The following is a 142,756-nucleotide window of genomic DNA, read 5'->3' as shown; positions in this document are numbered from 1 at the left end:
CTCAGAAGGTTACCAAACGCATCCCAGCTGCTTTTCCCAGGAGACAGGAACACAAACAGGCCATAGCTTTCTTCATACAACTCATCATTTTTACTGCTGCTGCCTATGCTCCTGAGAGGCAGGAGAGTGGAAGTTGTCAGCTGCTATGGCAACCCTGCCCTGCCTTGTCTGGCAAGGAGTGAGGAAGGATGAGAATGAGGGCATGGGTGAGAAAAGGAGTGGGGATAGAAGATCTCCACAGTCTGGTTAAAGATAATCAATGTGCATAGATCTTTAGCCTTCATCATCCTTCATCACTGCAGCACAAACAAGGCTGCAGGGGCTGCATGGTAGAGGAGGAGACTGCTGTGGGATGGACAGGTACAAGGACAGTAGGGCTGGGTTTCTGCACGCTGATGGACTGGTCATATACTCCACGTGCATGGGCTCCATCTCCCTCCCTGTTTTGGCCACATCGTTCACAGTATGTACTACACAGCACCCTTCTCCCACTGGATTGCACCTCCACCTGGCCTCTTTCAGCCTTCTGGGTTACGTGCTGATCTTGCCCACCTACATATGTTCTCTATGAGTGTCACTTCATGCCCCTCCTCGACACACACATAGACACATCTCTGCCCCCACCTGCAGGCAGGTTTGCGACTCACAGCTGCAGAGCTGTGGAGATGTGGTTCCTTATCCTCATGTAAACCCCACCCTGTGATTCCAGACCCCTGGACACACACACGCACACCTTACAGCACACTGATAGCACAGTCACACACGCACACTGCCAGGCTTGGCCTCTGCCACATATGTTTACATACACTGTCACAGCCAACTTTCCTCCTCCCCTTCCAAGCAAATTTGCTTGAAGCATTTGAGTTCCCCAGCATGCACACATCCTCCCCTCCACTCTGATACTCCCTCCTGCCACGCCAGCCAGCACCAGCCACCCACGCAAAAACACATGCATGCAGATCGAGGGTGACGGCGGAGCCCTCAGTGAGCTGCTGGAGCAGAACAGATGGCTTAGCAACCAAAAAAACAGTCATTTGCTCCACAAGTTTCTTCCTCAACGTTCTGTTTGTTTTCAGAACACGTTCATCACTAGAATAAAATCCAGGCAAGATGGCCTGATATAAACACCCCAGCCTTGATCCCCTGAGGTGTGAAGTCCCACCTTTTTTTTGCACCCCTTTTTTTTTTTTTTCACAGATTTCTGCTCACTGTTCCTGAGGCATCCCCTCCCCCTTTTCCACTTGAAAATCCCCCACCTCATCAACATACAGATTAATTTCATCTCCCCTGGGAGACAGTACCCCCACAGCTTGTCTCATTCTTGTCCTCAGCTAGCAGGCACCCTCCATATTTTCCAATGCCCATTTTTCATTTCAGGTGTGCACCTCACCCAAAAAAGCACTTTGCCTTCTATCTCATGCTGGAGTCACCTCCTTGAAAAACACTTACGATAGGTTTGAGGAAGCTGTATAGTGGATCTACCACAGTGGGCATAGTATCCGTCAGGAAGCACATGCTGCTAGAAAGAAGGTTTGGGGGTATGTTGCAGCTTCTTCTTCCCTACAGTGAATTCCTGACTGGGATTTGGGATACCAGAAAAGGGAGGACTCGTATGATGAGGAAACTCTGTCTGTCACAGGCAGGAAGGAAGCTGTCATAACATTCTGATGCGTTGCATCACAGCCTTGTAGTAGCTGAATCTCACACAGGTCACACAGGTCGGTCACTGGGGCTGTCCTTATCCAGGACCTATGGCAAGGGACAGGGGAGTCTTAGAACTCCCACTGTGCCACAGCTTTCTGACCATCTGTGGGGGTTGGGAGTTTCCATACCTGACATACATGAGCAAATGAGGAGTTCTGTCCAACAACAGAAGCTTCTGGGTCAAGCTGAGCTGCAGCAGAAGACAACTCTTTGACTCCTTCTAGTGATGTATCTGGAACTGGGCCTCATAGACCCACTCCCCCCATACCTTCACCAAAATTCGGGGCTGGGCATTCAAGATACAGTGTCCAACTTCCCCTGACAATTGAAAACAAGCTATTTATACAAGCCAATTAACAACTGTGTGTTCATTCTCACACTGACACTTAATGATGATGCCTCCTGGGAAAACTCACCAGATGCAAGGGGTGGAAGGGAGAAAGTCCTGGGAAGGCAAACAGCTGGTTTCAGTGCAGTAAGAGGAGAGAAGAGCTGAGTTTGTCTGGGGTTACTCTATGTCTTTTGGACAAATTGTCTCAAACCTTGTTTCCCCCCATTTAAATAGGAGCTTCTGCCTTTGCAATGTTCTCCACTGTGAGGGAACTGCACATTTCTGTTTCATCACTGAGGACAGGCCTCAAAGCCCCAGAGTACAGCCAATTAAGAGCCAGGCTGTGCACAAACTGCCTTTGTATTTCTAGCAGTGGCTGGGGTAGTACCCTCCCCGAACACCATCTCTCCCTACTCCCCTTCTGTGAAGAAAACACAGAAAGCTTCTGTGAGATGAAAAAGAATTTTTGAAAAGAAAGGCTAGACAAAGACGTAATTGCCAAACACAGTCAGCAAGAGGAGAGGCAGGGAGAGGGGCGAGGAGTCCATGCGTATGTGAAGGCAAGGACTTGTGGTGATAATTCATGAGAAGGAAGCACTCCTGTGCTGTGGAGCCTGGTGTCCTCAGGCAGTGGTCAATGGCTATCTGGCCAGGACAGCAGAGAGGGGAGGGTGCCAGAGCATAACTTGCTTAAAAAACATATCCCAGGCAGGCAGAGAGTTTCATGAGATGGGGATCCAGGCAAAGGAGGGATGGAGAGTTTGAAAACAGAAACTGGTCCTTTCTGGAAGGTGAATGGGGACTAAGGAGCACAAGGGACACAAGCTGATGTCCTTTAACCCTAAAGAAAAGTCGTGCTCCCACATAATTATGCCAACTCATGCTTAGCTCTGACTAAACCATCTGTGTTATACTTAGGCGATCATACTCACAGCCCAACTTAGACTAAATTCATCCATGCTGTGTCCAGCTCATGGGACAGAAAGTTTCAGAATGAAGGCAGAGACAGGACCCCTCCTGTCTGCAAACATGCTGTATGTGTTTGTGCATCACCAGCCTCTGCTAAAGGCTTGAAGTTTTCTCCTCTGTGAGACTCAGTTCTGCTCCTCCTCCTAAATATAGTCTGGGCTGCAAAGACAGGCCGCACTGTATGGCAATGGTAATCTCATCCTACACTGATGAAGCCAGGGAGACTGCAGCATGCCACAGCTTCCTGCTCACTGCATCCCTGCCCTGCCACATCAGGCAGGCACAGATGTGGTGGTCTCACTGCCCATGGGCTCAGCACAGGACAGGGGTACACTGCAGAGCAGAGCTGAGAAGTGTTCTGGGGTGTTGAAGCTCAAATGCAGCCTAAAGAGCTTTTCCTCTGTCTCCAAGGACCCTTCCAGGGGTGGAGGGCATGAGCATCAGCCTTGCCACCACCATGAAATTGTGAGCAGTTGTGCTATGCAGCACAGCAACAACTGTGAAATCCCGAGGGGAGTAACAGATTCGTTATACTGTAATGTATCTGAGTCAAAATGTATCTGGGGCAGGCGAAGGGACACGACAGGACAAGGAGAGCTGAAATCTGTCCTGCCAGGCCCTCCCCTGTGAGCAAGAACAAGCACCCACAATGTCAGGCAGGCTGTTGTCATGACCTGCTGCTGGAGCTTCCAGGACTTTTGCCAGAGCTGGGTAGAGGTGTACCCTTGCCTCAGCACTTTCTGGGTCCTGGCACAGTCCTCTGACTGTCTCCTCCTTTGGGCTGCAGCAGCCTTTAGAGGTGTGCAGTTGAGGCCAGGGCAGAAAAGGATGGCCACAGCCCAGGGAGCCTCATGCAGATTACACCCAGCTCTGCCACACTGTGGCAAGGCAGTCAGAGATCATGGAATTGCACATCAACAGATAAACTTGGCCAGGGTGCCAAGAACTGGAGAAGAAGGGAATAAAGAGCCTCATTTCATGTGCATTTCATGGGCATTGCTTCCCTTCCTCCACCTCCCACACTTTTAACTGATGTGTTTTAAGACCTCCTTCCCTTCTTCCCCTCCAGTTTCAGCTTCCTTTCTCATATTTTCAGGAGGTGATTGTCTCCTCTGTCTGATTTTGTCAGCTTGTTCTTTCTCCCAAAGCACTGACAAGGGGATGTTTCTCCATATTGGATAATCTTTTCCTGAAAAAATGGTACTGGCTATGAGTTACTGCATCTATGGTCTCCAGACAACTAACCACAACATCATCGTTTTGCTGAGTGTCCTCACCAATTGCCAGGCTGAAAGACCAGGGAGAAGTAGCAGTTCCCTTGCAAGTCAGTGGGTGCCCAACATGCCAGGAAGGCTCCTGATCTTTTCTCATTTGGCTCCATGTTTAATCTACCATATGTCTCTCTCATCTAGGGACAATCAGAATTTGTCCTGCCTCCTGCTTACACTGGGAATTCTCCCCTAGCCTTTGAGCCCTGCTCCCTCCATCTTCCATCATTGTGCAAGATGCCAGAATGCTGCAAGAGTGGTCTGAGGGATGAAAGCTGCATTTCCTGACAAAATCAGTCAAGGTTTGGCTTGATCAGCAGATAAACCCTTAGGCCTTCCATGTGTTTCAGTCACCCCTACTCTCATGCTCTTTCTCCCAGAAAGCTTCCCCACAGATATCACCTGATGTGGTAATTTCTACCATCACAGGGCCATCTTCATTTTTCTTGCCTTTTCTTCCTTGATGCCCCCATAAACAAAGATTTATCATCACAGAGGGCCATTATGGATAAATGGTCTCCTGACAGTTCTATTTACCAGGGGATGGAGAGGAAGCAGGAGCCTGTGTGTGCAGAGGTGGGGGAGGCTGGAGCTGTGCGCCAGCTGACAGCGGCATTCATCCACAGAACTGTGCAAGACCTAATTAACGTGCAGCAACGCTGCCCGTGGCAGGTAGGGCCATGGCAGGACATCAGCAGGGAGGCAAACAGACAGGGAAGGGAAAAGGAGAGGATAGAGAGCTGAGTGGAAGAATAGGGAGGGCAGGAGAGAAAGGGAAAGAGTAAGGCAGACAGGAAGATGGTGGCAGCCCACTGCTTCTCCATCATCCTATAGGTGCATCTTCACTCTGGCTTCCCTAACAAATTCCTAATCACAGTGACTTTTTGTTTTTCACATAGCTGCCTGTGAAGTGGTAACCCTTTTTGTAATGTTAATAATGTCTTCAAGGCCAGAGCAACAGCCAGACCCCATGAGGGGCAGTGAGAAATTCAGGGGCATGGGGCAGGGAGAGGAGGGGAGCACGCAAGGATTTTTTTGCTCTTTCAGATGAATTCAGGAATAAGGCTTTTCGATGACAAAGAATAAATAACCCCATTCGTGTCTGGAGAGCCAGGCCTTCACGTCCATAGGCACACACCTGGCTGAAGGTAAGAGAATGGGGATAAGAAGTGTGGAAGGGGAATAGAGCCATATGCATGGGCATACAGAACTGGCAGGAGGTTTTGGTGTAAAATGACCAAATTAGCCTATTTCATATAGTTGAGTGAGTAGGTGATAAAACCCATCATGTGGCAGGTGGAGAAACAATGTTTTACAGCACAAAACAATGTTTATTTGCAGTGACTGGATGGAGGGGTGGGGAAGACAGTTTGTGATGTGCCTATGCACATTTTTTCACTGTGTGCACACTGCTTTGTGCTCACATGCCATGTGCCCCTATACAGGCAGACCTCACATCGCCCATGTGCTCAGGCTCTGTGTATGTCTCTCTATGTCCACCCACCCTGTGTGCCCAGTCGCTCAGTGTGACCCTGTGAAAGTCCAAGTGGCAGCTTGGATTTGTGCCTGCAAGGTGCTATCCCAGGCTACCACAGCACAGTTGTGCAGTTAAATGTGTGTGTGTGTGTGCGTGTGTGTGTGTGCGTGTCTGTGTGCACACGTGCACAAAAATATATCCTGCTTCCCTTCTGCACCAGCTGAGTGCCCAAAGTGCTGCGGGGCACGCGATGTCCGGACAGCAGCTCCATGCTCATGGATGCTGTGAATGATACAGGCTAGCTGTGGCAGTTCTCAGCAACTCAGGAGAAGGCTCTTAACTTGCACAGACAGCCGGTGCTGGGGGCAGCTGGCAAGGGGCTGGAAGCCTATCTATTTTGACAGCTGATCTGCCAGGGGTGGTTGGGGGCTTCTCTCTTCTTGTTTTTACCACAAACTGGTTACCTAGTGTGAGGCTAACAGGGCTGCTGCTAAATCTGACAGAAATGGGATCTAAGGGGACAAGCACAGAGTACACTAAGCAGAAGAGCATCAGGAAAGAAAAGCACTTGAGAGCTGTACACTTCTTGGTTCATGAGCTACTGATACACACTCTTTTCTCATGCTTGCTGATTTTCTCTGGATCGTTCTTCCTGTCTTCCATTGCTCCTCCTCTTTCTTTCCACCTCCACCACATCTTTCATGCCTTTGCCAAAGTACCTTCCCTCCATGACCCTACTGAGCACCCAGTCAGGATCCTGTGAAAGCTGGAGCTGCCAGTGGGGTTGGTACTGGCCCTTTGGATATCTTTTTGCAAAGAAATCTGAGAGGGGACTACAGTCACCCACAACTGATGCCACACTTCATTCAATATCCCTGGCCTTAGCCACTCCGGAATACCAGAGTTAGGCATGTTGCCAGCTATCACACAGAACTGCTGGGCTTCTGCTTCCTAACAGGCTTCTGACATCATTAGTGAGCTTGTGCTATGAATAAGGGAGAAAGCAGTAACAACTGCCACTTGAGGAGATCCAAAAGGGCTGTGATGTCTCAGCACAAAGTTCATCCTTGTAGACGGGGATGGGTTATCAGGGTTTTGGGAGGAAGCACAGAAAAACTAAAAAAAAGTGCTTTGTATTTGAGTCTATTTTGAGTCTTTCTGGCCCCCTCATGCCCCACACTGATCCATTCTCCACAGCCTCCCTCTTTTCCTTCAGTCTACAGCAGAAATACTGTTTTTTTCTCTCATCTCAAAAATGATCTGGAGAAATCAGTGAGGACTCAATTTCCTAGCTCCACAAATATTGGGAAGGAAAGAAAAAGAGCAAAATGTGTGACTTGGCAGAGGAAGCAGCTTTGTTGCACTTCACTCTATAAATCTCATGCCTGACAGATTTTCTAATGCTGGAGTCACTTAAAACCATGGCATTGTATTGGGTTAAATTGATGAATGGCACCGATGGAGGGGATAGCCTAAAGCACTGAACAGGGACCCTGCCTGATGGCAGGCCTCTCACTCTCGTTCACATTCTGCTCCCTCTCTCCACAAATGGAGCCTCATCTCTTTAATCAGAAAATAAGTGCTCTCCAGGTTACTGTCTGAAAAATTCAGAGACACTCTTTAGGGAGACCTACAAGCGGCAACGCTGAGCTTGTAAACTCTTCAATCAGGATAGGACAAGAGAAGGGAAAGGACACGGATGTTCAGAGTATTCTTACAGGAAGGGTTGTGCCCCCTCAGCTGCCAGTGGTGTAAATAACAGCCTATCAAGTTGTTGGAGAAGCTCAATGCCAAGCCAGACTTGGCTGGAAGAGTGATGAGCATAGAGGTTCTCAGAAAAGGCCACCTCTAAAGTGAATAAAGAGAAGTCCAGGGCAATAATCTTCTCTGTTCTGGGAGAAAGGAGTGGGTTCCTGGAGCAGCACAGCAAAGACCATGGGAGATTATTCCAAGGCAGGGCTCTGACCTCACTGCAGCCAGTGCTGGAGGACACACCACTGGGATCAAGCTAAGCCTTTCTCAGAGCCTTTCTTTAACTCCCTGTTTTCATCCCCTCGCAGCCTTATTTGCTGAGAAAGGGTTTCTAAAGGTAACTGCCTGGTTTGGTGTTATTTCCTGTCCTGTGGTGATCTAAGTGCAAAACAATGTCAGAACATCCCACAATCCTGTGAATATCAATTTCTTACTTCCATTCTGGGATCAGACCCTTTGGCGTTCAGACTACAATGCTACCTATGTCTGCACAGCACCAAACATGAACACTGTGAGTTGCCTCACCCCCGCTGTTACTTTGAAGCTCTTCCACTGTTGAAGTCTTCCACTGCTCCCACCTGCCCCATCCTCCTTTTCTTGCAATCCTAGGGCCCTGTTCCCTGCTCTGGCACTGCTCCTCAAGGGCTGCTTTCCCCTCTTTACCTTCCATTCCCAACCTTCTCAGATTTCCCTGCCAGGCACTGCGTTTTCCCCAGTTTGTTTCCACTACATTTTTACCTCTTGATGTTCCCCAGGGAAATCCCCTTCTGTTCTTCACATCATTTTTCCTGCAGGTGCAGGACTCAGTAAGTATCAAGTTTGCTCTTTAACTGTCAAAATCAGTAAATCAAATGCCCCCTTCAGACTTGCAGAAGTGTTTTGACTGAGGCTTTCAAAAGAAGCCTGCTGTGATTTTGGTATCCAGCTCCCAACACGGCCACCAGTCCTAGCTCCTTTAACCTCCAGCATCTGACTCAGCCTCGTCCTGTGCAACAGTGAGGCTCTCTGGAGAAAATACAGATAACTCTGTGTTCAGAGTTCAGAATCTTGACCACACAGCTCCCACAGTCGCTGTCCTCCACTGTCACTGGGATGCAAACATAAGGGTGGCAGGGAGACTCCTCATGTGGCTGGGGGGAAGCACTGGAATATAACTTGCGCTTCAGGTGCTTCAAGGGATGTTTGCTGAAATAAAGGGAACATGTAAGACTCTTAGAGAGCTCACAGTAGGTAAGCTAAACAGAGCAATGTGGTGTGCTAGATACCAATAGGCCAAAGTCTGGAGGTGGGAAGGAAGCAGAAGGGGTCCTGGGGAGGGCACCTTCCCTGCTTGGCTGTTGGCAGACACAGTGGCATCAGACTACCCATGATGACCTGAATACAGGGTAATTTCAGCTGTGGTATTTTGTAAATGCTGACTTTGCTGATGAGCAGGGCTTCTGAGATGAGCTTACCCTCTGGAGAGATTGTGCGTGGGGCTGGACGGAGGAAAGGGAAGAAGAACCACAGTTTGGGACAGGAAAAAGAGACAGTCACTTTGAAACACTATTGACTTTGATCTTCTCTGCTTGAGTGGCTTCTTTGAGGGTTGGGGGAACAGGTAGAGATCATACATGGTCCCTGCAGGTAGTGAGCTCAGCCAAATGTCTCACTCTCAGAGTTGGGCCTGCTTCCTAAGGCAGATGGAGCCTTTCCATCGAAGGCTAAATTGCCTGTGACAAGTGTCTGCCACTATATCATGTTCCATCTTCTCTGAAAGCTTCCAAGCACCCCAGCTTTCCTAAAGTGTTGGTCCCCAGCGTCTGCTCTTTTGTTCTGTTTCTGCTGGATATTCTCCCTTCTTTACATCAGCATGATGCTTAAGTAGAAAGGGACTTGTAGAATCACCTGATGCAACATTTCCCTTGCCCAGGGGCTCCTTAGATGGCTTCTGTGTCCTGAGGTGGAGAGAGCAGGCTGGGAGCACTGTCTCAGTGTGTGCTTCAGGGGGACTGCTATAAGGAACAGTGCAGGATCACTGGCTCGCTGTGAGTGAGTAACTGCAGGGTGGTGGGGGAATGTCACTGGAGAAGGCTGGATGGAGATGGATGGCAAGTGGCCCCTGCCCCCACCCCCAGCTATCAGAAGTGCTACCATGCTTGCCTTTGCGTGGGAACTCTGTGCCCTTCCAAGTTGGTGTCTCCCCATTCCCTTTGGCCATGTTTGGCCCCATGCTCAGATGTCATGGCCTGTTTCACTTTTCATCCCAAGGCTTTGCCTGCCTGTACTGCTCACCACTCTAATCCTGATCAAGAGGGGAGCAGGGCAGGAAAACACTACCCCTAACCAAAACCAAGATAATTTTTCCTGATGACAGTGAGAATATTTGGCTTCCATCTCCCTCCCCCCCTCTCTCCTCCTCTCTTTTTCTCTGTGTCACATTTTCTCTTCTAATGAGGGCAACAGCTGCTTCCCCGCCCCTCATTTAAATCCCTGAGCATCCTCCCAAGCAAGTGCAGCAGGAGCTCAGCAAAGGGATGGAAGGGCAGGTAGCCCCTCTGGTGGATTGTTCTTCTGTCCAGATATTGGGTGCAGAGGGTGAATCAGTGCAACAGCTCTCTTGGCTGTGGGTGGAAGCAGGTTTGCTTGTGCAGGACACTTGCAAAACTTTGGCCCCCAATCTCTGGGTGTTTGAGATCTGATGCTCAGGTTGTCATACTAATCCTCCAGAGGTTATTTCAAAGACTGTACACTTCAAAAGCCCGTGGAAACATGGGCCAACCCAGCCTATTTAATCTGGAGGGCACAGATTTAGCACACATGCCACATCTACACTTCTGGAGTCTCTCTGGGGAATCCTCTGCTCCTCCAGTTGCCCAGCCAGCCAACCGAGCAAGGGACATCCAATGTGTCAGCTTCTAGCTGTGTAGGACAGACTTTTTGGGGGGAGCCATGAACAGGAATGTGGGGATTACTCTGCCTGTTGGCGATCCCTGGGAACCTGGGCTGTGACTTTTTCCCTGCAAGGCAAGGCCAAAGGCTGAGCATTTGTAAGAGGAGCCTCAGGTACCAGAGAGCCTGCATACAGCTTGGCTCTGAAGCAGAATTCTCCATCTTTTCACTGTGCAGCCTTGGATGCACCAGCTGCCTGGCTAAAGCTGGTGACTGTGCTAATTGGGAGCACAGGGAGAGGGGCTGAGACATGTCAGAGAAAGATGGAGTGACTGAGAGAGCAGGCATCAGTGGTGGCATGGGGGGACGGTTGGAGGGAGAGGGGAAGATTGCATGGCTGGATGAGGAATGGCAAAGAGGCTGACGAGAAGGAGGGGCTGAGCCAAGCAGAGCATTTGGGAGAGCGGGCAAGCATGCGTCAGAGCTGCAGGGACTCGGGGATGGTGTCACAGGCAAGGCTGAAATATAAATGGAAATTCTCACTGAGCCGCATCAAAGCCATATTGGTGAATGAAAAAAGGCAGGCTGAAGGAGTGAAGGAAAACCACAGAGCCAGAGCAGCCCATCCAGCACCTTCTGAAGCACCCTCAGTAGCACTGTCCCACTCCATCAGTGGAGTCTGCTGAACAGAGGGCAGGGCAGTCAGCAAACTAGAGCAGGATAGGGACACTAAGTCATTAGTTAGTTGTTAATAAAGCAATAAGGAGAATGAACAAAGACACATAGCCTTTTTTTTTTATTTCTTTCTTGCCTTTGCCCCTATCACACATGCGTGCGCACACACTCTTCCTCCCTGATTCCTGCCTGGACAGATCTGGTATCCTTGGCAATCACCTAGCCCTCCTTTCCCCACCACCCCTATGCCCCAGCCTCTGTCTCCTACGGGATCTCCTACAGATCTGCCTTCTATCTACCTCCTTTTGCCACGTTGCCTTCTACTCCCAAATTCTGCTTTCTCTTTATCTAACACCTTTCTTCTTCTCCCACCTCTCTGTACACTGAATTTCATGGCACTGGAGAGGAGCCTTAGAAAAGTCAAGGTGGAACAGCGCAGATTAGCCCCAAGGTCTGCCCGTTCCTACCATCTGTCTTTACCCACTGCTCATTCCCCTGTGTCCCAGGAAAAAAGCTTCCTCCAGAGCAAAGGGGAGTGCCTTCTCAGGCAGAAATATAAGTGCTGAGAGTATAAGTGTCACCATGTCATTGGGGCTTCCGGTTGAAAACTCCAAGGACTGAGCTGCCAAGAACAAAAAGACAGATGAGTGATCAATGGTACCTTTCAATATGGATCTGCCATGATCTCCTAGTGCCACAGAGCTGACTCTGCCTGTTCACCCACAGCAAGATGGTGAACCTCTGGCTTTGAAAGCCCCAGAGCCTAAAAGAAAAAGGGATGCCCCTGTGGGAGAAACAAGCACATTTCACATCAGAAGGTCTATTCACATTGAGAACTTTGTGCCTTCCTGGTGACTCCACATGGGCTACATGAATAAAGAAGCAAGTATTTCCATTTGATGGTGCTGAGGCTCACTGTGCTATACCAGAAATCTTAGAACTTCTGTGTGATGCTGGTGACTGACAAGTTCCTCCAGAGGAGGGAGGAGCTTCGGAGTCCCTATGTCATAGCCATGACTGCTTTTGTGAGCACCACTGTGCCATGAGACACAGAGGGTTCCTTCTTTGTACAAACAACACTGACTTGGCTCCTGCAAGGCAGAAGGAAGGATCATACTATATCCAACCATTCCCCTACAGAGACCGATTGTGAGCTCGATGAGGGGGTAATCCTGAGAAAGCCAGTTCAGTGAACATGAACCAGACTTACTGTCCACATCAGAACCACTCATGCCAGTGCAAAGAGGTTGCTGGTGTTCTGTGGGAGAGATGTCACCTGCATGGTGACATCTTAGCAGGCCCATGGTCACACAGTTTGAATGGAGCAAGGCCTATTCAAATACTTGGTTCAACATGGTATACCAGCAGCACCTAAGTTCACAGTAATTAAAGCTAGAGCCAGCAATATGGACAAACACTGTCTGCTCTGCACCTCTCGGTGTTGTCAAACCTCTACATGATTCTACCTTTTTTCCCCCTTAACTTGAAGGTCAAAACCCTTTTTTCCCAATGAGGTCAGATCTCAGGAAATAGATTCCTTTTTGCTCATCTTGATCAAATTTGCCTGAGGAAGAGATTTCCCATATGCCCTGGATATGTTCAGCATCTCTCCCACCTCCCTCTCCACCCTCCCATCCTGTGAAGGGAAAGAACATCTCCTTGCCCTGCACAGCACCCTCCCAGCCCTCACCCTGCCTGCCTTCAGTCCTCATGAACATCACAGCCAGTTCCTGTACCATTGGAGCAGCTTGCTTCTCTCTTAATTTTTCACAAGTGATTATCCAAGTCAGAATTTGTCACCCACAGAATGAAAGGAAAATGAACCTTCAATCACAGATACAGATCTATCTACTGAAAAAGAAATAGGAATGGGGGAAGAGATGGGGGAGATGGGCAAAGGAAGGGGAAAACAAGGAGAAGGGCATGTGCAACAGAGAGAAGAAACTATGAACAAAGCGAGCAAGAATGAAGATAGAAAACATGGAGAAAAGAGTGGAGGCAGGCTGTGAAGAGGCTGAGGTGAGGACACTAACTGAGGCAGAACAACTAAAGGGTAGTTTTTCATGATAACATGAAAATTGGTGGGGCAGGGCAGGAGAGATCACTATATTTGGAGATGGAGCAGTGAGATTTCCTTGTTTTCCTTCCCATCACATCTCCCACCTGATTCAAGCCCATCTCTTCCAACTCCCAGCAGGACTGGTCCCTCTTTGGTGCTGTGAGGGGATTCTGCCTGCCCTTGAACCTGTGCAGGGGCAAGGTAACCACTGTGGTCTGGCTCTTTGAAATGCCCTGTCCCTATGCTGCCCTAGGCAGGCCCACACACACACTTGCACGCAGTTATTCATGTCTCTCAGATTGGAAGATGGTTATCACACGTCCCCTTCGTCATCACTTAGCAAAGATAAACACATTTAGTTTTTAATCTTCCCTCATCAGTCAGGCCTTCCTTTGCCCCTGTATCTTCTACCCTGCTGTGAATCTTCTCCATTTTCTCTCCATTTCAGTTAATAAGCTGCCCAGCCAAGCAGAGCCCTCCAGAGAGGGGCCAGCAGCTCCCTGACTTGAGGCTTCTATAAGGACAACTATTTCCCTCTCTAGACTCCCACCCACCCCCTCCATCTCCTCCAAATAGAAGCTATGGATTCTGTTTTGTGATCTTCTTAACCCTTCCCTTCTCTATCAACCTTGCTAAACCTAGCAATTTGCCTCCAGGTGTCTCAGTGACTATTCCTCTTTAAAGAACCACTTACTAATGGCAGATAAAGAGGGGAAAATTCTGAGCTCTTGAGAATTGTATGTAAAAGTATATGTGCTTCTATGAAATAAAAAGAAAGTTGTGGCTGAGAAAAGTTTGACAATAAGAAGCCCACATATAAATAAAGCTCAAAGAGAAAACCCACCAAGTATTCAAAATACAATTTAAAATTCATTATGATAACCATATCTCAGCTTAGGAACCCAAAGACATTTCATTATACCTCAGTGTTAGAGGTGTCACATGCTTCCAAGATGTTTATCTCTCTACACCTTCCAGTAGCTTCCAGAAATCTGGTATTTTAGAGCAGTGCTACCAAACTCTTTCAGCGATCCAGCTTGTAGCCCTGAGGCACCAAAGCCCAGCAGTGCCTCCCCTATTGATTGACTGGCCACATACCCACAGCACAGTCAGATCTGGTCTTCTTGCAGCCTGTATGTGCCCACAGTGGCCTGACAGACAGAGGCAGGAGGGTGAGGCAGCCCACCGTACACTTTGTCTCCAAAGCTGTAATGGGATGGGGGTTTGTCAGTTAACCCAGAGAAATCATAGTGAGAGCCATGGAAAGAAACTAGTCATTCGTTGTGCTGCATATAGCAACATAATGATCACTTTGAAAGCTCCAGTACCCAGGCACAAAGAGATGCTGGACTGTACAGCTGGACACACACCCCACTGGGAAGGCAGGGAGGAATACAGGACAAGGCTGTGCATGCCTGGCAGGGCTGAATAAAAGAGATGCTGCAGGTATAATGATTTCTAGGGAGACTGCAATTCCTTGTGGATGAGGATGGAGGATCTGACTGAATTTTGAATAAGTTCTGCTACAAACCGATCGAATGTCCTTTAATCAGATGGATTTAGCTGCCGCCTTCCTTTAAGATGGTTCCAGGACACAGTTAACCTCCTGTTGGCAGCATTAGTGGTCATCATCTAAACACAGGCATACACCACTTCCCAAAACAAGGAGGTTTGTGGTAGAAGAGCTGTGTTTGAGAGAGGACTAAAGAAAGCAGTGCAGTCTGATAAAACAGTGAGACTACATATAGGAAGCAAAAGATTACTAAGAACAACCTGAAGAAAGTGTTTTGGGCAGCAAAGAAATTGCCTCCTAGTTTTTGACTCATCAAAGCAGCACTTTATAGTCCCTTGGGAAACGGAGAGTGTCCTCAGAGAACTTCCTTGATCTATTGTTAATAAGTCTCCTTAAAGGAAAACAAAATACAGAAGTTTGAACTTCAGACAACAACTGGAGTCCAAAAAATTCAACACATCATCTGGAGACAAATCTAGAGCAAGGATCCTGTAATCTGTGTCTTCTCACTCTTCAGTACATCTCCCATTAGTTTCATCTCTTCTCAGCACTTAGCTATCCTGAGCAGGACTCTACCTTTTCTCTCTCACTCACAACAGCATGTGTGTGCACAACAGGTCAACAGTAGCCAGGGAACAAACACAGAACTGCCTACATATGCATCCTCAGAGAGAAAAAGAGACAGTGTACAGAGAAATGGCAAGGCTCTGTGTGAGTTCCTTCCTATCCTCTTCATATCACTGACTTTCCCATCCTCTACCTCCTGCTCCACTGCAGCCAGAGGGATGTTTTCCCTGTTGACTCCAGAAGCAGCAGGACCCAGCTACTAATTAGGATCCAGTATGACAAAGCACAGAGTAGCCTGACACTGCTAGACCACAGTTGCCTAGAGGCAAAGGAGACAGTGCCTGCCGGAGGATCACTTTCATTAAGATGAAGAACATCAAACAGCTTTCCCTGAACTGACATCCGTCTGTCAAAGGAGCCTGCAAAGACAGGCAGAGCTGACAGGGGCCCTAAGGAGAATCTCATTAGGATGGTTTTAGAGGGGCCTCTTGATGAGAGAGCTATGGGGACTATCTTCCTCCTTCCATCAGGAATGGCTCTTGCCTGTCAGTTTGTTCTCTCATTTCTCAGAGGCTAATGGGGATGGACAGGTAATACTGATGGAGGTCACGGACATGGGAATGTGACCAAGGAGGAGGCACAGGACTGAGGGAGAAGCAGTGGAGCAGGGCACTGCAGAGCAAGGACACAGAGAGAACAATCAAGGCATGGTTCACTTTTTGGCTCTGAGAAGAGGAAGCTGCTTTGAAGGGCAGGCCACAGCAAGCACCCTGGGCAGTGCTGGACTACCCAAGAGGAGACTGGTGTGAGTGAGAATAACACCTCCTTGTGCACATGTGCACACACTATGCAGAATTGAATACAGACAGCTGTCCTACTCTCTGTGCATAGGATTTGGGCATAGCTTTCACTCCAGGCACATCTGCACACCCCTGGAGAGTCTTCAAGATTGCAGCCCAGCTGAATTCTCCTACAACCCCACCTGACAGGTAAGGATTTGCTTGCTTTCTCATGGGAGCAGTGATGAAGAAAGGCTCTCTCACTCCACAAACAGTAATGTGCACGTTTGAATGGAAGAGGTATAAGACCAGGGATATATGGTTCTCTCAGTCTGAGCTACAGCCACATGGCTCTAACACAGACCAGTGATTTCTGGAAGGCTTAAAACCAGGCATTTATCTAGCACTGTAACTCTCTCCTGAGGCACTCCTGCTGGTAAGTGTATTCAGACACTTGCCCTGCACTACAATAAGAAGGCATGTGCTCAAATTCCCCAGCCAACTCTGATTCAGTAATCACAACAAGTGTTCATTAGTGCCTGCAGGGACATCCTACTTATTAGGAGTGGTCAGCTGGGCATTACATTGTGCTCAAGTGGTTCAGCACTCTTTAGTCTCTAGAACTGACCTTGTAATTTACTGCTACACAAGTTGGTGACATCATTCACTCTCTTTAGAGGCTCACGTGGGTGATACCATTGCCTTTTGTTAAAAGTTGCTACTCACAGTCTCTCGATATAGAAGGAAAGCATGATATTTTCATTTCCTTAGAAAGCTCATGCTGATGGTCTGTCTTTGCAGTCATCTTTAGGACTGTCACACATGACCTCATTGTTTTGTCTAAGGCAAGGGTGTATACAGCCTGGAGGAGCTCATGAGCCTGGGACATGTCACAGACACTTGGCATGCTCAGAAGACCTGCACCTGGGCAACAAAAGAGATGCCCCTGGTGCAGGCCACTGTGTCTGAATATGTCATCACAATCTCAGTCACAGACACAGCTCACAAAAACTATTCCCAAACAGCACTGAAACCCACTTTGTGTTATTATTGTGCAGTGCTAACGTGGGTGTGAACATGTGACCAGCTGAAAGGTGTTGGAAAGACCTGCTCTCTCATCAGGAAAGAACAGGCTCATCAGTCCTACAGCAAGACTTTGCAGTGATGACATCACCCAGGCTTAGAAGAGCTCTGCCAAATGATGTCACATGGTACCTCTGAAAATCTGCAATGCTGATGCTATCCCTGGTTTTAAGGGTTACCAAAATTATGTCAGTCAAGGAGTGAGTCAGAGGTCTGAACACCGGAGTTCAGTGCAAGGTCAGCTACCTCTCTTCAACTTCTCCTCCAGAATAGTTCCCACAGGTCTTGTGTGATGTTCTCCAGCACTGAGTAAATGTTATGAATAGCCCAAGGCACTAAAAATGGCTCTGGAAACCGGAATCTCACACTTAAAATCCCTGAAGACTTGAAGTAATGGTGCCGTCTCCCATCTCCAGAGCCTCACTGGGATGTCTTCCAGCTTTTCCTCTCTTTTGAGGATGGTCACTCAAACATGGAAAGCTGTTCCCAGCACCTGGCTCACAGTGCTGTCCCTCCAGCTGGCAGAGAGGTGAGCTACATTTCATAGTATATGATCACTGCAGAAGCCCTTGTTTTGCCACCTCACTTATGTTTCCCTCACTCTTGCAGGGCTTCAAAAGTATCTGTCACAGAGCCCTGACCAAAACTAAGGGGTCTTTGAGCACCAGATGGCAGGCAATTCCCTTTGCAGAGGTAGCAGGAGCAGGATAGCTGATGTGTTCAAGCCAAGCAAGTGCTAAAAAGGAACATGATGTTCCCATTTCCCCAAGACTGGGAGTTTGTGATGAGGCAGGACTGGGTCTGTACAGCTGCAGGACCTAGCTATGCTGTGCTGGCCGTTTGGCTCTATGGAGGAGCCTCCTGCAAGAAAAAGGAAGGCCTTCTGCTTTTAAACAGCACAAATATAAAGGCAGCATGACCAGCTGTGGAGGCAGGACAGCAGTTACTATCTGCTGGGGGCATTTGGACTAGTCCTTGGCTTCTCAGTGTAAATGGAAGAGAAAAGGTTTATTTGACCAGTCTCCCTCATTTCCTCACTGCTGCAGACCAGTCATGTGGTATTTCAGGTTTAGTGGGAATGGAGGATGAGCACTGTAACAGGCAAGGCATATGTACAGACAGGATGTTGTGGCAAATCCCCAGCTCCTGGGGCATCACTGACTCCAGCCGAAAGGGTCAGTGCAACAGGACTCAGTTCAGTCCCCTGAAGGAGGAGCTCAAACCCTTATGGTTTATCAAGAAATATATTGCAGTTCCTAGGATTCATCAACACCTCCCTTCATTGGCAAGTCCATGAGGTTTTTGCTTTAGCCCCTGCTTTGTTTGGCTGTCAGAAAAGTGATGTTTCCAGCATGTGGCAGGTTCACATGAGTCAACCTGAACACTAGGTGAGCTTAATGTGAGAACAAGCTATACAGAAGCAAAAATCAGCTCTGAAAGATTAACTGTTGAACTGCAGTTCAACTACCTGGAAGAATAGCTGATCCTCTTCTTCCTTATTGCAGGTGTGGATTATCACAGTGGGTACTCATATGCAAATGGCTTATATCAAATAAATCCTTAATCTTCTCCTTCCTTTTCTCCCCAGCTCACCAATGAGGGTAGGGTACATAGTTTTTACATCTGGGTCTTTGTGAAAATAAGAATTCACATTTCAACATCAGGACTGCTCTAAGTGTGATGTCTGAAGATGGTAAGAGTGACAAGGTTTGTGTGAAGGATCAGCTATGATACAAGCAGAAACAAATGGACAGAATGTCAGGCCCACATGCAGGTCTGGAGGAAATAAATGCAACAAGCCCAAGAAGGACCTTGTCCGTTTTTACATTCAATTTGGCTTGTTCAAAAAAAGCCATTTATCTCCCTCTATAAATCTTACCTCACCAACATCATTCCAACTTGGCAGGAATCAGAAATGCATGGATTCCTCACAGCAGCATCACCCTTCTTAGAGGTGCATGCCTTTAGAAGACAGAGGAATTTCAGTTTGCTGCCTTCCAGTTGGCAGGATCCTTCCCGTGACTTACTATGGACTTAGACTTCCATACTGACATTTACATTTTTCCAGTCCTCAGGCACTTCTCCTAGTCACCATGAGTGTTCAAAGATTATTTAGATTGACCTTAAAATGACATCAGCTAGCTTCTTAGCACCGCTGGCTGCATCCAATCAGGACCCATGGACTTACATATGTCCAGTTTGCTTACGTATTCTCTGATCCTTTTCCACACAGGTTAAGTTGCTCCCTATTTTCCCCTGGTCTCTGGGACCTGGCATTTCTGAAGGTCAGTATTATCAGTAAGGACTGAGCTGGGGAGGGCATTCAATACGTCAGCATTGTCCGTGCCCTGTCTCACCAGGCCACCTGCTCCATTGAGCTATGAGCCCACATTTCCCAAGTCTTCCTTATATACTTTTGTATTGTTGTTATTTTTAAGGTTCTGGACAATCATAGGGAACTCACATGGAGATTTACTCAGAGACACTTAGCACAGTGTCCCACAGGTGAGTAGTGCAGAGCATACCTGCCATCTGCTCAAGTGCAGAGCATACCTAACATCTGCAACACTGGTATAGTCCCACATCTCCTAAGATCAATCCCACAGGGATTTTATTGTCTCAAGACCTATCTTGGTTCAGAAGGGGCTTTAGGTCATGAAGCCATATGTTTCAGCTTCTTCCTTGTCTATTTTTACCAATAAAATCCTGGGCTTTTTCTATCCTACTACTCCCTCTGTCAGGAATCACTGACATCAGCATTCTTGTCATGAGGTAAATGTTGCCGGTAGGAGAATTCCACTGCCCTGATACCATGGTTCTCCCTCTCTCGTGTCATCTGTTGTGCCTGTGTCTTGGTCACGACACCTGCCGAGGTGCTGACCAGTTGTGAAGACTGTGGTCCCCAAAGTACGTATGTCTCCAGGGCTGTCCTGACATTTGGGTTTATTTGATGAGAAGCCCAAGCTAAATGTAGTTCTTTCTCCTGTTATTTTGTCTGATTGCTGCTGTGTATATTTAAGCTTTCTTCTACCTGCACATCCCACTTTTTCCTTCAGTCCATGTCAAATAATTGTAAGGCCTGAATTTTATGCAGGTGCTCACTGTGCGCTGGTAGAACTGGAAACAGCAGCTGCATAAACTCTGTTCTGAAACCGTGAGTCTCACTGCTGCAATGCTGGGAAGCTTCAGATGCAGCTTTTTTCCCATCAGGTCTGTCAGATGATCTTAGCATCAGGCTAACAGTTATCTGGCATTTCAGACCATTGCAGCAGCCTTGCTGGGCAGACCTTGGCACAAGGATGACAGAGGTTGGATAAGATTTGCAGTAATGCAGAAGAGCGGATGTACTGGACTATCACGTAGGTTCATCTCTCCCAGTGTTCTGTCTCTCTCCCTCATACTGGCCAACAGCAGTTTAAAGACTTCCAGAAATTTGGTTTAAACACTTTGGCAAGTAATTTCATCAGCTATTTCTGTACTACGATATGAAGTTTCCTTGAATTTTCTCTTAAACCTGGTGCCTAATCGTTTCAAGGATACTCAGTGTCCTTACATTGAAAGGAATAGACAGTACTTTTGCCCTATTCGCCTTCTTCAAAGTATTTGTGATTTTAGAATCCTCCATGGAGGAGAAGATGCAGACAGCTTTGATTCATGCTGATATGGCAATTTTTCTGCTGCTTTTCCACAAAATATTTCCTTCATTTGGAAGAAAGGTCATGAGCCCTGGGCAGATAAATTTGCTGCATCTGCCTGGTGGTCACCTAGTGATGATCATACAGAGAACAGAAAACATGTGCCTTATTCCACTGGGCCTTTTTCCTCCCTGAAATGCTAGCAGAGAAGTAAGAAGCTATGAGGGCTGCCTCATCTGGAGGATGAGAAACCCTGACATTATGGCTGTCTGCAGGGAATGTTTCTGGCAAGAGTCTTCTGGATGTGTGCTGTCCAAGGAAGTTTGGTGCAGATCCAAGGAATCTCTTCTGTCCAGATGGTTCCAAGTGGTGTCAGCAGAAACTAGGAGAAGGACCCGACCCATAAGGGGAATCCTTTCCTGCCCACCAAATCCCCTCACTTATAACAGCAGGTGGGAAGCACATGCTCCCCATCAGACACCAGAGGAACGCAGATACAACTACAGAGCCTTTTCATGGTAGGTTCTGACTCTAGAAAAGTTGGCAGCACAGCCATAGCCTCTGCATTGCTGTGAGACCCCATGTCCAGAACCATTACTACTCAGCGTGGGCTGTGATAAACTGGGAAAGGAGAGAGATCTGGGGCCCTGCAGAGAAAGATCATGCACTCCCAGTGTCTGTGTTAGAAGGCACATCTCCTTACTACCACTATGCTATTGTCCCATCCCCAATCTCCTGCTTGTGTGCAGCCTCACTCCTCATCAAGACCCAACACTGCCCCACCACCATTACACAAAGTGCTGTCTCAAGCACTGATGAAGCAGATGCCTGCCTCTTCATCCTCTGCTCATCTTCATGGATCCCAGCAGGGTCACACAGTGATTTAGCCTAAGACTCAGCTGTAGAACAGCTGGTTCAGCTAGATCCCAAGGCATTTTTCTTGTAATCAAACATCTTTCATCTCTCACTGCAGCACTCAGAGACCTGGATTTTCACTTGAGATCTACCTATTTACTAGGAATCTTTGGAGAATGGCTTCAGGGTTCCTGCAAGTGAAGCAAGAAAGAAGTCCCAGTTACCCTAGCTATGAGCAAGCTGCTAAAAATACCAGAATCACGGGGGATTAATCCTGTACTTGCTGTACACAAAGATATGGCTTGTTTAATAGATCACTGAAACAGAAAGGTCTGAAGGATTCATTGAGATTTTCTTTCTCTGCCCACCAAAGCTGCTCTCTGAGTCATTCTGTGTGGTGCTGAGTTTGTCCCCTGCCTGTAAGAACAGTATGTTACTTTCTCTCCTTCAGTCATTTCTGAGGTGATGCCCCTGCCCAAATCCACTTGACTTACCCTGTACCCTGGTCTTTGTTAAGAAATTTCAGCCTGTGGGTGATGCTCAGACACTGCAGTAGGTCATCTCTGGGATCAAGGTGTGGGAGAAGTTGGTTTCTGTTGAGAACATTCAATGAGGAACCAGAAGAGACCTGGGGAAATGGTGGGGAAATGGTAGGGAAATATGTCTGCAAGGGAAAGTGCCTGATTCCTCATTGAAGTACTTTTTCAGGAATGCTTGGAGTGTTCACCAGGTTCCTATTTCTGATGATATGACCCTATGTTAGAAGAAGCCTGTTCCTGACCTTCTTACCCATCATCTCAGAAATGACTGAAGCAGAGAATATCCAACTGACTCAGCCTAGAAGGACAAAACTGTAGGACTCTCTGTGTGTGTGTGTATGTGTGTGTGTCTGTAAGAGACACCTTAAGTTTGTTTCATACATTAACTGTATCTCAGCTGCGTCCCAGATTCTACTTTCTGTCCACTCCAGTGCAGTCTAGGTTGGCACTACTGCAGTGCCTCTCTGTCTGAGAACCTTAGCAAGACTTTCAGTGCACACTGATGCAGAAATACACTGAACCCAGTGGTGAATTCTTGTTCAGGCAAGTTTTGCCTTTTTTTCATCCCTTTCTGAGCAATGAGCTGGCACTTTTTTTTTGCCTGGTTTGTTGGCTTTTTTCCACCCCATATGGTCAATATTTAATTTTTGGTGAACAAAGATATTTTTCACATTCTGTTTCCCTGCAGGAAACCACTTCCTTGTAGGTTAGGATGACTCGAGATGTGAGGAATTATATTAGATATTATATGAGAGGGGGAAATATGTGGACATGGGAGGAGACAGAAGGGGTTGAATAGAAGGAAAGAAATAGAGAAACAGGAAAAGGACAACAGATGGAAGATGGCGAATGAAGGTATCAAAAAAGTACAGGAGAGGAGAGATGGAGGAAATCATGATTCCCTAGGGAGTGGAGAGGTGAGGGTCAATGAAGGAAGGCGGAGAACAGAGAAAACAGAAAAAAAGGAAAGTATGACAGGAGTGGCTGGAAATTCTGAGGAAAGCATAATAGACAAGGAAGGATGAGGGAGCTGATGGCCTAGAAGGTAAAGCAGAGGTGGAAGTAGAACCTGTGTCCTCTTCCGACAGTTTCATGTGGCTGTCTGCTTCTCACAGGTAAGCAGCCAGGCAGAAGAAGCCCAGAGGTTTGGTTGCCATCATGTGTTGCTACCCTCTATCCACCACACTGACAAGACTTAAAACTTAGTGATATGGAGAGAAAGTGAGGGAGACAAATCTGTCTGATTTCCCAAAGATCTATCATGAACTCTGTCTGTGGGATAAGGGATGTAATTTTCCACCAGACTCAGGGAAGTCCATTACTGCCCCAGAGCCAGAAGGGAGTTTAGTCAGACTCAGGAGGGTGTGTTATGCTATAACTGTGAATTCACAGATGTAGTGATCTTGCAGTTTATACTTTTTTGTTGAAAGACTCCATAATATGCCAGAGTGAATGACTCCAAGGCCTTCAAGCAACAGGATGAGTTTCTTACTCCTCTGAGATGGCACAGGAGTGTAGAGAGGCTGTGCTGGCAAAGCCAACCACTTCAAGGCATCCCTGCATAGCAACAATTGCAAGCAGGAGAGAGATCTGTCATCTAAACCTCCTTCTCGAGCTGGCTAACCTGCCTCGGGCAGTTTCACCTTCAGGCACACCATCTGCATAACAGGGCTGGAGAAATTAGTGCCCCCTTCTCCATTAAGGATGTAGGTGGGGGTGAGGGAGCAGTGTTTCCTCGTCATCTCCGAAGTCAAACAACCCAGCAGTGGCAGACAGGTGCAAACAGAGTAGTAGCTGTGGGACAGCAGGGACAACAAAACTTGGAGGATCACCTCTCTCCCTCTCAGATTCTACCACTGAACTGGTGCTCTCTCCCATTGGACACTCAGGTATAGGCAGGTCGACCTTTTTGGAGAGGTAGGGTGGACCCATGATGCCTTCTTACAGAAGCAGCCTACCCATGCAGGAGCAGAGCTGTCATCTGGCAGTCATGGGTTGCCAAGGGCCTTTCAGAGTTCACTCTAAAAGAGTTCACTTGGTTTCTATGGACATTACCCTGGCAAGTTCTACCTTCCAGCTCAACTCTCTACAGCAGTGGAGGGAGGAATGAGGACCATTGAGGACCCAACTACCCCTCCAGCATCAGACCACAGCTCTATAGGAGTTTAAAAACCCTCCACTTCCACCACATCAGTCATTAAATCACAGTCTGAGTCCAGTTTTACTTCTCACTCTCCTGAGTTGTGTGCTCCACCCCAGCACCTCTGGTGCCACTAATGAGCCAGAACAGCCTTTTCCTGGCCATCACAGCCACCATCAATGGCATTGACACCTCCTTACTCCTGGCCCCTAAAGGCACTGTTTCCTACAACAGCCCTGAAAGGAAGGCACCATCCTCGTGGAGTATGGTAACATAGCCCTGAAAAGCCCCTAATTAACACTTACTATATAATTCGCGGCTTCATCCTGGCAGCTCCTGCCACAAAGGGCTCAACAGACAGTGTCAAAAATACCAATTATCTCCCTGGCTGCCACTTGAGAAGCAGAGAGAAAGAGGAACAGGTGTCAAGAGCAGGAAATCTTGTGGATGATGGTGACACAAGATAGCAAATGTATGGCAGAGAAACAAAGCTGACAGCTCTCTCCCCACCTTACTGAGAAGGGATGAGAAGCTGAGATCTCATGTCTCCTGGCCCAATGCTCAATTTGAACAAAGCCCAGAATGAGGCACCTTTTCCTCCAGACAAGCAGGTATCATGACACTAAGCAGCCACTTCCTTTACCTGAAGGCAGTCATACACAACAAGTACAGCCACTTCAGCCTTTATGAATTTAAGCTGCACCTCCTTGTCCTGATGAATCTGCCCTATGACACAGTTTGGCTTGGCTTGACCATTTTTGTCAGCTGCATCACTGTCCTGCAGCTCAGAACCTGGGTCCAGCTATGCTGTTTTTGCCTATTAGGAATCCCCAGTCACCAACTCCAGATGTTCAAGAAGGGAAAGAACAGACTAGAAGGAAAGAACAGAGTAGAAGGAAATCCCTAGGCCCATGTGAGCTGGACACAGCAGGTAGCTGGGACAGGCTTGTGCCTATTTGCTCACAAGTCTATGGGCAAGTCTGGCTCTTTCTCATGTTCCTTTTCTTCCTGTTCCTCCTCCTTCAGCCGCTTCACCCCTTCACCTGTGGTCCTCATCTCCCCCCACTCTTTCTTCAAGTTCCGTCTTATTATTCAGGTCCCGTTTGTCCCTCAATACTCGTGGCAGAGCCTCCACTGTCTTTGAAGCTGGAGCAAGACAAGTGGGACAAGGCACTGGGCCGGAAAATTGGGTGCAGAAGTTGCAATGAATTCTTAATGATGCCCTTTCTGGCAACATATACAGAGAGATGGAGCTGAATACTTTTCTTTTTTGAAGTGTTTCTTATTGAAAAAGTGATGAGGCTTTTGATTCATTTTCCACAGTCGCATTGGCTGGCATCTGCTTACTTCTGCCTTGCTTAGCAGGAGTCACCAATACAGCTCCTTGGACTCACTTTAAATGCCATTCCCTTCTCCTTTGAGAATGCATGTTAACTGTCAGTCCCTGAGGAGTCTGGCAACCCCACTGCAAGAGATATCACATAACCATGTTGTGAGAGACAGACCCTGTTCCAGGAAGCCTGGCAAGGGAAGGGAAGACACAGGTCCCTGTTGAATATTTGCAAAGCCAAGGAATGGAGCAGTTCTGCACCCTGCCATAGTCCCACCAAATCTGTGGCAGAACCTTGAACTTGTTCACATAGGGGAGCACCAGTGATACTAATCCATCATTTTAACTATGTATGTGCACCTGTATAAAAGTATTCGAGTCCTTGTTCCATCTATCTTATCCTTTCACTTCTCAATATTTCACTCTCAGGCTGTTTGAGTTTTCCTTCTCACACTTTGTGTTTCCTGCAAGGATGAGAAGAGAGACGTGCAGGTTGTTCAGTGATATCTGCTGACCACCTGCTAAGGGTAGGCATGGCTTGTGCATTTACAGCTCTAAATTCTCCTGGACTCTGTGTAGCTCTCAGTCTGTCCTCTCACTCTGCACAATACACACTTTGTGTTTTAATTGCAAAAGTGCCTCCAAGACCTGGGGAAAGATGTCAGTCTAACCATTCCCTAGCCTGCAATGCTCTCATCCCCTTGAGGGACAGCCCTCTAGACAAATGTCAGCATCATGACCCTCACACCCTCATCCATTTTCTCACTGCCCTTCAGAGCTGTTGGTTTCTAGTTCCATGGGAGCCAGCCTCCTCTGGAGAGGAGGGATTCCTCACTCTGCTCTCTTAGACTTGGTCTGACCCTGAGGACTCATGACTGATTGATCCAAAGCTACCAGGACTTGGATGGAAATCAAGACCCAGGAAGGTTGTTACGTTTGCAATGGAAACAGAATTCATCTTCCAGGCTGCAATTCCATCAGAGTTGCTCTTCCAGTCCTTGCAGTCAGTCCAGAAGAGGGCAATGTTGCCTACATGCCTGTCAGTACCACAACACCTAGGCACGTGCACACACACACATAGGCAAAGAGATGTCAACTGTCCCGTATGATTTCCAGCAAAAGGCTCTGTGGCTAAGTCAGTTCTTTCTGTGCTGCTGCAAATTATGGTTTGGGTAAGTCACTGAACTTCACGGGGCTGGAAAATAACCACGTCAGCATTAACCAACCACAAGCCAACACAAAATGGTCTTCCTGAATCTGCAGCCAGCCTAAAATATGAGGCTATGCAAAGCTGCACTGTTCTTCTCCAGGATGGGTTTGCTTATTAGACCAACTCGCTCTGGCCACCCAGATGACTCCCTTCTTCACACTGTCCACTGCAGCCACTTCACTGTCCACGGCATAGCTGTGAGTGAGTCCTTCTCTCACTCCATGATGACTCCATGATGGATGTCGTAGTCCACCAAGGAGGTTCTGGAGGCAGAGGTCAGTGTGATTTGCCACAGAGACTGTGATCAGTTGGACACAGTTATATCCAGAGACACTTGAGAGAACAATGCAGACTCACAGATGCAGCTCACACCTCAACCCTTCCTTAGACACACACCGGCTCACACAACATTGCAGAGCAGAGGACTCCTAAGGTCTCTGACTGGAATCAGCCAAAGGTTATTTAAATACAAGCACTGTTTAACTCTTTCATCACAGATCATTTTGGCCCAGAGGGCTGACTACAGTGCCTCCAATTCCCCCCAGCCCAACAGCCCTCAGCTGGCTTCAGGACATTTGTGATGACTTCAGCCCTGACGGTCTTCCCTTCCCAAAGCTTCCCACTCCCTCTAGACAGCATTTGCAAATATATCTTGTCCTTTCTCATCCCTGTGGCAGAGCAACCAAATGAAATGCAAGGACTGTGGAGACAAAATCGAATTTAGCAACAAAATAAACAGCATGGGGGCTCTCTACTGATTAGATTACGCCTCTTTATAATTTATGCATTAATTCCTCCTAAGATTTGAGATTCCCTGTCTCAGAAGGCCTGTATCCCTGCACTGCAGAGATGCAGATTCCAGGAACACCACTTTGACTGAAAGATCCAGCTTTCCACCAAGCAGATAAAACTCTGATTAACCCCAGAAGAGCTCCTCTTTGTTATGCACCATTGTCCCTCTCCCAGAGATACACAGCCCAGCACCATTCCTTCCCACGCTGAATCATTCTTCCCAAGCCCACTGGAGAACATGTCAGACAGTGAAGCATCTGCCTGTAGTAGCATCTGCTCCTAAGTCTGCTCTGAAATCAATTCAAGCATTAATAAGAGTCGTCAGCCTCTGCAGCATATATATCCAGGAGCTGTTCTGTCCATATTCACAACTCCCTAAGACTGTTTATTGCCATCCCTCACTACACAAGGAGCAGAGGTTGTGAGCTCAGCACACCCAAAAAGAAAGCCTAGAAGCCATGGTTAAACCTGTCTATTTAAAGCTGGATCTGCCAGGGCAAAAAAAGAAACCCTCTGAGCCAAGGACTCATACCACTCTCAGGAGAAACTAGAAACATTAAGAAACAGGAGGCAGAGAAGAGAAAAGACATGCGAGGGAATGGCTGCTATGTCACCATACACAAATTGGCCTAATTATGTGTATAAATGCACCAATAGGCATGGATTTGCTGGCTGTATTCTTGACTTTAAATATTGATGCTTAGGAAGAGCTGAGATCAGGATATCTGCTGGTGGATTAGGCTACAGATTGCTCAGTCATTACCCATGGCTGGATCGCTTGCCTTGGATTGCCCTCCTCCAGAGAGCTCCGGGGCTTGAGCAGAGGATACCTCTCACTGCCAGCTGAGGATTTGTTGTGTAGGTGATGGGCAAGGAAGTACTGCCCTACACCTAGGCAGTGCTGCATACATGCACAGGATGGGGCAGGAACCGGTTGCTGATCGGAGCAGGAGAGGACTGGTATCACGACAGAACTGATGACTCTGTAAAAATGAGGATGTATCCAAAAAAGGCAACAGCCAAGGGCAGAGAAACAGTGTGTTTGGTGGGAGCTTGTGGCCACCAGGTTCCTGGGAGAATCCTTCTCCCATACCCTGACCCAGCTCTCTCAGTTTCACCCATATCCCATTTCCTCCCATCCCATTCAATTCCATTCCATCTCATCTCAACCCCCCTCCTCTACCAGACAAGGTTGGAAGAAATGGACTCAGAAGCAGATTTTTTAATTTTTTGCTTGTTGTTTTTTTAAGTTTTTTGTTGTTTTTTTTTTTTTTTTTAAATAAGAAATTTATTGCAAATATAGAAATTGATTTTCTCCATACAGGAATCTCCGAGTTGAGGAAAAACGATTTCGTGCCATTCAGTTTTAGAACAGGAAAAGAAGGAAAGAGAGAAAAAAAAAAAAAAAAGAGGAAGAAAAGAATGAGATCTGAGAAATCTAAAAGAAGAAAGGGAAAAAAAAAAAAGAGAAGAAGAAATAGAAGAACATAACTCCAACTCAAATTTGTCCATACACAACCGAGGGGGTCACAGGGTTGTTACGGAAGGAGGAACACCAAAGAGGCCAGTCCCAGCAGCTGCCTCCCAGGCCCTTCCTTACATTCAAGGGCTGATGCCCCCTTCTCTGTGCCTGGCAGCTGCCCACCCCTTCCCACCCCCTCACCCCAGATGCTGTGCTTGTGGATGGACCAGCCGTACCAGCCCTGGAGGGTCTGGCCTCACCCGGACAGGCTCTTCCTCCTCCCCATGGGGAAGATGGAGAGCAGGCTGTGGGGACAGGCCACCCAAGAGCAAGGCCTCACAGTGGCGGTGGTAGTTATGGGGGAGGCAAAGGCCAAGCCAAACGTGAGAGGATGGGGTATAGAGCGGGACCATAAGGAGGGAAAAGGGGGACTTAACCCTGGTGGGCCAGGGAGGAGAGGGAGTTGGAGAAGTGGGAGAAGGAGAAACTGGGCAGAGAATGCCCTCTCTCCACCCAGGGAATGGGGATGGGTTGGGGCAGCCCTGCAGAGAGCTGCCCTGGTGGGATGGCGCAGAGAGAGGTACAGAGACACTTCTCCAGTGCACACACAGGAGGCAGTCAAGGGGAGGCAGACCAAGAACACCCCTCACAGTACAAGGCCGAAGCAGCTGGAAGGATGGAGTTGGGAATGCGTGCGTGTGTAGGGGGGACAAAACAGATTCTCCCCTTTCCCCTTCCTTCGGGGAAGGACCCAAAAACCTCTATCTTGGACAGTGTGGGCAGTGGGTGGCTGAGTGGGGCAGGCTCCACCAGCCCTACAAGATACCCCTGTGGCACAGAGGAGGGTGGCACAGAGTGTTTGTCCCAGACTAAGCCACCCAGAGAATGCTCCCTCCTGCTCAGACGGTGGGACAGCAGCAAGCTGGCTCCAGGAAGAGGACACGGCTCCATCAGCTCTTCTTGCCTGTGGCTTGTGCCGAAGGAGGTGGTGGTAGAAGGGACATTCTCCAAGTTCCTGGAGACTGTGTGTCCTTCCCAATGCAGCTGGGCTTTCCTGTCAGCAACAAGCATTGCAAATGTGCTTTTGGGGCTCTGGGTCCAGCTCCTGCCCATGTGGCAGCTGCCAGCCCTGTAGCACTGAGCTCTGCCCTACAGAGAGGGGTCGCAGCTCACCAAGAATTCCGCCCAGACTCTTTTCTCCAGGCACTGCTGACTTACTCCCCACCTCCTCTCAGACAGCCTCCACCCCTGCACTGAACCCTAGTTGTCCCTTTGTCCTCGCTAGTCCCTTTGTCCCTTTACCATCCCATTATTTCCACTGCGGCCATCTCTTCCCTGGGTTTTTCCAGCCTGTCTCTCTTCTACACCTTCTTCATCTCCCTCTCTCTACCTGTTCCTCCTTGCCTCCCCACTCCTTGGTCCCAGCACACCTTCTTCATCCCTGCTGCATCTGCCACTCCTCTCTCTTTCTCAGCTCCTTTTCCACCTTCCCTCCTGCATCTTTCCCTTCTTCCCTCAAGCCTGCCAGGCAGAGCCTCCTCCAGGAAGGCAGGCTGATTAGCATTGCAAACACATAGAGCACTCCTCAGCCTGACATAATTCTTCATTTGTCAGTCATGAATATTTCACACCTGCCTCGAGAGGGATTTATTCAGTATGGAAGAGTGGGGAGAGGGAGAAGGGAACATGGCACCACAGCATAAGCTGGGGCAGCAACATCAAGTATGGGAAAGAGCTCTGCCCCATGAGAACAGCACACCTAGGGTCTCACCTTCACTCTTCTGGGTGCAGGACCCAAGCCCAGTCTTCCCCACAAGGCTTTTGCTGGGGGTAGAGGGCAGGTCTGCACCCAACCTCATTTCTCACCCTTCACAATTTCCAGGTGAACTAAACCCCTGTTGTCCCTGCCAAGAGTTATCAAGTCCGAAATAGTGTGAAAGAGTCTGGTTCTGGTTCTGCCCCAGAAATCCACTTTGCCCTGGGAGAAGGCAGCATTTAGAGACTTGCCAAAGCCAAGCCACAAGGGGCTTCAGACAGTCTCTCCACGCTTTTTCTCAGCAAAGAGGCTTTTCAGGTTTCATCATGCTGTGTTCTCTGCCAGGGCCACCCAGGGCAGAGAATGGGTAGGGCAAACCTAATGCAGAGCTCCATGCAATCAATCAGAGGAAGGTGGTGGAAGGTCTTCTAAGTGATTGTAACCAGCTCCAAACTAAGTTTTCACTGTATCAGAGATTTTCCTGCAGCTGAAGCATTCCTTGTTCCCCCCAGGAATAACCTTGCTTGTAGATTTCAGGAAAGAACAACCAGGGTATGGGGATGGTAGTGACCATTTCTCTCACGAGATCTACCTTGATGGGCCTCTCTCCTGTTTCTCAATAACTAGGAGAAAAGATGGCCACTAGAAAGAGCAGGCCTTTGGTATATAACACATCCCCCTTTACGCACATGACCCTGAAAAACAGCTGAGACACCACATTTGGGGCAAGGGGAGGGGGATCCTGGAAAGAAGAAGGAAAAGGTTTTATGGGGCTGATTGGGTTGGGTTCTCTTTGGGGTACGTTCCCTCCCAAACTGATAGGAGTGTCTCATAAAAATCACACCAGGGATGAATGAAAGGAGCAGGGAAAACAGGGACAAGGACAGGAGAGACTTTGAGGAAGGAGGTTAAATTCCAACAAACTGGCACATACACAACAGGTGTTTGCTCAGAAAAATACAGTAAAATCATCATGCAAATAGAATGTTAAATCTGCTTTCCTCTAACAGGGTTGGCATCACTTTGTGAGCCCTCATCCCTGGGGAGGGAGCAGGACAAAGAAGAAGGGAGGAGGAAGGAAGGTGAGACTTTGTTTCCCTTCCTTGCCCTCTTCCTCCCACAGAACAGTCCATCTTGTGCAAACTTCATCCACTGGTTTGGAGTGGGGGGGCTACAGCTGGGAGAGAAATGGCTTGTCCCCCTTATCCAGCCTCACCCCTACCACAGGAAAAAGAAGGGCCTGACAATAACTGTATCCCTGACCTTTCTTTTCTGCCTTTTTGAGGTGATAGGGGGAGGGAGCAGAAACCTTTACGGATCAATGCTCTCCCCTAAAGTATTGACTGAGCAGAACTGTTTACAAGACCGTAGAGCAGAGAAGCACAGGGAGGGAAGAGCTTGGGAGAGGAACAAGACTCCATCTCCCCTTGCATGCCATCCTCCTTTTCCTGTCCAGTTCTGTGTCCCAGCCAATAGTCTTTTCTGCTTGGATGGTTGCCATGCTGGAAGACCACTGAGTTTGCTCCAAGTGGTAGACAGAGAGGCTCTGCTGTGCCTAAGCATCTCTCACAGCATTTACCTGTCTTGATTTGCTGCATGGTCCCAACATGGAGGGACTCCTGGCAGCAGTGGTATGACTTCCCTTCATCCTCCTGTGCACGCACACACATACGTGTGCACTCACACCCTCTCCTCTGGGTTGGACTGGCTCTTACTGTGTGGGGTCAGTCCCATGGACACCTCTGGACTCACGGCAAAATGATGCTTTTACTGTGGGGAAGCAGGCAGACAGTGAAGGAGTCTGAGGCAATGGGATCAGGACCTGGCTTAGGATTGTTACCATCAGCATCCCTACAAAGAAGGAACACCACAGATCTTCACAGGTTTAGACTTTTGGGATACCCCCTCTGGTTTTCTGCATCAGGATCTGCATGACATCCTGGATTACTGGAAAGGAGTCTCTGCCTACTGCTGTTCCTCACTTACAGAAGGCAAAATTATATCACCAGTGGCATAGAAACCAGCTCTCACAGCTGGCAGTGCTACTACCTGACAGATAACGGGTAAGTTCTCTGTACACAGCATGTAAATCCCTCCCAGAGAAGCTCCTGCACCCTCATCCTTCTCTCAAGCCCCCAAAAACACTGGGACTTCTGAGGAGCACCTCAAAGAGGAAATAACCACTTAGGGAGGGCCAGCACAAAAGGGGCCCTCATCCTCATCTAGATAGAGATGAACAACTGTCAGGTGTTGGGCAGATCATGGAGAGAAGGCCCACTGTGCTGCATGAAGACATACTCAACAGGCAGCACCCCTGCCTGACAACAAAACTTTGGGGGAGATGGTGCCAAGATTGTGCTTTGTTGGGCTGCTCAGAAATGAGACTAGGCTCATTCCCAACTCTGCAGCAGATCTTCTATCCAAGGGACAGAGGTTGGGACCTAGCAAGTGAAACTAGGGTTTTGCCAAGATATGAAAGGATCCCTAAGAAAAGTTTGTAACACCTAACTGGGAGGAGATGGAGAAGTTAAGAAGTGATATGTTGCTCTGACTCTCATGAGGGCCTCTAAGCAGTCAAAGGAACATTGCCATCCACCAGAGGCTGGTGTCCTCTTCTATGCTGGCACACAAAGTGTGGCTGAACACACAGAGGGAGCTTCTACCAGGGCCATCCTTCTGGGGCTACTCCCAGGCCCCATTCTCACATCCCATTTGTTTCCTGTGCCTGTCTTCATCCTAGGCTGTCTCCTATTCATGATAGGATATCCATGGCCTAAGAGGAAGATTTTCTGTGAGGCCAACCCAGTGAGGTGAGCAACTGAAATCCTATTCTTCACATCCACAAGGAAGTGAGGAGGTTGGGTGATGCTCTTCTCATGCACACCCACCCACCCGCCCCAGAGCCCATGGTGCAAGTCAGTTGGGAAGAGCTGCAGAAGCTTCACGTAGAACTTGTTCTGCTGAGCTCCTCTCCAGGTCCCTTCCTCATAGTAAGGGGAACATGAACAGAAAGTATTAAACTTCCTGCACAAGGGCAGTCTGAGCATAGGTGTGTATGGTGGGGAGGACCTCTGACCAGCGACATTCATGGAGAGATGGGAACCCTTTATACCTCTGAGAGACCAGACCTTCCTACATTTTCTTCCATGACTCCTTGAGGATCTGGCTTGCCATAGCAAAGAGAACATTCATAACCCCTTTTCCCACACCAACTGGCAGAAAGCTGGCTCTGAGCAGGCCTGGAGAATGCCTGTCACTCCAAAATTGCTGATGTTCAGCAGCAGCAACATGGCAGGAGAAGGGAAGGAGGAGGAACGGCAAGGGCACAGAGCCTTATATGGCAGGTCCTACCTCCCTTGGTCTTTCACATCTCCTTTCCTTCCCCTGAGGAGGATGGAGGCTCATGAAGTACCTAGGCAGAATGTGCAAGCCTAGGGAGCTTTAACAGAGAGGGGTAGGAAAGGGCAAGGGAAAAGAAGTGAGAGAATTTCTTCCAGCGAATTCCACCTGTCTTGGAAGGGGATGGGAGAGAGAGAGAAGCCTCCACTGCCAAAGAAAATGAGGGAAAAGTTAGTGAAGAAAGATTTGGAATAGCAGGTGCATCAGGAAAGGGATGGACAGGGAAACTTTCTAAACCAAAGTCCTCCCCTCCCACCCAAAAGCAAAAATCAGCCCACAACAGGAACAGAAAGAGGAATAGTTCACAGCTGAGTTTCATGCCCAGTGAGTGTCCATTCCTGCCCTTCCCTTGCCACCAGTGCCACCCACTCCCAGGCCATTCCCACCCACCCACACTCCAATGTTGTTACCACAGTGCTAGAGCAGGACACTCCTCCCAACTATCTGCAGGCAGAACAGTGGTCCCCGCAACACAGTAGAGACAATTCAGCACGTGTGTGTGTGTCTGTGTGTGTGTGTCTGTGTGTGAGAGAGTTTTCTGTTGTTGTAAACTTTAAGAAAAGATTTTGTCAGTTTTGTATTTGTCAGGAGTATTTTGCTGTTGGTTTATTTTTCACAGTCAAGTGGCTTATTTTTCTGGTTGTTGGAGGGGGAGTCTTGGTTTGTATTGTTTCCTTGTGAGGAAGAGTCACAGCTTCTGCTGAGCAGAGACTCCTTTCCAGTAATCCAGGATGTCATGCAGATCCTCGTCCTTGGCAAATTGAACTTTCTTCCGCAGGGCATGCCCAGCTGCCATGTAAACCTCCTCCCTGTGATGCTTCTTGTAAGGCCGGAAACGCTCCCAGATCTTGTGAGTGCTCTCTGATGAATACTCAGGGCTGGAGGAGTAGCCTGAGAAGTAGTGTCTGGGGGAGAGCTGGGAGTATGTTGAGTCTCGCTTGGACCGGGAGAGTGGCTTGAGGAATGACACCCTCTGGCTCAGGGTGTCAGCACTTTCCTCATAGTACAGGGCCGGGAAGGAGTGACGGTGCTCACTACAATGGTAAGAAGGCTTGACCTCCAAGTGGTGGATGGCGCTCGGAGACACCAAGGGAAGACGATCCAAAGGGCTGTTAAGTGGGCTGCCCTTCTCAATGTATTTGGAGTCAGACTTGCTGAGTGGTGGGTGGTCAGGCACATCCAAGCTGAAGACCTTGGCGCTCTTGATGGAACCACTAGAGGAGACACTGCAGGTCTTTCTGGCCACAGCAGCATCAGCACTGAGCTGGCGCTGCAAAGGGTGGTGGGAGCTTTCCTTGTAGGGTGGGGAAAGAAAGCTGGGCCGTTCTAGCCCGCTTGAGGAACCAGCTGGGATGGACTGGCACTCAAAGGCCATGTCTGAGTCAACACCAGACCCACCACCCAGGAAGGATGCTGTGTCCAGCTTGAGGGCATCAATACAGTTGTTGATGATCTGGTTGACCTTGTCTACCTCCTTGGCTATAGTAGAGATCTCAGCAGCTGAGCCTTGCCCATTGTCAAGCTCCCTCAGGTCTTCATCCCGCTGGGCTCTCTCTAGCCCATCCCCACCACCAGTCCGCACCTCAATGTAGTTACCTTTAGTGGTGACTTTAGGAGTCTCCATCCCAGCTTCTATTGACTTTGATGGGGGTAACTTCTCCCCAATCATGGAAGGGATGGAAGACATCCGTGAGACAGGGATAACAGGTGGCTCACCCAGCTTCTGGGAAGGATGTACCATGGTACTGGTATCAATATCTGATCCATAACGCATTTCCAGAATGGTCTTTTTGACATTGAGGGACTTCTGTTTCTCCTCCTGCATCCTCCGCTTTCGCAGGCAGTAGTACACCACCCCCAGAACAATGACCATCCCAAAGAGGCAACCCAGGGTGGTCATGATATAGTGTGTGGTGGTGGAAGTACTGGAAATAGGGTCCTCCCTGCCTTTGCTCCGTGTCGCAAAGGTCAGGCAAGTATGGTTGTAACGCCTGTTATTGCGGATAGAGGCCACACAGAACGTATAATCGGTGTGGGCCTTCAGCTTGTTGACAGTGACATATTCCTTCTTGCTCTTCAGTGTCGCTATGTCAGAAACGTAGCTGTTGTTGTATTGGACCAGCACATACATCTTACTGTAGGGCATGGGGATGGTTACCATCAGAATGGCTGAAGTGATGGTGACGTCATGTAGCTTGATGCTGGGACTGAATGAGGAGTCAGTGGTGGAGGAGGCTGGAGGCTTGACTGAGAGGAAGTCCCCAGGGCTGATGGCTGAGCCCTCATCCAGGTCTCGCTGGGAATCAGGGGTATAAGGAGTGGGGTTGACCCTGGAGAGGGAGGGAATGGTGCCACCTCTGCACATGGACTGGAAGATGGTGATGGCATTGCGGTTGTGGTGAGGACGGGGTACCAGAAGCGGATAGCCAGCAAACTCCCGTGGAGTCTCACACTGGAGGCGGTCATAGTTCTTGGTGACGTTGTTGAAGAGAGCCAACCAGTTAAGAAAGCTGTAGAGGCTACAGTCACAGTTGAAGGGGTTGCCAGCCAGCTCACACACCATCAGATTGCTCAGGCTGGTGAAAGTGTTCCCCTCCAGACGGCTGAGACGGTTAGATGACAGGTCAATGCTAATCAAGCTAGGGCATTCATTGAAGGCAGTAGGGGTGACCAGCTCAATTAGGTTGTGCTGCACAAAGAGGAACTGGAGACGGGCCATGCCCCGCAACATGCCCTCTGTCAGGTTGGTGAGTTTGTTGTAGCCCAGCTGTAAGACCTGGAGGTTTGACTGGCCCATGAAAGCCCCATCCTCAATGTAGGAGATCTCATTCTTGGTCAGGTTCAAATCAGTCAGGTTGCCGAAGCGGTTGAGGGAGGAGTACAGCACCACTTTGAGCTTATTCTCGTTCAGACGCAAGTCGTGCACTGTGCTGTTGATATGCTGGGGGATTGTCTCATATGGAGGCTGGTTCTGGCTGCAGATGGCCAGCCACACATAACCTTTGTCCCCCTCAATCAGCCAGCAGTCACCTCGCACAGTGCCAGGGGAAAACAAGCACAGCAGGGCAGCTGCCCACAACCCCAGGCACAGCATGGTCTGCAGTGGTGACCTCATCAGGACAGGGGAAAAAAGTCCCCAACAAAAAACTCAGGACCACAGCAAAAGGAAACTAAAGGGAAGTAGCTGGGGTTTAGCAATGGAAAGGCATGAGCACTCCAGTCCTATCGGGTGTCATCACCATTATTTCTTCTTTTCCTCTGGGTCAAGCCAGGAGCATGGAGGAGGGAGAACACATGCACTCTTCTTGCAGAGTACCCAAAAGCTACGACCATGGATGTTTGGTCTGGAAGGGAACTACTTTGTGCTTCTTTTCTAAACAAAAATTCAGGCTGAGGATAATAAATCTTCTTTGATGCTCATGAGCGACTCACCTTTTCCACTTTTGTCCCTCCCACCCCACCCATCCCCTCACTGAACCCACCCCAAACCAAACACAAGTCCTCCCTCTGCTCTAGTCTTCCCCCGCCCCTTCACAGTGTGATCTGGATGAACAAGGCAGGGCTGCCTCCTCTGTCGCTCACGCTCCTTCAGTTTCTATTCCTTCTCTTCCTTCTTTACCGGGTTCCCTTTGAGAAGCTTCAGAGCTTCAGATCAAACATGTCGAAAACAAAAATAAAGAGAGGGAAAGAGCAAGTGCGCACGAGCGAGATCCATCTGTCACTGGAATCTGGAAAAGAAAACACAGAGGAGACAAGAGGAGACATCAGTTGGAAGGGTCTTTGAGATAACAGTATAGACAGCAGTGTTTCATGAGAAAAGGGATATGAGGAAGAGACGGCATTATGGGGGGTGCAAGCAGGAGAGGAATGGTAGTGCCTGCCATGCTGATAAGCCTTTGAGTAGGGAACCCTCACGATGTATAATCTCGTATCAGGGGTATGCAGAAGGGTATCTGGGCTTCCTTAAGTAGTGTGATCACAGTCAGAGACCTGGGAGAAGGCAGTGGTGTGGGAGTAGGAGAGGAAGGGATGGGAGAGTGGGAAATATAAAACTGTTATTGCGGGGGCTCAAAACTCCTAGTGTAAACAAAGGCAAGCCCTAAGCACAGCCAAAGCCATGAATTTTCAGCTGCCTGAAAATGTTTTACACAGAATGCGTGAAGCAGGGAAAATGAAGACAAGCTTCCCCCCCAGAAAAAAATCCCAACTTTTTTTTTTCTTCCTTCCTTTCTGGATGCAAGAGGGATAAATAATTCAAGCCACGTGTAACCACTTCTGCTCTAAAAATTGTTCCTGCCTCTTGGTGCATGGACAATGCTGTTGAGTCTGTCTTGAGCATGCTGGGGAGGTGGGGAGCAGGGTGCAGGCAGTGTGTCAAATAGCAGCCTCCAGTCTCTCACCCAATAGTGCCAGCAGTCCTGAGCTGAAAGCACATCACCCACCTAATCCCCACCACAGAGAGGTGCACTGTTTACACCTTCATACTTTACCATCTCTCCTTGGGGGCTGTGATCACTGTCCCTTTGTGAGAAAACACACCTTGCAGGCAAACCACAACAAATGTATTTCTAGGCTCTGGGCAAGCTCCTGGTTCTGACTGGGAAGGGATGCCTGGACCACCTTTCTCTCCAGCTATAGCTTCAGCCCTTCTGCACCTGTGCTGAAACAGGAGATTGTCAGGGGTGTCCTCAGGCAGTGTGGAAGGAAATAACTTCATACAGCAGATAAAACATGGGGGCACTGTGCTATTTTTTTTTCTTTTTAATTTTGAGGATAAAGAAAACAAAAAAAAAAAAGTGAAAAAGATTCTTGGCTAATGAAAAATAAAGATCTCCTCTTGCCCTTTTTATTTTGGGGGGAGGCTGCTCACTAAAGATATTGCCGAAGCTTTTGCTGCAAAAGCTGAACCAATTTCTAGCACAGAGATACAAAGGGCAGAAATAAAATGAAGGAAGATAAATGAAGGAGGAGTGAACCCTTGAGGAACAAGGCTTACGTCCGTGGAGAAATCTGAGCTGATTTGGGTCTGTGGAATTACCAGGCCAGCTGGATTAAGGGATCAGAGATAGTGTCACAGAGAAACGCTTAAATATTCAATAATCCAAAAAGTAAAGCCAAGATGGAGAAGGGGAGGGGGAGAAGAGCTAGACCAATGGAAAAGACAAAGAGAAAGCTTCTGTTCCCCACAGCTGAGGCCACCAAACTCATGTCACCTACAGTTATCACATGAGGGCCTCCAGCTGCTGCCTCAGCTTTGCCACAGCCTGCACTGAAGCAGAAGGCAGAGGTTTCTACAGTCTATTGCTTTGTTTCTCAGCCTTGCAATCCAATGAGAAATAATTTCCTGACACTGTTTCCCCAGATGCACCAAGCAGGAGGCACATCTGGCTCTCCAAAGGTTGGGACCCACAGGCCTCTGATATTCCTCCGCACCAGTCCCCTCCCTTGTTGCACCGTTTCCAGAAGTGACTCCATGCAGATACGATCACCCCACCATCTCTGTCCCTTTACGTTCCTCTCTACTGTTCATTCACTTTGCCTGATCCCTTCCACTGAACAAAGGAGTGGCAGATACCATCATGCTTTTTTATACTGGTGCCCACAGTATGTCCACTCTTGGGAGAGGCCAGGGGCAGCCCCTGAGCTAGCAGTAGAAAGTTTAGCCCAAATTTAGCTAGCATCCTTCTCTGAGCATTATGCTTTGACCTGCCTGTCTCACCTCACCAAATAATCTGCACAATATCCAACTCTATACAGGAGCATCCCAGCCCCCTTACATTGACCTCTTCTGATAGGGCAGTCTGCTCCAAATGGTGTGCTGAAGTCACCACTGCCTGCTGCAGCTTGTTCATGGTGCACAGAGAGAAACTTTGAGGCTAGGACCATGTTTCTCTGCAGCAGGCCCAGCAATTGCTGAGAGCCACCCCATCCTTCCCAGAGAGCTGCACTCAGAAAGGACAGAGAGGGTTTGGAAGGGCAGATGCCCTACTAGCCTACAAAGGGAAGAGGTGGCTGGGTTAGGGGGTGGAGGGATATGAAGGTGGTGTTTATCCTTGCTATGTGTCAAAAACAATGGGACCATGCAGAGAGACCTATGTCCTGCCTACTTCCCACCTTGGCTGTGTAGCCTTGCCTCAGCCACAGGCCAAAGGAAGGATCAAGCCATTCCTCAGGTCAAAATCCTTGGTCCCCCTGGGTCCCCAGGTTAGGGGAGTTTCTGTGAGAAACACGCAGACCCTGACATTCTTCCCCCAAGAGCTCCTGTCTCCCTGCTGTCATGCTGGTTTCAAGGGCCCTGAGGCCAGCCCAATGTGTGGCTTACTCCACCCCTGCCCATGGCCCAGGACCAATGCCAGCTTCCCCACAGCCATGCCCTGCCCTTTAGGGAGCAGCTGCTCCCTGGCCCTGGCATTTTATAGTCAAAGGGAAGCCAGGAGTGGGGGGCAGCCCCATGCCCCCCCTCAACTGTCTACAGCCAAATGAACATAAATCACATAGTACTGGAGTCCAACAGCACAAGGAAGCAACACTCTGTCCTTTTTGCTGGCTGGAAAGGTGCTGACAGTGGAGCTGGCTGTTTCCCTCCTTTGCTTCTCAGGCAACAGAGCAAAAAGGTGCAGGGATGGAGGGTGGGCAGGGAAAGTAAGGATGAAAAACTTCATCGCAAAGGAGAGCCAAGGAAGGGAATGCAAGAACTGTAGAGAACTTATGGGCAAGAGGAACAGCTGGGACATGGGATGTGTTTTACAGGGAAGGTACAAGGTCACCACTTCCGTGTGCTGGGCTTACCCAGATGTAGGGTTTCAACACGCTTCAGTGTCACCCAAGATGGCTCTTACAATGAACCCTTGGCTCCTGGCCATCCTCTTGTAGGTGAGAGCATCAAGGGGCAGGCGTGACACTGCACTCACGAATGGCTGTACCCTCCTTGGCTGGCACAAAGTCAAACCATCAGCTCCAAGCTCTCCACAGTTTTATTTTCCCCTCTTGTTTATTGTCTACTAATGGCTGCAACAGTGTTTCTTTGCACCACTTTATTCAGAGAAAAGCAGAAGGCCACAGAGATGGTTCCACTGTTCAGAGGAAAGAGAAGGGAAGGTGAAACGGAAGAAGAAGAGCCCAAAATCTGAGTCAGAAGCTGGGTGTCCTGGTGGCCACAGACATCCCTTTGACTCAGAGATCAAGGTGGCACAAGGGGTGACACAGGATTACAGTCACTAGTTAGACTAGTTAGGCCAGGTTGAGGGCAGCTTAAAATACAACCAGTGGAAGTATGGACAGGCAGGATAGGAGGGACAGAAGCAGTCTGGGGCTCAAGGGTGTGGAAGGGCCAAAACTGAGAGAGAATACAAAGAAACCAGAAAAGCCACATACAGCAGAAATTTGGGCCTGAAATTCTGACCCTGTCAACCTTGTCCTCCTGGGGCTCCATGCACTGGAAAAGCCTGCACTTAATTCTACCATTGCTTAAACGGTGCTAAGAGCCTCCCATTACAAATGCATGCATTAAAAACCTGCCAAACACTCTTGACTCCTCTGGGGACACCCCGAAACCAGGCCAAAGCTCCCGCTGCTTTCTTAAGCTTCATGCTGCAGCTGAGCATCATCCCTCTTCCCAGCTCAGTGTGCTGCCTGCTCCTGGCAGGCCTCAGGACACAAATATCATCTTGAAGGGGCTCTGACTCTCCTTCTTGGCTTTAAGATCCTTCTAGTAGTCCTCTAACTACTTTCCAGAAGAGTGGCCTTTCCCACAGGTGCTTGACTCTGGGAATTGGTGTTTTACTTGAGGGGATTCTCTGTACCTGCTGGGTAGTTTCTATAATACACAGTGGTCTGAGCATCACTGTAGACACTTCAAATCACCACCCAGAGATTCTCCTTGCTTTTGCACCTGGCTATAGTGGAAGTATAGTGCCATGGGAGAAGCTTGCAGCACTGCTGTGACACTTACACAACAGCAGCCCCTTCCCTCTCAGCCCTGCTGCTTCCTGTTTATTGCAGGAGTTACCATCAAGTCATGTAGTAAAGAACCCATGACTGTGCCCAGAGGTGCTCCAGAAGCCCTGAGAAGTCTGAGACTAAGAGAAGAGGGAGCAGAAAGCAAGGTGACCTGTGGTTCTGTGGCACGGAAGACATTTGCGAGAGAAAGAAAGACAGAGAATACCTTCTACTGCAGATTCTCTGGTGTTCACCAAGGGTTGAGCTCTCACAGTACTCTTTCCTTTAATGGGTCTCGGTGAAGGCTGCTCTTTCATGTTCTCTGTTCTCTAATCTATCCCCCCATTTCATGGAACATATAAGATATCAACATCTCTGAGTTCCATCCCAATGTCACATTAGTTTAAAATTCACCCTGTAGCTTCAAAAATCCAGGTCACAGGAGCTGTGAGAGCCACCCTAGAAAGTCATGAAACAAAAGGGTTTTTTTCACTAACATGTCACTAACCAGACGAAGCCTTCATCCCTTACAAGGGTTGAACTGATTTCAGTGAGTCCTGCTGAAGGGTGTCCACTCAACATTAGAAGCTCTGTGAATTTTGGCAGAGTGCTGTTGCAAGAGAAATCTCATAGTTCAACTCTGGTCAGGTTCATTTCACCATATACAAATTCATAGTGCCTGTTGGAAGAAACATTATCCCTCTGAAAGCTGGGTTTTCCCTACCATGAGTCAGGAGGAAGATTGCAGCTCCCAAACTCCAGCTGTCCCTGACATGAGGAAGCCCAAAGCACCAGGATCCCAGTAGGACACTGCGGTGAGGAAGCACAAAAAACCAAACAAGGTCTGAGCTGCTTCTCACAGGACACCACTGCAAGCTCAAATTTCATCCAGAAATGGTGAAGAAGGGGAAGGGAAGAGGGCTGAAATATAGGCTGTAGTACTCCCTCAAGGACATACTGCTCTGCAGTCCTGCCCTTTGATCAATTTGGGGCAAGGGAAGAATTCAGATGCCATGCACATGCACCCAGGCTCAATCAAAAGCACAGCCATTAACTCCAAACCTTTTCTGGGCCAAACAGCTTAAAGACTAACCATGAAAAAAACCCAACACGATGCAGTATATAAAACCCCTGCTCTCCCATCGCGCCTCCCCAACAGCGATTAGATGCCTAATTTGTTAGGCAGCAAGAGAGAGAGAATGGGAAGGCTCAGGGGAGAAAAATGAAGCAGCTCAGAAGCATGAAAGAAAAGAGAGAGCTTTAGAAGCATAAATCTTATTTTAGAGTGATAAATACTGGCAGAAAGGTCTTTCATATGCCAGTGGTTCCCTGGCAGGCCAGAAAGCCACTTTTGTTTTCCAAAGTGAAATGGTTACCTTTTATATTAATATGATTATTGAAGATTAAGGGGGATTTTCATCAAGCCAGCTCCACCCAGACAGCCTGCAGCAGCAGTCCACAGAAGCATGTACATGGGGGTAGGCTTGGGGAACAGCATTCTCCGGGCAGAAGAGAATGTCAAGATATTACAGGTGCCATAAGAAAAATATTATCAGCAATAAGGTTGCCTTCATCTCTTTCCCTCCAGAGGGGAAAGGTGGGCCTGGGAAACATCACCCCACCCCTTGTTGTCATCCCATGAGCCCAGACATGAGGCAGTAGAAAGGCTTAGAAATAATTCCTGTTGGCCATGGGGAAGAAGCATGGGCTCTGCGTGGCCGTCTGCAGGGACCGGCCATAGGGAGGGCAACAGCAAGGCTGGCTCTGCCCTGTGCACGTGCAGGGCTGTGCAGGGGTGTGAGTCACTGCAGAGAAAGAGGTGGCAGTGCCGGCTCCAGGAGTGCGAGGTGGAGGGGGTGTACATGTGGAGGAGTCGCTATGGATGATGGGGTGGATGTGTGGGCTGGGAGCATATGTGGGTTAATCACTCTGTGAAGCAAAGAATCAGTGCCGACTCCTGGGGAGGGAGGAATTGCCATGGAGAACCAGGCAAAGCGCTGTTTGTGAGTGTATGTGTGCGTGCATGTGTGTTTGTATGAAGCAGTCACTGTGGAGAAAGGGGTGGGAGTGTTTGGCTGTGTGACAGGCGCCGTAGGGGACGGGGTGGGAGAGCGGGCTGCGTGTGGGGGTGCATGGATCATGGGAGACAACCATGGTTGTGCGAGTGTGTGCATGGGAGAAGAGCTGTAGGAAAAGAGGTGGGAGCACTCCTTCTGTATGTGTCCCCTGATGTGAATCACTGTAGGGAGTGGGGTGTGAGGGCAGGCACGTGGGAAGGAGCTGCTGTAGGGGACAAGGAATGACCCCTGCTCTCTGTGAGCTGTCGTGGGGTAAAGGGACAGGAGTGGCAGGTCTGGGTGAATGTGTGTGTGAGCTGCTGCAGGTAACAGGCCTGGAGTGGAGGCTCTGGGTGCATGGGAGGGAGCTGTTGCAAGGAGCAGGGTGGGTGCCCTGTCTGTTCTATGCTCCCATGCAGCATATTTGGCATGAGACCAGGAAAAATTCCTGGCCCATATGTGATGTCACTGTGAAGACCCCCATCCCCTCAGGGTCACTGTGATGCCTCTGCTGTCTTGTGCTAGCCTTGCTGCTCTATTTACTGCAACAACTGGCTTTCACCAATCTGGCTATGAACAGCAGGACCACAAGCTATTGGAGTGATGCCCTGACTCAAACCAAGCACACCTCCAGTATTTCTGGATGCTGCATACATCCTCAGCAACCCAGCGGTGCCAGTTTGGAGTGCCCTCAAACATGCTACCCTGCAGGTAGGGCAGGAAAGGGCATGGATCCTTGTATAATAGCTCACTGCTGTCTCTTAGTGGAAGGACTCAGAGCCTAAGGAATCACATAGGTCCTGGAGTAGTAATCACTTCACGAGGTGACTGGCAGCCATTTGTCCTGTGTAGGATACCTCCAGGTCTGCAAACTCGTGTGGAGCACAAACATTGGCATTCAAGCATCCTTCAACATTCTCTCGCCTTCCAGTCAACCTTGCCCTGGGCGCCATCTGAGAGAGGTTCCCTCACTGGCAGTGAGACCTCTCTCCAAGTAGGACAAGCAGCCACTCCAGCATGAAAATTCTGGAGGTTAAGCCACCACTCCTGTGAGAGGAAGGGACTGCCCTTGCGTGACCTTCCCAGACATGGTGTCTCTGACAGTCATGTGTTGTTATCTGAAGTCATTAATCTGCAAGATGTAAAAGGACAGGGCAGCCCCTGTGATCAGGATTTCTGCAAATCAATCAGAAGCAGATGCTGTTACAGTGGGTGGTTCAAATACAACAGTCCCAATCTAGTGTAGGGTAGAAGCAGAGGAAAGGTGTGGGGAAGCTGTTTCAGGTGAACCAAGAGTGAAGTGCTGAGGCAGCACAGGCTAATGGGGACACTTCAGCCCCTCAAAGCTATTCCTCTGGTCAATGCATGCCTGGATTCAGCAACAGGAGTAGTCCCAGGCTGGGCAGGGTACTATGTTTCTACATGGGTATTTCTACCTTCCTTCCATCCTCCACCTGCAAGGCAATGGCACAGCTCAGCCTTGCTGGGAAGGGACCCTCCTCCCGGCCAGCTCACCCACCTACATTTCAAGCTAACATCTGACATGCATTTTGACACAGCCCTGCCTCCCCTCTCTTTTCCCCACTACCTTGCCTTGTTTAGAGCCTGTTTTTTTCTTCCATTGCCAAAACACAATGACTGTTATAATTAACAGATTATCTCAGTGCGACAGCTGCAGTCCTTTGAAAATTAGGTTGAATAACAGGATCCTGCCGTATGGTAATTTCTTTTCATCTCTCAAATATTTTCTCTCTCTCGTTCTCCTTTCTACCTCATTTCTATTTTTCTTTCTTTCTTTTCTCTCTCCCCCCACCTACTTTTCACCAGCTCCCTGACTGCATGAGTGATATCTTTGGGGTGGGACAGGCTGAAGGGCTCTCTCTACCTTCATCAGCTGTTTTCATTCCTCTTCTTTTATTATCACACCTCACAGAGAGGCAATGTTTGCAAGTAGGTTCATAAACACTTCAGGAAAATACGGGGCTGTCAGAGGCTATGGTCAGGGATCCTCTCTGAAGCCCCACTGGCTCAGAAAAGGAGCCTGGGGAATTGCATGGGAAGGGGAGAAACTGATGCAGTAGCCTGAACCACTGCTTGCAACTTTCCCACAGGGAGCTGAGTGCAATGGTGCAGCTGAGTGGTTTGCACTGAGCTAGCCAGGGTGCTCTACCCACCCACCTACCCGTCCGCCTTCTTGCTGACTCAGTACCTGCCCCTGACTCACCACTTGCTCACTGAATGGGGACTGGCAGTACTTATACGGCATCCTTGCCTCTCACGAAGGCAATAGCTCTGCCGCTTACCACCCCCTTCCCCCATTATCCACCTACATCTGTCTCTCTACCGACTCAGTCAAACCTAGCTAGCCAGAAAAGCAGCTTGCTGGAAATTTGGGGGTTCAAAACCAAAATAAGAACTGTTCCCAGCTGGACCCAAACTAAAGGCTCTGGGAATCTCCTCCTCCAGGACTGGAGATCCCGTGGCTCCAGATGTAAACTGGACTGATCCATTCACAGAAGCGGCTGGACTCCTCGGCCTCTGCTTGGGCAGATATGCTAGCACACAGAGCTTCAGGCTGTGAGAATGACCAGCCAGACGTGTGGGATGGGTCTGTTGGGGTGGTGTCCTGGATTAGGCAACTGAAAAGTTTCAAGTTCAACATGTTCTGGACTCAAGAAGTCTGCAACATGTTGTCGGCTGCACCAGGAGCATTAGTTAATTATTTTCAATGCCTGCCTTGAAATCAGGCAAAATGCCTTGATCCTGACTGCTCATTTCAACCATGTCTGTAACCTATACAACATTGTCTGTTACACTTAGACACTGCATTTTCCTTTTGAGAAACAGGGCAGAGTTTCTCCACACCACTCATCCATCGCAGCCTAACCCACCTCTGCAGAAGCTAGGTCCAGTTGGGTCCTGGGCCTCCTCCTGCCTCCTCATCACAGCCATTTCCTCTCCTCCCATGGAGTTCCACCTCATTTATTTCCCTAATCCTGACTCAGTAGAACAGACACTCTCTGTCACCATTATTGTGCCAAAAGCCAAGTAGTTTTTTAACAAGCGCTCATCCGTTCCACTGTATTTCAGCAGTCTCCAGTAATGCTCCTCCTCGTCGTCCATGATCTCTCTCTTTTCATCCTTCGCCATCCTCACCCCGCACTCTCTGTCTGCTTTCACTTCAGGCCCTGTGTTGGCTCATGGTACTTATAGCACATCTCCTCATTCATTCACTGTCACTTACCCAAATGTTACCTTCATTTATTAATTCTCCTTTTTTCTAGTAGCATCCCTCCTCTGAGTGCTTTGTACAGTCCTACTTACATATCCAATAATAGTATTTTCCCAATGAGTGAGTCATGTACCCCTTTGCTGACATTTAGAATTCTCCTTGTTCTTTGAAACACGTTTATTCATCCCCCCTCTCTACAATTATATATGTCTGCTCATGGTGTTGCATTTCCTACAGCAGCTGTGCAGCAAATAGATGATCCGTGCAAATAACCCAACAAAACAATTGTTCCTGCTGGTACCTTGACATCCTCCATTTTAATTATGTAGGCCAAAGCTAATTCTAACTATGATGTAATCAAAAATAGGGGACAGCTTAATTTTAAAAACACCCCACCCTTTCCTTTGTTCTTGCTCAGTCCAGGTTTCCATCTTTTTTCCCCACCTGTTCTCTGCTGTGACTCTTTCTCAATAGCAGAGTACATGGAGGCTGAATTTGCTACTGGGCCTCTGGTTTCATAGGTGCTGCAAATGTGTTCAGAGAGAAAAAAACTTTGCTCCAGACTGTTTCCAAGCTGAAAAGACCAAAAAATGAGGAGCGTTACACAGCTAATAGGGGCACATAAATGTCTTAACCACTAATTCAGGTAACATGCACTTCATGGCCAGGGAATGATGCCACATCCCCCCAAATCTCTCTCCAGGTAGCCTCAGCAAGCAATTCATCTGGCAGCCCTTTCCTTGTTCCTTACCGTGGCCCTATTCCTTCCCCCACAATGTTCTTTGCTTCTCTTCCAGTCCTTAGTCACCCTTGAATATGCCATATTTTATTTATTCCTTACTACTCCTCTTAATCTGCATAGGCCAAACCCTGAGTTTCAGAGTCACCCTGACTCATTTCCTACCCAGGAAAAGCAACGATTTATATCAGTGGGAAAGCCTGTGATGTCAGTCTGGACAGACTGATACTGCATGGGGACTCCCGCATGATTATTTCTTGTTCTCACTCATTCAGGTCTCCATTTAGCAACATACTTAAGCATGCACCCAACTGTAAACCCATGCAAGTCCCATTCAGCTTCTCAATTGCTTTCTTCTGCAACATCTGTGTTGATGGTTCCCACATCTTCCAAACATAACAGATTCTCCCTCTGTGCTTCCTCTTCCTAACCTCTCTGTTACCCAGTCACCAGCATCCTTTCTCTTGCTTTGAGTAATCCAGACTTTTCCTTTTTTTCCCCTTTGCTTGTTTGGATTTTCTTATTTTCACTGTGCCCGGGGACTCCAACTTGTAATTTCACCTCCCATTTCCTGAGGTTGCTATGTTGAATAAAACACTAACTTCCCCCTCTTTTCTCCAGTATTCTGAAATACAGAATTGGGCCACTGAGGAGAAAAGCTATTGGCCAGGACTGCTGTCTCTGATACTGAAACAGAGCTGGCAGTAATATTTACAGGCGACTTTGAAAGCTCCAAGGATGGCTTGTGGCCAAAAATGATGATATCCACCCCCTCTCTTTTTTAATGATGTCTTCCTATGACTCAGTCTGGTCCATAAGTCAAAATGAGATTTTTTTTTTTTTAACCATCCTCCCTTTAAGCAATGAGAACAAGAGCCTAAGAACAGAATGCTGTAGCATCATGGACAGGACGAGTTACGTCACAAGTAATGCAACTTGGGGTGTCCTTGGTGCCTTTAAAAGAAGCAGAACAAAAGGCATATGTCCTCTTTCCGGAGAAATGAGTTTTGGCAGAGCTAAACTGGCAACTGCCTGAGTTTTCTAAACTTAGTTTTATCTGTAAGCAAAGCAAGAAACACGCAGGAAGCAGAGACACCATGACCTCAGGGGCTCATGACTTCCCAGGCTCAGCAAGGAGCTACCGTGCCCTTTATTATACACCATTGTACGGAGGCAGAGCCTTGAATAAAGGGGACGGTGTAGGGGGAACTGTGACAGCTGTTTCAAAGTGGGGCTGTGGCGTACCAACGCAGCCTGCCCACACACTCGTACCTCTGCCTCCAGCTATACGGTCTGCAGCAACAAACAGCCATTCGAACGGTTGATAAACGAGCAGTTCAGCCGGAGACCACTTAATTTGCTCCTTGCCTTCTTTGTCTGCCCGTGGCAGGGAAAAATGCATGTTTGGAAATTGGCAGTGTTGTGCATAGCATTTCAGGGCTGGAGTTATACTGACTGTTACAGAAAAATAAAAAAATGGAGGAAAAAAATGGGGGGAAAAAACAAAAAACAAAAAACAAAAAACCACAAAAAAAAAAAAAAACAACAAAAAACCAACAACAACAAAAACAAACAAACAAACAAACAAACCCAACACAAACAGGAGAAGAAGGAGCAGCCTGAGAGCTGGGACGAAGGGTGGGCTGGGAGCAGGGGAGAGCCAGGCAAGGAAAAAGGGAGAGAAATGAGACAGAACTATATTCAAGAGTAGGTACTACGATGATGAGAACACTAAGAATATGATAGATAGGCAGAAAAGGAAGGCAAACAGACAGAGGTAGGTACAGAGAAAGAGACGAAGGAGGGGAGGAAGGGAGAAGGAAGAGAGAGAGCCAGAATTAATTTAGGAGGAATATACTGAAAACATAATCTTCCCAACAGAGGGAAAAAAGAGAGCGAGGGAGAAAATTAAACAAACAGTGACAGGAAACTGAGAAAGAATAACTTTTTTTTTTATGAGCTTGTTAACATTTGTGAAGTTAAGTAACCCTAAATTTATGCCATTAATTTGCATGTATTACTTTTTTTTTTCTCTGCTGCCAGTTTATAGTCTCTGTGAAACCTTTAAAAAGTGGCTTTTTTTCTCCTTTTCCCTTCGCCTGTGTTAATTAAGGCTTGTGATATATGTATATTTTTACACTGCTGCTGTGCTCCAGCATTTAATCATGGAATGGCCCTTTTTGCTTTTTCTCTGGGCTGCTCCTGCCTCATCCCTTTCCCACCATAGAAGCCTGAGGAGGCCTCTGGGTCCACCCATATGCACCTGTTTGTAAGCACGCTGAGAGCCAGGCTGAGCTCCCACAGACCCTCTCCCCATCTAACAAGGCATCTCTCTCAACAGGGAGGTGTGGGGAGGATCTTCAGCTGCCAAAGGGTTAACAGCTCCAGTGCACCGGGACATTCACATTGCCATGCTGAAGCACACTGTATTTACACATTAGCAATCACTGGGGAGCCATAAATCAGATTCTCAGGGGAAATCCAGCCAAAGAACAGAGTGAGATTCCTAATGAAGGTAGTAACAGCCAAAGCTGGGGGAGGCAGAAGTGATGGATACGCTCTAATCACCTGCTGGCATAAAAGGGGATGCAGGTCATCCGCCAGGGCTTTACTAGCACTTAGAAATATCCAAACTAGGATGCACATAGAAAGAGCTGCTGTAGAAATTGCAGGTCTGGCTTCCCCTCTACTTTGAGGGGACTGCCCCACACTGGTTCTTAGGGACAGTGTCCCTCCTCTCCTCCCAAGGACTCTTCTCTCTGGACAGACAGATCTCTCTCTTAAGCACATCACCGACTTTAGAAGTGCCCGAAGCCAACACAAAGCATAGCTGGTGGAGCCCTTTTGGCAGCTGTCCCAGCGAGCATATTTCTGAGCTCAGCTGGACAGGAGTCCTGGTCCTAAATGTGCTTTGATTGCTTTGCTCCTCTCGAAAGGCTCTGTTTCTCCCAGCTGTAAGCAGAGTTTGCTGAAGCAAGAAGCAGGTTGCTAAGCCTGGTTTGGATACTGTTTGGTCTCTAGTGGAGCTGACGGGACTCATCTTGTTAAAAGCCAGCTGAGCTGAGACCATGAACAGTGAAGATTGATTCAGACCTAAACATTCTCAATGGGAGATACTGCAACTGGAGGAGGGAATAAGGGGGATTGCTGGTCACAGCAGAGACAGTGTTCCCTCATGCCATATGGAGGAGGCTTGTGATCTCCTCTGGGCTCTGACAGGCATATGACAGGTCTCTGGAGGGTCTGTGCTGAACCTGAGTTGGGAAGGAGAGTTAGGGGAGATAGACCAGGCTTTGCACACTGTCATTTATTTTGCCATATGGGGGTGTTGAGCTCCAGAAAGGATATTCTGATTTACTCTCTGGCTTACCGTTGCTGTGGCAACGGGAGAAATACAGGCCAAACCAGGCTGCATCTGCAATGTGGTGGTAATAGGGAGTTTGGATTCCCATGTGTGTGTTTGTTTGTTTGTTTGGCTGTTTTGCAGGAGCCACATGGTGAAAAAGCACCATCATGATGAAAAGGGAACCAGGCCTGAATGGTGCCCAGACAAATACAGCCTCCTCTCATGCAACAGCCAAACAGCCATGCATGCAGTCATATTGACAGCACACAGTCTGATGAGCACCAGCACATACACGTGTCCCCTCCTCCCACCACAAATACACCTCTGGCACTGGGGGTCCCCTAGCTGCTTCTCCCTCTCCAGAATCCAAAGAAGTTGGATTTCTTACTTCATAGGTACAAAGCCTCTGTGCACCAGACGCTTTCTAGCTGGGGTCTGAAGTGCAACCAAGAGTCACAGGGCCCACCAGCTTGTGTCAGCAAGAGAATCTCCCCTGCCATTGGATCCACATATCCCAATTAGCTGTGATTCTAAGGGATCACAATCCTCCTATTGGTTACTGAATTAATAATCCTCCTGCAAATTCTCTTCCAGCATATCACAGTGACTGTTTCTTACACACCACCACCACCCTCCAGCTGATCAACAAAATAAACTCAGCCCTTTCTCAACAGTCATATTCATAGCTGGGAGAGATGGCCTTCATTCCCAACATCGGAGTGAGCCCTCAGGTCACAGAAAGTGGCCTGCTGCAGACGCCAACCTCCAACTGTGCGGACTCACCTTGAGTCTGCCAGCACAATTCCCACCCCAGAAAGCCAACTGTAGAGCCTCTTTCCCTCTGTCTCCTACAGCCTTCTGGAACCTGAGTACCCTCATCCTAAGCACTGGCATTTGGAGAAAGTCTCCATGTCCAGTGAATCCAAAATACTGGCCCCAGAGATCTTCTTTAGATCAGGTAGAAGGAAGGATGTGATTTTTCAACAGCCTCAAAGCTGCTCCCTGGAGAGCTGGAAGCACAGAATAGTCTTGTAGCAAGGCAAAGTTGCTATTCAGCCACATCACGATCTGTTCTTCCTTATCCCACAGCCCATAGCAGGCTGAAACTAGCAAGGATGCAGGGAAGGAGCGTCTGCTGTCAGGGCAAGTACAGGGTTTGTTCAGGTATAGAGAGTTTGGTGTTCATGGAAATCAGACTCCTAATTGGCTTCTGTGTTGCAACTTTTGTAATGGAGGGGAAAAGTTCATGGCAGGGATAGATGGAATTTTGTCAGTCTGGCAGGGTAAGATGCTTCTATGAGGATAGTGATCTGGGAGGAGACTCTGCCAACACAAGACAAGGAAAGACCTGTCCCTGAAAGGCAGGTGATGCCAATAACCCATTGGCTAATAGTGACATTGAGATTAAAAAAAAAAAAAAAAAAAAAAAAAAAGGATGGGGTGGGGGGAAACAAAGGCATTAAGATTGAACTGGAAAAGATGAAGCACTGAAGATGAGAGGCTCTGTAGGCATGAAAACTTCTACAGAACACTGTACAGAGAAGCAATGCCCAGCTCAATCCCAACAAGGATGGTCACAGGGCATGTGTGGTGGCTGCCGGTGGCTGCCACAGCGATACTGTGAATTTGCAGAGTGACTGTCCACCCAGGGTGTGCAGGAGAGGTGAGACAGGATACAGATTCACCCCCTTTGACTCCTGGCTGCCTTTTCTCCCATCATTCCTGAGAATCCATCTGGCCTCACTATTTTTACACCCATAGCAAAAAAAAAAAAAAAAAGCAGACGAGGAAATAAACACTTAATTTCTAACCTAATCAGCCCTTCTCTCACTAATTAGCACCCTCTGAGCACATCCACAGGCTGTGAGACATACTCTGGGGCTGATATGACCCCCAACCTGCAGTTGCATATGCTGAAGGGTCAGCAGAGCCAAGAGCAAGCCAGAGGTGGGGAGAGGCAGGGAGCAGAGCGACCCATTGTCATTTGTGTTTTTTCTCTCAAACCTGGGATGATGAAAAGGGGATGTCTCTCTTTTTTTGGCAGGATCCCTTGTGCATGTGTGTGTGTGCATGCGTGTGTGTGCTTTTCTGTGAGAGAAAGTGAATGTGTGTGTGTGCACGCATGTGTGCCAAGGAGGGGGAAAGCTGGGGAGGTTTGGAGGGAGGGGACTGGAACAAAATTCTGGCACTGAGCCCAAACCTGAAACACATGCCAATTTGTGCCTCTTGCTGGTGGTAATGAAGGGCTCCGTTCAGGACACACGGGACACTAATTAAGGGGCTTCAAAGGCGGCTTTCTGCAGAGTGCTCTCTAAAGGGGGGCTGAGGGGAGGAAGGAGCACAAGAGGGGGGTGTTCTCCACTCAATAGAAGACTTCTGGCTCCTAGGGCTGCTGGGGAAGGCACTTTTTCTTTCTCGCTGTCTCCCATAGCAACTCCTACCCGTGAGAGTTAAGAAGGTGCAAGCATCTGGCAGCTCCGGGCAAGCCCTCAACAGCCAGCAGACAAGGCAGGCTACAGTATGCAAAGGTGGACAAGCAGCACGGCAGAAAGAAGGAAAAGAAGATAAAGGTGGGCGGGGAGAAGGAGGGACTCGGTGTGATTTGTTTACAAAGGTAGCAACAACATTAAGAGGAAATGCCCTTAGTCTCCAGGGATTTGCGGGCATAAAGCTCTGGATCACCACAGATCAGAACTCCATGTCTGAATCTTGTCGATTGCATTCCATGGAGTTATTTCTCAAGAAAGACTGGATGAGGCAGACTTCGTGAATAGGACAGTGGGCAGGGCTGAGAATATGCCTCCAGTGTGTCAGTCTAGGCACAAGGGCTTAGCTGGGCACCAAAGACAAACAAGCACTGCTTGGGCACCCAAAGAACTCTAGCCCACTTCCAGGAGCTTCACAGACCTTGGCCATACAACCTCTAAGCATTGCACATTTAGTCATAGCTGTAGTGTTCCCATGTCAAAGGAAAGGATCCAAGCCACAGAATGGGTGATGTGACAACCACGGTCACCAAAGAAAGTCTCAGCTCAGCTCTGCTGCTTCCTACCTGGTACCCTAACCCCACACCTGCCTGCCTTCCCTCTGTGGAAGTGAGCATGAAACAGCAGCTATGGTGAAAAACAGGACTGTGTGAGATTGATTAAACGGGGACAGAGTGTGGGAGGAAAGAGAAGAATAAATTGGCAGGGAGAGCAACAGAGCGTTAGTGAGAGACAGGAAGAAAGGATGAGTGAGAAAGATGGTGAGGAAGAGAAAAGAGAAAACAGAGGGTTATCTATGGATTATATTCACTGGGCCATGCACCACACACACAGAGAAAGCAAGCAAAAGAAAAGAGAGGTGATATGAGCACATGAAAAGAAGTGAGAAGAGACTCACAAAGAGCAAAAGAATCAGACAGCTTGAGAGATGAGCAGTGCTTCACTGATCCTGCACGACAGCATGTTCCCTGCCATCACTCACCACCCCACAAGCTGCTGAAGTGCCCCAGAGCTCCCCTTAGCTTCAGATGGAGCTGTCTTCTCTACGCCAGGCAGTCTAAGCAACACATATGGGTCACGTGGACACAGCTCTTTGGGAATCAGGACCAGTCCTGCCATGGTGAACCATGGGTACACAAATTTTAAACAAGGTGAAGCAGAAGGCTATCTGAACTCACCTTTCAGTACTCCTCTAGTGCTTCTCCACAACTGTCCAGGCCTGTAGTTTTTTAACCTTTCTGCCCTCTTCCTGTTTGCTGTCCTCCTGTGCACCAGCCCACATTTAACTGCTTATTCCAGACGGCCTGCTCCGTGTCTCCCATGTTCAGTGTCACCCAGCCAAAAGCATGGCCACCTGCAGCCCGGAGCAGTTCAGCAGGGCTGTGCCTACCACTGGTGACAAGCAGTGAGAAGGCTCACCCTGGAAGAAGCACCTGGGGCAAAACTGACTGAGGTGTGACTGAGGCCAAGGACTGCCCAGAGCAAGGAGAACAGTGCAAGGCACTTCTTAACAGCAGCTCTTTGTCAACAGTCTTCTCATGCATACCCAGCAATTCCTTACTGCTGCCCGACTGTGAATCTTGCCGCCCAGCCCACGCAGTTTCTGAGAAGAGGTGGTCAGATTCCTGGACAGACAAGAGTCAAAAGGGGTTTGGATGCAGAAACACATTATGGTGCTGGAATCAGCCCCACAGCAGGTCTTGCACATGCCTGGGCTGAGGAACACCTGGGGTCTGCTAGGATCTGCAGAGAAAAGGGACCAGCAGTCTCAGATGCAATTGCAAGACGTGGCCTTGGAAGAGCTTATCTCCATCACTGACCCTTGCCTCATCCAAGAGTAACAACCACAGCACAGTCCAGACAAGTCCAGGACACTCATGATTCCTGCCTCCTTCTATTCCACAGTCCAACAAACACTTCCCATGAGCTGCTGAATCTTTGCTAAGAAAGCCACCAAATATACAAATATACAAATCAACCGTGAGAACAGAGCTGATTACCAGCCTCTTCTGACCATGGGGGAAATAACAGCCAAGACTTTCAGGTTCACAGAAAGATACCAACCATAGTTTCCACGGAGAGAGGAAACAGGATACACTACACAGTTTCCCCTTTCCTCTCCCAGTTCTTCCTTCTCCCCCTACCTCCCATCTTTCTGCCCTGTGCAATGCAAATTGGACACCATGCCAAGGATAGATAAACAGGCAACTAGTGAATCACTATTATTAAGTTTGAACTGATTATTAAAAAAAAAAAAAAGAAAAAGAAAAAAGAGGGAGAGAAAATCAAAGCTGGGATTACAGGCTTAGCAAGCATGAGTGCATATTCAGCCTACACTGTTCCCTTTGTGACTCTGTCACACCGGTAGACTGCTAAGAGAGTTATACCATTACTAACATGACAGCATTGTCCTATACAGCCTGGATTAGAAATCCCAGTGGCTGTGTGGAGGGGAAAAGTCCCTTGGCAGTGGTAGGCACTTGGCCTTCCACTCGCAGCATGCTGGCCAGGCAGGGAGAAGTATTCAATTATCAGACAGGCTCTGCCTCTTCCTAGGCCAGCTTTCTTTCATTGTCTGACTGCTTTCTCCCTGGCCAGTGATGCTTGTGAAGTCTGTCACGCAAGAGAAACTCAAGATGGTCAAGATAATTCCTGAATCAGGCAGAATTCTCACAGCTAAACCCCTCCTCCTCCTCACAAATACAGTTGTCTCCAAGTATGGGTAGGATGCTCAGTCTTAAAGGCAGTGAATATCTCATTCACCAACACAGGACCTCCAGTTTTCCAGGCCTGGAAAACTGGATCTCCCTGTTGTCTGCTGGACTAGGAAGATCAGTCAGTTGTGATTCCTTAGCATTTCTCTGGCCTAAAAATCATCCTATTGAGCTGAGACTGATTGCCCTCATTACTTCCACTTCTTAAGCAAGACCACACCAGTTTTTAAACACATCAAAAGACATGTATGTTGCTCTGATGCATTTTTCAAACACTTCCTTTTCCAAGTAGTCCCCATATAAACACCACCAAAAACATCACAATCAGATAATCAGGCACACTCTCATCCACTCACACCCTTTGTGATGTCCTTGGGGACTGTATTTCCTCATTGGGACAGTGCTGTTACAGTGTGTCTGTGAGCTGGCACAGATTGACAAGAAAAAGGCAGTTGGCAATAATAAAGGCATCACTCCCGCCAGGATGCAGAATGAGGAAAGGTCATTGAGTAACATGGTCCCTCATTGCCCTGGCAGCATCCAGAACTCCTTCTGATGTAGCCACCAGTGCTGGGTGCCCAGCTTTGGTATCACAGAGGGAAAATGAATTGGATGCTGTGTGAATTGGCTGTGTCAGTCCCTGGGTCTTCAGAGAAGGAAAGAGGAGCTAGATTTGGAGTGAGAAAGGCAGTGAGCTGAGAGGAGGAGAGAATTGGGCGTGCAGTGCCTGGAGGGTGAGGGTCAGGACCAAGAGCAGCAGAAGGAGCTGCCTAGGACAGCTGCTCACCCAGATGGTCCCCAGTCTGTAGCCTTCAGATCTTGCCTTCGCTCCAGCCTTGTAGCTGGTGCTTGTGGCCTCATCTCCCCACATCTCTGTTCTGAAGCCAGTAAAGACACTGGTGGGGTAGGCTCTGTACCACTACAGGAACACGAGCAGGGGTCATACTTCATTCACAGTACCCTGGCACTATTTCATCTGTCCCAACCCAAAGAGATAAGGGAAGAAACATGCTTTTTCTTTCTAGAGCTGCCCCAGGGCTAGGATACAATATTTTATGGCCCAGTTCTTAGCCCATTTGCATTTTGTATTTCTGCTTCAACTGCTGTTTGTTTCCGTGCATTTGGGATGCCTAATGATTTTCAAAGCACTGTTTATTTTAATCCCTCTAATTTATTAATACATTGGTTGGCCTCGAAGTGCTTGGGAAAGAAGGGTAAGGAAGTTGTAACCAGTGCTTTGAATAAGGCATCAAACTGTCATATGATCACATCAAAGCAATAGCAAGCAGCTCACTTTGTTGGCTATATCATAATACAGCCACATAGATCCTCCAGCTTGGTGTCAGGTTTCCTCATACATGTCACCCTGCAACACTACCAGGCTCACCAGCTCCAAGGATGAAGCACAAAATAGCAATGCCCAGAGGCAGCTCCCTATGAAAAGTCTACCCCTTCTCACCCTCCACACGATGTGAAAATGTAACATGCCACGGTGGTGCACATAATGTAAACCATGCTGACATCCACGTGGATTTGCAGGCAATGTTGTAATCTTCCCATAAATCACAGGTGCACTCAGCCTTCACCCTCCACTATATTCTCTTCAGCCCAGTGTTCTGTAGCAAAGGTGCAGTTTCACACACAAGACAGTTCCTGAAAAAACAGTGAGCGTAAACACCGCTAATCATGCAAATGAGAGGACTTGGAATCTCTGCTAGTCACTCCCAACAGGAACATGTCAGGTTTCCTCATTCCCAGAAAGCAACGGGCAGGTCCTGAAAATCCTAGGGGCTACCCTCAAATAACTTTTCCCATCTCCAAGCAAGCTGTGAGTGTGCCCCATCCTGTGTTTATGAACCTGTCCTCATCTAGGTCAAGGTCTAAAGACCACAGTCTTTTGTAGCTGACAACTTCATCACGTCCTTACTGCTGCAAAGCCCATGTGCTCTCAGCAATCCCACTGAGCTGAAGATCCCCTTTCTCCCATCTCACACTGATCTGTCAGCAATGAACACATTAGTCATGGACTAGCATTTGCCAGGGACACACAACTCTCAGAAAACAGAAGCCTCTCTCTTATGTAGTGGCAGGGCTTGTTGCAAGTGTACATCTTATGCTAAAGGGCTGAGGTGATTCCACAAACAGCTCTGTGAAAGCAGCCTGAAGTTGCTGCTGGTTGTCATGATGAGTTAGTTGTGCTAGATGTCCTCCAGAAGCACAGTTCTGCCTGGGAATAGACAATGACTACTGTTTAGAGGGGGTGAATACATCCTGCCTGAATGAGCTTATTACACCAGTCAGCACGGCTGTCTGGCAAGGGGGGGGATACCTGCACCAGTGTTCTCTTTGCATTGGTGGATAGATTGACAGAAAGGGAGATGCCTCAAGAAAGGTGATGGTGGGATAGAAGCTCTTTCACCCAGCATGTGGAAAAGACAAAAACATTTTTGCAGAGCCAGTTGCAAAGTGGAGGGGCTCTCTTTGCTGACACACTCCGGTTCTGTCAGTGCTGATGCAAAAGTGTGCCCCAGCCTTGCTGTGCACCCTCAACAGGCCGGCCCCTGCAAGCCCAGCAGCTCACATGCTGCACATTTGAGGACAAGTATATCCCTGGCAGTGCCAGGTCAGGCACTTTCCTGGGATAAGGGGTCACAGCAATAGATTTACTCCCCTCCCCACCACAGATTAGGCCCACACCTCCAAGGGTTGCTCCAGTTCCTGCATGAACACTACTGCTGATCACTCACTGCACATTGCTGTAGCCCCACTCACCATATTAATATTTTTGCTTCTGTGCTTAACTTAAAGCCCCCCCTTCCCTCCAAGCTGCATCTCCCAGCTGATGAGTGGGAGCCAAGGGACAAGGCCAACTTCCACAGTGCCTGCTGGCTCCCCACCACTTCGAGGGGTGCCAGCCTGCCAGCGGAGCATCTCCCCTTCCTGACTTCCTTCCCTGACTCCCTGCACTCCCACCACATCTTGCCAGCACAGGAGGGGCCCCCTGGGGAGGCACAGAGACTGCTCAGCCTCTTTCCTAGCTGTTTTAATTCTACCATTTCCTCCTCCCTCTTTGTGGACCCCCTGGTGGCATCTACCCACTCACTGGGAGGGACACCAGAGACATTGTGTCTGCCCTGCCCCTAGTACTCAATACCTGATACCTTGTTTTGAGGGCACTGTCAAACACTTCAGCAGCATTTCCCACCCAGCCAGCCCCCCAGAGTAAACAGGCAGTGATCCATACTGTGCAGAAAGAAAAGGGATAGCATGAATCCCATCTCCCTGTCCTATGTTGTAGACAGGGCATTACCTTCATCCTGTAATGCAAGGGTAAATCTGCCCTTGGCTTGATTGTGGGTATAGTTGATAAAGTCAGGTCCTGTCCTGGCAAGGCACTGTGCTCTCCTTTCTGCCACCATCCCTGAGGCAGGGAGCTCCCTGCTTTAACAAAGCCTGATCTCCCAGAGAACTCTGCTGGATGGTAGAGGAGGTAGGGATCTTCAAAACAGGATTTGAATTGAGTCCTCAGCTTGTTGATGTACCACTTAGGGAGAAGGCCAGGGTGAATGAACCCTGATCTTTGCTCTCGAAAAGATTCACCAACAAGTGATGAGGACGTTGGAGAGAAATAATAAGGGGAACAACAGACAAATCATCTCTTGGAGCATTCCCAAGACAAGCATAACCGGCTCATCTACTTAAGGCCATAACCCTTCTCATTCTCCCTGGAGGTCTCTTGGTGTCTTTTCTTCTTTTGCCTACCTGATCCCTCAGCAAAGAGCACAGCCTCAGCAACCCACTCACAGCAGGAAAGTCCAAGAGAGGCCAAACCCTCCACAACCATGCCTTTCTTATTTAAGAGCACAGGCAAGGGCTGTCTGGTCCCAGGATGCTTTCTCCAGCAGTGACAAACATGGAGGCTTGGGAAAAAGAAACAGAACTTGGCCCATCTAGACATGCCTCCCCAGGTCTCACAGACAAATTGAAAATGGTGGATTTTATGAGTTTGCCAAAATTAACTATGAATTTATAAAACCATACAAAATTAATCCTTGAGGATCTTGATCTGTATTCACTTTACCTGCCCTTCATAGTTACACGCCAGGTGAATTTCTGGGGGGAAGAAAGGGGACCGTAAAAGGCCTATACAGTAAGGAAGAGATTGTTTTGCAGTCCTCCCAGTGTGGTGTCTCTGTAGGCAGGGAGGAGGGCAGGTCTTTCTTCCCTGTGCTCCTCAGCAGGACTGAACAGTAATGACCCTGCTGAGTCAAGCCAGTAGCACTTGGGTGAGGCATAGGGGTCCTGGTGTAAGAGCATGGCAGAGCATTCTTCCAGAATGAAGAGACCATTCCCACATTAGCTCATGTTCAATGTGTCCGTAAAACCGGTTAGAGCAAACAGCTTATTGTGAAGGTTCACGTGTGACGTGACCCACAGTGGACCCTGGGATTTGTCCCCAGCCCATGACTGTGCCAGCTGACCCACAGGGTGTGCGTGTGTGCTGCCTGGCTGCCAGAGCGCCTGCCCACTGGGGAACTTTCCATCTAAACCAGCTGACAGCTGCTCTCCTGAGTTTCCTGGACACCAATAATGTTTTCCCTTTTCTAATCTCCCTGATGTAAATCCATTCACAACGAGTGCCTAGAGACTTTTAATTCCATCGGCATTAAACTCACTAAAACCTCTATTACCAAAAGCTTTTAGGATTTTCCCCAGAATCTACAAGTCAGGTTCATAACATGACAGAACTCCACCTCTCTAGGGTGTCTGAGAAATTAATTCATGCTTTGTAAATGCCAGGATAGCTGGTCATCAAAGTATCCCCCTTCCCATCAGTGCACTCCAGTTGCTGGTACAACACAGCCCTTTCCAGGTGCTGAGCTGTCTTTGAAACACCCACAGCAGTCTCAGAAGAGCCCCCACTGTGTAACAGGTGAGAGCAGATCATCTGCCACAGCAAAGCAGTACCAGAGTTTCACAGATGTTGTACTAAGAGAGGAAATGGTTTATTGCAATGGTTCCTTCCTTGCTGCATTCGTGGAGCTAGCACATGCATCACACCACCAGTGTTCCTCAGTACCATAATAAGTGAGAAGATAGTGTGGTCTCATCTCAGTGCTGCATGCAGGCAGGTAACTGTAAAAGCACAGGGATTATCCCTCTACACCTCATCAGAGAAGGTGGCTGGTTGCCGAGACAAGGTGGTGGTGGAGGGGGTCAGACAGCTGTGAGTCAGTGTGTGAGGTTTCTAAATGCTATTATACTCCAGAGACAGTGTGTTTATCCTTTGACCCTAGAGGTTCATTGGCTGCTGTTATAGAGCAGAGAGATGCAATCATCGTCTTTCAATCCCGAAGGTCTTTTTAGGTGCTATAATAGAGTAGTGATGATCAAGTCATCTCCAAAGCCTCGGGGTTGCTGGCACGCAGCATGGGTGACGTCAGTGTCTCTCAGCCCCCACAGTCCCCAGCTCCTGGATTCCAGGAGAGGTGTTGAAGGTGTTGCTTCCACCCCAGAGGTTTGCAGGGGCTGTGGTGATGTCAGATTTGAAGCACTGCCAAAGTTCCCTCTGACCTCACAGCAACTTTGAACCACATGGAAAGGTGTTATATTGACCCCAGGTCTCTTAGCACTGGGACACAAGCCTGACTGCTCCCACTCTATCCACATCAGCTGCAGTGGGTGTAGCTCCAAGCTACCCACCAAAACAAATCACAGCTCTAAGAAAACAAGAATGCTCAGAGATCCAGCAAAGAGCAACATGCGAAGACAATCCTCAGTGTTTGTTTTCCTGGCTTAAAAACATTTCCAAGTGCAAGAAGTCACTGCTCACACCTCGTGGGCTGTCCAGGAAACAGGCATCCTTACAAAGAGTCTGGGATTTGTGTATAGCTACACACACAAAATAGCTAGAAATTAAACAGGCTCAGTTAGCCAAGCTGTTGAAGACTTCAACACCCTATATCATGAACTCAGTAAAAAAAACCTAAAACTGGGACCATGCTCCTGGGTAGGGAAAATGTTGGACAGGGAGGCAGGTGTTTGTATACTCAGGTTCTTACACTGAAGAAAGAAGGAAATAATCAGACAAGGTTTCAGAGCTTCTATAGGCTCAGAGATTTCCCTTCCTCCTTAAGCTCCAGCAGATTTTTAATTCTGGGCTCCAGCTTGGCCTGGCAATTGGAAAGTCTGCGATACCTTGTCATCCTGGTGATGTTTCCAGCATCCATAACTCAGGTGGAAGATGGAAGCATGGGAAATCTCCCAGGAATGTCTGGGAACTTTGCAGATTAGGTTTCTGATCTCATGCAATTTCAAGAGTTTAGGTAGGTTTGCACCTTTTCTGTGGGAGGGTGTGGGGTTTGGTTTTCACCAGAACTGAGTTCAAACTCAACATGATAATGCCACCTTATGTTAGAAGGAAATCTGAGCCCATTCTTCCCTGACCTTGAGGATGCTCTTGAACACATGTGATGTTACAAAGAGCTAAGACATGAACAGAATATCACTGCTCGTGTCCCAGCAGGTAAGGTGTACACTGGGGAAAAACCATTCCAGGTCAGAGAAATGTCTGCACTGCCTCTCAGGAAAAACCTCACCAGATTTTTTGGGGAAGAAAATGGAAAAACATCAAAGCAGACAAATGAGGGACAAGATGATCCTATTTTACTTTTCTCATTTGCTGCTATGATTTGCAGGTCAATATAGGCTCTGAAGAGTGAACCTGAAGGTTCAGGCTCCAAAATGGGCTCATCCTTACTTAACGCTCATTGGTGTGTTCTTGTTCTCCAGAAAGCACACAGGTCCCTTGTGAACCTTTCTAAATTACTGGACTGGGCAAATTCAAATGACTTGGAGCTCTGCAGTGCAACCCTGAGAACCTGAATCCCAGGCATTTTAATTTCAGTGTGCATTCCTTCACTCCTATGTGATGAGGAAAGGACAGACAGATATCCTCATATGTCTCATAATTTTATTTCCTCCCAACATCCGCTTCCAGTCCGATGTCTGACACTGACAACCCTTCTCCTCCATGTCTTCACCTGGGGATGTTCACAGGCTTTCTGTCTCACCTCAGAGGCCCTTCAATTCTCCAGCATCTCTTCAGAAACAGGCTGACCCAAGTTCAGCATGCAATTCCAAATGAGGCAGCATTGCAGGTGTATCAAGAGCCTCACAGCTCTTCCAGAGCACTCTCTACGCACTGCCTTTGCATCCAAACAGCTAATTTGCCACTCAAGGGCAATACAGCATGGGGCACAGCTACAAAGAGCTCCCTGACATTCACCCTCACTTTCATTTGGCTGATACCCTTGTTTCAGGACCTTTTGGGTATCTAAAGAGTTTTGAGTCTGGCCCTGCAACACGCATTACTTTGAACATACGGTTCAGTGGTCGGTTTCATTGACCAGAGCACAACGCATTCATTTAACTTAATTCTCTTTCCCAGGCATTTCTCACAGCCCTTTCCATCCACAGACAACTTAATAACTTTGTCTCATCTGCTGATTTTCATACAGCATATCTCTCCTCCCACCTTTCCAAGTCATTAAACAATAAGGTAAATCACAAGGGATTTAGAAGAGAAACTGGAGGCCACATTAACCTTTTGCCATGGTGAAACTTGACTGTTTAATCCCCTCATTCTTTCAGTCTCCTACTCAGTTTTTGATCTATGTCAATATTTTGTCTCTCACTGACTACTTAGCTTCTTTAGTAGCTCTTGCACAGGATCTTTCAAAAGCCTTTTGAAAGTCTAAATATCTTATATCAATTGGTTCTCCTTTATCCGCTGCTTTATTGGCACATTCAAAAAGTTGTAGGAGATTAACATGATGCAGTTTTCTCCTGCTGAACCCATGCTGGATAGGCCCTATCAGGCCACAATCTTCCAGATGTCTTCAAGCACTGCTTTTTAATTATCATTCCTACCAGTTTACCAGATACAGATGCAAAGCTTACTGATCTTTAATTCCCCGGATCATCACTGAAGCCTTTTTTTAAATATAGGTACAACATTTGGTCTTCTCCAATTCCCCGAATCAGTAGCTTTTTTTTCACAAGAGATTGCATATTTTTGTTAGCAGCTCAATCACTTAAGCTCCTTCCAAAATCTCGGATTTAACCATCTGGACTTGATAACTTATTGTTCAGTGAAAGGGGGGGGGAGGTTTTGTGGTGTTTTTTTTCAGTAGGTTTTGGGTTTTTTTATGACTGGCTTTGTCCCAGCACCCATTATTCTACCAGCATGTTTTTCAACAGATCCTCATATAAGCAGATATAGGAAAAGAATCTCACAAACACTCTTGCTAGGGACAGCTGATACAAGAGAAATCATAAGAGAATTCAGCTCCCCAGCAACATCCTAAAAATGGAGATACTGAGTCACTTTAAACACAGGAGGTGACTGGAATTGATCAATGCGAGTTTTCTTGGATAACTTCCACCCTGTTCTGACCAACCAGGCTAGTTTTGCTCATTTGTTTGGGTCTCTTGCTGAATAGTGATTTCTGTCTTGACCCCAGAAGATTCAGGGCAGGAACAGTGCTAGCTTGATTATATACAGTCTAAGGTGCAATAAAAAGAAAGTGACCTCAGTGCTGGGGGATGCATGAACCTGGGAGGAGATGAAACCCAGCGAGGATGAAAAGAAGTAAATCAGAAGGTGAGCAGAACAATGCTGGGCCGTTAGCTCTGGTGATTGCCTTTTAACTGAATCAGCCACAAGACATGAAATGTAATGGGAAATGCTGGGCAACTCAAATAAGTAGCCCCATTATATGAGTGTTTTTCCTCTTTGTGCCCGAGTGGTTCTTGATAGCTTTCGCCGTGCTGGCTGGCTGTAAAAGGCATCAGAGTTAAAATCGGGGTACGGCCCAATGGGCCTGATATGCCACTAACTTCAAGCCACACAGACCATTGGTCCTACCACAGGGAGTCAGTGGGGAAGCTGAGTGAGAAGCACCCAGTGATTTATGTCTCAGTGAAGACACCACAGGGAACACGCAATCTATTGTGAGTACATGTTCACCTGTCAACCCATCTGCAAGCCAATACTGGCATTCCAGCTCCTGGAAACCACCACACCCCCATCAAAAGTGACTCTGAGAACATCTGTATGAAATCTACCCACCCTGTGACAGACCTGGCATACCTACCTTATCTGATGGATATGTACTCAAGTATATTTAATAAAAGAGGAAGAGAAACATCCACAAATCCCTCTTATCTAAATTGCTGCTGTTCAGTTCTCACAGGACATGTTGATGGGGCAGTTATAGAAAAAATGCTGCCTCGTGTAGCTTGTTGAATTCATTTCCTGCAGACATTGCCTATGTGAGGTAATGTGGCCAAAAGTTTTTCTGGGGAGCCATTTAAAAGCAGGTCTGTGGCTCTCTCTAAGGCCTCACCAACATCCCTCCAATATAGAGCAAGGCAATTCTCAGCCACGCTGGGCAGCACACTCACTTCCTCTGGTTCCACTGGGCGAGGGCCAGGAGGACAGAGGATATGGGGATGGGTTTCTCAGCCATGCACCCTCCTCCCTATCAGGAGCAGAGGAACATGCACGGGAGAAAGCACCTCAAAGCAGAACAATCTCAGGCTGGCTATTCCCTGGATTAAAAAGGAGGATGGAAGATGAGCAGTTCACTGTGAAGAGCTGGTCCTTCTGCCACAGCATTTCAGATTACATCCCTGACCAGTAAAAACATGATCAGGTCAAACTCTAGTCTGTACTATCAATATAAAGACTTCCACACCACATTGCCACTGCATGGACATGTACTGCTCTCTTTCTGCCTCCCTCAGCACCCCTCTCTTCCTTTGATGCTTCTGCCCTATTTTTCCTCAGGTCTTCCCTCTTTCTCAGAGAGTTCATCCTCTCCATACCTCTGTGTGTCTTGCAATCCCCTTTCTCTCTTCGACACCTGCCTCCATTGCCTGCAGGTCTCTACCTCCAAGAAGCAAGGCAGGATCACATTGGAAGAGGCACAGCAGGGATGAGACAGAGAAGGAACTCACAGGAGAAACAGATCTTCTTCATCCCCTAAGTTAGCCCAACACCACTCCCCAGCCTGTGACCTGGCCCCACACACCAGACACAGCACTACTGAAGATGCCTGTTTGGGTTGGGATGAAGCAACATGGACACTTGCACAGATGCTGTGCTACCACATGCAGGATAAACTAGGCAGGGAGGAAGCTCAAATCCCATCCAGTTCTCTTCTAGCAAGGCTTTATATCATCTCCCTCTCTTCACAGGCACTGGTGTGTCACGTGTGTGTATCTCAGGGCTGTCCTTGGCCAGTCAGTGGTGGCTGTGCAGAGGGTGCAAGGGGGAGGTGAAGTACTGGGTGCCAGGGATGGCCAGCTGCCAGTCATGGCCTGTACCAGGGACCCCTTGGTCCCCTGACACACACACACACACAGAGACACGCGGCGTGGCTGCTTGGGGAGGCCCAGCCAAGAAGCCTGTCCTTCACCACTGAATCTCTACTCTGTTTCCTAAGTGACAAGCCACAAACTCCCTTTCTCTTCCCAAACAGAGGCTTGAGTGAATCACTGCCTTGGTCCTGGCACACGGCCCCTTGGTCATTACGGATTCTCCTCCGGCATCCAGCCCGCTGCGAACGACAGCACTCAGCCATGTCAGCAGAGTCCACAGGCTGAACCTCCCTTTCCCCACAGCATCCCTCTGTGCAGCCTGAAGCACTGTGCATGCCTTCTCATCCCTCCTTCCCATCCCTCTCCTCTCCTCTCCCGCAGTGTTTAGGTCTACAGCCTGTCCTATGTAAAGGTAGGGGAAACTGAGGCACAGCATGGTGACGAGTGAGAGAGTTCACTACAATTAGGAGTCAGGAGTCCTTAGCAACCTGGTTTGGTAGACAGTGTCACCTCTTTACTTTAACCCCCAAAAGCTCATTTTGCTGGGCTTTAAAGTAAAACTGGCTCTGGATTGCTAAACCAAATCAACTAATTCTCCTCCTAATCACCAGAAACTTGTACACATCCACACACAGGCATTAGGGGAACCACTCCTCACCACCTTTCTGCCCTCAGACCCCCCAGCACAAACAAAATTACCTCTTTCAGCAAGACAAGCACTTGAGTGACAGATCTGGAAAAAGTCCCTGCAGCATAACAGGGTGTGCACTCATACTCCATCCCAATGAGCACCTGCTTCAAATGGGGCTGTCTCAGCTTCCACTCATGGTGCAGCCCCATTTTCTGCCAACATGATCCTATGAGGAATGATAACGCTTCTCCCAGGCCATGTGCACTGGCCATGGGGTTGTGGAGTGCTCAAGGCTGGAGAACAACATCCTCCTGCTGGGACAATGCTTTCCTCCCCTTCCTCTTTAGTGCAATGCCTGAAGTCCTCCAAGCCAGTGCCATCCTCTCGTCCCTGTACACAGGTTCTCCAGAGCAGAGGGTGAAACACAGCTCAAAAAACCATTGGGGGGAGCCAGTCAGAGATGTGGCCACCAGCCAGAGGACACACTTCTCTCCCTAGGATCTTCTTGGACTTGGGGTGATACTAAGAGAGATGAAGTTACAGGGAGATGGGTTTCTGCCTCACTGTGCATCACTTCTCGAGGCACCTGGAAGATCAGGGCTGTTGTTACTCCTGAGAGGGGAAAGCAGATGCCTGGTGTGGAACATGGCTTGCTCCCAGACTGTAATGTAACCCTCTTTGAAACTGGTGTGCCTGACAGGAGGGACTGAACCAGGCTGCCTGCAGTGTGCAATTACATTTGTCGGATTAGCCAGAGCACACACGATCCGGAGTGTGTGCCAGATGTGGCACACAAACAACACCAGAGCCAGCATCAAGCTAGAGTTGTACAGACAGATAATACCCAACACAACATAAACCTTGCCAGTACAGAGTTAAGCCAACATTGTTTTCTAAACAAATCTGAAACAACAGAGTGAATTCATACCGGATCAGCATTTTCTACCATGTAGCTGCAGCAGTTTTGACCCAGTACCAAGCTCCCTAGAGCTGGATTTATTGTCATGTCCACCCTGAGTCAGTGCCAAAGCCACGTCCTGAGAGGGCTAAGGAATTTAACCAACGCCAAATGACTTTGGAGGCTCCATATGGGAAGAGCTTGCTTTCTGCAAACTCCCCAACAACAAAACTGAGTGCGACTGCCTGGGCACGCTCCCTGCCAAGCTCCAGCCAAGAGAAAGAGTGACACATCAACAGTGCTACAGTCACTCCATCACCCTCAAGACACACGCGCGCGCACACACCGTAGGGTGAGAACCACCAGGGAAAAGATCACTTCACAGTATTGTCAGCTGGCAGCAGCATCCAGAAACAATCCCACTGGGGAAAGTCAGCCCTTCCTGAGACTGACCAAAGCCGGTCCTGCCCAGCATGGGAGTCACAAACGATGAAAAGTGAGGAAGGGGTGCTGAAAGAGAAAAAAGCAGGGCTCGGGGTACCCTGAAAGAGGAGGAGAAACACCTTAGTGCCACCAAAGAGAAGTTAAAAGGCAGTAGTTCTTGTGGAAGGGTAGATATTGTGGTGGTTGGACAGGGGGATTGAGAAACTGTAGATGGGGAGAACTGACAGCAGGGTCCTGTGGTTGCAGCAGGGAGATGCACTGAAACATGCCCTGAAAGACACCTTCCTTGCCAGCATCACCAGGTGGGGCCTGGGCAGGAGGAGAGCAACCCATCACCTCCTTCAGGGGACACCACACCAGCACCACTGCCAGGGTTGCACAGCAACACAGACTCTGCCAGTCCTCTTCCCCTCACAGAAAGGCAACAGCCCCCAAAATCTGACTCAGAAAACCCTGCTTTCTTCCAAACTCTGTGCAGAACCTGAAAGCACGGCCTGGCTGATTGCAAACTCCAAAACCTCCCCTCTAAAATCCACTCCTCTGAGATTGTCTGCTGCCTTGCTAGCAGCTCATTTCTTTAGGGTCTATTCTGGGGAAAGGCATCTCCAGGCACGTTCGTGCTCCTCGAGGACTGGCAGCATGTCTGGGCCTGCCCAGGCAATGGGAGAAACAGCTGCTCCCACTCCCCTCCCATTCCCACACCGCAGCAGATACAGCAGCACGAAGACATGGCATGGAAATAGTGCAGCTGATCTTCCTGCTTTCCCTGCAGAGGAGCTGAGGAAAGGGGCACTGAGGGCAGCCCCGGGCGGCAGGAGGCCCTTTCAGGTGCTCCCAAGAGCTTTGCGCCCCAAAATGGGTCAGGCTTAGCACAGGGCCCCTTCACTGCCTGTGCAGGGCACACGGCGTTCCCAGCTTATGAAACACACTGTCTCCAGTAGGAAAACATCCCTTCCAGCTGGGACGGAGCACCAGGGGACAGCAGATAAGCAGTGACAAAGAGCATGCCCATCACCCCAAAAGCTATGCCAGGCTGGGCTGGGTATTCAGAGGAGGTACCTGGCTAGGAAATGGAGGCCAGCATCTTCCGTGATGAACTGGGAACTGGGATACCCAAAATATCCATAAGATGAGAAGGGAGGGGGAATTCTTCCCTGCATGCCCCACTCCCAGTAGCATGATGCCCCCTCCTGCTCTGCTGCAAGCTGCAACCCCGAGGGGACCCAGGCCAGGATTGCAGAGCCCAGCCATGCTGCTGGCCAGGCTGCAGCAGAGTCAGCCAGGCTGCCCCTTCTCCCAAGAAATAGGGGAGGTGGAGGAAAATGACGAATGGAGAAGAGCAGACAGGTGTGTGTCAAGTGAGGGATGGGAAAGGGGCGGAATGCACTCGGGACTGCGTGCAGGGGACCCGCAGCGCTTCCCTCGGCTGCTCTGCAAACAACCCCTCCCTGCACACGCCTGCGGAGCCGCAAGAAAAGGGGCTCGGGAGGAGGGAACAGCTCTCCATTGTGGGGAGGGCGCTGATGAAAGCTTAGATTTTGTTCACAGCATAGCAGAAACCCCTGCCCTTCCCCTCCCTCACACCTCTGGGGAACAAGCAACAAGAGGGAGGGAGGGAGGGATGAAGAGAGGCACAGGCAGAGGTGCCGAGGTTGGCTTACCTCACGGTGCCTGCACTGGGGTGCCCGGGTGCGCGGGAGGTAAATCCGGGGCTCTGCTCTCCTCGGCGAGTGCTGGAAAAGGTCTCTGTTCAGTCACATCAAGGAGTGGCCTGTGAGTAGGTGCTCCAGCTCACCGCTCGATCGAAGCTGCCATGGATTCATTGCGAACGACTTTGCCTTCTGTGAGGAGAGGAGGAAAGGGGAGGGAAAAAAAAAAAAGGAAAAAAATCACCAGCTTAAGACTTGGAGGGTAGATTCACTTCTTTCTTAGGTTTCCAATGGCAACTGAATATGCCACAGATGAAGATCCAGGGTGTGTGTGTGTGTGTGAATGTGTGTGCGTGTGGGAGGGACGGAGAGATGCACAGCTGCTGAGTCCACAGGCAGTGTGGGGTGTGAGCTAGTCAGGGCGTATCAGTGATTAGGGGAACAGACAACTGGACATGGGCAGCAGAGCAGACAGACAGACAGATGGAAGGAGACTTAAAGGATGGGAAGAGGTTGGCCTGTACCCTAAGAGCCTGGTTGTCCCACTGCATACAAACAGGAGAGAGCACCTGACCCAGAGCAGGGTAAGATGCTGATGGAGCTGCACCGGGAGAAGGTGAAGTGTGCCTACACACACGGCTGCATGCACACAGACACGCCACCTCCCAGCCCTGCTCACATCACCCAGGCACGCCCCCCTGCAAGGATGCTGTTCACACTCAGAACACACACGCTGTACACACACGCGCACACACATACACACACACATTCACACTCACTGGTCTTTTCACACCACCATGCACCACCTTGCGTACAACCTCTAAAAATTCAGTCCCTCTAAAGGATGAGGTGCTTCTCTTCTTCACGTTCATCCTGCACCTACAAGGTTGCACATCTGTATTAAGATGTATATGTGATATTTCAGACAACCATCACACAACCACATCAGCTCCACCCAGCCTGTTCCACCACTCATATGAGTAAACAGCAAAAACATTTTTACATGGCACAGCAAATAGCGATCCCTGCAGAAATACACGCTGAATATCCAAACACATCTACCACACACAAACTCCTGACTCCTTATACATAACTGTTACTACACAAACACATAGCATTTAATAAGCCCACTCTCATAACAAAGACCATGAACAAAAAGTGCCATGTACACACATCCCCCCCAGCACCAGCAAATCACAACACACACATCTATAAGAAAATGAGGTCACATGAAACATCCTCACACACTCAGGAACATAAGTCAAGCAAGCACCACTGGCTGCATATCATACAAATATAGTCTACTTATGAATTGCCTGCAACATACAAACTGATCGTATCAGATACTGTTACCTACTTAAACTCAGCCCACACAGTGGCATAGCATCCTTCTGGATCTTAAATGCTAGCCCCAGCAAACACCAGACATATTCTGTCACATGAAAAACACAAATACTCATCAACATCCAGCACAGGCAGACAAACACAAACTACACATGAAGCACAGACAGCCAGCATCATTCACCCCAAAAAAAATTAAAGACAAGACATTCTTGAAAATTAGGAAGCTGGAACTAACTTTGGAGACATCTGTATTCTGTACAACTGCATGGGTGCACATGCACATGTGCACCGCTGCTGCACCAACTCTGCTTTAACTGCCTCCATCTCTGAGATTTTCCCTTTTTTTCACTTTCTCTAATTCTGCCCATTCTACAATCTCCCATGTATCTGTCTGCTGACACATGTTGCAGTCCTGGGGGCAAAGTCTCTGGAGTAGAAATCCTGGAAAAGCATCCACACTCATCCCTTCTCCTACTCTCCGTTCTGGTGTTAGATGGTGCATAATTTGCATGCAAAGAAGAGTGTGCAGTCCCAACTGCCCTGAGTGCTGTGAAATTGGCTGATAGTGGCATCAGGGGATGTGACTGCAAAACCTAAGCATAGTGAAGATGCACACAGACCTGTATGGGAAGCAGAGATCTGGCCAGGAAGGAGCCAGCTTCCCCCAGGACCCAGGAAAGACGAGGAAATACACAACATGGGTAAGAAGGAGCAAGGGAATAAGGAGAGATCGGCCTGGCAGCAGGTACAGCACAGCGAGCACTCTGCCAGGCTTGTTTAACAAGCTCGGTAGTGTCACAGCACAATGCTGCTAGCGGTGACGGACAACAACCAGGGTTCGACATCAGGACAAGCAGGTGTACCTGTGTGCCCCTGGGAAAGGGGAGAGGCATGGGAAAGCATGGGGTTTCCAGGGCGAAAGAGCAGCTGGGTGTGCATGCAACACCAGGTATTTGGTGCAGGAGTTCATGGCTGTCCTGGGATCACTGGAGCAGTGGTGGCACAAATACAAAAGGAAGAGATCACAGACACAAAGGGATGGTTTGTATACAGGCAATGCAGGGGTTGTTGCAGTTGGGTCTAGCCCCAGCCACATGGAGGAAATATGGAAGGTATCCCAAAAGCTCTTGTCCTGTGTTATTGGACAGGCATGGGCTTTGAGAATGTGTAGGTCAGTGGAGCATACATTGCAATAGCCTCTTTCAGGGGCTCCCTGTTCTCACACATATTACATGCCCCAGCACCCTGTTCCCATAGTCCTTCACCAAACACCCTCAGCATGAGACTACACCTTCCCCACCATTGCTCAGGCATGCCAGCTCTCCACAACCAAAAGCCACCTACTTCCCACATTCCCCCAGAGCACTCCCACCTTCCATTCATGCACCACATGCATGTTCATGCAGCAGCATGAGAGCAGCCAGAAGAAACATGTGGGGAAGCCTCCACCACCACCTCAACCCCTCCAAAACACCCCCTCCTCCCCTCTGCCTCCACTGCCACCACCACCATTCACTTTTCTGAAGCGCTTTAAAGGAGTAAAAAAATTTCCTCTCTCTCTCAGCCAAACTTGGCCCATGCACCCAGGCAATTTCAGCTTGCTGAAACATTGGTTCCTCGGCACTGTGCTCAGTTGTACCTGTGTGCCACTTCCCACAAACATCCATTGTGCATTACAGGAGATGAATAATTCAGGCTGAAAGGGGACAAGCAAGAGTCTTTTGGGTCTCAGCAAGGCATGTGTACAGAGCAGAATGGAGATGGAGTTGCCTCATTTGGTCAAAGCTAACAGATGCTGCCAAAACCTGGAAAAGCCACTATGGCCTGAAACGCTGTTTGGGTTAAAGTACGGTCATGAGGGCAATTTAAAGAGGCATTTGGACTCAGAAATTCTAATAGGGGCTGAGAAGTAACACAGAGGTGTTGGGCATGGATAGGCAAGGAGGATCTTCATTTCTGAGACACTTAGCACTGACCTAAGCAGCTGAAGAGAGCCACTAGTGGAAAAAGGAATGATCAACCTAAACTGACCTCCAAACCACCTGCTCCTGTGCTTCAGAGGCATGGAAGAAGCACTATCACTAGCTAAAAGAAGGAAAAGGGATAGCAAAAGCACAGCAAACAGGACCCGAGTGGTATGCACATGTGAGTTTGTATGTGTGCATTGGTGTGGTATTCGTGTTGCTCATTCTCAAAAGGATGTGTTTTGCCTCACCTTCACATTCCAGTTTTGTTCTGGCATGCAGGGAGATCTGGAAGACACAAACATACGTGTGTCTGTCAGTGTTTCCCTGAGTGAATCCACCTGCCTGGGATAGTGCTGAAAGGGGGTAACATGGACAGTGTGGTGCCATGTGTGCATGCAGCTGTGCAGGAATGTGTGGCCTGGGGTGAGCATCTCTGTGTTGGTGTTGTGTCTGTGCCTGCTGTGGGCAGTGGACACCAGGAATCAATGTCTGGGATGTGCATGTGTACATGTGTGCATCAAGTGCTGTACTGCAGGGTGAACAGCTTCTCTGTGTGTGAATCTGCTCTTTGCTGAAAACAGCGGTGCATTTGTGAGGTGTCATAGGGAGCGATGTGTCCTCTGTGGGTTGCCTTGTGTGTGTGGCAGCATTTACTGTTTTGTGTGACACCGGTGTGTTACTGCACACATGCAGAGTGAGCATCCTTTCGAAAGCAATGCTGTGCAACAGCACAAAACTGTAGGAAGTGTGCATGTGCTGCATGCGCCCCTGGGAGCATACAAGTTTGCAGGGACGGGATCCCCTCTCTGGGTGGAACAGTCCGTCTGGCTCCTGCACTGCCTCTCCTCCTGATCTCTGCTTTTCCTTTCTCGCCTTCCCTCAGGTCCCCTTGCTGACTGGCAGCAGCATGCTCTGCCCTGGGAACCAACTCCCACACACCATACAGCGAGGGAACTCCTTTCTTTGCATTTCCCTGGTATTTTCCAGTACCAAGAGCCAGAAAGTGAAGAAAAACCTCACTGGGCAATCAGAACTAGACCCATTCCCTTTCCATGTCCTTGTCATCTTTTTCTAACTCCCAGGAACAGCATCACAAACTCACAGACCTTCACCCAAAGCCACAAACTTTCACCCCAAAGCCCCCTAAGCACTACAAACCAGACCCATATCTTACATTCAAGTCATGGGCCATCTCAAGGTGACACACCTCAGGTAAGGCAACAGAGTTAGGAGAGAGCAGTCCCTATAGCTAGAGTAGGGAGAGGCTGCTGCAGCTGCAGCGATACCTGCCTGACTCTCAGCTCCCCAGCCAGAATCACACAGCTGGGGTTGGTGTAAAAAATATTGTGCATGAAGTGCAGTCAGCACAGCTCAAACTCACCCCTCTGGAGCCAAAGCAACATGTCTTAGCTGCTCTGTCACTGCTCCCATAAGAAGGCTAAACCTTTGGCCAGGTCCCGCTGGTACTGAGCAATTTCCAGGCTAGGTTCCAAAGCATGGAGCCTGCCCACTTGGAACACCTCCTGGGGCAGTGGGACTTGAGCAAGATGAAAACCCCAAAGACATTTCTTTATTCCTTTAACCAGTTCTGCAGATCACTACCTTCCTCCCAAACACCTCTACTTGTTTGTTCTGGGGGCTGATCTAAATTACTTAACTCCCCAAACTGAAATGCGAACAACTGGCCTCCATTTCAGGCTTTGCTTTTGCCCTATATCCCACTTCGCACCTATTCCCTCTGGAGGACAAAACTAGCACACAGGATCCACTTGCGAAAATATGCACACCTTCCCTGGAAGGCTTCATGGGCTCCCAGCAGGACCCAGTTTTGTCCAGGCCCAGGAATATACAGTTTTGCCTTGAAATGCAGCCTAGCACTTAAACATCATCTGTTTATCCTCAACTGCGATCCTGGATCTGCGGTATCACCAAACTTCACCCAACCCAGACACCGAAAGCCTAGCCTCTAAGCTCTATTTTCACCTCTTTAATTTGTCTCCAGGTTTCTTCTGAACCCAACCTTTCACTCTGCATATAAGAGTGCTCAGTGCCATATGCCTTCTCTGATGTTTTCTCCACACTGTACGAGACAGACTGGGAAACTCTGGCTCTCTGACCCACAGTGCAGGTGTCCAGGAGACAGGTCAGGATCTTGCCAGGTTTTTTTCCCTGGAGAGGAGTCCTGCTCACGGCTAACACCGTTTGGGTGACCCTTTCACTGCCAGCAATCACAACCAGAAAAATAGCTCTTTCTCGTAGTATTTAAATGCCCACCACATATAGCGCAGAGCCAGTCTCAAAGCCTGTTTGGGGCTCTCCCCTGTGCAGCACCACAGCATTGCTACTTCATTCACTCCAGTTCTTCCCTTACATTGAGGTCTTCCCCTCCAGCCCTGCACCCACTTCTGCTTCATGAGCAGCTCCTGTGATGCCTTTCCTGCATCCTGCCCTGCAGCTCCCCTAGCTTTCCAGGCCCCATCGGGCATGCAGAGAGTGAGCCCCTGATTACCATTCAAGCTGGGTTCTCATTAGGCAGAAATGCCCCTCCAGGAGATCTATTAACAGTCCATAAGGTTAACTTAATCCAGCCAGTCTTGTGTGGTCTCTGCCCAAATTCCCTATTACATTAACAATCTTGAGCTTTAATTAGCATGTGAGGCAGAGGTGGCATTATTAATGGAGATAATATGGAGCATTAGGAATAAACAGGCCAGGCTGTCTCTCCCCCACCATGCATGCAAATCCTCTTCTGTGCAGAAACAGCATGAGCTTCCCCCATTGGCAGCACATGCTGAGGGGCTGGGGTGCCCCAGACTGGAGACAAACCCTGAGGCGTACCGTACTGTACCATTAGGCTGGTGCAGGAGGACTATGGAACAGAAATGAAATGCCAGAGAGACTGTTCATCTGCTTGGGAGAAGAGGAGCTACTAATGGGAAGACTGTAGGGAGGCAAGACCTTTCACTGGGAAGGAGCAGCTCATGTCCCTGGCTAATCCAGCCATCTCATATTTCTGGTAGGCTTGGGAAAGCAAGGACAAGATTATGTGAATCTCTATTCCCTGCATGCTCGATTCACGCTGCCGTATGTGTGCACGATGGATAACACGATGGGTGTATGCACTTGAACACTGCATGTAAGGAGGGGCTGTCTGTCTGATGGGGAACAGGCTGTAGGAACTGGCTGCAGCTGGGAAAGATGCTCCTCATGAATCTCCTTTCTGACCACTGAGTCCTAGTAAGCTGAGAATACAGGACAGTACAGAGGGAGTTCAGGTGAAGGAGAGAAGCAGTCACTTGTGGGACCGAAGAACAAATGGATGGGGGCTCCCACTTGGTGCAGATTGACCATGGGGTAGGGAATGGACAAGTCCCTTCTGGGACAGGCTGGTGGCTGGCTGCATGGGTAGCTGGCCAAATCAGCTTGGTCATCACAGGTGAAGGGGCAGCCTGGTGCAAACCCTCTTCCTGCCCAAGCAGAGACAGTTGTTCCCTGGGGAGAAGACACCCTGGGTAGAGGAGGGGAAGACTGATGCTGCCAGCAGCACCGAGGGGCTGGGGGAGCAAAGGGCACAAACTGGTCAGGGATGCACTGTGTGTCAGCTGTGCGAGGAGAGATCACAAGCTTAACACTTTCTTCTAATACATGAACTTGCGAAACCATAAGACAAAACTGGGGAGGAGGGAAGAAGCAAAAGCCAAGCCAAGGGAGCAGAGCCTAATGACAGGACCTCTGGACTGCTAATTCACACCTCCAGCAGCACACAGCAGGCTGGGGACGAAGAGAGAAGCTTGCCTCAGGGACCCACAACCGCAGTGAGTGCCATCCTGGCTTGTTCCTGAGGCCTGACCAGCCGTACATATCTCCGTGCTCTTCCAGCCGTACATATCTCCACTGTGATCAGTGTGTCCCTCCAGGCTTTGCAGAAGGGCTTGCACTGAGGGCAACCATCCCTGAAGCACAGGGTGATGTCCCTGTGCCTGGGCCCTGGAGCACCAGACCAGTGCTAAGTACCCTTGCTTAGCGCAGAGCAGTGCCTCAGGCTGGGCTGCTCTCTCCCAGGACTGCACTCAGCATCAGCCCAGCTGCCTTCGCATGCCCAGAGGCGCAGCAGGCAAAGATGGAGGCCCTGAGCAGAGCCTAGCTCTTCCACTTGCCAGCACAGCAAGCTCCCACTCCCCCAGGCCCACCAGCCAGCCCCTGCCAAATCCATTTGTCCAATCTTGCGCTTTCTACTAATCCTGTTGAGCCATCCTTTAAGTTGCTCTGAGGCAGAGATAGAAAATACAAAGATGGCTTAAGAAGCTTCGCCTGACCTTGCTCAATTCAAGATAAAGGGCTTTGATTTAAAAAATTACAGTGAGGGTCTGTCACTGATCCATTGCGTGGATTAAAGGAAAACAAACAGAGACACAGGATGCAGCTGGTGCTAGGTGAGCAGACAGAGATGCGAAGAAAGGTTACAACCAGCATGAGGGAGGAGGCAAAACAAAAGAAAGGAATGAAAGTGAGAGGGGAGGAAGAAAAAATAACTTCTCCCTAGCCATCTGCACACTTGAGTATTGGTAGAAAAGCTTTGTACACGCACGATGTTATACAACATGTCCCACCACCTTCCTTGGTCTGTAAGGAAGAGCGAGGCAGCGGCACATTCCCATGGTGTGACCAGGCTGGGAGCAGGGTGCTGGGACTGGGGAAGAGCTCCTTGTCCCATGAGAGGCTCACAGTGGGGGACCTGACTGAAATCTCAAATTGTGAGTGCCTGCTACAGAGTTCGTCATTACTATCTCTCTGTTTGATGTTGTTGCCTTCACCCCTTGACCCTGCCTTTACCTCTCCCCTCATCTCCTCCCCTTCCTGTCAGTATTGTCCCTCACTCTTGTCCTGGTCACATTTGACTGCATCTAAGCAGGCTTCCCAACACCTACCTCAATCCTGTATAGCCCTTAATTCAAAGGTTACTCAGAACAGTTTTCCTTTGTAGGAAATGTCATAAGGACTACTGAGTGCACCTTCTTTCCCTGTACCCTCCAATATTTGTTGTGCCCCACCAGGGCCTTTTATTCCCTGGCACGAGCCTATTTTCTCCCTCTGAACCTATTCTGTTTGAAAACCACTTACAGGATGGCTGACGTTCATTTTCATTCATCTTTTAAAGGTACATTAACCAGAAAAGGAAGTTTAGAGATGAACAATGATAAACAATGCTGAAAATACGGCAACAACAGATGAGGAGAAGGCTGAGGTACTTAACAACTTTTTTTGTCTCAGTCTTCAATGGCAGCATCTCTTCCCACACCACTTGAGTGGATGGACAGCAGGATGGGGACTGGGGGAGCAAAGTGCTTCCCGCTGTAAGTAAAGTTTGGGTTCATGATTACCTGAACATACACAAGTCTATGAGATCCAACAAGATGCATCCCACAGTCCTAAGGGAATTGGCTGATGTAGTTGCCAAGCTGCTCTCCATGATATTTGAAAAGTCATGGCAGTGAGATTAAGTCCCAGGTGACTAAGAAAAATGGAAACACAGTACCCATCTTTGTAAAGGGTAGAAAGGAGAAACCTGGAAACTAACAAACTGTCAGCATCACCTCTGTGCCTGGAAAGATCATGGAAGATTCCCTTCCTATTTTTCAAGCCTCCTAAGAGCCTACCCAGTTCTGTCTTGATGGCCAAGGGCACTCTCAACTGGCTTCAGAATTTTTGCCCAGCTTCTTCATCTCCTCCTACCCCATGCCAGTGCCGCTGACTGAAATCATTTTCTCCTGTGTGGGAACCTGGGTGCAACTCATTGCTGTGGTGTGCTTCCCACTTAGCAATGCCCCATGTCCTGTTCTAAAAGCTGCACCACTCTAGCCAAGAAAGAGGCAGCTGATAGATGCAGAAAGATGAAAGGTGAAGGGATACTGGAAAAGAGACAGCAGAGACCATAAAGTGAGACAGGTCTATAAAACCACAGATGACACAGGAAGAGTAGAGGAGAGAGGTGTTAACTGCCTGTTCCCACTCAAAAATCAAGGGTCAGGAAATTAAACCAGAAAGATACAGGTTCAAGACAAGCTGCATGTTTATGCTGCAGAACTTCCTACTGCAAGATTCTGAGGACCTTAACTTTACCCAGTTCCAAAAATTGGTTGGACAAATTCAGGGAAGAAACAAATCCATTGACAAGTACGAAGTGTACAACAGATCTTCTAGCCCCAGGTCCCTCAGACACACAACACTGGAGGCTGAAAGAGTGTTCAGAGGAAGTGATGTTACACAGTTGTCTTGTCTGTATGCCCTTCCCTCTTCCACCCACAGCTGGAGATACTGCACTGGAAGGATCTCAGACCTGGCTCTGTAGGGTCCTTTTGATATTCCTGTGGCTTTCCATAGCCAGGCTGACCCATAAGTCATGGACAAACAGTAGCTCTGAGTAACAGTATCATTTTGGTGCATTACATCGTTTTGGAGATAGACAGACGAGGGAACAAACGACAGAGCCCATTCCTAGAAGGATTTGTTTTCCCCCTGACCTAAAGCTGGAAGGAGGTCTGAAGTCATTTAAACCAGTCATTCCATACAGATCCTTGCTAGGAATAACACCTCTGCTTGAGCCCTAGGCCCCTTGATGCCTCATTCCAGACTTTTCTAAGGCCAAATCCCCTTTGCCTGTTGATAAACACAGAGCTTTTTCAGCAGACCATCTGTAACAGGTCTAACCCTCTTGAATTCCCTTCCACTTCCATGACCTGTCTATCACACTATTCATGGCAGCCTCTCCACACTAATCCTTTTATTTTGATCTCACTCAATTTTCCTGGCCTATGACTGCAATGAGGGAAAAAAAGGAAGGGTATTAATCCTTCTGACCTTGTTGTCCCAATTCTGGACCATCTGTGACTAGGAATTTAGAGGAGGGAAGTCTGATCCTCCTGACCCCACTGTTGACCTCTTGCTTTGGGAGGTTCAGCCTGTACTGTCCTAAAAATTTGTTGTGACAAAGCCCCTACAGGCACTTCCTACAAGACTGCTTCCTAGACTGTCTCTCCAGCCAGAGGTGAAGAGATGGAGGAAATAATGTCCTACACCTTCATCAGACTCTGTTTACTCATTCCTCCTGTATCACCTCTCTGCTCCCTCAACAAGAGTGTCTGTGAGTTCTTCCCAGCCATGAGGCAGGGAATCAATAAAAGGTGAAAGACAATCAAAAATGCCTCAGAATTTTCCTGGTAATGCTGCACACAAAGAAGAGGCCTTGTAGATCACTCCACTTCCACCATTGGCAGAGTCTAGCTTGTTCCTCTCACCCTTTTTCACCACCACGTTTCCTTGTGACAAGCAGTTGTGTCTCTGTAAACCTGCCACACTATTTCATAGTTGGTCTGAGCACTCACAACAGGAAGCTTGCATGTATCCTCAAGAGACAGACAAATATTCTCCTCTTTGCTCAGCTTCAGCCCATACCTCTGACTTCGCCCATTTTTTGCCATCTTAAACAATGTCTTCCTTTCCTTGGTGTTTACAGTCCTCAGATACATCTTAACTATTACTTATCATCATTTAGTCAAGCTCTACATATTTTGTTCTTTTATTGCCTCCTCATAAATAAGTACCTTCAGACCTTTCATAACTTTCATTGCTTTTCTCTGAATTCCCTCCAATTTATCACCCTCCGTCAGCTAGTGTAGCACTCAGGTTTGAATGCCAGGTTTTCCAGACAGGTCTCACTAAAGCCTTGGGAAAAACATGAATTTGGTCTCCCTTGTGCTTCAAGGCTTGGTATTTCTGGATGTACTTGAGTACACGGATGTCACGAAGGCTAGCTCACCTCACACATGTGGCACCAGGTAATACAACTCAAGGCTATCTCCCCAGGGAGAGGAAAAAGCAGATTCATGAGGGATGGGGAGAAGAAGATACTTGGAGAGGTAGGACAGATATCCTGCAGCTGAACAAGGAGCACAGCTACAAACACTTACATACTCACGTACCTCAAGAAAAGACATCAAGTCCAGGAGATGGAAAGGTGAATACACACACACACACACACATGCACATGTACACACCTGCTCACTCCATGAATAAACCTGCATCACACACAGGCACGTACACAAGCACACAAGGGAACACACAGGTAATACAGATGAGGCAGGAATGACATACGTGTGCACACAGGCTTTGGGCAAGCACTCACGATCTGTGCATACAAAAGGATGGGACAGACCAAGTCTAGCACAAAATGGTGCTTTCCCTGTTCACAAACATACATGTTCTCATGCATAAACCAATGTTCCCAGAGGAAAGATAGCTCATGGAGTCTCATAATAACCTAAAAATACACGGGCATCTCTGACCCATCTGGTCTACAGATTGAGCCCATGAGCCATGGAAAGAATGAATACAAAAAACACCTTGCTTTAAGGCAACTGGCAGCACACACATCATACTGAGGCAGAGCCTGCATATCTACAGCACCGTCCATGGTGATCACCTTGTCACCAAAGCTATTCAGAAGTGAGGTGAGAGCTGAGGAGCATAGACGGGAAGAAAGGGACTCCCCACAGGGTAGCTGTGGCAGAGCTAGGGATCCCTCCTCCTGCTCTATGACCCCCTCCCTATGTCATGTCACTGATGATGCTTCCTCACAACTGTATTTGCTCCATCTCTCTGCTATCAGACTGACTGCTATAAGGCACCATGTAGCCACTGAGACTGCCCAAACCAGTGCTGCCCAGGAACCTTTAAAGACTCCCCTGCAAGAGGCAATATCCGGGCATGAAATCCATTGTCACTCATCTCAACCTGACTCCTGGTAGCTTGTTTCCCACCTCTTAAATGCTGTGGAAAGAGTGACAACTGCCCTTCCCTCCTTCTGTACCTCAGCTGGTCAGCTGGAACTGGGTTTCCTCTTGGCTTATGAGTGTTGAGAAAATGAGGTCATTTCTCCTCAGCGACAGAAAATTATTTGGTGAGGAAAACAGTTCATCTCAGGCAATGACTAGGTACCCCTGAGCTACCCACGGGACCTTAAAGAGGAGGTCAGGGAATGGCAAAGAAAGGCACCAGCTGGGGAGCACAGGAAAGCCAGGGCACAAATGCAGCTCCGCTAAAGTGAAGCTGTAGCTGCTGCCAGACCATCTCACTGCTGAAGCAAACACAACAGCAGTCCCACAGTCATTGTCACCTCCAAGGTGCCAAGTTTGACTCATTTGGGGCTTTAAATACAGCATTCATCTGGTTCACAGCTGTGAGAAACCCATCCTGACCCAGCACAGAGAAAGGCTGGAGGTGGGTCACAGCCCCTTGGTCTGCTCCCTGAGCTTTGCACCCTCCTCTTCTAGCCCATAAAAAGGATTTCAACCCCCTCTCCCTGGTGAGGGAGGTGGCTCCCATGTGTTCAGTAGCTCTCTCCATACTCTCCTTCATCCCTCTTCCCACATGAAAAGGCATTGGGGGACACTGAGCTCTCCCCCTTCAGAACTGCTCAAGCACCCACTGTAGCTCAGCATCGGGACCAACCTGGACAACATACACCAGCAGAACCTGCAGAGAGCTGCCGGCAGCCTGGGATCCATCACTGTTCAGGACAGCTCTGCTCTTCCATGGAGGAGAAAAGAAAAAGCTCCCCTGTTCCCAGAAAAGGGGGTGTTTTGCTGGAGCGCATTTGCTCTGCACCTAAGCTGTCCTGATCCTACTCTGGTGCCCAGGCATGGGCAAGGACTGCAAGTGTTTTTTGGGGTCATCACATCCCTTTACCAGAACAGGGCACCCCTCCTCAGTTCACAAGAGTGTGAGGACAGAGGTGTTCCCTGCTTGTCCTCTGCCCTACCTCACACTAATTAAAGAAACAACTTAGCCCAGTCCCATGCAGGGGATCAAGGGGAAAAAAACATTGTATTTGGGACTAGGGAGAGAGCAGCCAGATCTCTCTTCTGCAGCAAATGTGCTGATATTTTCTGAGACAGCTGATAGCAGCACTGGAAGGTTTCAACAGGCCCTGATGTGACACTAACTTTTTTCCCAGGTGGGCAGTGCTCTCCACCACTCTTCAACAGGGTTAGATGAGGCAGCTGCACTCTGCCTGGAGCTGCATCTGGCTTCTGACATGACCCAGGTAGGAACAAACATCACAGACATCATCACAGCAATGCTTCCCTCCCTTCTGCCTTCCCTGTGATTTTCACCTTTTCGATTTTAACCGCAAGCTGTCTCCCTGCAAAAACTACACCTCCCAATGCCCCCCTTTCCCAAACTACCCCTCTACCCTCCAAGTGGCTTCTGCTCCACAGCTTAGTTTTGCACCGATGCAGCAGATCAGACAGCATATTCCCAAATACCCGCTTTTCCTGGAGCTGGATGAAGAGATGGGAAGGCCACACATCCACAGTTCTTCCCTCGGGGTCATAATTTTTGATGGGGGGCGGGGGGGGGGGGAAGAGCAATTAAGGTAGCTTGCTTCATACCGACAAATCTGCATGCTTGTGGGTTGGGTGCCCTGAAACCCAACCACCCCCCAAAGGAAAATAACAGGGTGAAGAGGGTGGCAGGTAGGGAAGGGGTTGGGGTGGGAGTAGGTTTCTAGGTTGGGGAATTCAGTGGGATTAAAGTAGCTGCTTCTCACCCCTGGCACTGCATCGGCACCCCTCCACTCCCTGCAGCTTCCTCACTGCTGCTGGTACCGTCTGCACAGAGGGGGGAGGCGAGAGGGGGGCTGTATTTAAATATATTAATAATGCATGTTCCATGCAAATGAAGCTTCTTTTGAATATTACATTAGCGATGCTGTCAGGCTGCGCTTGTCGGGACCCGGGAGTGACGGGATGTGTGGGGACCCGGGAGGGCGGGTGTGGGGAGGTAGGGCTCACCAGAAATCCCCTCATACCTCAACACAGCCTCCTTTCTCCCCCTCCACCCCAGCTCCCCCACATTACACAAACTCCAGCTCCCTCCCAGCTCCCGGTGCATGACAAATTCCTTGGCTCACAGCATGCAATGCAGCCAGGTTTCCCAGTCCCCTAGGCCCCCTCCCGAGACATGGACCCCCGTCTTCTCCCCACTCCCTGCGTAATCTTTACCCCTCCCGCAATTCAGCAGTCCTTTCCCTGCTCCACACCTCGGTTTATAGCTCCCTACCTCCAGTGTGGAGGGAAGGGTCCTGCTCTCCAGCCTTTAGCGAAAAGAAAGGGGAGCAGCTCCTAAGTCTGGCCTGCACGTGTGCACCCCCTTTGTGTGCACCCACAGTGCTGGCATGAGCCCAGAGTGGGTGCCCCTGGACCGCGGGCTGTGCACGGCTGCAGGATGTACGCGCCCGCAGCGCACGAGCGATGCTCTCCTCCCCACCGACACCTCCTTCCCTGGGTGCTTGCGAGGATGTTTGCAAGCACATTGTTTATGCACAGCCACCCCCGCCCCCGTGCACACACACACACACACACGAATACACACGCGTGTGCTCGCAGTGCATGCGTGCAGAGGTGGGGGAGCACACCAGCACACACACACGAGAGGGCATTACGCACAGCAGCTCCCGAATATGCTGCCTGCTGCAGCATTAGCAGATTTATGCTGCCTTTCCCCAGCCAGATCCAAGCTCTGGAATGGGAACAGCAGCAGCTGTACACTCCTGCCTGTCCTGGGATGAGAATAGAATGCGTCTGTTCGTCTCTCTCCCCCCTCCCTTCCTCCTCCTTCCCCCTCCTCTTGCTCCCATTCATTCATTCAGCTTCTCCTCCCCCCATCCCATGCCCCAAAGCAGGAAGATCCTTATGCATAAAAATGTGGGCATGCTTTCTCTGGTGGAATAAACGGGCACACAGACACCCTGCAGGCAATACATATACACTCTCATATGCATTCGAGTAGCTGTCCTGGGCCCCTACGTAAACACCCAGCTCCCACCACCACCACAGACACATTCACACACCCGACAGACACCACGCAATGACTTTTCTGCAGCCAGTCAGCCTCCCAGCAGAGCAGTGTAAGAGCAGAGATTTACTCACTTCCCTGCATGCAAACCAGGCGAATATTCACACACCACACACGGACAGGCACAGAGACGCACACATCACTGTCCGCAAAGGCTCCCCAACAAAGTTTGCAAAGAGGCAGGGACCAGGGGGCTGTGGGATGAGGCTGTCTCCTTCTCCATCCCATAACTGCAGGCAGTATACATAGAGGTCTATCTGCACATGCATGTATGTGTGTGGATATAGACATTTACCTATAGCTATACCTATACATATTTATGTATACACACACAAAGACACACACACACACACACACACACATATATTTGCACATATACACAAGTCCTCTCCTCTTGCAAGGTCTGAATAGATGCAGATGGGTCAAACCCAGCTGTGTGCAGCAAGCCCTGAACCTATTCAGCATCCTGATCATAAGCAAGTGCACACACACTCACACCCACACACACTGAAAGGGAGACAAACCTGTCTCCAAGCCTCTCTCCCTCCCTCCCATCACCCCATGTAGGCATAATCTCCCCACACACACACCTCCCCGGGCCACTTCCCCATCTCCCTTGCAACTCACCCCTCGCCTTCATCCTCAGATCAGAGACATCCACCCCCCAGGGAGTGCGTGCACGAGCTGGAGGAAAAGGGCAATCCATGCATCCTGCCCCTCTCCCCGCTTTCCAATCTCAGCCGCTTCTCCGAGAGGCAAGACAGATGACAGCCAGGAGCCGAGGACACCCGAGGCAGCTGCACAAGGACTGCACACAAAAACGTGTCACACATACACATGCACGTACCTGCTTCTGGAGGGGCGATTGCTCCCTGATTTCATACGGGGCATGACAGAGATGAAGCGGAGGCACAAAAGACCCCTGTCTTCAAGCAACTTGCAGCCCTGCAGATGTTTGTGTAGAGGGGGGGTATCCCCCACTTGTGTCACCCCTTGGAGCTGTACTGTTCCGTGCCCCACAGCTGTCTCATTCCTGGCCGCACCTAGGCAGCACTCCCAGCCATGCACACGCGCGAGCACGACAGGCGGGGATGGAGCAGCAGTCCGGGGAGGGCACGCACAGCCGGAGGATTTGCTGCCTTCGCCGCATCCGCATCACTGGGGGAAGAAGGCAGAAAGGGCTGTATTGGCATTTAAAACGCAAGTGATTAATTCGCCACAGGCTCGGCTGATAGGGCTCTGGGACCACAGCCGGCGGCACCGCTTCTCCCAGCTGGGAAGGCTCTGACAGGCGAAGGACCCTCTCCCATGGAGCCAGTTCCGAGCCCTCCTCGCCTGCACAGCCACTGCTCCGGTGCAGGCGGAAAGGGGTGGGCCTCCACCGGAGACATGAGCACACGCATGCAACAGCTGCTGGGGAACTGCACACACAGACACAGACACACACACACAATTTCCCTACAACAGCTGCTTATGAGCTACACACGACATACAACAGCTTCCCAGGAAGCAACAGCTGTTGGGGAATCTCACACACACACACACACACACACACACACACACACACATGCACAGACTAGAGCTTCTTAGGATCAGGTCATCCACATGAAAATACAACAACTTCTAGGAACCACACAGTTGCAAGCAACAGCTCCTGGGGAGCTAAACACACACACACACATATGCATGTAACAGCCATACACCTACTGACACAGGTATGTGCAACAGCCATGGGAAACCACACCTTGATATATGGGGAGATTGCCTTTCATAGACCTTCTCAAATCACCACCACAGAAATGCAACAGCTCCTCAGAAACCACCCGAAGCCATATACCCTCATGTACGTGCAACAGCTTTACAGAAAGACCTTCCACCTCCCTCTCCCTAAACCCACACATGCCATCACCAATGGATGTCTTGCTCACAGTCAGAAACAAGCACCCATGTGCACCAGTGCTGCGGAATCAGCCACATCTTGGCCCCCAAATACTGCACACAGGCAAACCTGCTAGGAAATTACCTCAGCAAACACACAGTGACTCTTAAGAAATTACTCCCCAGTCCCTTCACAGAAAGCAGAAGCACACATGACAAACATAAATAATTCCTGCACAGACATGCAAGACCACAACTGGAAGGACATGATGCATCCCTCTCACTCACCACAGCAGTGGAGGGATTGCCTGTCTCAACTCAGACACATGTACCCATGCAACAGCTGAAAAAACTTGGGAACATGAGATGGGAGCTTGCTTCCTGGGATGTGCAATCCAGTCTTCTGCTATTCTGGGCAACCACATCATACAGTCTTGCTCACAAACGTCTCAAGGTCCATCTGAGTACTGCGAGACTATTTGCTCCCTGCTCAGAGGATGTTCTGGCCCCTGGCCACCTTCATGTTAAAAGCCTGGCCCAACATCTGCATTTATTAATGACCAATTCAAACCCACATGTTCCTGTGCCAGCTGACCACATTCTTCACACAGGCATGCATAGAGGTTGCTCTGAAACCTCCACTTCCACCTGAACAGACACCATCTGCACCCCTGCCTCACACAAACATACACACAAGCAAGAGCTGGATGAAGACATTCTCCTCAACATAAATATCAAACATGCTTGCAACAGCTTTTAAGTAAATAGACACCTAGCCCTACCATCCATAGCACTCATGTGCACACAGGTACAGATATATGAACACATAAAACCTCTAATGGTAAACTAATGAGTTTCTTCATGCAGTCTAAAAACTAAAGAGGGATTAGTTTGACACACACGCTTCACTGCAAGCAGCAGTGTTATTAAATATGTTATATTAATGGCATGTAGCTGCGTCAGGGGAGATTTAGGTTGGATATTAGGAAAAAGTTTTTCATCCATATGGTGGTCAGGCACTGGAACAGGCTCCCTAGGGAAGCGGTCATGGCACCAAGCCTCACAGAGTTCAAGAAGCATTTGGACAATACTCTCAGGTACATGGTGTGATTTTGGGGGTTGTTTTGTGCAGAGGCAGGAGCTGGACTCGATGTTTCTTGTGGATCCCTTCTAACTCAGGATATTCTATTCTATTCTATTCTATTCTATTCTATTCTATTCTATTCTATTCTATTCTATTCTATTCTATTCTAAATTGTGGTGCCAGTTGCATCTAAAGGAGCTCACCTGTGACTGACCTCTCCATCCTGCTACTTATTATTAAAGTACAGAACAATGTAATTGCCCATCTCCCTCACTCCTGCAGCTCTACAGAAGGAAGGTGAGTTCCTTTGACTGTCCTGTGCATTTTTTTCTGTTGGAAGAGAAATAATCTCATGTAAATCCCAGTAAGTAGAGGACTGCTCCTAGCCTCCTGACTTGCATACCACAGACTCATGAACAGGACACCAAACCCACAAACACTGTACATGGGGAGGGAAACAATAAATAGCCTTACGGGAATGAGTTGCCTCCCTCAAAATACAGGCAAGTGCAAGGGACCCATCTACAAGACTAACCCCAGGCGTCACACACACACACGCAAAGAAACAAGTTGGTCCACAAGGTACAAACACACAAGGTCATCAGCGCACTTTGAGACATAGGAAGCTTGTGCCCTCTTGTGCTCCAAATCTGCAACCCCAAGTGGGAAAACACACACATGCAGACACACACACACACACACACACACATACTCCTCAGAAAGACAGATGTGCAGGGCTGAGGACATGCCTGGATGTTCCCTGGACCATCTGTAGATGTCTGTTCCCAGGGGATTAAATGCCAGCACTAGTCACTCCTCCTGGAATCAGAGAAGGAAGCTTGTCTTGGAAACTACAGGCTCCAAATTCCTTACCTTTATCACTTTGGGGAGTTATGACTGTGGGTTTTTTCCTCCAAGCTCTTTTGAAGCTAAAAGCTAAAGGAACAGAGACTTGCTTCCATCTCCCTCTACTTCCTCCAAGGACAGACATTATCTAATTTTGGAGGGTGTTGGAAGGAGGAGAAAAGGTTTCCAACTCCAAATTAATGCAGGATTTGTTCCTGCTTGAGTTCCTCCAGGATCATCTTGCAGTCTGTTCGTGATGAGTCTCCCAGAGGTTCTCCTGCTGGCCCACATCCCTTTAGGACTCAGAAGTGTTGGCACAGGATCCTTGCACTACTAGAGCCTGTGGGGGTCAAATGGTACTTACTCATACTCCCACTGACCCAGAAACAACACTTAATTTCAGCAGAATGGAAGTGCCCCAAGAGACAAGCAGAAGCAAACACCACATTCCCAGTGATGTGGGACATTTGGGTCCTTGATCTGATTCAAAGCCAGTCCCCCCATGCTTATTTGTCCCATTGCAGATGATCTAAAGGGTACAGAAGCTCACCCCCATGTTTTTTTTGCAGAGGCTCTGTCCTTGCCAAAAGCCCTGGAAAGACTCTGTTGTTTTTCCCTTCACAAATAAAAAAAAAAAAAAAATCACTAAGAGAGAAAAAAAAAACCTCCTAAGGACGTCATAGATACTTTCAGTCAGCTGCAGAGGTGCCTCATTTGCTATGTCCAGCAGTACAGAAAAATAATCACCTTCCAATTCTTTCGTACTTATGTCTCTGAGACCACACCACCTTCCAGTTAGGCCTGACCACTCTGCCCCCTTAATGGGGAAGGAAATAGCCCCAAGACCCACTTCGGTTTACACCTTTCTGCTCAGCTGCTGCTCTGTTGGGCTGCTACATCCTCTAAGACTGGAGATGCTGTTAGGGGTGAACAAGGGAGCTGACCTTATTAGAGTAATTCTCTAGTGTTATTCCAACATATGCCAGGGAGCTGTTAAGTCCCAGAATAGCCCAGAATCTGGGAGACACAAAAGTGATGACAAAAGCAATTTTTTAACCCTCTGTGTCCAACCTGGGAAATAACAGAGGTAATGTTCGATGTGGATCTATGGTACCTGTAGGGAGCAGAGGCTGGGAGTTCAGACAGCCATTCACCCCCTCCCTCATCACCTGGCTCTTGTGCCATTTACCCACACGAGGAAGGAAGAGTCAGGCAGGGAAGGCAGCCACGCAGTCTGCCTGCACTGCCTTTATTGTGTGCTGCCAGGGAAGGGAGTCTCACTGGGAGCATTTCCAGCTCACGGAGCGGGCGAGTCAGCCCTTCTCCCTCTCTACCTCTTCCCCTGCCCATCTGCCCGTCTCCCACTAGGGTACAACTGGGTCCCACAGCTGGGGAAAACGGGCTGACAGAGAAGGCTGGGCTCTGCCCTCGTTGCAGTCAGAATCTCTCCACTGATCTATACTGCGGTGAGCAGTGACAGATTGATTTTACAGCTCTGCTTGGAGCCGGCCGCTGGCCCTGGGCTGTGGATGAATCAGCTTTCTCTGGTCCTTGGCTTTTATTTCATTATTTTACTGCAACCTCGCTCACAAGCAGCTAAAGAGGGAGCGACAGGGAGAAAGATGAAGTTGGCAGATTTCCTTCCCTGCTCGTGTGCTCCCAGCCTCCCAGCTTGGCTTTGGGACTTCAGGAGGAGGGAGGGAAGGGATTGTTTTCCAGGGTCTGACATTTGTCAGGAATAAAGACATGAGGCTTCTTCTACATGGATAAATGCATGTTGTAGTGGCTGTGAGAGACAGCAAGGACTGCGGAGGCACACATAGCATGAACAATTCCTGTACTGTTATGCCAATGCCTCAACCTTAGCCAAATGGAGGGCAACCCATTTTTCAATACAAGGGGCAGCACATTTGGAAATAACATGCCATGAGTGCATTGGACACAAAGCTGCTTACAGATTCCAGGGTGGAAGTGATTCCAGGTTCTCCTCTTATAGGTGTGGATGTAGAGCAGGGGGCAAGGGCGGTATGCTGCTGTCTCCATCAGGCTGAGAGGTGAGCATGCTACTGCCACAAGGTTCTCCTGGGATAAGGTGGCACCTCCTGGCCTGGAATTGACCTTCTTCCCTCTCCTGGATGTGGATATTGTAGACATTGCTCAGCAGGAACCAGGCTTGGTTCTAACTCTGTTGGTTCTTGGGCCATCAAGAAGAGCAACAGTGAACTCAAGCAAGGATGGAGCAACAAAATCAAAGGGCAGGAAGGTGCTGGATTTTTACAAGCCTGGTCTGGAACTACAGTGTGACAGTTCAAGCCCTCAAAGGCCCCATTAGCAGAATGAAGTCTGGAGGCAAAAGAGCAGAGAACAGAGGGACCAATTCAAAGTGCAAAAAGCATGTTGGTCTCTATATCCCCAACACCTTATGAGTAAACAGAACCAAATATCAGACTTGATGCTTAAAAAATCTCTTTGTCAGAGCTGAAGATCTCCTCAGGGGGTCCCTCACCTGTGCTGGCACCTGCTCTGCAAGAGGAGGAGAAGGCAAAGAAACCCGACACCAATTTGATCTGCTTTGTCTCACACACTTACCTCCCAAGGGGGGCTTCACATGACCATTGTTGGTACCTTTATCACAGTGGGTTCAGGATGCCTTGGACCTTTTTTCTGCCTTATCCCAGAGCTCTCCAGCAAAAATGACTGCCTGGGAAAGGAGGATTCCTCAGAGAAGAAACGCTAGAGTTACTGAAGATGGACAGCTAAGGCATTGTCAGTGGCTCCTCCAAGCTCACACATATCCTTTCTCTCCACCTGCCCCTGAGCAAGCATCAGAAAGTGGCCTTGAAGGTGGCCAGCACGGCTAAAACCATCAGAAGGCAAGGGCCTTTTGATCTGCAAAGATGAAGGTGTGGGAGGGGAAGGGAGGGTAAGGAAGATGGGAAAAGCAGGAGAGAGAGGTTTCCCAGTGGTCTGTCCCAGCAAGAGGGAGGGAGGCAGCAAAGCCCATCTCATCCACTTTGTGTAATCTTTTAATCTCTTGGTTTTTAATCTTTCACATCAGGAATGAGACACGTCATTAAGAGTAGAAGAAATCCCAGTTGGAAGGGAGATGGGGATGGTGAAGGCGATAAAAAGTCCTCTTATGCCTTCTGCCTTATTCTCTTTCTCTATGTCTCTCTCTCCCCTCCTTCTTTTTTCCTCTCTGCTTACAGGCAATAATATAGGTAGTGACCTGAGAGACACAGAGACACACCAGGGGTCTCAGCACCTGGAGAAAGGGCAGTGCCATGGCCTAAGTGTGGTGCAGGTCAAGCCATCCCATGGTGACAGTCTGTGGTGGCACAGATGCACAAGGCCCAGTGTCCCAACTTCTCTTGAAAGCTCTTCCGCAGCCAGAGTCAAACAGCAAGCATTGCCAGCCAGGTCTCCTTTTGTCAGACACAGGGTGACCTGTAGAAGCCAGCCCACCCCTCACCAGAAGAGGAGAGACAAGTTTTTGGAGGGCAAAGGAGGACCTGGTGGCACTGACTGACTTGTCCCACAGCCTCAGGCTGGGCACTCCACATCTCAGCTTCTTCCATCTGTCCAATCCCGTGGATAACAATCCTCACCTCAGAGGGTGATTTCAAGAAGTTAATGAATTAACATTCGTAAAAGCTTTAGATAAAGGGCTAAGGATTATTAATGTTGTTATGCATGGAAACAACTCCTAACGAGCATTTCCCATCTTCTCCCTCCTGTGAGCCTGGGGGATCATCTGACACAGATCCTGCTGCACAGGAGCTTACCCCAGAGATGGAATTATAGGGAGAGTAACAGAGAGGGCTGCAGGCTGCCAGTCACCAATCAGAGGAAGAAAAACTGGGGCCCCTCCATCAACCAGCAGTGCACACCAGGCTCTAGAGCCAAGACACTCTCCACTCGCTCCCTAACAACTGGTGACAGGTGCATCCCACTCCTGTCAAAGTTCAGCAGAAAAAGGCTGCTGATTTCTGACCATAGCAAGCCAGCCCCTCCTCTTGCCCTTTTGTGGCTGCCAACTGACCTGAGATAGATGCACAAGGATTTGCTTTAAGGAAAGCTTAATCCCAAAAGGAAACTTCCCCGCTGCTGGCTTGGGGCAATATTCAGGAACAGGCCAAACGGACATTCCAATCATAGGCACAGGGAGAGGCTGGCTGGGAGCAGATTTTGGTGTCTTAAACCTTGAGCAAAATGTTTTCTAGGCTGGGAATGAGAAATAAGTCAAAGCTGGAGTCTTAACGTTTTACATTTCTCCCTTACACACAAGCATAACCTCAAGAGAGAAAAGCCCTCTCTAACTTGCCTGCTATAAATACACCAAACCACTTAAAATGGCTACGTTAAAAGGAGAGCTGGTAATTTGATAGTGGTCTCCACTTAATTAGATTAGGCTCTTCTTGAACTCAAGGGCTGGAAGCAGCTGATCCTCCTTTCTTTTTCAGTATTTTCCTGTCAGCTGCCATGCAGGAAATCATTATGCACACCCATGTCCTGGGCAGCTGGATCACCAACCCCGCCAGGGACCACTTCTGTGCCACACAGTGCAGAGCTCCAGATACCAGAAGAGAGGGGCTGCGCCAATACAGTGTCTTCTTTGGACTGCTTAGTACTGCTGAAAACAAACAGTGCCATGCACAGCTTGGTGACAAAGTTCTTGGATCATGTCTGGGGCACAAATCAGCCTCTCTGCACTGCAATGGGTGGGAATTTGCACTTGAGCTAGGCAAATAGCAAATGGCACAGTTAGTGTCTACTGCAATAGGAGACCAGAGGACAGCACTACCTTGGCCTTCTCCTCAGGAGACTAGAGCAGATGTTAATAGACCATACACATAGCCAGAATCTTTTTTTAGATGTCTTGTTTTCCTGATTTCTCACTTGGACGGAAGTAAGTCACCTGTTTGTAGGTTAGTGGTGCTAGCTGGCATATCATAGATAATAAGATAGAAACATCATAGATAATAAGATAGAAAATCACTTAGAAGGGAGAGGTGAAGCTGTTCTGGTCTTAGGACAGAGGATAGGATACTTGGTCAACTCTTGAGGGATTTGTCAAGCTTCCCTAGCAAAGCAGTCAGTCAATCATTACCTTTTGCGTGAGTTCAGACACTGGTCTCCCCAGAGCCTAATCCAGTTCTCACTAAAACTCAGGCTAATCGTGGCTCTGTTATTAAACTGCTGTACTGGACTGATGCCTCTCCTACCCAGGTCTTCCCATCTCTGCTCAGTGAACTTCATTCTGTCCCTAGTAGGGCTCCATTCTGCACAAGTTGCCCCCTCCACAAACCACCTTCAGATCTGGAGAATTAAAATTCCCAGACCTTTTACTCTCTTTCAACAATGGAGGAAGTTGGCTTTAAGGACAGACAATTTGATATTCAATATGTTCTTAATTAATGTTAAAATCTATGTCAGGTTGTTTAGTTGTGCTTTTGTTTTTGCGGGTTTTTTCTCTTTCTGGTTTTGTTTTTTTTAAATCCTCTATCTTTTTGTTATTTATTTGGTTTTGATTTTTTATTTTACCTCGTTAATGTAGTGGTGATTTAGATGCAGTTTCCTCTCTCTGCTGCACTTAATGAGTCGTCAGCTTTATTCACTCTCACCCGCATCCTCATGGGAGCATGCTTTGATTTTCTAGTGGGTGCATGAAAACACAGATTAAAGCAATTAGACAGAAATAATCTTAGGGAAAGGGGAAAGAGATCCAGAGCGCCTAATTATACCATTTTAATCAAGATACAATTATGCAGAGACTTTTATAGATTATAAATTAACCAAACTCCAAAGGCAGAAAAAATATCATTTTAAATATGGTTCATTATGCTTGTTGTTTCTGCCTTGCGAGTTTTCTCAAACTGGACTTCAGGGTTCATTTAGAAAAAATTCTGGTTGGGACTGTGCAGAAATGGAGAAGAAATAAACTCAGGAGACCCTGCTTGCTAGGATCAGGGTCTGGAGATGGCCTCTGAGAGAAGGTGGGGAAACACAGCACATTTCTCACTCACTGATCTCACCAGGCGTTTTGCAGTGAACCAAGTAAGTGCACCTGCTGGTCAGCCAGGCTTGACTGAAGACCTCCGGCTGACTGCACAGGTCAGGTAAGGAAAGCCCCACCTCAGGTCTGGGTTTCGCTTTGCCCTAAAAGGCTGTGCCGATCTGCCAGTGAAGGACTGTGGGTACTGTAGTCTAAGAAGCAATTTTCCAAGCTACAAACATTCCAATTAGAAACACAGTGAGTGGGCAAACAAAACACATCAGGCTGGATGTGTTTTCTTCTGAACCCTGGAGGAACTTAAGCCAGCTGCTCCAGATTTATAGCTGCTCCAGATTTATTGCAGCAAAACCAAGAGGCACTCAGGCTCTCAGAGCACGTAGGAAGGTGCTCTGCTCCTGCTATCTCTGCAGAGGAGCCAGGGAGACCCCCACTCCCCAAGAGTTCCAGGGAATCTCAGTTTCCCACGTAGCTGTCATACTAACTTTATGATGGGGAAGGTGTCCAGACCTCAGGCAGAAACAGGAGGCCAATTCAGGCACTTCTGATTTTGTGGCTGCAGCCCAGAGATGACTGCGAGGCACCACCCTCCTCACTTCTGCTGTGAACGCAGCTCTAGCAATATCTTCTGCACTGGCGGGTGGCACTCCCTGAGCTGCTTCCAGGTGATAAGGAGACAGGAGAGGGCTCACCGCAGTGATCCTCGGCTTCCTGCGAGGGTTTGCCAGCAAGTCTGGCTTTGCTGCTCTATAGCCTGCACAAAACACTTCTCCAGAAGAGTCTGCTGCCCGGCACCTCTCACAAGGATGTCTCAACCCCATCAGGCTTCACGAGGTCCCTGTCCGTTGCTATGGCCATCCCATGCCATGAGCAGCAGTGCTGAAATGGTTCCTGTCTTCTCCGTTAAGGGCAACGCTCTAATCTGCCAAAGGACCAGCCTTGACCATTCTCCTCCTGCAAGTCAGTCCTGGTGACACTCTGTCTGGAAGGTGGAGAGGGCTGGAATGTGTCCAGAGGTGGTCTACCATAGTGGCAGGGTTGTCACCAGGTTAGGCAGCTGGGAAAGGAAGAGGACTGATGGGTCCCACTGTTGAGCCTGAGGCTTAGCAGTCCTTCCAAGGAATGGAAGGCAGTGCCTTTCCTCAGCTGCCCCATCACCTTAGGCGGGAAAACCCCAGGCTGTGTGTACTGTATCTATCAGCTATGTCTGTGTCTGAGTGGTGGGACTGCTGTGGGCTGATGAAGACAGACATGGGAGATTCATGGGACATTTCTCCCTTGCATTCCTCCTTACCATTTTCTCCTTATCCCTCCTGCAGTGATGAAAACAGGGCTGCAAGGCTGGTATGCCTCATCCTCGTTGCCTCCTTCAGTCAAAGCAAAGTTCACAAGGGCTGTAGGTTTTTGGGGGCGGCCCTGTTCCCCATCTGAGGGCTCGGTCTGGTGGGTGAGCAGTGGTATCGGAGTGCCCTCTGCTGGCCCCATTTCCGGACTATTTGGACTGTCCAAGCCTCGCACGCCCCCAGTACCTCTGGAAAGTTGGGTCTCTGCTTGCCCCCGCCATGCCCCAACACCCCCACCGTGGTGGGCACTACTCCAGCAGCAACATGAGCCAGCCCACGAGCAGCAGGAAGCCCTGATAGTGCGGGGTCCCAGCTCCAGAGGAGCCAGTACGATGAGGAAGTGGGGACAGAAACAGTTGTAAGTCAGTGACCACTCTCATGGTTACGTTTAAGTGTTACAGTGGAGATGTGGCAGATGCTCCCAGTGGCTTTTTGGGTATGTTCCCAGTTCCATGGGAGGAAAAGTCCATCCCCTACTCCTTAGCATCAAGAGGCAAGAAAATCAGAGGTGTGGTGAAAGGGGCAGAGGAGAAGCACACTCTCTCCCTTTAGCCTTGGTGCCATTCAGATGGTTGACCCTGTAAATGAGTCTCCACAGAGCTGGAGCAAAACATCCTGGTCATTTACCTGTTCCAGGTGGCTGGCTGGGAGCTTCCATCATACTGGGATGTACATGCCTTTATTCTTTACCCCAGATTTTCCTGCAGAGCTCCCCTACATATCTCCCAGTGTTTTGAGTATCCCAATCTTCCATGGTGAAACTGGCAGGGAACACTGGAATCATTCTGCCTGGACCAAAGACAACTAGGTTTGGACTTACTAGTGGATTCCTGAGTTACGCTAAGAAATCTCCCAAGACTGAGCATACAGAGTGGGTGTCTAAAGTCCCTGTGGATCTACGCTGATTTACACCAGCAGAAAACCTGACATGCTATCTCTGGGTTCCAGAACTACAGAGGTGACCTTCAATTGCTATCAGCAGGGGAGAAAAGGAGAGAGCAAGATTACAGTCCAAGGAGTTCAGGTCCCTCTGTGAAGATGGTCACTTTGCACTTTGGTATCTTAAGTCATTCAAGCAGGGATCACACTGATCTGACAGATAAGATGTGAGCTAATTAGCAGTGCTTTCTTCAGGCTCCTTCCAAGCCCAACTGCTGCAGAAATGCTGAATACCAGGTCTATTTACTGTTCAGGGCAATTGTCAGTTGGAAAGAGGTAATGGAAGCTGGTTATCCTAGGAGATGTCTTGGGTTTGGGACTGTGGTGTGTGTTGAGGTATTTGGTGGCCTAGGAGGGAGAGTTGCAGCGAGGTGCTGAACATGCCAGTATGAGTGGGCCATGACAGAGTGGAGAGGAGTCCCAGATGAGCCCTGGAGGAGAGTCCCTGAGGAGAAACTTCCTCCCACATGTCTTGGGTAGGCAGCTGAGCCCTGCAAGTACTTCCATCAGGAACTGCCCTTTATAAATATTACAAAACAGTGACAGAAAAAAAAACCATATGCAGTGGAAGGATGTTTTTTTAGAGGAGATAAAAGCTGTCCCACAGCCACATCAAGTGTAACAGTGCTGCACCCTGCACTGGAAGAAGACATTGAAATTGCTTACACATGCAGTCCATCAAGACTTAAGCATGGGACTAACACATAGTGTTGCCACCCTCACTGGGACTGCTTGTGGTCTTGAAATGCCATGAATGGCAGCTCCCTACCAGGGAGGAAGCTATGAGTGGATATCATTCTTCCCTGGTCTTCATTAAAGTAATGGAAAAAATAAGCTGACAACATCCGAGGTGGAGTAAAAATTTTCCTTTCCTTCAGCTTTTCATTAAGCACTGCTGAAACCACTGCCCTCTCTCCCTCTCTGACCATCATCTAAATATCGAGCCATAGACAATGAGGAGCCAAACTCTGCTCCTATTAACCCAAAGTGCTGGAAGAATTGCAGACCAGAAAAACTTTGTCTGGCAAAAATGTAAATGTCAGTTTACAGAGGACAACTACAGTTTGACAGAAAATCCATCGCCTCTTCCAAATACTTTCTGAGCTCTTCTGGATGCCATGCCATGGCTTGTTAAGCAAGCAAGGTGGAACACAACTGCTATTTTTCCAGACCCATCTACTCAATCTCCATCTGCTGCAGTCCATTTATCTGTCACTGGATGGGCCTGTCTCTGCCACAAGGGCTCCTGTAAAAAAGCACCAAAAAAAGGGAAAGGCAGCCAAGACCTCCTTCCTTTCTCCTCACCAGACAAATTCAGATTCCTGAGATATTGGCATCAATCCCATTCTCCATGGTCCCCTGGCTAAATCCCAACCAAAGTGGTGTCAGGCTGGGGAGTTCCCTGGGCTCCTGTAAATGAAAATTATTTTCTGCAACTGAAATTGAGATCCCATTATCCCGAACTGGATCACTTCCAAGTAGCACAGAAGCCCTCAGCCTGTTTTCTCACCCACGAGGTACCAGCTCCTACCAAATAAGTCAATACACTTTACCAGTGTCCTGCAGCAGTGTTGGAGAACTGCTTCAGGGACATCTCAGAGCTTGCAGAACTCCCAGGGAAAGAACTCTGCGATGATTCCTATGCCATCAACACTAGACTCTCAGGAGAAGAGCTGAGAGACAGATATCCACACTGAATTTCTGGAACAAGCCCTGACTACAACTCTCTGCAAGCTTCTTTCCCTCAGGGCCTCTGTGGTCTTCTGTCCCATTCCCAGGCTGGTTTTTCTGTGTGGGCACAGACTGTGTGGAAAACAAAGACCAGTGTTCTTCTGACATATGGGAAATGCTTTTTATCACAGCCCCATCCAATCCACCCATCCATTAGCAAGTGACTCCCACTGTCTGCCAGACTGCCTGCAGCTTTAATTCCTTCTCTGTGATTGTTTTCTGCTTCCACCACCCTGGAAGTTCCTCCTCAGATCTGCTGGAAGGCAAGGGGCAGTGTGGGAAACAGTGAAGTCCCCTGCAGAGAATGCCAAGCTCCAGTAGCTGTACCAGGGTCCCAAAAAACAAGAACACACTAGGTATTTTGCACCTGATCTCAACATGCAGCACTCCATGGCAGAGAGGGCTCTCTGAGAAACTCGGAGCACTGCGAAAATAACCACAGAGAAACAACCAGGAGAGGGAATGAGAAAAAGAGATATAAAAAGGAAAGCAGAAAAATGCATACATTTGAGGGCAGCAGAGACACAAAAGGCAATGGGGGAATGCAGAGCGGCAGAAAGTGAGCAGATGAAATGATATTCACAGAGAGTTGGCTATAGGGAAAGAAAAGGAGAGAGAGGCACGTAGAGAGGAGATCACAGATGCAAGGAAAGAGAACACAGAACAGGGAAGGGATGGGGGAAGTCAGACAGGGAGAAAGGGAGGGATCTGGAGGGATTGCCTGATGTCAAATCTGATAGAAAAGAGGATTTATCTGCAAAAATAACCCAGATCTAAGCCACAGCTTCAGAGCAGCTGCGCACACAGCCACAGCACTGGGTATTTGCTCTTAAGCAACAGCAAAAATGAGCTGGTGCAGGTTGCAAGGCAAAGCAGGGTCGTGACATACCAGGAGGCTGCCCACCAGCCTGGACCATGACGAAGGGAAGGCAAGGCAAGAGAAAGAAATACAAGGCAAGGCAGAGGAAGGCAAGGGCAGGCAGGGGAGGTGGGCTCGTCCCTGTCCAGGGTGCTGACCAGAGCCCGCCGCCTCCAGCCCCGGCCCCCTCCCTTCCTCCTGCTCCTTCCCGTCACAGAGGGCAGGGGCCACTCCGAGGACTCCAGGCAGTTAACAAAGCAATTGTGCTTCCCGGAGTGAGCTGTGCAGGGGAAAAAGAAGCACGCAGTCAACTAGATATAAATAGATACAAAGGATATTTTTCCCATTCCTCTCTCCTTCCAGTAATTTCAGCCGTGGGGCTGCATTTTCTAAGGGCATGGCAGGATTACCAGTAGTAAAATGTAAGGATTGGACATCCTCTTCACCTCTCTGGGAAGGACAGACCTCCCTCCTCCTCGGGCTAGGCTCTCAGCACTCCTAGCCTGTGTTGCCCCGGGTGTGTCTGGGTGCTCTCTGTCCTTATTGCTGCTGGATCCCAGGCTCTCAGCATCCACACTGAAAGAGCAGAGACTGAGATGGGAGGATGGACTCACAGCTATACCACCTGCACCTGGTCTGTCCAGATTACACAATCAGAAATTGGCAGTCACACAAGTGCTCTGTGTGTTGGGCCACATCCGCGCCCAGGGAAGTTTTGGTGAGGAGGTTTCACTCCACGGTTACAAAAGGTTTAGTCTGAGAAAAAGGTCTTAAAACCATGGTCTACCCACAGGGTGGACAGCTGCTCTGTCCCCACAGCAGTTCAAGCCCCTACAGTGGACTGCCAAGTCATTTTGCAAGATGAAAGGGCTGGAATGAAGCTGGCCTCCTCTGCCCTCAGCTCTAGTATGTCTCTGCCTCTTTCCAAACACGTCCTAGCCTCACTAGGCCAGTTTTGTTCCAGAGAATTGCAAATCAGCTGCCCCACAGCGAAGAATGCAGTGCCCAGGACCCTGATAGAGCTGCTCAATGGGCATCTACAAATGGTGTTGGCACAGAGTTGCAGAACAAACCTGTCTTTCAAGATCAACCTGGTACCAGTGCTTTGCTACCAGCAACCTGGTTTTCCAATCTGACACCGATAGTCTGGACCAAAACAGCATGTTTTAAGAATCAGTTGGAAAAACATCTATCTGACAGAAGCAGTCAAAGGAGGCTGGCCCTGCTGAAGGATTAGACAACCTCCTGATAGCTCAATAACACCACCTTGTTAACTCTCTGTGATTCTAATATGTGGCCAAGTCAGAGCACACACTCTCCAGTCACACAGATGCTTGTCCTACCAGAATAACAACACCACAAACACTTCTTTCCAACACTGAAATCTTGCTTACACTTAACGTGTAGCAGGAACTCATAGTGATTCTTGCCATCACCATATAACAGCAAGCACTTCATAAACACCATTCTCCAGGTCACCATGAAAGGCAAAATGACCTTCAGGAATGCAGATGTGGGGTATCAGTTGGGTCCCAACTCTCCTGTCAGAAAAGCAAATTAAGGAGCTTTCAACCAACTGGGCCCACATTTCATGGGGATGTGCTGCCTGTCAGCAAGCCAGCCTCATCTTTTGGGATGACTGAAGCAAGGAAAATAAACTAGAAAGAGTCAGAACAGAAGAACACAGTCCCAGATCAGCCAGGATACATTACTTGCCTTGTGGCATCTCCCCCAGTTCTGTTCTCCTTGGCTGTCCTATGCCCAGCAGCTGGCTTGCTGAGTAGCCATTCCTCTCCAGTGAGCCAGTGCCATGTGTCTAAGTTGGAACATAATTCTCCAGTTCTAAGAAATTGGATTAAGGGTCAGACAATACTGACTGTTATTTACCTTTGATTAAAACCAGCCCTCCTCCTCCCGGGCCGGAGAGGCCAGTGTTGCTGTTATTTACTCTGCTGCCAAACCTGGAGTTCAATCCCTGCCCTGCGGCACTCAATAAACGTCAGCGCAGAGGTGGGGGCGTGCAGCAGGCAAGCAGGCAGGGCTGTGTGGGAGGAAGGGGAGGGATTATCCACCCCAGTAAGTCCAGTTTGTTTCTTTCGCAGTCAGACTCTTGTTCAGCAAGGACAGGGGTGCTGAAAGTGCCTGCCCTGTGGCTCACAGTGCTGATAGGAATCCAGCCAGGGTGATCCAAGCAAACCCTGTTTGCCCCCATGCCTGTCTCTGGTCCTCTCCCCTTACCAAATTCCCACTTTCATGTAGCTCCCCTTTTTCTTTATGTCCTTCTCTATCACTCTTCTCTTAACCTCCACCTTCTCCCTCCCCTCTCTGCCTTGACTTCCCTGCCTCCCTTCTGCCTCTTCCTCTCTTCTGCTCCCACTCCTTCCAACCCTCTCCCTCACCTCCATTTCTCATTCCCCTCATTCTCCTCCAAGCCGCTATTCCAGGACAATAGAGCAGATGGTAGGCTGTTTGTTTTATATGTCCCTTTGGAAAATCAGCTCAGCTGTTGAATCTGCAACTTTTGCTAAAAACAGACACTGCCCAACACTAGCTGAATATGCCGGGGTAAAGGGAGGAGGGCATGGGAGGGCCCTTCTCTCCCTACCAGCTGCACCAAGACCTTGTCTGTCTGCACCCCACATCACAGTTTTGGGAAACAGGTTTGTCCAAGAGCCCAGAAGGAGAGTTCTTCCCTGCAAAGTAGGAAAAACACCATCACAAGTGGATAGAGCTTGGCCAGCTTCTACAGTCAGCCTCACTCCAGCCAAAGCTGATGGTGATGTGGGAAAAGTGGGGTACTGTGGAAGGGGCAGACTCTTCTCAGCACATCCATTCTGCTCATTGCCCCAGTCTGCTGCTTCTCTGGGTGTTCATGAAAGCTGAGTTACATGTGGTATGTTCAGGCAGAAGACACGCAGCACAGAACAGAGGCTGATGCTCTTTCCAAGCCTATGCTACTGGAGGAGCCATGAGTGAGAAGCCACAAGCCAGTATTAAGTGTGTGGGTAAGTGAAGACAGTACTTTCATTTTTCTTTCCAGCTTTCCCCTGTTTCTATTGAATCCCTAAGCCCCAAGGTACTGGTCATCAGGCCAACATTCATTTTTTACCACCACGGCCATGAAGAGGATGTAGATTTTGTTCTGCTTGTTTCTCTTATCCAAACCACTTCTTCATCTCTTCCTTCCCACATGCTTATACCAAATATCTTTCAGATCTGTCACTTCATGGTATTTCTGGGTAGAGGGGGAACTCTGCTCCTGAATTCTGCCTCTCCCGGGCCCAAAGACCATCTTGTTCTTCCTGCTTAGACATGAAAATACTGTCTCATGGATCATCTAAGCCCTCCCCTCCTTCCTCACCCTGTCTCTGCTTGTAAGTAATTCAGGGTAGGCACCCTGTCCAGCACGAAGTACAAGCTGGCCTTGGCTCAGAACCAGAGCTGATGGATTCTCTGCCAGTGCAATTGCTGGGTATTTCATGGCATATCCTCCATCTGATACACCATGGCCAAAGGCACCAGCTGCAGATTCTCTCTGCGCCCCACTTCTGGGGTTGGGATGGGGAAAGCAGGGTTTCAGAATAGCATCTCTCCCCATCCAATTGCTCTGTTTCTTTTTCCTACAGTGCTAAAATCAACACTGTCTTCTTTTCAAGCAGCATCAGAGGGGTCAGGGTCATCAAATCCATGTACAAAGCATCCAATTTAATTTGTATCTTAAAGTTCATTATGGATCAGATGCAGCTCTCAACAAAACCAAGGGAGCTTGACCAAGGCACAGTCAGATGTAAAATCTGAAGAGGCTCCTTAGCCATGCAAAATGTGGAAGGCAATTTAAACACAAGAGAGAGGCAAGGAGCCCATTCTTGGGGTCTGTAATTAATCACATACAGTTCAAACAGGAGAGAGATGAGTTCCCAGCTTTCTTGGAGTCCAAGCTGGATCAAACTGGAAGTGACAAAAATCTCAGGCCTATAGGGAACAGCCTTAAAGAAGCAATGCCATCTGAGCAACAACAGCTCAGCTCTGCAGTCCTTTAACCTCCCAGGTATTTGTGTAGAAAGTCTACATGAAAAATCCCTGTATCTGCTGGTGAAAACAGGCACAATTACTTGCACATTTATGATGGTTCTCTTCTTCCTTGTTTTGTTTATATCTGTGGTAATACTTGCATCCTCTTTAGTGGAGCCGCATTATGAGCTCAGCTTGGCACAGAAGAAAGTCCCAGTTGGTATGAGATCCAGCTCTGGCACCAACTGCTAGCAAGTTCCTCCAGGAAGAACATAAGGATGGTCCATGCCTCTCTGTGACCATGCAATAACTGAATGGAGCAGTCACCCACCTTCCCTCAGCTTTGCATCCAGCCCAGAAGTGTGTAGAGCCAGCTGTCAATCTCAATTTCAGAGACCAAAGACAAAAGAAATAAATTAAATCAATGAAAAGAGCTGCTGATCCCACCCTGGACTTCCTGAAAAGTCTGCATTGTAAGCAAGGGTAGAAGTATCAAAATTAAGAAGCTAAATCTCCTGTAAGGAATTGAATATAACTTTGATGAAAGACATTGACTTATCTGGAGTGTTATTTAAAAAAAAAAAAAAAAAAAAAAAAAGGAGATTCAGGGCCAACCAAACAGATCTCACTCCTTCCAAGGTAAACTGACTCACAGGCTAGCATCTTCAGTGGCACTGGTGAGCTGCAGTTGTCCTGATTACAAAAAAAAACATCCAGAGTTGAGGGAGGCAGGGGAGGGCAGGCAACACCCCTTCTCCTGTTCTTGCTGGGCAGCTCCCAAACACCATTTTCAACGCACAGCTGAAATTCCTGTGCTCTCCTCCAAGGCCCTGCTTGGTGGTTTCTTTCCTTCCAATCTCCTTTCTTCCTGTTCCTATTTCTCATCTTTTGGCTTCTGTCTAATAAACTCCTTGTCTTTTGAAGGCGCTTCCTTAGCAAGAAGCCTGGGGAGAGAGCTGAAGGCTGTAATCTGGGTACAAGTTGGGTAAATCCCACAGTGGCTTAAAAATCTGTTTTTCTGCGGCAGCAGAGCTGTTAAGAGGAGTTGGCACCAGAGACAGAAGCATTGTCTAGTGTTGCTATTCTTCTCTCTCCCCTTCAAGTCTTTAGCAACGACTGCAGTTTCCCACCTATTTCAACTAACTTCTCTTTTCCCCTAAAGAAAGGATAGTCATTAGCATTTTTTTTGCACTGTCAAATAGGGGTTTTCTTATAAAAATTCTTCACGCTAAGGGGAAAGTGAAGAAAAGATATTGTTAACATGAAAGCCCCACTTAATATTTTACATTTCAAATACTGTAACTGCTTTTTTTCCCCCCTCCTTCTTCTTTTTCTGAATTTTCAGTATACAGTTTAAACATCATTAATAGTGTTGGTTGCTATGGTGTTGGGCAGGCAGAGGTCTCTGTACTTGAGACCTTGAACTACACTTAATGTTGTACAACAGCAGGGTCATGCCAACACCTTTGACTTTGACACCATTTTCCCCAGTAAAATATAAAGACCATGTCTGTATCCCTTTTCGTTCTTTGTAGAGTTTTTTTGTGGGTTTTTTTTTCCCTGCAATAAGAAAAGGAAGAGTGAGCTAGAGAAAGGTAGAGATATTAAAAAGAAAAAAAAAAAAAAAGAAGAAGAAGAAAAAAATAGAAGTTTAATAGACCCAGTGGAACCTTTCCAGAATCTTTGTTACATCAGAAAATCATGAAAGAGAATAAAAAAAGACAGTCCCCTGAAAAGTTTCACATGAGATTGTTTCTTATTTTCCCAAGCAGCCAAACATTTTAATAAACGAGGAAAATGAGACTGTAAAACCACAGCATCTGACAGCAAGCCCCAGGGGCAGGAACCATTCTTGAAACTAATTTTAACTCATGTTTTAACATTGATCAGATTTCATGTGGTGAATGTCCCGTTAAGCTGTCTCTCTGTTCGTAGAGAAAACCTGGTTTCTTTTGTCGACTCTGAGATGCTATTTTCTTTCCAGCGTATTGTCGGCACAGGCATAACAGGGCTTTTCTATCATTCGTTTCTCTACAGCCCAAGAGATGCCCTGCCCCAGAGATCTTCTCATCTGTTCTGTTTTCTTATGAGACAAGACATTTTCCACAAAAGTGGCACTTAACTGCTCCAGCAACGAAGCCCTGTCTTGAACAGGTCCCCATGCATCCACTCAAGGACTCAACCCATTAAACATCTGATCTTCAGCCATGCAAAAGGCACCAGGTCAATTCAGAGCAGCTGAGGCCAGGATCTAAAGCAAGCTTCCAGTTTCTCTGCTTTGCTTTTCCCCAGGGAAGTGAAGCTGCTGTACCAGTTTTCTCACATGAATCGCATTTTGCTCTGACTGTCACCAGGACATCTACAGATAGGACCGGCTTTTTAACTCAAAGTCTCTATTAACATCAGCTGAAAGTCTGAATGGGGAAAAAGGATATATCCAAGTAGTGCAGATTTCTCTTGAAGACTCACTTCTTCTCATGAAAGTGTATTTCTTCTTCTGGTTGAGTTCAAACCCAACTGCTTGCCCCGTGGGGCAGGACTTCTTTATGCTGCATCTCTCTTCTGATAGTTGTGTCAGTTTTGTGTCACATGATTCCTCCATTAGCTCAGCTGTGTGAGCCAAGTGCTTTGCACAGCTCAAGGAATGGTCATTGGCATCAGCTAGCCCCTGTCCCTGCTCAGGATGAATTTCCAGTTCAAAGGCATGTTGTGCAACAGAAGAAAGCAGGGGTCTCTGCTGCTACACAAGCTGATTAAATGCCAGTAAGAATGACCAGCCTGGAAAACAGCTCTACAGGCTGCTGCCCTCTGCTTCTCCAGACATTAAAGTGCTCATTCCTTCCTAGATCCCTCTTTGCAGAGGCAGAGGGTCTTTCTGACGCCTTTCCTTTAAACCTCATGTATGCTGTGCAGGAGATGCTGGTGTGTGTGGGAGGGGGAAGGAGGTGACAGAGTGGCCAGTTTTCAAAACAGCAAAGCCACAGCGACAGTCGCCTTTGGCTCTTCCAGCCCACCAGCAGCAGGCTTAGTCACATCAGCAGCATCAAAGAAGAGCAGCTCTTTGGAGAAAGGGCATTTGTCCTTTCATCCGGATTTCTCACAGATCCCAGCAGTCTGTTTTGAAATGCACTTTAAAGAGAAATACCTGTTTGTGGCACCACCTGCCATTTAAAACAGCCTCTTTGCCTTCCAGCTTTCCACGCAGTGCTCTCCCCCAACCACTTAACCGTGTGTACAAGGGCAAAATGATGCCAAAGTTCATTCCCCAGCAAGCAGCACTGCCCAGATTTCACACCAGGCTCCATATCTAGTATAGGACTCTTCACAAACATGCCAGAAAGCTTGTAACCTCCTTTCCCCCTGTTGCACTCAGCAGGGACAGCAGGTAGGCAGAAAGCTGCTATTAGCCTCTGGAGTAAAGAAACGCAGAGATAAAAAGGTCTTTGCCTTGCTGTTTCCATTCCTTCATGACTTAATTTTTTTAGCTCGGGGACAGAAAAGATTATAAAGCTGTAACCCCTAATCTGCTCCTGAGAGCTCCTTCTCCATCTCTTCCTTTCTCCTCTCTTTCAGCCAGTTCTAATCCTTTATGTCTCCTCTCAGAGATAGGAGTTGGAGTCTAATCTCAGACGACAGGTTGGTAATTAGAGCAAGAGATTATCCTGACCCCACATCAAGAAGGTAAAAAGAGAGGAATAATGCAGCACTATACAAGATCAGTGTTCAGTCCAGGAACTATCCTCATCTCTGTCAGTCTTCTCCTGGCTCCCTTTCACTCTTCCTCTCCTTTGTCCCAGCAGAGCAGGGGATTCCCGCTTCTTTGTACTTTCTGCCCATCTCCCCTCTGCTGAGCAAGAACCATGCTATTCCAGTATTCATTCAGCACAGAAATGGTCACATTTTCCATTTCTATAGGCCTTGACTAGGCAGAGACTTAGCAGGTCAGTGGATGCAAGTAGGGAAAGCACAGGCAGATATGGAGGAAGAGGCCCTGCTCAGAGTCTGGAGCCATGACATGTTGTCAGCCATCCTCAGTTGAGCACTGGTTACACACACCCAGGGCATTTCTAGACAGCAAGGTGCAGCCACAGCACAGAGCACCAAGTCCTCATCTCTACCGAGATGCCTAGCAGTTACTATTCGGTCCTTGATCTGCTCAGAAGGCATACTGCTCCCATCCCTTGTATGTATCCAGCACAGATGGAAAGCTCATCCATGTGTCCAGCCCATCTTATCCATCTTTGGGAAAGATCTTGTCTCTTTTCCTGTGTCACCAGTATCAAGTAAGGACCAAAAAAGCCATCCCAGAGCCCCAAGACCACCACTAAAAAGGCAAAATTGGGGACACCAAGCTTCTTCAGTGTCCCATCCCCTACAAGGTGCATAGGTAGCATCAGGACCAACTGTAGCTGAGGTTCAGGCATCACCAGCCAAGAGGCTGCAGGCACCAGGAGGTGTCAGGATAAAGATGACAGTGGAGTGATCGAAACCTGCTGGGGAGAAAGCAAAATAAGGTCAGGTGACAGTTTTTACACCAGCACACAGCTGTAAAATGGAAGACCTTTCCCTCACATCCCATTCCACATCAGGTGCCCAACCTGCCCCACAGAGCTCAGGACTGGTTGTTCACCTCAAGATGTCTTTTCTCAGCAAAGCTAAGCAGACAAACCTCCCTCTGATACCCGAATCCAGCTCTGGACCATGGAGCTAAAGCCCATGGCTCACCCTGATCACAGGCAGGGAGATGGGTACTGCACCAGTCCCTGCTACACGGTTCTGTTGATGCTCTTTTCATCACCCAGCTGCTTCCCACCCCTGCTATCTCCAGCCAGGATCTTCCTATCCATGCTCTGCAAATAACTTTAGGTTTGTTCACTCAAAGAGGAGAAGGTAAATCAAAGAACAGTTTTGTTTGCAGTAAGCCCAAAGTGAACCTTTTTCTTTTTTCCCTTCAGTTTTCTCAGCAAAGCATAAAATGAAAAAGCAAGCAGAATTTCTTTTCCTGAGTTTAAAAGAACATTTGTGTTCCTGTCCCTGAGGTAAAGGTTAGCTTGTTCAGCCTCAAAATGTGAAAAACTGTAATACTTTTGGGTTAGGAATTGTCCAAATAAAATGTTTTGAATGTTCCTTTTCCTCCCACTCATCCAAAAAGGTTTGCAAAGTTTGTAAGCGTCCACAAACAGCTCAATGCCGGTGTGCACCTCACCCAATAAGCCATGTGACTGTAAGGTTTCTGTCCCTCACTCTCAGCCTCCTGCATGCTGCTTGGTTGCCCTCCCGTTCCCAACCTATTGTCTGAGGGCTCACACCACAGCAACACCCAGGGCACTCATGCCCCATACCTTGAGGGATCCTCTTGTGGCGAGAAGGGGCCGCTGAGCTCAATAACATTGAGTTTGTTCTCAAAGACACCGTAGCTGAGGGTGACCTGCAAGGTGGTGGTGAGAAAGGAGCAGGGAATAGAGGTGAACTGAGGACCAAGGAACTTGCTTTGGGTGAGAGAAGGTCCCCTTCTCGTTCTTTCTCTGCTGGCTTGGCCTCTGCCTTCCACATCTCTCCTGTCTTCCTCCCCATGGAGGACCCTGCTAGTCCTTTGCCTCTCGAAGCCCCCTACACCCCTTATTATCTCCCCACACAAGGCAAGACATGGTGCCATGTCAAAGTCCCTTTCCTAGTCAGTCATCATTTCTGCTTGTACTTGTGCCACATTCTCCCAGGGATGCCCTCAACCTTCCCATCACTACCCATACATGTGCTCCCCACCACTGATCCCAGGACACTGTGCCTGGCAACTGTGCTGCAGGCAGACACCTGCTCTTCATTTCAAAGGAGCATTTGTCAGGAAAGCCTCCCCAAAAGAGCAGATGATTGATTCAATGCACATCAGTGCTATCAATGGAGCAATGTGCCCGCAAGCTCTGCTCCACTTCACCTTCCTCACACACCTCCCTCTTGTTCCATTTTCCCTCCTCACCTGCTGGATGAGCTGAGAGGTGGGGATGAGCTGCAGGTTCTCCAGGTGGGAGTGGAAGAGTGCGTTGGGCAGCAGCTGCCCACCGACTTTGCACTCAATGATGTAACCCACGGTGCAGTCATCCGGCAGGCGGATGAGCTCTGAAGTGCTCAGGAAGTTCCTGCCACTGGAAGAGAGTAGGACTCTGTGGTTAGGAAAAGGGTAAGGGCAGATACATGCATCCACTTGGGTGGGATATTACTGAAACCAGAGCAAATCCTGGAACTAGGCAAGAAATCACTGAGTTCTACCTGCAAAGATTTGGGAAAGTGTTTGCTCTTTGAGTATTCCCAGCCATGCTGTCCCACGAATTGTCAGGTGCTGTCCCTGATACATACCAGCTCTTCAGGGAGCTGATGCAGAGAACTGACAGACTTCAAAGAGTCACTTCTCCTCCTGTTTGATGTGCAGCACTGAGCCCATGAGGGGTCAGACAAGCCACCACAGGAGAAACGGTGGGAGCACAAAGCCAGGACCAGGAGGAAAAAGAAGCAGTTTTGCAGCTTGCATAAGCCATCCATGGCTCCACTGTAATGTAACACCACATGCTTGGCCATCCTTTGATGATAGCCTAAACCCAATTTTAAGGCCTCTGTAACTGGAATCAGTTACGCAGCATGAAGCATTGTCTACTATAACAACGCTCAGCTAGTTCAAATGTGTTTGAAGCATTTAAAAAAAAATAGTGGCAGACTTTTTGCCAGGTTAGGCATTATCCTCTGCGCCACTTTCATTTTACGCTAGATCACAGATCATCCTTCTCCTACCATAAAATGTGTATCATGGGCTTCATCTAAACCAGCCATCTGGTGTGGATCAGATCTGTCTTTCTGGTGTGCTCAGGTCTGGTTACAGCTGGCAAAGCCGAAGCCTACCAGTGTATGTGCACACAGCATGTGACATAACCTAGGGTCTCATGGAATACATCATCTTCTTGTAGGCTGGGCTAACACAGTACCGTGGGACAATACCCTGGGACATACCTCTGATCTCCATGCATGAGGTTGAGGAAATTACAGTGGCCACTCTAAGAAGCTGAAGAGAGTTTGGGGTGAGGGAACAGAAAATTAGCTTAGAAGGGAGCTTAAGTAAAGAGGCAGATGAAGGGGAGAGGAAACAGGCAGATAGGAAAAGCGAGGAAGCTGAAGGGATGGGAAGGAACGTGGGGAGTAACCAAGAACTTAAAGGAGATGGGAAGAGGGAAGTATTTCATCCTATGATAATGTTTGCTGCTGTGCCTGCTCTTGCCTGTTTTCAGTCAAGGGGCAGACTCACCCACTACATCCTTCCTCCAGTCCCACATGCTTTCAGATGTGTAGGATGTGGCACTCTGCACCTTTGCAAACACCACATGCACAAATCCAGATCTGACAGTGCCAGGAATTAATGTGCAGCCATGTTGCTGTCCCTGATGGCTCCCATGCTCACCAGCTGCACAGCTCACCTGGCCCACGGCACCATCTTGCTTGCCAGCTTGCGGCTGATGCAGAACCCAGCCCCTCCCGTGGCAAACCAGAAGCGCACAGATTTCTGGAGAGAAACACCAGAGAAAATCAATGGCAGAGGCTCAGACGATACCATACTCCCAGAGGTGGGAATGTTGCAAATCTGGCTTTGATGCCAGGACAAACACGGCCCTATTGTCACCCCAGACACCCGACTGCTGCCCAGAAGCAGTACAACATTTATTTTGACCTCCTCATAATTGGAATGGCCAAGCTCCTGCTGCTATCAACAGGTGAGCAGCCCAGGGCAGGCTTGTCTCCTGTCAGACAGGTAGCCAAAGGCAGAGCAGCAATGTGGGACTCTTCCCCTATGTTGATTAAATTTAGTCAACACCTACAACCGTGTTCAGAAAAGACTGGCAAGTTTTCAGCTGTCGCCCACTGCTCTTGGGACCTTTCTCTCCTTGCAGTGTGCCTACAGCCAATGAGCCAGGGCACCAAAACAACCCACTGGCCCCTGCACCACCACCAAAGGCTGTACCGTCTGGTTGTTTGGCAGTGTTTCGGAGGCCCGGATGGGTCGGTTCAGGCTGGGTTTCCCCAGATAAACATCCCGTGTCTCAGAGTAGGAGGACAAGAGCTTCAGGAGGGCCCGAGGGTTCAAGTAGTTGTCATCATCCAAATGGCAAAACCAGCTGGGGAAGACAGGAAAACACAAGAGGTTTGCGGCAAGGAGGGTGCCTCTTGCTCTCAGGGGTCCCCCCCACCAGCTCTGCCTCACCTCCGGCCGCTGACCAGGAAGGCGTCGAACTCAGCTGCCATCTTGCAGGAGAGGGCCAGGTGGCTGTGCTCGGCAGAGCAGTTGGTGAAGATCACATGGTCACCTGACAGCAGAGGGAAAGCACTGTCACAAGGGAAAGCGGTCACAAGGACATCTGGGCAGAAGGGAAGGGGTTTGTTCACAGCCAGCCTCCTCACGGCCTCCCAACAGGCACCCCAGCCCATGGTGACATGGGTTCCAGCTTTCCCCCTACCAGAAGATGGCCAAGACTAGGACACCTGCCATCTGCACTTCCACCCTGCTCACTGCCAACCACGATGCAGGGCTTGAAGGGCTCTGTCACACGCAGCTTACGTCCACAGATGCTTTAAGGCAGGCAGCAGCTTGCCTCCAGTTGGCTGCATGCCCTGGGGCAAGCCAAATACACCAAATCATCACCACCACAGGTTGAGGTCCTTCCATGGGACAAGGCGAGGGACATGTTTCAATGGGCAGTGATGGTGCAGGAGAGCCAGCCTTCATGCCAGACCCCTTCTCAAAGCCATGGCAGTTCAGAGGCTGAAGGCAGGGTGAAAAGGTGGTACTATAGGATAGGTCATTACCCATTCTCCTTTTCAAGGCATCATCTTCTTCATCAGTGAAGACGTAGGTCTGGGGAAACAAGGAAAAGAGGTTACCCTCAGGGAAGGACTGGTGCTGCTCCCGGCTGCCCACTCCTTCCTCCCACAGCTGGACACACACAATATGGTTAGTCCAAACCAATCCTCTGCTGCTGTAGCCTGCTCCCAGGCAGCAGTTGAACAGAAGGAGGGCTATGCTCCCCCTTCCTGCATAGCACAATCATCAGCACTTGTGTGGCTTCATTTCTGCCCCTGTCCCACTGCCTTGGGAACGGGGGACCCGTGACATGGAGTGAGGGGGTGAAGGAGCCCTGGCTTAGGTGTCAGTGGTATAGAAATTCAAGCATTGTGGTTAAATGATGCTTGGGTTAAAAGGAGAACATCTGTCTGTGTGTTAAGTGTGCACAGCCCCCTTCCACTTTCTGCCCCCTCCTCCTCCTCTTCCTCCACCCCCGGGCTTCTCTAATCCCCCTCGCTGCCATTATGTGGCATATCTCCCCCTCTTCAGGGCCAGGCAAGGATCAGGGCCAGTGGAAAAAAGCTTTCCTCAGGCAGAAAATGAGCTTTCATGAAATCAAAAAGGAGTCGCGAGCCATAAACAGTCTCCTCACCAGCTGCCCACAGGCTGGTTAAACACAGCACCTGCGCAGGGACAAAGGGAACGAGGCAGGCAGACAACAGCCCCAGGAGCCATCATTGCTCCCAAAGGCTCTGGCAAGGAGACAAGAGTCCCTACATCTCCCCACACCCACCCAGCATTTGGGAGATACCTCCCTATCAAGAGGACACAGCAAGAGAAATGTTCTGTACATGAAAAGAAGGCAATGAAGGACCCTCAGAGATCACCTGGCTCAAGGAGAGACAGGAGGATGGTTTCATGGTCTCAGATGTACATGCCACAGTGGCTTGGTGAACTACTCTCCCACAGCTGAGCTGCAGCAATGGACCATGCACACATTCCTACCTCCCCCACCAGTAAAATATTTTAGTTAAAATCACTTTCAAGGTAATCATGGGACAAGAAGCAATTAGCTAAGTTTCAGGTAAAAGAGTTGCTCTGGGTCAGGGGACCTTATCACAACCTTCAGGCAAGGCAGGGATTGTCAGTGTCACAGGATTTCCCTTGACAGCATGTCTGTGTTCACAAATTTCCACTATGACAAATATTTCATCTTAAGAAAAAAAAAACTGTTGAAACTTTCTGACATTTTCAAAATAAACCCAAGAAATATTGTTGCTGGAAATTACTTGCTTACAGATATAAACCGACCAGAAATCATGTGTCTAACAAACATCACATCTGATTGACTTAAAATAACAATCTGCATCTTTTCCCAAATTTTCTAATTCTGAAAATATTCTGAGAATCCCACTTTTCTCTTGATGCAAGATGGGAAACGTCTTTTTACAGAAATCCAACATGTTTCTATGAGAACCCAAGGATGAAGGTATGCTGTCACCATGAGCAACACTAGACTGTCCAAAATAACTTGAAAAGGGGAGTTATGAGTGTGGGGACTTGGCAAATCTGATTTTTCTGGCTCTTCCAAACTCTGATCTCTGTGGCAAACCTGGTTACAGTACTCCAGAAATGCTAAAGAAGATCACAACAGCACAATAGCAGGCAGTTGCCTGCATCCTTGTCTCTCCATCTGTCACACCCCTGAGAGTGGGCAACCTGGAACAGAAGCTGCTGCCAGAATCCAAGTGACCGCCACCATGAGTCCCTCGGCACAGCCACACACAATTGCTTGAATGGGAGAGAGGGAAAACAGCCCTGGCTAAAAACCTGCCTGGAGACCATTTGACCCAGTTACACAGTTCCTTCTCAAGGAGACACCAGTCACTATTGTCCATACTAATGGAGTCTGGAAGAGATTTAGAAGGTCTCTCGCCAGACCTACTCTACCTGCTGGGGACCTGGGAGCAGAAAACCACCTGATGTCACTTGTGTCCCTGCAGGCAAATGGGCTAGACAGGAGTAGCCTGCCCCTCATATCCACTCTCCTGTTTTCCACCAGACCATCTACGGGGCCATGCAGGATCTCCCACTGTGGGGCCAAGACAGCTGTCAGTGCTACAGCAAGGCAGCCAACCTGGGCCTGAGGAGAAGCACAGAAAGTGTCCCTCCATTCTGGAGTGGACAAGATGTTTGGCTGGGAAAGGTATGTCTCTACTCAGTAGCAGTGCAAGCAGTAATATGGAGCCACTGTGTCAAACAGCTTTGCCTGGCAGCTCTTCATGAACATAAGAGCCCATTGAATGGATAAATACTCTGAGACTCTGAGACTTCCTGACTGCAAATTGGGGAAGTAGGCTAACAAGGAAAAAGTAGGAAAAGGAAAAAAAGATGTGGAACCTGACAATCCAGGGCCATGTTCATCTCCCAGGCTCACTTGTCTGTGAAGAATCCCCCTCCAAAACACAAATACCTCAGCAGGGTTACTGTTGTGTCCTGCCCAGAGCACAGATTCAAAATCTACAGTGTGTTCGCAACACTGAAAATGTGAAAGCCAGTTCACGATGGGTCATTCAAAGGTTTCATTTCATTTGGCTGGATATGTGGGCTTCTGAAAGAGGGGGAGTTGCTAGAATTAGTTTACATTACTGAACAAAATGCCATTTCAGGCCAGAAAGCTAGACTTAGCTCCACCAAAACTACTGGGGCCAAGATTATAAGTGACTCCAAGATTCTGTCCAGCCTAAACAATCATCAAAAACAACACTTCTCTTTAAATTAAACTTCTGCTCAGGAAAAGGCCTTTCTCTAAAATGACTTTCACGTCAACCTCCTGTGGGGAGTTTGTCATGGATCAGTTCTCAAGAGGCAGAGTACAGCCCAGCAAAGAGTGCCCATCTCGCACTTCCCCATCTCTCACCAACTGCACATCTTCTCTTTGAGCAGTGAGGTTTCAGAGAAAATGTCTCTTTTTCATTGTCCACTCCAACAGAGTCTAACACAGAGAACTTTTAATTTGGCTTTGATACAGTCTGTCCTAGCGATAAAAACCACAGCTGTTCCTGCCTCCTGTTACTGTCACCTAAGTCTGACCTGTGAGGTCTGGGTTGCTTCCTCCAGGAGGACACTGTGCAGGTAATGAGCTCCAAAGCCAGGCTTGGCATCAGCAACGTGGCCAGCTGCTAAAATTTCCCTGCTGGCCACTGATGGAGAAGGACTCACTGACTTGGTCTCCGGCCTTGCGTAAGGGCAAGTGAGACAGAAAGATGCTGGGTCACCCTTGGAGGAGGCAGTCTTTGTCCATCAGGACTTCTGAGACCTGGATCTCTGCAAGATTGGCTCCTAAAACCTACACCTCTCCATAAGAACTCAGTAATAGGTCCGGTGCGCTATCCCTGTTCCCACAACAGCTAAATGAACTTTGCAAATTGAAAACTTTTTTTTTTTTTGCTAAGCAAGGTTTTCTATATTGTCAAATTTTCAAAACTAACCTTTTCCCCTAAATTTCAAAAAACCCCTCAAGCAGGAATATATTAAAAAAAAAAAAAAAGGTTTTTGACTTTCATGTACTTCTCTTTATCTCTCTTCCTGCTCCCATTCCCCTTCCCTCAAAGCCATTTAGTAAAAAGAGCAGAATAAAAACATGGAAAATCGAGGAGGGGAAGGAAAACACTGAGCTTGCAACAAAAATTGGTAACACCGAAAAAACACTGTTTAAAAATGAGTGACGCTTCTACTCTATACCCTTCCTTCCGATTTTCCTGCTCAGTCTGTGATGTTTTCCCAGAGGCTGGCAGCAGCATGGAAGAATTCAACACCTCTTCCCAGGTTTGGACACCACTTGCATGCCAAACAGAGAGTGTCAGACGAATCTGCGGAGCTAGCTAATTCCTGTCATCAGTAGAATGACCAGGTTTGTCAAACACGTGAGGAAAGAAACTGCCCATTAAAAACGCACTCCAAAGGCCCCAGTAAGAATATCTTAATGCCAGTGCAGCCACGTGGTTGGGTTTGGTTTCTCCTAAGAGTTGCTGGGCTGAGGTCGGATAGAGAGGAGAAGTGCTCTTGGAGGAGGAAGCTGGGCACCTCAGATGCTGAGCGGGACACGCAGACAGGAGAGGAAGCGTGCTCAAAATAGGACACGGCTTCCTGTGACGACCGCAGCAGACCAGACAGTTGCAGCGCCATGAAGTGGAAAACCACCCTTACCCAGAAAACCCTGCATTGCTTCAAGCGCTCTCCTACCCAATACCTCCGCCCCCGTCCCCCTTCCGCACTGAGGCCTGAAATTGCCTTCCAGGCACCCATCACACACAGGCAGAGGCAAAAAAAAACACCCCTCGGGGCAACCACAGGATTTCTTCTTCCTTGAGGAGCAGCTCTGCGAGGGAGGAAGAAAAGCACACAGGCTCTGGGGAGTACTCCTGCCCACCAGAAAGCCAGTCTGCACAGCACCACTAATGTGGTGCCCCGCATCAGCTCCTCTAACAGGAAGGAAATGCTCCAAACACTGCTTTAGCAAAGGCTGGAAACATCGGACCCCCAGTTAAAAGAAATATTTTAAAAAACAAATATACACCCACATCACTACAAGATCATGCACCTAAAAGCATCTGCCCAAGAAAGCAAGGTATGGATTGCACTGATGTACTGGGGAGTGAACAGGGCTGACTCCAGGAGGTCCTCCAGATCCTTCTACCTTGTTCTCCTGCCCACTGTACTCCACTTTCCCAGGGAAACGGGTGCCCAGGTGCAATGCAGGCATCCTGGTGGAGGGCCAGGAGAGCAAATCAGCTCCAAACCTAGCAAACTCATGGTACTAGGATATAGAAAACCACCCTTTCATGCAGCCCCAGAATGGTCAGTGCACTCAGTCTGGTGTGGCCCCTCTACTAGCCTTTCCCATGAAGCAGCTACTGGTGAAACATTTTGCTGGGTAGCATCACCCTTTCAATGTGAAGAGAAGTGAGAATTACAGAAAATGAGGCAAAGTACTGCGTGGGACTACAGTGCCCATCCTCCCCTTCCTTTGGTTTTTATATCCCTGCCCTGACACTCCATCCCTGTCCCGTTACCAAACACCTTCTCTCTAGTTCGAATCCAGACACTCACCTGCTCACTGGCCTGGGATATCCACGTGTCCAGAAGCAGCTCCATCCTGCTCTGATGAAATCTCTTGGTTGTCTTCACAGCTATGAAAATGTCTCCAAGTGTTAGGCTTCCCTCAGTCCTGTATCGATCTGGAGAATGGACTTTGAGGTCCTTCTGCCCCCTGCCACCAGCTTTCTCTGTGCTCGCTTTACTTCGTTGCTCTGTCTTCTCCAACATCCCCTCCCTGAGCCCTGGATACCGAGCTGTCTCCTGAGCCCCACGATGCCGCATGGAGAGGAGAGCCACACTGGCAAGGAAGACTGCGGCTCCAGAGAGACCATGGATGAGCCGACGGCCCATGGCTCCCAGATTGTTCCCGCCTTAGTCGGTATCCTACTGAACAAGGACAAACTCCGCCTGTACCTCCACGTGAAGCTGTCCGCTCTTCTCAAAGCCTCCGACACAGCAGGATCAGCCAAGAGCAAGGTCTGAGCAGGGTGTGGTCAAGGAATAAGGTAGGTGAAGACCAGGAAGCTAAAGAGACAGCAGACCTGGAGGATACAGGTCAAGCAGGGAAGGATACAGGTCAAGAATTTTCACAGACTACAGATGGCTCAATGACCCAGCGAGGCAAGGAACACATGATGGGAAAATACTCCGAGGTGACTGGCACGTGGCTAGCACAGCGTGCCAGGAGGAAAGCGGGCATCCCCGCTCCCGACAGAGACCGAGGGTCCCAGGTTGGGTGTTGAGGGGCCGGCAAAGGAGATCAGAGCCATCGGCAGGAAGTCTGGACCAAAGGCATCAGTTCCCCAGCAGACACCAGCCTACGCATCCGAGCCAGGGGCTTGGGCGGCAGGCGAGCGGCGGACGCAGGGCTGCAGGGACGGGGTCGCGGGTCCAGCGTGCGGCTGGACCGCCTCTCCACCTGCTCTCCCTCCCGCAGCTCTTGCTCCCTGCCAGCCTCGGTCCCGCCTCCGGGCACGGGGCGGGGCGCCAGCCCCGGGGGAGGAAGAGGATGGAGCGGGGGGAAGGATGGAGAGCGGGGAGCCCTGGGTCTGACAATGAGTTTGTCTCACCAGGTGTCTCCCCAGTCTGGGACACCTCCGAGGTGACAAAGAACAGATCTGTTCAGGGAGGACAAACCTGTTGCTTGACTGTTCTCCCCGCTCCTCTGTTTCAGTCCCGCCTGATCTCTGCCCTGCTCAGCCCATTGCTCCTGAGGGAGGAGGGGACGGTGGCATTGATGTGGGCTCCGGTGAAGGTAAAGGGCGGGGTCCTATATTACTCTTGGGAAGAACGTTTTTTACCCCATGAATTCCCTCAGCCCCAAACTTTTCCTGTGGACACAGGTCTGAATTGCTGCCCCTGCCCTTTAATCCCAGCCTGCCTCCCCAAAGCAGGACAGTATGTCCCCTTCTGCCTCCCCCCAGCTCCCCCTCCTCGCCCCCTGCCATGCCCCAGAGTCTCAAGTTGGGGTGTGAACCCCAACTTCTGACACCCATCTCCCAAACCATGACCCAGATACTCCTTGATATTGAAGGTCCTTTTTCCTCTGCCTCCAGCCACACAACCCCCACCCTCCGCTCAGCTCACATCCCCACAGGCTGCCCAAGGACATTCTGCTGCCCAGGTGACTGCAGAACCAGTGACATTCACAGGAACAGGTACACTAGATAGTGTGAGGGAGAGCCTGCTGCCTCCCTTTCAATTGTACAGTCACAGAATGATCTGGGTTGGAAGTGACCTTAAAGATCATTCAGCTCCAAGCCCACTGCCATGGACAGGGACACCTTCCACTAGTCCAGGTTGCTCAGAGCCCCATCCAACCTGGCCTTGAACACTTCCAGGGACGGGGCTCAGTGTCACTGCTGAGTTTATATCCCAGCCAAGTCCTTGTTGCTGTATCCAGGTCCTTTGCTTGTCCTTTGTGGCTCTTGTGTAGTCCATGATGAAGCTTCCTTTTCCCCTTTCCTGGGCAAGTAAGGTGGGGGAGGAAGGTGTCTCCTCTCTTTGGAAAACCCGAGACCCATAGGCACAGCAGCAAAATGGTATGTCCAGCTCCTTCCTCACTGTCCCCCTGCACCATCGGACATGGCCACACATCTCCCCTGTGCCACCTTCACTCCCAGCACTCTGGTTGCCAACAAGGAATATGGATATCAGAGACCTTCAAAACGTATGAGAGCCCCTCCCAAGACAAAGGCCACCGTAGAGAGGAAATTTTGGGGTCAGCACCACAGACTGCTGCATTCTGTTGCTGGCACAGTTTGATACGGGGTAGATGACCATGCAGGTCCCCTTCACACCACCTGTAGGCCACCCTATGGAGCAGCCAGGGGGCTTCAGAGAGATAAGCAGCCCCAGAGGGGGATGACATCCTTACCCCCACCCCAGCTTCTCTGTACAGCGAGCGTGGGGACAGCAGGATGGTAGTGCTCTACATAAGCTGCCAAAATCAGAGCGCCTCCTCAGGGAGCTGCAAGCTGTGGGCATCCAATCTCAGCATACCAAAAAAATAAAAATAAAAAGTAATAAGATGGGGGCCCAGGAGAAACGGCGGGGGTGCGGAATGGCTCCATGTGGGAAAGGGTACCCCCTTTCTAGGCACACAGGGAAGAATGCCCTGCAGGGGCATGTGCTCAGTCACACACTTTTCACCCCAACCCTGTCTCTGGGTACTACTTTTTTCTTTTGTAGGGAAGAAACCACTGAATCCACTTCCCTCCCCCACTGTATTTCTCCATGTCTCTCTCTAGCCTTCCCCTGAAGCAAGAACATCTCTAGAGCATCTCCCATATCCCTTTGGAGGGTCCCTGCAGGTTTTATTTTTAGATCCCTTTGAATAGTGATGCTTACTTGGGGCGGGAGGGGGTGTCATTCACCTTCAGGCCTTACATTACTGCAGGGATGTGAACCTGGTGTGACTGATCCACTGCTGCTATGATCAATACTGAGATTTACTCCCAGGGCTAGCCACTGCTCCTGAACCAGAAATTAACCTCCCTGGTGTTCCAGCCACACTCCAGCAGCCCCAGGCAGTTGTAAAGGCAGCTTCCATGGCTCCCGGGCATCCTGCAGCACTTCCCAGCCTGGCTTAGGAGATCATCTGGGAGGGAAAGGTGGCACAGAGGCAGAGGAGCCTTAGTGATGTCCCCAAAAGATGTTACAAATATAATTCAAAGCTACCTTGTACAGAGCATGGTGCCAGGAAGCTCTCCTGGGGCAGGGGACCAGCATGGACAGGGCTGGTGACTTCCCAGGGTGACACACTAGCTGCCATGCCAATCCCCTCCCTGGAGGGAAAAATATTGTTCTTAGTGACTCTTTACAGGGGCTTGGACAAGGCTGTTACAGCAGGTAATTGGTGCCAAGGGCTGCTAATTGCATTCTGCCTGTTACCTAACTCGTGACTCATTCCTCCAAGCAGGCAGCCACCCCCCAGAGGTACAAAAAGGTGGGCTGGGGTGTGCAGGGCAGTGGGAGGGCATTTATGTTTGCCTTGGAGCCCTCTGCCCTGCTTCTCACCCGTGTCCAGAACAAATTAAAGCTGGATTTTGAAAGCCTCAGGGAAGACAAATTGGATAAAGAGAGCCTGGAAGAAGCCTGGAAGCAGGCAAGGCAGTGCCTCCTGCTGCTCAGCTACCTGGGCAGTGCCAACCTGCCTCCAAGCAACCTTCTTTTGCCTCCCTTTCACTCCAGCTGATGGCCCAGGGCGGTGCTGGGGGACGTGTGTCTTTGGGGGCCAGCAAGTGCTAAGCTGGACCACAGCCTGACTGCCCAAAATGGGAGGGCTGGCTTTTTACCACCTTCAGCCTAGGCGGTAGGGCTAGGGCTGGCTCTCAGTGACAGCAAGGGCAGTTGGAATTTTCAAGCCCCGAGTCAGAGTGCCTCATACAGACAGAGTGTTTTCCCTGGATACTCAGGCGCTACTTTTTTTCCTGCAAAGTTGCAAATTCTAATCTCCAAACCCATGACAGGATGGAGGGGAGCTTGTTTTGGGACTTGTCTTCTCATCAGCTCAACAAGAGTCCCACTTTGTTTGCCTGCAGGGCAAGCACCCTCCCAGGGGGCTGGCTGTGCTGGGATGCTGAGGCTGCATCCCCCGAAGTGGGTGTCACTTGGGAGCTTTCATCTGGAGCTATGTGTATGCCAGTTCCCCCTTCCCTGAAAGAAGAGTTGCATGGCTCCAGGGCAGACCTAGGATTTTGCTCTACATTTTAGTGACTGCAAGTTAAAATCTTGGTTTTCTTTCCTCCCCCCTTCACTGTCGTCCTCATAAAAGACACAGGTAACTGGTTTAGAGCCTGAAATAACACCTCACAGGGGACTCGTGAAGATCAGCAAGTTAATCTTTGCTCAGAGTTTCAAAAGTGCATGGCGCTAGCAGTGCCAAATCACAGGGGCAAGGAGGACACAGAGGACTTGACTCTGGTGCAGGTTGCCCATCTTCTCCCATCAATTTCAGAATCAGTGGACCCAGCTCTCTGCCTGACCACGCACCCCACAGTCTCACAGAGCCACAGGTTTCATTGTCTTCTTGCATGCCTCAGGAAGGACCACCTACTGCCACCTCTCCATGGCATGGGTATCCTGGCACCCCTTTCCCACACTGGGTATGATAGTGGCAATATGTCAGGAGTCAGGACCATAGGTGAGCACTGCTGCAGATACCTAAACCCTCCATCTTCCCTCTGCCAGAGTCTGAACCCACTCTTGGCCCCATGTTAAGGTGAGAAACACCTTTCAGGGGCACCATCCCCCCTTCTCCTAGCAGCCTGGCTGGGCTCAGTCTCCCTGTTGTCCCCTAGGAGGATGAGGTAACTAGCTCGTCACTTCACGCTAATCAGGGCATGGAGAGATGTGAACCTCTAGGGACTCAGCTAGACACATCAAGTGAGCTTTTCCCTGACTTTCCTAAAGTAACCTGGCCAACATCAGCACTGGGGAAAGGCAAGGGACTGAATACTAGCGAGCAAGTAGAAAAGAGAGGGGACTTGGTCTGTGGCACACTTAGCCTGTCCTCTACCCACACCTCTTGCTGCCCTACCACAGCAAAGGCAGTGCTCCCTTCCTTCCCCTGAAGGGCTGGCCTCATGGAGAAGAAAAATATCCCCCTGTGCATCAACCATACCTTCCCAGTAACACACAAGCCCAGAGCCTGCCACCCATTCCCATTATGAATGGCATTTAATTCTCCTTTACACGTGGTTTGCCAATAAAAGGCTCCATTAATAATTTACAAGCAATAAAGAGTACAGCTCCTATAAAACAAGGGTTTGTTGCAATCTTAGTGTCACTCCAGCCGCAGCAGGGCATAAGCATATAAGCCATGCTCCCTGTGCCCTGGGGCCAGAGGTGAGGTAGACAGGGGAAGAGGGGACCCAGAGCACACAGTGCCACAGGGCAGGAGAGATGGTGGTGATGGGAGAAGGGCTTGAAATGTATGAGAGAGATGCTCCTACGCAGCCTGATCCCACACATTTCCTCTGCGTTCCCTATCTGTCAATCTGATGACGTACCAGAGACAAGGGCAGCCCAAGGTAATGGGGAGCAGCCCAGGAGGGTGGTTTCCACCGTGACAGCAGAAGACATCTCTCCAATAAAATACAGAAAGCTCAGATGGGGGAGGCAGTACGTGTTACTTCCCAACTCTTGGTTGCCCTCAAGGGGACCAGAAAGGCTACCTTGAGGGCCTTTGCTGCCAGCATCCCCTTGGGGAGGAAGAACACGCTACCTGGAGGGGCTTGGGGAGGCAGGGACCTCCGAGAACAGCTCTTGGGGACAGTAGCTGGCAGTACCCGCTCTGCTACTCCCACAGCTCAGTCATCACCCTCCTCAATCCACAGCGGGCGGGTTTGCTCCTGAAAGATGCATCCGCGAACAACCTTGGGCAGCTCCTCGGCGTGGGTCCAGGCATGGGGCTCCACACGGGCCCAGGAGCACGGCAGAGTGTGGAGAGCCTGCTCCACACCACGGCACACCTTCAGCACCTCGGAGTCCCGCTGGCCCGCCTTCTCCAGCAAGCTCCTGGGGAAAACATAGGGACAAATATTACCCTTGGCACAGAGAGATGGGGTAGCAAAACCGCCCAGGAACTCCCTCACACTAACAAAAAGCCAGTTTTACTGCCTTTATTTCCCTCACAGCAGCCAACCCCAACACACACATCAAGTGCTCTCACCTAATCCTTGTTCTCCCTCTCAACAGAGCCAAGGGTTTCTCTCTCCTCCCATGATACCCTTCATCCATGCCACTCCATCTTTTCTTACCTGAGTCCTCTAACGTTCTTCTCAGTAACCTCGACATGGATAACGATGGGGTATATTTCACTTTTAATTAGATCCCTCACACCCTGAACTCCCAGTTCTAGCAGGCAGTGTTTATTCTGGAAAGGAAATTGAATAGATTTACTGATTTAAATGGAGAAAAAATAACCCCAGCCCCTGACAGTTACATTAAATCAAACCCCATACTGTGTAATATCATTGCTTTTCCAATACTAATTCCATTAAAAGTGAGATTTATGGACACTGCCAAGCGGGAAGGGGAGAATTAAAGAGCGGGGTCACCCACTCCATCACTGCCAACCCAACCCAAGAGCCCACTGGACCCCTCTCTCAGCCACAGCCCATCTTCACATCCCCTTTGTCATTGCTGTCACCCACAGCCTCACATTTCTCTGTCTGCCCTGTTGCCACTTTGGTGAAGATGAGGAATGTGAGAGCAGGCAGGTCACTTCTGCATATGGCATGTCCCACCGCCTCCCTCACGAATCCCCATTTGCCATTTATTTTATCTGAGCTCATCAGAGACTTAGGGAAATGTCCATATCTGTTGCTCCACAGCTCCACAGCACCTGGATCTGAAACACTCTCCAAATTACACAGCCCGCAAGCAAGCAGCTCCTTCTCTATCACCACACTACTCTCCCTCTTCCCCTGTTCTCCTCTTCTCCAGTCTGAATAAGGTCCTCCATCCTGGCTCTCTCTCTGCATTCAAAACAGCTCAGCACCTTCTCCATCGCCTCACGGATCACGCGGATTCGCCAGCTCTCCCTTGGGTCCTGTGGGGCAGCTCTAGACAAAGGGTACTCCTGTGCATGGGTAGCGCTGGGATCTCCTCCTGCCAGCTTCTCTGTGAGCCAAGAGGAGATATGAAAAGGGAAACGTCAGCCCCTTCTCCCTCTTGTACATACTTTCTACCTCTGATCCTGCACGTTTGATGCTGTGCAGGTGCTTACTGAGTCCAGTGTTTATGGATTCTGGAGAGCAAGTCTAATTATACAACATTAAGTGCTGGCATGGATCTCCTGCAGCTTTCTGGCATGGAACAAACAAGATATCACAGCTGAAGACGCTTTGCATGGCAAGAGCAGCACCTTGTGTTGTATCACAGCAGCCTAAGCTGGCTCATGGACATTATCCACTCTCCTCCCCACTGTCACACTGTCCAACCCTCCCTGCAGAGTATGGCAGAAAAATAACCAATCTATTTTGCCAGGTAGTTTTTCTGCAGGGTTTGAGAGTTACATGGCCTCATAGATGGCTCCAGTGAGTGGGGAGGCAAGAGGAGTATGCATGCTGGCATGGAAGAGTGGGAGGAAGATGGGGAGCAAGTTGAACCTCCTTTTGCTGGTGGCAGCCTGAGCCACCTCCCCTGCTCAGAGGCAGGGGGACAGCACCCAGCAGCCAAGCCAGCGCCAGGCAGGAGAGCAGCAGAGAGGCAGAGAACTGCAGGCAGAGCTGGCAGTACAGCAAGCTGCAGTGTGGTCAAAGCAATGACTGCCAGATGCAGTAACTCACAACAGAAGCTGACACAATGCACACCTGGCTTGGGAGCCACAGGCTCTGCAGCCCAGTGTGGCTGAAGCTTTACCTGCAGATTGTGCTGCTCTAGGCAGCTGCCCACACTGCTACAGAAACACAAGCAGAGAATATAATAAGGTTTTTAGGAGCTTCTCATTCCTAAGATAGAAATAAAGTAATATATTTAGGAGAAGGCATGTTTGGAACTGAGTCCAGGACACATTCCAGTTACCCCAAGGCCCAGGCTGGCTGGGCATGCTCTGCTACCTCTGACTGGTGGCACAGGTACTTCCTAAGTAGATGTGGATCCTGCAAAGCCCTGTTTCCTTTGCAGGCAGCAGGCTCCTGTGGAAGATCAGCTGGCTGAGGAGTTCTCAAAGGAAAACACAGGCAGCAAAGAAAACAGATATGGCTTGGGGCTCATAGATTACTTTTCTTCCCATGCAGCAGGCAAAACTGGCACGGGAGGATGGTTTTTGCCCCCAGTGTAAATTCCCATCTGCGGTAAAGGCATCAAAGCAGGTCCCCATGCAATGTGAGGGGGACCCTGCAGAGGGCTCAGCAGGATAGGATACACGGCCAACCCACTCAGTTAAGAAGCCTAGTGGCCAAAATTTTCAGAGCCATGCTTCTTCAGCAAAACAGAAATTTTTCAGTACCTTCATAATCACCCCTCCAAAAAATATACTGACTCATTTTTCAGTCCTGCAGTTGGCAAAGGAAGAACTCTAAACACTGGGAAGGGAGAGCAATGAAGATGTGAGGAGCAAGAAGGAAAGAGGGTGTTGTCCTCTTTGGGCAACATCTTAGCTTCCCACTGTATGGCTAAGAAGTGGCAGGAGGTAAAAAGGGAAAGTACCCTTTGGAAGTAGGAGACTCTTGTTCTTTACCTCATTCAGCCACAGGCTACTAAAACAGCCCTGGATGTGCAAACCACTCATTTCTGCCTACCTGCTGGGCACACATGGAAGTCCAGGCGAGAGGTGGGCAAGTCCAGCAGGTTCCTGATGAGCCGTGGTACAATGCAGTTTGGTGACAGCACCACAGGACGGGGTGCCTTGACCACCACAGGGCGCACCAGGCTGTAAGGCTTCAGGTTCATGTCTGGGTCTGGAAGACAGGAGTGAAGAAGAGAAAGCCAAAGGTGAGACCATACCAGCCTACATATCATCCCATTCTTCCTGTACCACCCCCTCATCTTGAATTATGTAGGCACCTACCAACCATCTCATGTCCCAGGAAAGATCCTATCCTGGTTACAACACTTGCTCATGGGCAGATACCCTGGACATGGACCCCCTGCCCATTTCCTGGGACTCCCTTGAGTTACACACCAGTTTATTCTCCATAAAAAGTTACATGACCCCAAGAATGACAGCAGCAATGGAAAGCCCCAGAAAAACAGGGAAAAGGGGCAGAGACTTCAAATATGCACAGACTTCTCAAAATCCCATTAGCAGAGTTATAAGAGGGATCCTGAGCAGAAAGACTGAGGCATCCCAGACACCAGTGTCCCTTCAGTGCCCACAGGGCACAACTGGGTCTCTAAGAGTGACAGGGTGACAGGGCAGGCACAAGGCTAACAGCTCACCTGAGCAGGGGTCCAGCCACAGCTGCTGAGGGGGCTGTTCTGGGCTCCTCTGTGGTTTGGATTTCACCAAGCGCAGTTGGTCCAAGGCCCGTTTCTTTAGCTGAGAAGAAAGTGAAGAAAATAAGGCTGAGAGCATTGACCTTTTCACACACACACACAAAACTGGCTGCAGAATACCCTCTGCAAAAAGGATGGAGCACCCTTACAAAAAGCATGGGATCAGGTCGGCTGCCCATTAGGTTCAGCCTGAGAAGTGGGGAAGTGGTAGAAAAGCAGCCACAGAGCAGTAACACTGCCTGGGGTATAAGCCCCTGCTTTGCTTTCTAACCCATCTGCCACCTCTGTATGGGTTGCTTAACCAAAAGAGTGGGGCAGGTCGCATGCTGAGGTGGTGAGATGGCTATGAGCACACACATGGCTCTCATCGTCTGCTTCTCTGGCTTACGTTATTTCTGTGGCCTCTCTGCTGCCCAGGCATCTGGCCCTTCTCCTGAATCTTCAAAAGCTGGTGAGCCCTGAAAAGACAGAGAGCATGCACTCAAGCAACTCTAAAGGCCCCAGGGACCATAGCCTGCTGTAATCTGGGCTCCCAAACACTACCACACTGGTCCTCATGCAAGGCTTGGGCATCCCACCCCATTGAGAGGCCAGTCCGCACCCCTCCTGACTGCTAGGGGATGTTCACCACAGATACATGGAGCAGGTAGCCCCTGCCTTCCTCCTCACCCTTGTTACCTGCTGTAGTTGGGCACTGTCCCCTTGTCCAGGTCCCGCATGGTGAAGGGGTCAACGCGTGAGCAGTACCACTCCAGACGCCCTTTGTGCATGGTGTCCGTGACGTGGAGGATCTCCCGACACTTCACACACAGTGCATAAGGGTCTGATGGTTCCAGGAGGGACAGGTTGGTGCGCACGTAGAACGAGTCTCCAGAAACTTTCTTCCCTTCTTCCAGGGCTTCCCGCAGAGGCTGGTATCCTGGAGCACAAAACATGGGTCACTGCAGGTGGTGACACGGGAGACAACCATCACCAATAAGATAGGCCAGTCCCCAGCACAGTTGTGACACTACAGATTGGGCTCGGGGAGGGGTGCAGAGGAGGCAAACAGACAGAAGGTCTGTACCTCTGTCCTGTAACTCAGAGGATACACAAGTCACACCAGACAGGGAAAGCTACTGGAGCTACGGCCAACCCGTGTCAGACATGGTGGTCTAGGATCAAACCAGAGAGGAGAGAGAATAACTGAGATTTATCTCCAGGGCTGGGTGGAGGGTCTAGAAGGGGAGGCAGAGAGCTCAGGCCCAAAGGAGACCCAGCTGCTAGCACCTTACCTTCCAGGTCCAGCTGAAAGATGAGACTAGAGGGCTCATCCCAGTGCAGCAGGCTCAGGTAGGCAACCTCCCGGGTGCAGTTCTCCAGGGAAAGCACCTCTTCCTTCAGTGATGGCACCCTTAGCTAGCAAGGATCCAATGCTGTTAGACCTACGATCTGGAAGAGCAGGCTTCCCCACCCATCAGGGTTACACAAGAAATGTTACAGAGTGAGACCGGCCTGGGAAAAACTATACCTGAGGACAGGGCATCCTCAGTCTGCTTCTGGCTCCCTCCTCTGCCTCTGAAATACCTGCTGTCGGCCACTATCCAGTCTGGATGCTGGACTGCCATGAATGGAAATGCATGTGCATGAATGTGTGTGGGAGCAGGAGCACTGGTTTCTTATCAGTTACAGGTAGGATATTAATTCAAGCAGTGTAGCTATATTTCAAGTGGTGTCATTCTTAGCAAAACAAATGCCCTTCCTTTCCTCCAGGAGCTTTCTTCAGAGCAATTATTCTCTGTAGCTCAGGAGGGTCACAAAGGTCTGAGAAATCTTGCTCCAAAATTGATTGCTTTGCAATGGGCACATGCAGGATGCGAACTGCTCTGAAAACCTAGAAGGTGACAGACAGCTCCAGGGACATACACATCTTAATCGTGTGACTCCTTTTTGTTTCTCCCCACCCACAGCTCAAGGAAGTGTTTCAGAAGGTCTCAGCATTTTTATATGCACAGGTACACCTGAGTGCCATGAGACCTGGATGGGTGTTTGTGCTGTATAAAGCTCTAGGCAGGGAATGGTCAGGAAACAAGAGAAATGGAGGTGGACTTAAAGTTGGGTAAAGGTCAACTTGCACTGGGGATCACCTCCCACTCCTCACAACATCCCAGGTGCCTTGCAAACCCACAACATGAGCCCTTCCCAGACTCACCTCAATAAGCCGGCACCCTTCCCTGAGTCCTGCATCCTCGACCCGTGAGCCTGGCTTGACCCACTGGACATAAATCCCTGTTCTGTTCCCTCCAAGGATGGAGATGTCTGATCCAAGCCTCTTCTCCTGGGGTGAAAGGTTGCTGGGGTGACCCACATTAGTGAGCTGTACCACCAGTGACCTGGCAAGGAGAAATGCCAAGTCTGGCAACTGAAGTTTACTGTCTTTTCTCAGAACCAGTCCCCCATGCCTTGTGTCCAGCTACAGAGTATTTTCTCCAGTGCAAAGCTCGTGATTCACAGTGTGCCCATCACCAGGGCACACAGAGCTTACAAACCCCCACAGCCCTTTCCATCCCACCAGCCCCAACACTGAACCCAAGCTGGGCCCCCATGGTCCTTTCCCCACCTAGACACATGCATGTCCAGCCCCGGGCAACATCCCCACCCCTGCCATAACAAATGGGACAGCACAAGAAATTGAAGTCCTGCTAGGAAGCAAGGACTGTAGGATCTTCATTTCTCTCCTTTCCCACTAGTGAGAAAGAGCCCACAAGGGGAGAGGCAGAAAGGAAGGGTCTCCCAGGCGTGGTCTCCTGACACCACAAAAATATCCCCTCAAGCAGCTGGCACAGAGTGCCTAGGTTAGAGAGCAGCAGTCACCTCCTGGCGACCTCCTGGCGGCTGGGAAGCGTGGACAAGCAGATCTCAGACTTCACCCTGGTGTAGGTGCTGCTGGAAGAAGAGGAGGAGGCCCCAAGCAAGGTGCTAGCAAAACCGCTGCCTAGGAAAGAGCAAAAGGGAGAGAGGGAGCACATCACCTCTGCTAACATTGCAGGGAACTCATGTTCTCAGTGTGGCAAGGGTCTGTCACCACCTCCTGGCTGTTTTCTAGCATCTAGCATCTAGCATCCATCTAGCATGGAAAACTGAGGCTGCAGGGAGGCTTTGAACAGTCACCCTCATGGGAAGGGTTTTCCAACAAGCAAGTCTTCATTCCCTTCATCAACATTTTGGTCAGAAGGCAGCAGCAGCCAGGGACACCTGGATGGGCCCAGAGATCAGCCACCAGTGCCCACCACAGGACCTGCCAGCATCAGGAGCTTTACTCCAGGAGATTTACAACCCATCACCCACGTAGTAGCAGACAAAGGGAATATCCAGTAACAACCCAGGACAAGGGCATTTCCCTCTCCTGTTACCTACTCCCCCCAAATCCACACCATCAACACAGCTTTCCATGAATTAAACAGAGCTGATGCTGCAGAGCTGCTTGCTCTGCAGAGGAAAAGCCAGCTTTTCCAGCTGCTGTGCCTGACAAGGCATGGGGGGGCTGTGTGGGTCCAGAGCACCCTGCTACAAATGCAGAGCCCTCACACTGAGCTGCACAAAGGTGTGAGGGAGGGTCAGTTGCCCAACCTCTCTCCCCACAGCCACTACTTCTTTTTAGCTAAGCCCTTTGGGGAAAGCCCCTACCCTTGTACCTGTTGCATCTTCGATGCTGCTAAACGAGCCACAGGACAAGCTACAAAGGAAACACAAAATGAATCTGTAAGGCAGCAGCTTTTCCAAAGCCTGTTCGCATTCTGTTCTCAATCCCACCTCCACAGACTTCCTTGCCACCTGCAAGCACCCCAGCAGCCAGCACACAGCTCCTAGCCAGCCTTCCCACGCTCAGTTCCCACTCCAGGTTCTCTCCTAACCCTGCCAGGCAGCTCTCTCTGGCCCCACAAACCCCACAGAGGACACACCGGCTCAAGTAGCTCCCACCAATCACCTTTTGTAGGGCATGCACCTATCTTCCCGCTGCCGACGGAGGATGGAGCCAATGCAAGGAGGGAAGGGGAAGGTGGAAAGGCGGTTGATATCCTTCTCACTCTCAGGAGTCACGTCCTTGGGCAGAGTGAAAGAGAGATGCTTGCTAACATCAACCCAGCACCAACTCTCCCTTCCCATCAGGCCAGGTCACAAACAGTTCCTTGGGTACCACATCCATCTTTAGGGATAACCTACATCCTTCCAAACTCCCAGGGGCACCTTGTTTTCCCAAGCAGTTAGCTCAGATAGAGATTCCATTGTCCCCATCGTCCATTCCTGCATCCCCATGTTTTTGCAACGTACAAGCTGTGGGAGCAGTAGCAGGTGAAGGGAATATTTCACTTCTAGCCACTGCACACCCAGAGGTGTGAGTAACCTGTGGGACTGCCCATTTTAGAGTGCTCTAGGATGACAGTTCACGGAGTCAAAGAAAAGAACCTGACTCTCTTAAAAACAATGTGATGCTGCTACAGGATGCAAAAGAGCTTGGATTTCTCTCCCAGCATGCGTAGATTAAACAGTATTTTGGGGAGGATAATATATTACATAAGGTTGTTGATTTCTAGGGTGTCATACAGGATGAAGAGAGTTTTCCTTCCCCCTCTTCCCCACTCAGTTGAGTGCTGCACACTTGGTAGCAGCATAGGCCAGTTTGTCAGACCGAGAGAGCAAAGCTTTGCATCCTAGATCTGTTCACACCTTACACACCATCCCACGCCCAGTCTTCCACCAAGTCACAGCCCCATGATGAACACACTCCAATGCCTCTGTGCCCTTCCTGAGCAGTGTGGGTCTCTGCTGCCTTCATGCTGAGGGTCAGCCTCTCATGGCCAAGCACTCACCATGCTCTGAACGGCTGAATCCCCTGAGAATGGGGTAGCAGAAGTCCCCAGAGTATCCATGAATCCAGTCGTAGGGTTGTCTATGAGACTCCAGGTGCTGCTGAGGTTGGAGCAGAGGGAGTAGGAAGAGCTGCACATCTGGGAGAGAAGGGACTCGATCATCCCATTATACCCCAGAAATGAGTCCTGACCCCTCTGCCTTCTCTGTTCCCTCTTCTTTCTAGCCACCCTCACCTTGCCCAGGATGCGGCTGCCTTGGCACCGCTGCAGCTGTGCCTCCAGCGTGCTGTTCAGCCCTTCTGCCTGGCTTAGCTTGCTTAGGAGCTCATCCCGCTCCTCCTCCAGGGCCCGCACGCGCTTGCGGTACTGGTCCTTCTCAATAAGGCTCTGGGAATGTTGTAGCTGTACCCCATCACGGCTCTGGATTGCCTGCAAGGAGCCAGACAGAGTGAGAAAAGGCAGAGAACTGCCACCCTACCTCCCACCCTGGAATGGATGGACAAGATCCACTGGAGAAGGAAAGGGTACCCAGAGCAGAGACAAATGCCCTGCTGGGAGGTGGAAAGCAATTTACCTGGTCCCGCTCTTTTTCGATCTCCTCCAGCTGCAGTAGCACTGTGTTCATACGATGCTTGTAGAGATCACAGTCCTTCTGCAGCGTCCGGTATTTCAGCTGCAGATCTTCCACCTCCTGGAGGTACTGGCAACAGCAAGCAGCAAGCGTTAGTTCTCCTGAAAGTGACTGTTGTGGCTTCACAGCCCCTTCCCTCCCTCTCTTCCTGCTAGGCCCTGCTAGGTGTGCAGGGATGGGGAATGGTGATGGGGCAGTGACGGATGCTCTACCTTATCCCTCAGCTCTTCAGCCCACTGCAGCTCATTCTGCAGGGAGTTGAGTTTCTGACAGAGATCCTGCCGGTCGTCTTGGGCTTCCTTCCAGTCATGTTCCAGGATGTCCAGCAGGATCTGCTCAGAGCCTGGCACTGGACCCTCACCAGGTGTCTAGAAAGTGAGAAGGTACTGTCACTGCACCACAAGCACCAAGGGAGTACCAGACCAGGGCAATGACTGGCAAATTGGCACAACCGCCACCATCACTCCTGCATTGATCTACTGTGCAATCGAAGGCACTAAGTCACACTTGTGAGCACATCCAAGAGTTACAGGGCTGGAAACAAGGACCCACCACTACCCGGACCCAGAAGCTATGGCAGCCACCACAGCCAAGAGATATGGTCAGAGGACAGGGTTAGTGCCTGTTAAAGCCCAGTGCCTATGTAACCACTGCAGGGGGTGGCCCAGGAAAGGAGGTGACTTAGAGCCTGCCCTGCCCTGCCAGGTACCTGCAACATGCCCTGCAGCTCCTGCAGCGATGCCGTGAGCCGCTGGTTCTCAGCCCACAGCTCAGACACAGTGTCGGGGTGGCCCCGCTCCTCCGCCTCCCGCTGGGGCGGCGCAGATGCCTGTTTCCGCAGCAGGCTGCACTCCTCCTCTAGGCTGGAGACTTTGCATTTCAGCTGGTCCACCTGTAACCCAGGGAAGAAACGTAGTCTGACACACACAGCCCTGCACCTCTGCCTTAGCGGGAGAGTGCAGCAGGGAAGGTGCTGGGCAGAAAACAGGCCTAGAGGTGAGCAAAGCAAAGGCTGGGCAACCATGCCAAGGAGTATCCTAGTGCTGGGCCAGGGTTAGCTGCACAGTTGTACAAAAAAGCTTTTCCCTCGGGGAAAGGAGAACGATGTACTTGCATAAGCACATTCAGTTTCAGGATCCTCTCTTGGTGCAACAACTTTCTTGCTACCCTGAGGCATCCTCAGTGCATCCAGCCTTGACCATGGGTGGACATGGGACCTCTGATGCACTGCCAGGGCCTGCAGCCGTGACTGTCTCAAAGGCTCCTAGAGCAGCTGAGAAACAAATTCATTGAAGAAAAATCCACTGGAGGCTATTCAGTGTGGGGAGGCCACCTCTGGTCTAGGAATTATTTGAGGTTCAAACTGCCAGAGGCTGCAGGGTACCACAGGGGCATCATCACACCCTGGCCTGCTTTCACACTCCTCCACCAACACGTCACTGGAGACAGCAGAGGTCAGCTACTGTTAGGAGTAAGAGAGGTCCTCACAGACCTCTAACAACTGATTAGATTGATCAAGGAACAGAAGTTTTACAGCTAAGTAAGGCTTTGAGAGGAAATGGGGCAAAGCCACCAAGAAGCACTGCCAAAATTGCCAAGGAGGGATTCAGGAACTGAATTACTTCTGTAAATCTGCCCAAAAGACCTAGAATGACTTTTGGGAACCAGTCATTTCTGAACATTTCAAGAGGGGAGGGCAGGCTGAGACCCTGCTTCCAGGAGGATTTCTTCAGCCCAAGTTACCTACAAGTGATTCACCTCCCTTCTCCACAGAGGCCCCGGAGAGCTGGCATTGGCAGGAATACCAGATAAAAGGTAAGGGAGGATCCCAGCACTGGCAGAGAAGAATGAGGAATGAAAGGTAAGTCACAAAGTTGTGGGAGAGGTCCAGGCCCAGACTGGTAGGGGGAATGCCAGGAGGCAGCAGAGCACTTAAAAACGTTGGCTATTAATAGGTTCAGGGTAGGGCTGTCCTTGCCCAGGCAGGAAATGGGCGCATGTTTGCTGGAGGTGAGAGCTTGGCAGCTGGAGTGCAGTGTCACGAATTCCTTCAGCTATGCAGGGCATGAGTCTTACAAACGTCATGACAGAGATGAGGAGGCGGTGGGGAGTGGCAGGGGGGACGGAGTCTGAGCCAAAACGTTCCTAAGATCAGCAGGGTGAGCTGGGCAGCTCCAGACAGCACACAGGCACCCAGCACGGCTGCCTGCCATCATCCTCACTAGACAAAGGAAAACACAAGCCCTTTCCCAGGGAAAAGGTAAATACAAGCACACAGCTTGACAGAATCAGCAGCCTGCCTGGTCTGCATGGCGCAACAAGTGCAGGCAGGAACAGACAGGGCATCTTGTAGTACCAGTGGCCAGGCTGAAAGCTGAGAGATGCCAGGGAAGGCATCACCCCTACTTCTGGCTCCTCTAGGTGATGTACCTCCAGCTGTGGTAGGAGCTGGTGATGTATCTCCAGCTGCCCCCGGGCAGTGGTGAGTCTCCTGCACTGTGCCCATGACTCGGCCTCTCTGCAGGGCACATTCCCATCAAGAGCAGGGGCATGAGCCCCAACACATATTCCTGCCTGCCATCAGCTCCTTCACGCTCACAAGCCACCACATGGGAACATCCGTGTGCATCCTTCTTGGCTGACAGAGCCCCACCACCTCCCACTGCCAAGCCTTGTGCTCCTCAGGATCATACCACCAGCTGCAGGTCCCTGCTTCGCAGCACAGCCATGTTCTTCTCCTCGCAGAGCTGAGCATAGCGCATGGCCATCATGTAGTTCTCATCCTTCAGCCTCAGCAGCTCCACACTGTTGGAGTCCCATTCTTCTCTCAGCCGCTGGCAACGCTCCTGCACCTTCAGGAGCTCCTTCAGCTGCTGCTCCAGCCGGGCTTGCTCTTGCTCCAAAGCCTGGTTCTTCACCTGGAGCTGGTGTTCCTTCAGCAGGTGCTCTTTCCGTTGAGCCCTCACCTTCTTCACCTCCATCATCAGGAACTGAGTTAGACCCTCAGGGCCTTCCTCATCTGGGGGGAGACAAAGGAGAATCTGTTCCTGGTTGCTGAAACAGGGGTAACCCCAAAAAACAGATTTGCCCAACACTGTTTTCCACCAAGAGGTGCCAAAGCTCTCCTGTGTGTTTGCAGCCATTGTTGTCCCAGGCTTACAGCACCACAGTCCATCACACCTGTACATGTGGCTCCCTCCCTGCCAGTTGCAGAGCACAGAGCTGTCAGGGTTCCTCACGCACCGGTAGCATGAACCTGTTTTTTATGCAGGCACACACACAGATTTCTGGCCCTGCCCATGCAAGCAGTAGCTGAAGGGAGAACGGAACACCAGCCCCTACCCAGGATCATGGAGCAGCGCTGGGCTGGTTCCCTCCCTGTTAGCCGAGTGTAGTGCTCTGGGTAGTAAAACTCCAGGGATTCCAGGAAGGCTTCATAGCCTCGCTTTCCACGGCGCCGAAGGATGTCCATCAGGTAACCTGGAAGAAGGGAAAGAGTTAAGATGAATTCCGTGCAAAACAGAAAGAAAACACCATAGCCCAGCTTCATGATATGAAAGTAGCATCTCTACCAGTCCTGCTTCCATCCACAAAAATGGAAATGGCTAGAGGAGGGAATGGGATGAGAGCACTACCCTCATGTGTGTGCATGCAGGGGGATGGTCATAGAGGATGAGAGGGAGGTCTGGGTGCAGAGCACTTCAGAGAACAACAAAGCTAAAGTAGCAGTGCAGTGGGAGGGAGCAGAAAGCCACCACCACATGCTGGGTAGCCTTCATTGTGCATCAAAAACAGGTTATTCCCCATAAACCAGGCCCATCTAAGTGCAAGTTTGTGTCTTCTCCCACCTGTCTGGTTGCTCTTGCAAGGGAATCGGCAGGAGTTCAGCACCTCCTCCTCATCCTGCTCATCTATCACGCGGCACTGGCGCAGGTATGGGGTGAGCTTCGCTGGGTTCAGGGAGCGGGTCAGCTGGTGTCGTGCACTCTCGATCTTCTCCCAGATGGAGTCTTCTTCCTCCTCCTGCTCGGAGAGGCTGCAGGCTTGGAGAGGGGCATTCTCCACGGCTGGAAGGATTAAAAGGAAAGGATAAAATTAAAAGAAATTGTGGAGGAGCGCAGAAGGTGCGAGTAGGCATGGGAAAACATGGGTCGAGGTACAATTCTGCAAATGATCTGTTAGTCTTGCAAATGATACCCATTGGAAGACGTTTCACATACAGTGCGGGTCAGCAGGATCTTGAGTGTCCACCTAGGGCCTTAGATATGCAGAAGGCAAGTGATGCCTTAAGGGAGTTAGGAGCACATACATCTTTCCTTTTTCCCCATCCCTGAAAATGGGAAACTCTCAGGATCAAGAGTTTTCACAGCCTGGAACATGCTTTCTCACAGTGGGGCTGGAGAGGCTCCAGCAAATGAATCCCATGGGATTCATTTGCCCTGTGCATGCCCCAAGTATCAGTGACCAAACTGAAGTTCCCGAGGGCACCATTCCAAAGAGCAGTTTGGCTACAAGTACTGAAATCATGGGGGAATCACACAAGCCTGTCTTTCACATATCTTCCACATAGCAGTACGGAGTCCTGAAAATACATAGCAACAAGGTAACCACTCTGCCAACCAAATAAAACCAGAGGGGCCCTCAAGTCAGTGGGCTGAAACCCCTTAGAGCTGTGATGAACCTGCTCCATTAAGTCCTACAAGCAGTGATGGAGCAGGTATGTATGTGCAAGGAGCTCTCTCCCCAGCTGTGGATCAACGCAACCATCAACTATAGATCATAGATCAACTATCTATTTTCACTTGAGAAATAAAATCTGCTCCACAGGCCAGCACAAATCCTTTTAGCTGGCAAGACAAAGCACAGCAAAGATCTCCTGAGACTTAGAAGCCATCACTCCTCCAAAGCATGCCCGGTCACCTGCAACTCTGGTGCTGGCATCAAATCCAGCTTTTGTACTCTGGGCACACAAACATCGCCAGGGGCGGTGTAGAGGTTCATGTTGCATGGGGGAAGGAAATGTCCTCATCTTTTCCCTTTTCTTTGTGTTTTGGGGTTGTGTTTTTATCTTTTCTTGTGGTGAGAGTATCATGCTATTTCAGACAGACAAGTAGCACAGCAAGGAGGATGGCTCAAAGAACTGTGCAGAAGTTAATCCTCCAAATACAAACAAAGAAGGCTTGGGGTCTGGTGGATGAAGAAGATCAGGAAAAGAGAGTTGTTGATTACACAAAAAATACTCAAGTGTCTCATTTCCAGCACCTAAGAGCTTAGGAGCCTAAATACAGATAAAGTTCTGGATTGTTCAAGGTTGAATAAAAACAGCGCTTCTTGCAGAAACAACTCTCATTTGAGACAGGGTCGCTTGCAGCATAGACACAAGTATGCAGGAGGAGGACGCAACAGCACGTCATAGATTGTCAAAACAGTTGCGCTGTTTCAAACTCCGCTTCTTGGCTACGGATTTATGCCTTTAAATCAAAGTGTTTCTCCAAGAAACTGCAAGCAGCGACCAGCTTCTCGGCAGGCAGGCTTGGCGGACAGGGAGAGGCGGGAGGGTGGCGGGGGTGGGGGCGGGCATAAGATTCTCGGAGCCAGTACCCTCGCTCGTTCCCGGGGTACCCCGCTTCCCGCCCGCAGTACTCCCTCCCGCGGCGGGGCGGGCGGAGGGAAACAGCGCTTCCCTTTCGCCAGTCCGAAGGCGCTGCTCGAGAAATGCCGAGCCGGAGGCCATTCCTGAGGACGTGGCCGAGGAAGAGGAAAAGTGGCGCAAACATTCCCCCGACCACCACCGCCACCCCGCCCCCCACCCCCAGACCCCATCCCGAGCCGGTGCGAGACCCACGCCCTGGGGCGATGCCGCCGCCGGCTCCGCAGGAGAGGGGGCACAGTGTGGCTCCGCCGCCTCCGGGACCCCGCTCCCGGGCAAGGTTGCGCCCCTTACCTGCCATTCCCGCCGCCGGGAGGGCTGCTCCGCGCTCCGCTCCCCGCTCCGCACCGCTCCGCCGCCTCGCCGCCCGGCAGGTGTGTCTGAAGCGCTCTCCCCACCCCGCCGCACTTTCCCACCCTCTTTCCCTCCCTCCCTGCCACCCTCCCTCTTCCAGCCGGCTGGGAGGTGAACCGGCAACCCCCGGGCTATGGACAGCTACCTCTACCCACCTCCGGGGGTCGCGGGGGCACTCACCGGCGGGGCGGGGGCGGGTCCCCGTCGGCCACTCCCGGTTTCTGAGAGCCTTCGGCCGCTCCTCACCTGGGCGCGCCGGTGGAGGGTTTTTCTCTACGTGTGTCCCGTCCTTCTAACCCCTCCTTGGTCCCCAGCCCGGGATGGAGCTGCTCCCCGGAAGGATGTGGCTCGCCAGCCACTTCTCTTCCGAAACTCACCCGGCCTCACCTCCCGACAGACTGGCGGGGGAAGGGGGTGACCAGCTTGGCCGAGGCTCTGTCCGGCCAGGATGGGGGGCTCTCTGGGCAAGGCGCAGCCCCTTCCTCCATCTACCCCCCACCACCCCCAGCTCTACCTGCAGAGAAGAAGTTTGTAAGGAGAGGCTTTTTTTGCTTCAAGGGCTCCAGAAACTGTAGCCAGGTCACCCCGGGTGTAGGGCTGGCTCTGGGTGAAGGGGGGATCCAAGCAAGGGGAAAAACTGAGGGTGGTGGAAAGAAGCCTGATCCAGGGCAAGAAAAGGTCCCACAGGCTAGATTTTGGTTCCAGTCCTCAGCTGTGTCCGTGGGTGGAACTGGGCGTGGAGGCACCCTGGGGCAGCATGAGGGAGAGGTACTCCAGGGCATGCAGGGGCTTGTAACCCTCAGCCTGACCCAGCACTGAGTTCCCCAGGCCAGGGGTGGATACAGGAAAGCCTTCCTCTGGCCCAAGTGGCCACAGCAATTCCAGGAGCAGACCTGTGTGTCCACACAGCATCCCAAAGAGTTTGCACAGAGTAACCTCCACACCTGCTGTGTAAGCAGTTGCTCATATCTGTGCATACCACTGGGACAGAGGGCTCTGGAGAGATGGAATTGGACACCATGGGCCGGTCCCAACATCATATGCCTCTCCCTTCGAGGCTAAGGTGGTTTTAATTTTCTCTAGCAACCGTGTCTCACTCTCATGTTATCACTCTCAGCTGTGTCAGACCTCAGTGGCCAGGACAGACAGTGTAGGCTCTATGGAAGAAATTCACGACACAATATCAAGCTCATAAGAAGTGGGAATTCCCCAATTTTCCCCAGCCTTTGGGTCAGCCCACAGAGTAGCCCAGAGTACTGCTGAGCCCTATATTGCTCCTGCCCCTGCCAACAAACTCCTGAAAGGGAGGTGCCCTCATCACCCCAACACTGCAGCTTCTAGGCCCCACCTTGGTATGGAAATCTTCCCTCCTTCAGGTAAGTGAAGAAATGAAAGTTAGGGGAGTCTGGAACAATCCTGAGGTATGAACTGGGCCCCCTTCCCTAAAGGATTCCTGCTGCACCCAAGTTGAACCTCTTTATTTATTTCTCCTCCAGGGCCAGTGGCAGATGCATCCCCTCAGATCCCCACAGGCCTCCTGCACCAGCTTCAGTAAGGTGATTTGAGGGAAGAGAGGCTTTGGCAAGACCCGTTCCCAGTGCTGTTTTCCAAGAACAAGCACAACCACCACACGGGAACTGAGAGTGTACCTGTGCGATGCACGGAGCACGAGGCCTTTTTGTTGCAAAATACACACAGGTATTGAGCAAACACCGGGCACACGTGCACACGTGGGGCTTTCAGCAAACTGCTCTTGAATGGCACCCATCCCAACAAGCACTGGTTGACACCTCGAGCACATGAATTTTTTGTTGACTCACCACCCCCTGCAAGGGGCCCCAACAGCCCCTTCCCCTCCCTCGTAAGCTCAGCACTGCACAGCTTGTGCCCAAAAAGCACATGCTGACTCAGGACCACTAGCAGCAGGGCACAGCTCCTGTCTCCAGCCCTTACCTCCAGCCAGAAACATCCAGCTGAGAGATCAAAAGCAAGTACAAGCAAGGCTGCCTGTTGGGAACCTGCTCTGACTCAGGCCGTGTCAATTTTTGCCTGCTAGTTATTCTCTCGCAAACAACCCGTGGTCTCTCTCTCTTCCTCTCTAGTGAAAAGATTTCCTGAACAGGGTATTATGTGGTGATAGAAGATAAGATCTTCACAATCCTGATAAAAGTCCCAAAGCAAGAGTTGGCTTCTCTCATTCATACAGAGAGAGACAAACTCAAGGCTGACGAAAAAGAAATCCTCTTCCTCCACCCACTCTGACCCCACAGGCAGTGGCTGCCATGCTTTATGACTCAGAGCACTCAGACATCAGACAGAGTAGGTCCCACATCAAGAACTGCTGAAGAAATATCTTCACCCTAGTTTGCCCACAGAAGAGTCTTCGATATCCAAGTCCAGGAAAAAGTAGATAATTCAATAATTGAATGGCACCTCAATAAGGACAAGTCCTTAGACTGACTAAATGACTAATGTCCTATATTTTCTTACAAGCTCCACGAGCTGTTCTCCTTCATGGAGAGTCTCTGAGCTCAGCAGGTAACCTAGGAGCCAGCAGACCACCCCTGAAGGCTTTGAGCTGGGTAGCTGATCCCAACAGATCAGACAGACAGTTCCTGAGAGGAAGAATCTATTCCGTGCCTGCTTTTTGGCCAGGGTGCGGAGGCACAGAGATGCAAAGCTCACCTTTGTAGGGAAGCTGCAGTTGTACAAGACAACCCCAATTTGTTGGAGATACACAGTCCCAATCAGACTGTACACGCTCACAGCCAGGTATCACATTTCCAAAATAGCTTTACCAGTAGCAGTTACTTTTGTGCTGGCACACTTGAGTTCATACTAGGAATGCCACTGGTGTGTTTGAGTGTGTTTTTTGTTGTTGGGTTGTTGGTTGGGTTTGTTGCTTTTTTTCAAGTCCTATCCAAAATAGCTGTATTGGTAAAACTTTCCAAGCCACATCAGCTCACACAGGAGACCTACAACAAGCTAGCAAATGGTGAGCTCCATGTCCTTTCCACCACCAGAGGAAGTGCTTAGCACAAGTGGCCCACAGAGTGTGACAGGCTGCTGGGTTTTCTGCAGGACCTTGGAGTATGGGGCTGACCGATGGCACTAAGAGGTCAGTGGGATCCCTCCAAGGTGAGCAAGCCAGTTCTGCGCAGAGCGGGGCTGGGTATGCTACAGTACTGCATTGTTTGCCCCCTCCTGGAAACAGCTTTAGGAAGGGCGGGGAAGGAATTCAATAAATTCCTGATTGTGTGGCTAAAATGCCATCAGTATAAAGCTCAAG

The 142,756-nt window shown here is 49.5% G+C and overlaps 3 protein-coding genes and 1 long non-coding RNA gene across 4 annotated transcripts; all 4 read right to left on the bottom strand.

Annotated features, from left to right (window-relative positions):
- Window positions 1-28,789: 28,789 nt before the first annotated feature.
- Window positions 28,790-37,628, bottom strand: ELFN2 (extracellular leucine rich repeat and fibronectin type III domain containing 2). The gene has a single exon (XM_050324769.1). The coding sequence runs from the start codon at window positions 37,279-37,281 to the stop codon at window positions 34,855-34,857; it is 2,427 nt and encodes an 808-aa protein (XP_050180726.1). The 5' UTR covers window positions 37,282-37,628; the 3' UTR covers window positions 28,790-34,854.
- A 5,206-nt stretch (window positions 37,629-42,834) lies between these two features.
- On the bottom strand, window positions 42,835-87,230 carry LOC126644909 (uncharacterized). Its single transcript, XR_007630040.1, has 3 exons — window positions 86,761-87,230; window positions 70,699-70,878; window positions 42,835-42,914 (listed from the first exon to the last, which is right to left on the bottom strand). It is a non-coding gene; the product is annotated as an uncharacterized LOC126644909 (long non-coding RNA).
- Window positions 87,231-106,316: 19,086 nt separating this feature from the next.
- MFNG (MFNG O-fucosylpeptide 3-beta-N-acetylglucosaminyltransferase) lies at window positions 106,317-119,278 on the bottom strand. Its single transcript, XM_050324075.1, has 9 exons — window positions 119,110-119,278; window positions 118,548-119,014; window positions 113,459-113,507; window positions 112,857-112,959; window positions 112,617-112,770; window positions 112,075-112,160; window positions 110,592-110,757; window positions 109,960-110,045; window positions 106,317-109,107 (listed from the first exon to the last, which is right to left on the bottom strand). The coding sequence occupies exons 2-9, from the start codon at window positions 118,884-118,886 to the stop codon at window positions 109,041-109,043; spliced, it is 1,050 nt and encodes a 349-aa protein (XP_050180032.1). The 5' UTR covers window positions 118,887-119,014; window positions 119,110-119,278; the 3' UTR covers window positions 106,317-109,040.
- Window positions 119,279-123,717: 4,439 nt separating this feature from the next.
- On the bottom strand, window positions 123,718-139,466 carry CARD10 (caspase recruitment domain family member 10). Its single transcript, XM_050324116.1, has 21 exons — window positions 139,408-139,466; window positions 137,312-137,530; window positions 136,806-136,943; window positions 136,157-136,482; window positions 134,173-134,355; window positions 133,676-133,831; window positions 133,407-133,532; window positions 133,067-133,261; window positions 132,833-132,970; window positions 131,950-132,065; window positions 131,657-131,697; window positions 130,836-130,956; window positions 130,174-130,354; window positions 129,257-129,380; window positions 128,661-128,901; window positions 128,371-128,440; window positions 127,926-128,025; window positions 127,286-127,444; window positions 125,542-125,663; window positions 124,799-124,914; window positions 123,718-124,556 (listed from the first exon to the last, which is right to left on the bottom strand). Exons 1-21 carry the CDS (start codon window positions 139,412-139,414, stop codon window positions 124,349-124,351), a joined length of 3,087 nt encoding a protein of 1,028 aa, XP_050180073.1. The 5' UTR covers window positions 139,415-139,466; the 3' UTR covers window positions 123,718-124,348.
- Between the last annotated feature and the right edge of the window lie 3,290 nt (window positions 139,467-142,756).

The sequence above is a fragment of the Myiozetetes cayanensis genome, unplaced genomic scaffold (assembly GCF_022539395.1).
Source record: "Myiozetetes cayanensis isolate MyiCay16 unplaced genomic scaffold, myiCay2020 scf3, whole genome shotgun sequence".
Lineage (NCBI taxonomy): Eukaryota > Metazoa > Chordata > Aves > Passeriformes > Tyrannidae > Myiozetetes > Myiozetetes cayanensis.
Note: the sequence above shows the minus strand (reverse complement) of the source record. Positions and strands in the feature narration are given on the sequence as shown.

Coding starts and splice junctions, on each gene's coding strand:
- ELFN2 (XM_050324769.1), bottom strand. CDS start 37,281: ATGAGGTCACCACTGCAGACCATGCTGTGCCTGGGGTTGTGGGCAGCT.
- MFNG (XM_050324075.1), bottom strand. CDS start 118,886: ATGGGCCGTCGGCTCATCCATGGTCTCTCTGGAGCCGCAGTCTTCCTT. Junction 113,508..118,547: donor TATCCCAGGCCAGTGAGCAG/GTGAGTGTCTGG, acceptor TTGTTTCCCCAG/ACCTACGTCTTCACTGATGA. Junction 112,161..112,616: donor CACTGCCAAACAACCAGACG/GTACAGCCTTTG, acceptor GTTTCTCTCCAG/AAATCTGTGCGCTTCTGGTT.
- CARD10 (XM_050324116.1), bottom strand. Junction 134,356..136,156: donor GCAGGGACCTGCAGCTGGTG/GTATGATCCTGA, acceptor CCTGGGTTACAG/GTGGACCAGCTGAAATGCAA. Junction 124,557..124,798: donor AAGAACGTTAGAGGACTCAG/GTAAGAAAAGAT, acceptor TGTTTTCCCCAG/GAGCTTGCTGGAGAAGGCGG.